Source organism: Cryptomeria japonica, chromosome 6 (genome assembly GCF_030272615.1).
Source record: "Cryptomeria japonica chromosome 6, Sugi_1.0, whole genome shotgun sequence".
Classification (NCBI taxonomy): domain Eukaryota; kingdom Viridiplantae; phylum Streptophyta; class Pinopsida; order Cupressales; family Cupressaceae; genus Cryptomeria; species Cryptomeria japonica.
In genome coordinates, this window is record NC_081410.1 from 426755597 (window position 1) to 426899775 (window position 144179).

The 144179-nt window shown below is 36.2% G+C and overlaps 2 protein-coding genes across 4 annotated transcripts in view; one reads left to right on the forward strand and one right to left on the reverse strand.

Moving 5' to 3' along the window:
- Window positions 1-36867: 36867 nt before the first annotated feature.
- On the forward strand, window positions 36868-91999 carry LOC131043029 (exocyst complex component EXO84B). The gene is made up of 7 exons (XM_057976392.2): window positions 36868-37818; window positions 52769-52866; window positions 65480-66530; window positions 86031-86555; window positions 89821-90009; window positions 90110-90246; window positions 91386-91999. Exons 1-7 carry the CDS (start codon window positions 37642-37644, stop codon window positions 91546-91548), a joined length of 2340 nt encoding a protein of 779 aa, XP_057832375.2. The 5' UTR covers window positions 36868-37641; the 3' UTR covers window positions 91549-91999.
- Window positions 92000-142013: 50014 nt separating this feature from the next.
- The window catches only part of LOC131043001 (hypersensitive-induced reaction 1 protein), a 2911-nt gene continuing 745 nt past the window's right edge, over window positions 142014-144179 (reverse strand). For all 3 annotated transcript variants that reach the window (XM_059207385.1, XM_057976353.2, XM_057976354.2), the window contains exons 4-6: window positions 143679-143770; window positions 143376-143472; window positions 142014-142710 (exon numbers count right to left, since the gene is read on the reverse strand). In XM_059207385.1, coding sequence (XP_059063368.1) covers window positions 142349-142710; window positions 143376-143472; window positions 143679-143770 — 551 coding nt within the window. In that variant the 3' untranslated portion in view covers window positions 142014-142348. The remainder of the gene's footprint in view (window positions 142711-143375; window positions 143473-143678; window positions 143771-144179) is intronic.

The following is a 144179-nucleotide window of genomic DNA, read 5'->3' on the forward strand; positions in this document are numbered from 1 at the left end:
CAAACATTTCTTGGAATCAAGCCAAACAATATTGTACAAAAAGTTTTGTGAATTACATCCAACTTTGCAAATATCACAAAGGGCCTTTGAATCTTTGAAACCATTTTATTGTGTTTCTCTTAAGATTCGCAATACCTATTGTTGCAAGTACCATGTGGAGTTTTCAATGTACCATGAACTTTTATGTCATATTCATTCTACGATGCATACTAATGAGATGTTGCAGGAGTGTGGTGCAATGCTATTTCCGAGATCATCAAGAGACTTGCAAGATCTATTTTTATGCCCTAGAGATGATGACTGCTATTTCTATAGAAATGATTGTTTGAATGAGAAGTGCTCAGAATGCGGTGGGTTGTCAAAGTTTGTTTCATGTTTTCATGAGGGCAACGAACACGAGTTTGGAAATAATTATGTTGAGAAAAAAAGATATGAGACAGTGAAATATACTTTGAAGAGTGGAGGTGAAGGTTCTAGATGCAAATTAGTCTCAAGAGAAGTGAGTATTGCTGATTTTATTTTGGATTTTAAGGAAAATATTTTCTACAAGTATGCAAGGCACACCCATAGGTCTCAGTGGTTGGATCAATAGTTCAGTATGTGTAAGAACCCTTTCCCGATTGGCACTATTGTATCGGTGGTTGATTTTGCAAAGAACTATACATTGCAACCACATAATGAGGTACAGTCTCAGTACTACAATTCAGTCCAGATTGTTATTTTTGTTCACATTACATATAGACATGCTCCTGATAGTATAGAAGAGGACAGGAAGATAATCAGGGAGTATCATTTTTATATGAGTGATGATAGATCACACTCCTCCAAGTATGTGCAACATTCTTTCGAGAATTTTTTTGAGTTCTTGCATGAGAAAGATATTGCAATCGACCAACATATAATATGGTCAAATAACTGTACGGGTCAATTCAAGAATGCCCGTATGTTTTATTGGTTGAGTAGAATGCATGTGGAGAGGCGTAAACCTCATATTTGGTGTTTTTTTTAGGCAGGGCATGGGAAGGGAGAGCATGATGGAGCAAGTGCATGTTTGAAGAGAGCTCTAGTTAAGGAGCAATTGAGCATTTCAGGTGCAAATTTCTCTGATGCATGTTCTATTGTTGATTGGTGTAGTTCAACATTGTCACATGGAGGTACTCTTGATTCAGCAGTGAGCAGATTCATTTCTCAGCTCAGATGCAAGTACATGGACCATTTGGACACGAGCGTTGGCTTGTTTTTGTCAGAGTTGTGTTCGGTGTGATTGCGATCAGTGCAAGTCAAGTGAGTGGGTTGATATGTGGGTTCCCCACTATCTAACTCCTTTATCTCAAACAATATCATTGTCAAATGATGACATGGAAAGTTCACTTGAGTATGATCATCTATCAGATCTTGTACAGCCAGGACATGTTTTTGTAGTTGTTGCACCGCAAGGGAATGAAGAGAGATAAGAATATTGGTTGGCACGATGTGTACAGGGAAAACAAAAGCTAACACAACCAGTGACAGATGATGACGGGTTCACATATCCTACAAGTTCAGTTGTTGTTGTGGGAACTTGGTTGCGAACATACATGATTAGAAAGAATGGCATACCTACATTTGAAGACTATGAGAGACACAAAACCATTATAATGTATTCACACCTTATTATAGCTACAAATGTCAATTTGTTGAAGCATCAAGCAAAACCGAAGACCAAAGAGCTATGGACAGTGATTACTGTTGATCATGAAGCAATATTGGATACTCTTAAACAAAGAGATGACCCTTCAGGCACACTTGAGTAGTAGGTCTTTAATGGTACCTTATTTTTTTATCATGAATTTCATTTCGAACAATGATCATTAAACCTTAATGATCAAGTTTGTTAAGTGTATATTAAGGATGTGTTGAAAATGCAGGTCTATTGATGCACGTTTTTTTTGGCAACACGATTTTTGCATGCGCATAGAGGGTACACGATATAATCGGAAGGGACATATTTTTGCAACATGACTTATTATCATGCATTTGATGAGCTTTACAATTTTTGTTATTAGAGAAAACTATCTAACAATTTTTGATGATATAATTATCGCAAAACCTTTATGCTCATGCAAGTCTTTATTGATGATATACAATAGTACATCACATTATGATTTTTGATGATATATAGGTTCATGCTAGATCATTCTCCGTTGACAAGACCCTCTCTTGGTGATGGTACATATTCTTTTGTGCATTAATGAGATAAAATTTTGTGCATAAACCCTTCCAGCCCAATTCTCCACTGCGGGCTTCTGCTGCTAATCTATGAGCATTGCAAAACCCTCGCCCTGCTGGAAAATAAGAGGTTGTCTGCCTCGCCGGGCAAGAGAAAGATGGAAGAGGGAGAAACCAGTAAGGAGAAGGCGTCCTCCAACAAAAAAAGGAAAAGTGTCCCTGGGTTGGAAACAAAGGATATTGTTAAGGAAAGAAGCAGAATGGATACGGATGACTCCAACGGTGAAGACAGATGGAAAGAAGAGTAGCTGGGTAACGAGGAAGAAAGTGGCAATAATGAGCCTGGTCAAGAAATCCCTACCCTCAATGAAGGCCCTGATAAGGACAACAACCATCTGATGGAAGAAGCGGAACCCAAGGATAACGAGGAAACTGGAGTGAATTCTGAGAAGGAAATGAGCAAAGACTCTAAGAAGGACCTGATTGAGGATAGGGATAGCAAGGACAAGGAAAGTGCTGGTAAAGGGCTTATCCTCGATAACCTCAAGAAGCTCTCTGAGGCTAGAATGGAATTCGATAGATGGACCTACGAGACCCTGAAAAACTTGGATAAGAAAGGGATTAAAATGGATGAAAAGAGGGAGGATGAAAACAGAGCAGATTAATTGGAAGCAGGAAATGGAGAATAAGGTAAAATCGCTGGAAGAGGGAAAAGAAGCAATGAAAATCTGATGGGAGTTATCCCAAGTATCCTCTCTGTTGTCACTAAAAACCTGGAGGACATCGCCAAGGTCTTTGACCATAAATCAGTCGTGGATCTTGACCTGGAAGAAGAGACCACCCATGCTGGAAGCAGGGATGCTACTCCGGTGGGAGGCACGACAAAGAGAACTAGGGCTAGTATCAAGAAAGTTGTGGCTGCTTCAACAAAGGATCCTCCCAACCTCAAAGACAACATCAAAGAGCTATATGAAATTAGCAACACCTTGGCTAAAGCCCTAGAAAAAATATGAATGCAGGAAGGCCTGCTGGCTTTTTGGGGCTTTTTTTGGGTTTTCTATGGTTTTCTGCTGGTTTTCTTGTGGTTTTGTTCTTTTCTGTTTTTCGTAGCTTTGATGTTTAAGTTCTGCTTGTAAAGGGTTTCGGGGCCCCTTCAAAACCTGCTTTTTCCTTAATAAAAATAAAATAAAATTTGTGCATAAACATTAAGTCAAGTGAATGTATTGCTATTTAGAAATGACCATATCTACCATCGTCTTCAACCATGCAGGGAAATGCAATGAGAAGGGCTTTAATCAACATGCGTCTTTCTTCAAAGTTATGCTTGTATACTTTGCAGAGAAACTGGTAAGTTTCGTAATTATACAATCTTGTGCATCTTAAAAATGTTTGAAATGATCTATTTATAATTTGCCAAACTAATTTGTATTAAGTGTTATAATTTGTTTCTTGTAGCACATTCATTCTGCATAAAAAGGTTACTTATTTTGGTCTTCATTTATATACAGGCATTGTTGTACACAAGCTTTTCTCTTAGGACATGAGGATGTCTGATGCAGATGAAGTGGGATGTTGTATTTGTATATGGATGTGAATTGATGTAACATTGTTATGATGATATACAATGTCCATGTATCTGTACATGAGTACATTGGTGTAGTTGTATTGATAATGAAAAAAAAAATCATGTTTGTATATCCCTTCATGGATGTCACATGCAAGTGTAATGGTAATTATGTGTATACAATACATGGAAATATTCATGATCATTATGTATCTATAGTGTAATGCTTGTTTATATATAATTTTAGCGCTCAAGGGATGACGTCGATAGGGTATGACCCTGAGCGTTCGATCGAGTGGGGGGGAAAAATAGGAGCATGCGTAGGGAAATAATGCCTAGCTGGACATGTCAAAGCTGATGGTTCATCATCGCGATGAGCAGAATGAGAAATCGGCCACGCGACAACATTCCATTGAGTGAGACTGACGATTTTTTTGCCAACCGAAAAATTACTGCCTTAATAAAACCGTAGAGCAACTTGAAAAACTGAGATAGGCTTTTTTAGGGACCCCTCTCATGGCCCCGTAGGTTCAAACAGATCATTCGTAGGTGCCACAGATTCCGAGTTAGGGCCTGTCAAAGTTTGACAATTTTGAGCACTTAGGATGCTCAAGGGACGACACCGATACGGTATGACCCCAAGCATTCAATCGAGTGGGGGGGAAAAATAGGAGAATGCATAGGTTAATAATGCCTAATTGGACATGTCAGAGCCGATGGTTCATCATCGCGACAAGCAGAACGAGAAATCAGCCACGCGACAACATTCCATTGAGTGAGACTGATGATTTTTTCGCCAACCGAAAAATTACTGCCCTAATAAAACCTAGGGCAACTTGAAAAACCGAGATAGGCTTTTGTAGGGACCCCTCTCATGGCCCCATAGGTTCAAACAGATCATTCACAGGTGCCATGAATTCCAAGTTAGGGCCCGTCAAAGTTTGACAATTTTGAGCACTTAGGGTGCTTAAGGGACGACGCCGGTAAGGTATGACCCCGAGTGTTCGATCGAGTGGGGGGGAAAATAGGAGCATGCATAGGGTAATAATGCCTAACTAGACATGTTGGAGCCGATGGTTTGTCATCACGACGAGCAGAACGAGAAATCGGCCACGCGACAACATTCCATTGAGTGAGACTGACGATTTTTTCACCAACCGAAAAATTGTTGCCCTAATAAAACCGTAGGGAAACCTAAAAAACCGATATAGGCTTTTGTAGGGACCCCTCTCATGGCCCTATAGGTTCAAACGGATTGTTCACAGGTGCCATAGATTCCGAGTTAGGGCCCGTCAAAGTTTGACAATTTTGAGCACTTAGGGTGCTCAAGGGACAACGTCGGTAGGGTATGACCCCGAGCGTTCGATCGAGTGGGGGGGGGGGAAATAGGAGCATGCATAGGGTAATAATTCTTAACTAGACATTTCAGAGCTGACAGTTCGTCATTGCAACGAGCAAAATGAGAAATCGGCCATGCGACAACATTCCATTGAGTGAGACTGACAATTTTTTTGCCAACCGAAAAATTGTTGCCCCAATAAAACCGTAGGGCAACTTGAAAAACTGAGATAGGCTTTTGTAGGGACCCTTCTCATGGCCCTATAGGTTCAAATAGATTGTTCACAGGTGCCACGGATTTCGAGTTAGGGCTCGTCAAAGTTTGACAATTTTGAGCACTTAGGACGCTCAAGGGACGACGCCGGTAGGGTATGACCCCGAGCATTTGATTGAGTGAGGGGGGGGAAATAGGAGCATGCATAGTGTAATAATTCCTAACTGGACATGTTGGAGTTGATGATTCATCATCGCGATGAGCAGAATGAGAAATCGGCCACGCAACAACATTCCATTGAGTGAGATTGACGATTTTTTCGCCAATCGAAAAATTACTGCCCTAATCAAACCATAAGGAAACTTGAAAAACCGAGATAGGCTTTTGTAGGGACCCCTCTCATGGCCCCATAGGTTTAAACGGATCATTTGTAGGTACCACAGATTCTGAGTTAGGGCCCATCAAAGTTTGACAATTTTGAACACTCAAGGGACGACGTCGGTAGGGTATGACCCCGAGTGTTCGATCGAGTGGGGGTGCAAAATAGGAGCATGCATAGGGTAATAATGCCCAACTGGACATGTTAGAGCTGATGGTTCATCATTGTGACGAGCAGAATGAGAAATCAGCCACGCGACAACATTCCATTGAGTGAGACTAACGATTTTTTCACCAACCGAAAAATTGCTGCCCTAATAAAACTGTTGGGCAACTTGAAAAACCGAGATAGGATTTTGTAGGGACCCCTCTCGTGGCCCCATAGGTTCAAATGGATCATTCGTAGGTGCCACGGATTCCGAGTTAGGGCCCATCAAAGTTTGACAATTTTGAGCACTTGGGCGCTCAAGGGACGACGCCGATAGGGTATGACCCTGAGCATTCAATCGAGTGGGGGGGGAAAATAGGAGCATGCATAGGGTAATAATGAATTGTATCAAGTATTGTTCATTAAATGAATTGTATTGTATTATTCATTAAATGAATTGTATTGTTCATGAATTGTGTTGTTCATTGAATGAATTGTATTGTATTGTTGATTAAATGAATTGTATTGTTCATAAATTGTATTGTTCATTAAATGAATGATATTGTTCATTATAAAAACAACACTTACGATGAAATGAAATGAATTGTATTGTTCATTAAATATCCATTATTAACCATTGTTAATTATTGGAATGAAGATTAAAGATTTCCATGATAACACCACGCACTACTCAGCTCTGAAGGATCCTGCACAAGGAAAAAAAACCACGATTAATATTAGTTATATTATATAATTCACATTTTAAAAGTTAACATAAAAATGAACTATTCATGTTTACCTCATCTCCACATTTTCTCTTCAGCTTTGCAGGACTCTTGATGTATGTCTTCGGTAGAGGAGGTATGTTTTGAATATTTTCATACACAACCTACATATGTTCAGAAACATGACATTGATACAAGTTAGCATATAATTGTCACTGATAATAACAAATTATATCTACTAATCAAAAAATAAAATAAACACACATCTACTCGAGGCATCTCTTCTTCTTCTTCTTCAGGTATACTGGGTGTAGTCATCAAGAATGTGAAGCCAAGAATTCTCTGTATATATACACAACAAGTGTATGAAACTATCAATCTATGTCTAGACATGTATAATCACTATAAGTTATTTAAACTATTCATTCAATCATATTTGCATTCAATTACCTTTCCCTTGTCTCCAACTGCACTACCAGATCCTAAATCACACTGCCCCGCACTCGTGCTGCTTGTGCCCTACAAGAGTAAAATAAGATATACATGCAAGTTACTACATAATCTAATTAATACCAATATAAATGATGAGCATGTATGTACAATAAAATACAAACAACTAGGTGCAATAATATATGTACTGTCAAGCTATCAAGGCCAAATGAAATGGCCGACAAGGTGCCCTCCTGAATCTATCTCATCTCATCCTCGGTCATCAACTGTTAAATAGACCATGTAAATAAAAATTAGTACTTAATATTATCTAATTTATAAATATTTAATTAAAATATAACATGAACTATGAAAATACAAATCTTACTACTACATCATCAATGTATGATGACGGTGCCTCCTCGCCTCTAGCATGTGAGGACTCCCCAGGGTATCCTCCAGTCTGTGTAATAACATATGGTGCATCATGCATCTCATGCACCTCATAATCTGCACTATCCACAGGAGGATCAACGGGTTGTCCAACTGGACCCAAGCATACATGTCCACACATGACATAACTATGGGGCGTGCATATGTGTGGAGCTGAGGATGACGCGACACCAACACCGGATGCACCGCTACCATCAAGAGTAGGCTGAGCTACTGAGTCGATATGGTCTGTGAAGCCACCTCACAAATGATATCAGGATGCTGAACTATAGGTGGGGGATCAACAGGAGGAGGGGGGACATATGGGCCCTGGACTACTCTGACTGCCCCAAGTCTATTTTGGGGCATACCTAAACCTACACCCTAGAAAGGTTGGATGTCAAAGTAGTTCACATGTTTGTGTAAAACAAACTCAACATACAATTTTTTTATGAAATAGAAGGGGATATCAAGATTGTTGTTGGGTGGTTTGTCGAAAACCATCCACCAACGATCCCAAAAGTTTTTCACAATCCCATCATTTGTGCACCATTTAATAGAAAGTTTTGTTTTTTTGGGATCCACGAGCTGACCAGTACGGGGATTGATAAACAATGAGGTGATTTCGGCCTTGGATATCTCAAGATCCTTGATATCCTTATACGACAAGCCATCTACATATTTTTCCTTCATAGAATCTCACCACAAAAGGGCGGCATCATGCTCCTCAATCATGGTTTCCATACTTTTTATGATCGACATGAGAGGATCAAACATTGGGTTTAGATGAGGGATCCTACGATATACTTCTGCAATCCCCCTCAATTCATTCAAATTTTGTGCAATCAAATCTTGAATTGAGGGGGGGTTTGGCAAATGAGGGTTTGGTTGTTGCAGTTGTGGTTGGTCAGTGTTTTCATTGTTATCCCCCATTTTTAACCTAATTGAATGTAAACAATTAAATTTAGATAACAAATTTAAACAATTAGGTATTTGATTTGAAAAACCTAGTTTTCAATGAAAAATCAAATAAACATTAACAAAAAATGAATGAAAATGATTCAAAACAATAAAATTCTTACCTCTGAATCTATTTTTTAGCAATTTTTTGTCAAAACACTGAATATTGGATGGAGCGGATATCGGATTTTGATGAAATCGCGTGGCCCGTGAGTTAAAAATGACTCACGGGACTATCACTATCGAAATATAAAAGTCTCAGAAAATCAGATATCCGATTTCTATACTTAAATTATTTTTAAATAACATATATAATATAATATATTATTATATTATATAATACGTATTGTATTATATTATATATATTATAATATATAATATTATATAATATATAATATAATATAATATAATATAATATTGTATTATATAATACGTATTATATAATATAATATTATATTATATTATATTATATTATATTGTCTTGTATTATATTATATTATATTATATTGTATTATATTATATATAATATAATATTGTATTATATATAATATAATATTGTATTATATATAATATAATACAATATTATATTATATATAATACAATATTATATTATATTATATATAATATAATATATATCATATCATATATATTATAATATTATATTATATTATATATAATATAATACAATATAATATAATATAATGTAATATTATATAATATTATATATAATATAATATAATATAATATAATATTGTATTATATAATATATTATTATATTATAATATAATATAATATAATAATATATTATATAATACGTATTATATAATATATATAATGTAATAATATATTATTACATTATATATATTATATAATATAATAATATATTATATATTATATAATATGTAACATATAATATATTTTTTAAATTAAAATTACAAATAAAAATCGGATATCTGATTTGCATAGGTAATTACCAAGCCAAGGTGTACTGACACCCAGGCCAAGCAAAAAGTCAACATGGATTTTTGCGTTTTTAGGTGAGTGAGGAAGGCTATTTTTTTCACATCGCCACTTTTTGGCCCCCCTTGATCTTGCACTAACCCTGTGCAACAACATAAATTTGTATGTATATATACTTGTATGTGTATAATACATAAATTTAAAACACACAAAGCGCCAGATGGTAAAATCAGGGCATGTGTCCCTAACACTTGCTGAAACATTACTGCTACAATAAACTTAAAAAGCATCTTTGGACATGTTGTGCAACCCTCCTACATGGTCACCTTTTGGGAAAAATTGGGCCCAAGGCTAGCAATTTGTATTTGCCTAACATTCAGACATAAATATTCATGTACAAACGTGTTGTAAATATATGCAGATACAAAAACAGACATATATATATATATACAAATAAAATTAATTTTCCATTGCCTAGCTTGCTCTTGAATTTTGTGCATATATATATATATATATATATATATATATATACACACACTTCCTCCTACTGGTCATAATTAAACAATATAGATATTGACAACTATTAGAATATATTGTGTATAAATTTTAACATATTGTTAGTTGCTCAAAGATACCAAAACAGTGACCTTCAAAGAAATATGACTTTTTTTTTAGAGCCAATGTTGGGTGGTTGAAAACCATTGCAACAGAATTGCAGTTCTAGTGATTGGAAAATTGTCTCTGCCTAGATATACTTTGTAAGAATATGGTTTTTCTATTATGTATTATCCTTCCCCTCAAGTAGCTTGCTATGTATGTAAGCTATTAAATGTCTATTTGAAATGCCCTTGTATTTGTTCCATTATCTGCATCTTTACATGTAACTGTTTCCATTCATAATATATAAATAAAATTATAATCATTGAGATTTATTATACGTCACTATTTTATTCTCATTTCCATGTAACATTATGTGAATATCATTTTGAATGAGTATTTCTGATTTGTATTTAAAGATTCTAATATGTGCCATCAATACATAACTATATTTGTGAATGGGATACACAATTGAATTAGCATGCTATTAGTTTATCCAAGATAGAAAAACAGGAGCAGATGACAAACGAGCCATGTAATGCTTGCAATTATAATTATTCGATCAAGCATGGCATTGTACCATCTTTTTTCAAGGTTATGGTTGAAGGCAACTTCGACAAGTTGGTACATTCTATGCTTCTCAAAGGAAAAAACTGTGTTCTACAAATTATTTATGTTATTTATTCGTACATTTTCTCATCGTCTGTATTTACTTTACTAGAGAATCCCACCAATGTTTGTCCCTCTTGTTCATAGTTTGTTAAATACATATGTAATTTTGCAAGGCCTAGCAGAGAATCAATGGGATATTTTACTTCTAGCTGAACAAAACATGGTTTTTTTTTACCATGGATGGGAATATTTTGTAATTGATCATAACCTTGACTATGGATATTTTCTTATTTTCAAATATATGGAACCATCCATTTTCAAAGTTATTATCTTTGGTAAAAGTGGCTATGAAAATAAATTTGGCCTTGATACTCAACAAGCCCACCCATCGTTGCAACATATGTCCTTTGCACAGTTCCCAATCCAACATGTTGATATTGTTGACGATAATGCAAATTGTTTTGCTACAGCTGCCAAAACCAAACTTAAAGAGTGGCCACCACATCCAAGCTCTCGTTATGGTTGATATCATTTACTGTCACTATCCCTTCATATAATTTAGATTTAAGAAATTCTTCATACGCTTTGTACTTTTTGTTTAAAATTTACAATTGGTTGTAATCTCTTCATTTTGACTTGCCTTCTGGTTCACTTAGCATGGAAACAAAGTACCCAACAAATTCCACTACCACAAGTTGTAGCACGATTTGTTTCAGATAAGCCTTAAACTGTGATGGTAATAAAACATTGGAATATTGGCGGTCCTTCCTTCATGGTAAGTTATTCAATATTATTTCCTATCGAAACTAACAAATTATCTAAGGGAAACCTTTATTTGTCATTTCTATATACTCTTATTTTATATAATTTACTTTTATTACTTTTAATTTGTTGCAAAAATTCCCAAAACAATCAGCACATGCACTACGCCTGCCTCAGTGCCAAACGCAGATAACACTCATCACACAAGATGGTCGTTCCTGTACCATCAAATGTATTATTAATAACGATACACCAATATTCTATGCAAGTTGGAAACAATTTGTTTATGATACAAATATAAAGGAAAATGATGTCTATATTTTTTAAAACCATGGTAAAAGCACTATCCAAGTCCACATCTTTCCTTTGCAAATGCCTAGTAATGAAAACAAATATCCAATGCATAGTTTCACATCTCTATATCTGCTAAAAGGCACATAGTCATTCGTATTTCCAACTAAGATATGCAGTTCTAAAACTTGGCTTTCGCTTGCAGGGTAGTGCTCTCCACTATCCTTTCCATCTTTCTTGTCATTGCTCCTTCATCAGGGATATAGACGTTTTGTTTGGAAAATATCTTCAAGAAACTACAATGGTTTCTTGTTTGATCGGCTTGTTATTATTGTTAACATTGGCTGACCTTCAGAACTCTACTCAATAAACTATACTTAATGCTATAATAACTATATTGGTGTGCATATTTTTTTATGATTTGTAATTACTTAAAAGACAAAACAAAATATATACTTTTCATGGATGGTTCTTGGTTTAAAATCTTTTTTAAATTTCTTCTGCACTCATACTATTGTAATTAACAACTGTCTAAGGTTTATATGTATTTTAACTGCTTATGTTGTCTATATAGTTTTTCATATAAATTTGCCACATGTTAACGTTTGCATATTAAAGGCAAGAACAAACTGATGAACAGGTACCCATTTTTCATTTTTTAGTTATTATTTTTTGTGTCTACCAACTACTATTCTATGTGCCTACCATGGAGTTACACAACTATATTGTTGCTATCATTGAATCCTTGTCGAACATTCTTGCTAAATAGTTGCTTTAAAATGAAAAATGTGGTACTTGTTCTCCTCTTAGAAAAGGTTCTTGTCAATGGTTTTCATTTCCCACCTCATAGATTATATTTGTTGCTTAACATTATTCGCCCCTTTGTTACATTGCAATACAACAAAATTCTATTTTCTTTTCCATCTCATTTTATCGAATAGTTACAATTTACATATATTCCTATTAAACTTTCTACTGCTCTGGATGTTATTTCAATTTCACACTTAGATAATTCCATCAATTTCCTAATTGTAATTTTAATATTCGCTTATTCATATATACCATACTTTATATCTTCAATTTAACTGGGTCTTTCTAATCCATGTAATGCGTGCAAAATTGCTTCCTACCTTAGGTATGCTTTGTTAGACAGTTCAAATAACTAGAAGACAACTGAGAGGGAGGGGGGTGAATCAGTTGTCACAGATTACCAAAACATTTAGCAATTAAAACTTTAATACCGAAACCCAAAACATTACCAGAATGCTTAAACCAAATACCGGAATAACAATTAAACCAATTAAGCATAAACAATAATCAGAGAATAAATACCATCCACATGACACCAAGATTTATACGTGGAAAACCCGGTAAAGGGAAAAACCACGATGGGAAGCCTACCCACAATTAGATAATACTTTTGCAGTAAGTATGTGAATTACAATTGAGGGGCTTGCACTTGTAGGAAGGCCAATAGCCTAGAGCACACTGCTCATCACAAAAGGAGTCTCACTGAATACATAGAAATCTAGACTATAATCTGGAAGAAGGAATGAACTGCAAAGATAACATCTCCTATGCCTAAGTACAGTTCCAGTTAAGCTCAATACCGAAGGACTAAATCCTCTTACGTAAACCCAATTCGATCTCCAATGATTGAACAAATCTTTTGCCTGAATGATATTATATTATTCACACATTACATATCCATATCCCATTCCATGATGATCTACAATGAGATCTTACATCATATATATACAAACCCTTGACCATAAACAATCAGGTCGACCACTAGACAATAAACCAATTACATAATTACAAAACATGTTGGCCTTAGACCAAACAAATAATATCCAACTCATAAGACATCTCAAAAATACATTGAGAGGTCCAACGCACACGTTACATTAAATCGGTCCATAACCTAGATCAACCGGGACCCAATGTAGGTCCACACACTAAAACAATGATCCCAATCCGCCAAGTCTCAAACATGATCACCATTAGTATCTTGAATCCATATCAGAAGCTGCACCAACACCACTTATGCATATCATCAAAGATCTTCAACAAAGTTCTACAGGTGAAACCCTCACCGGAATCACAAACCAAGCTTCCAAGCAAACAAGATAGCATCTAATCACTAGACCAAAACCAACTAACTGAATATGAAGATGAGTAGCATGAATAAGCCAATTCCATAACCAAAACATACTAGATCATACCGAATCATGTCGGATCCAAACTAACCAGAAACCACTCAACCTACAGGGACCAAAAGGGTGTCGGTAAAGCATCCAAAATAGCTAGTGTTGACATGAATGATAAAACATCAATGCAACACATAATCAATTCCTCCAAATGGCCAACATGCTTGCCTGTTTGATTTTCTATATCCTAATGCACATTTTTTATTCAATTATGACAAACTTCTTTTATTCTTTACAAGAATTCGTGATTACATTCACTTTAGATTTGTAATTGATATGTTTTGTTCATTTTTGACATCTACTGTTGCTTTATTGTTCTTCTTTCACCTCTTTGTGGGTGTCCAACCTTTATCGCGTGACAAATCACGATAAATATTTCATCAGGAATGAACTCAACACATGAAGGAGATTACACTACATAGACCAGTTTTGCTTGTTTAAATTGTATAGTTCAACTTGCATTCCCTAATGTGTTGGGTCTGTTAAAGATAACTTTGTTTAAATCCATACATATATATTTTTAAATTCAATTTAATTTTCCCATCGTCTTCCCTTCGCATTTTTATTATGGCTTGTCTAACTGTACCCTTTTCTATTGTCCCTAGGTCTAAATGGCTTACCAATCCATCCCTGGTGGATGCTATGTTTACAGATCAAAAAATAATATAAGTTAAATCAAATTCTATGCAACTTTCTGTCTAAAAAGAAGCATTAAAACCCTTGTTCTCATATAAGGATTTCCTTTCTTCAATGCTCTCAATGTCAACACTACTTCAGGTACCCATAGACTTCATATTCCAACATACCTTCCATTTTTGTCTTTGTTATGCCCATACTAACTTTCTTTTTTATGTTCTCTTATAGGTTGTTAATTGCAAGTATATGCAACAATAACTTACAATAGTTATATGCCTGGTTTGCCTATCATTCCATGTATTAAATTGCAAAAAGAAAAAAGTTTGTGATATTTGTACTTTTGTAAACTATTCCACAACAATTTCAATACAAATCATATTCCCTTTATTTTGGGCTCTCAAGGTCTCTACCTTCTATGTATTGTTTATTAATGTTTAATTTCCCATTTGAGATTACCTGTAAACTTTGCTAAAAAATCAAATTGGCCTATTATTACACATTAAGTTCTACAACATCACATATATGTGATTAATACAATAATCTAATATTTTGTTGCAGTCATTATATTTCTAAACCACAATCAATACATTGCAATCCCACTATTTATTTATACAATTGATAAAATAATCTAGTTATGTGCCCCATCGATATAATTATTACAAATTTAATCATGCACACTACTTTCATAATTCAACCTATTTGATAATAATATCATTCTTAAAATTCATGTGCCATTGCCTTCGTTGAATATTACAATATTGAAACATTGAAAAATAACTTCTCCTCACAAAAACATTATATTCATATACTTAATTTGCAACTTCACTTAACCTCTCATCATATACTTTTCTATATTTTAATACACCCTTCAAATACGTTGCATCCCTCTATAATATAGTTATTGTATACTTAACACAAACTTTCTGTTACACTTAATTTGCAACTTCACTTACCATCTCATCAAATACTTTACTATATTTTAAAATTAACCTACAACTACAGTGCATGCCTCTATAAGATTCCTCTCAATACCAACATTGCCTCTTATTGAAAAATAACAACAAAAGAGAAAAAAAAGCACTTCGTTCCGCCCACCTCAAAAAAAAAAACAATACTTATTCACTCCCTCTCAGTTGTGCTAAAAAAAACAAAATAGGCCCTCCAATGTCCAAAGTGCTTACCCACCATTTCTTCAAAATTAATGATTGCAATACTACCCTAATATGTCATTATACTTACAATAATAGTGTATTCAAACAACTTCATTGCAATATCTCACTATCAATTTAAATTAAATAATGTAAAATAATAATACTTTTATCTAAAATTATATGTCCATATATTCTAAATTACAAATCCAAGCTTCAAATAAAATTTGCCTCTTCTCCTTGGCCTATTTACAATTATTTATTCCCTTCAAAATATTCATCGTTAAAAAATGACAAGAAAAAAAAAAAAGAAAAAACCCAAACCTTATTAGAACCATAGAACCATGAAAAAAAAGGAAACCGGTGAATCGTGATGTCAAAAAAAAAAAGAAAAAAAAGTGAGGACGCTATCATTGCACTCAACATTTCCCCTGCTCTTTGACAAACACCATTAAAAAAAACAAAAAAAATAAACAAACAAGAAGACGTCACTCCTATCGGCTTATCGTTGCACGCACTTCCCATGCAACTGCTAGTTTAATTTAGGGAAAAGATAATTTAAATAAATAAAAATATTTATTTAAATAAGGAAAGACTAGAAGAGGATTAATGAATTAATTAAATAAATACAAATCTATTTAATTAATAGAAAGCTTAGGATAAAATAATTAAATAAATAAAATATTTATTTAATTAAACTAGGACATTTAGGTGTCTACACTTTTAAATTCTAATTAATTTCATTTCTCTTTAATTTGCATTTCATTTGACATTTTCGAAAATCCATATTCAAATCAAATGACATTTCATGCTAATTTCTTGTACAACACATGGCAAAATTCTAACTGTCACTGACGTCCAATCAACTCCCGATCAATCTCTTCCAACTTAATAGTTAACTATCAATCACCTTTTTCTAACCGATCAATCAATCCAATTATCTCTTCAATCAAACCAGTTGATTTATCAATCAAATTCAGTTAGCATGAGCGATTCTCTCCCACCAATTTGTCACATGAAATATCAACTATTGATCAATTTAGTTCTCAAATGAATCTTAGCCATACAATCAGACCTCTAGAATCTATAATTTCGACATCAATTCTTCATTATTGCAATTACTATCTTCGAATTATTGTGTCATTATCTTGTAGGTTTTTTCTAGCGCAACTCTAAGAACCAACATACTGCAAGAAGTAGAAGAACAATGGAAGTGACACGCTTGAATTCAATAAAGGGGGTTTTCTAATGTTTTTTATTTATTTTCTTTAATGAACTAACAAGCATACTTTCATTGTGTAGCAATTTGGAATTAGTTAATTAGAAGGGTTTTGGTAAAAAACTTGTTTAATTCTAATTAACATAAAAAATGAAGAGTTCTCATGCTTACATTCTTGGTGAACCCAACGTGAATCGACATGAATTTTTGTATGTTTTGTAGATAATAATAGCCTAAAAAGATAATTTGTTTGATCACCTTAGTTCTTCTCTTAAATGATAGCCTAAAAAAATAGCTTTTATTCTATGAGGCATTTTACAAAGACATTCATTCTTAAGCAGAGGTTAAAATTGAAAAATCATAATACAAAAATGCAAAATTCATGAAAGAGATTATTTATACATGTGTCTCTTTACTTGAAAAATGCAAAAATCCCCACGACGAGTGTGAAAATCTCGTTGAATAATTGTGGAACAAAAGACTGGCAAACACGAAGTAGATCAGGTATGAATGCGAGAACAATTGCCTAGAGTACTTGCCCATTTTGTCTAGAGCCCATTTTTCTTTTTTAGAGAGCCTTCCTATAGAAGTGATGACTCTACAGAACAACTCAAGTGGTACTTTAATCCAATTTTCTATATAAAAAGGGGTAGATACTAAAGTCATAACCCAACCGGTATTAACTTTTTTCGTACTTATTAAACTGAGAAGAGTTTCATACTCTAGGTAAGATCGACTTGACGCTCGCAGGGTGCCAATAACCTTGGATTCTGACTAGAATCGTTTGTAGTGGTCTATCCTATATTTTAACCAAACACTGCAATAGTATCAGTGCAAGGGCATAACTAATTTTCCCCCCAAGATACTCACCATTAGACTCCCTTGAGATGAGACAGAAATCCCTAGCTTTGCATAAGCTACACATAGCTTTCTGGGGAGAGGGTGATTGGGTCATCCTTCCAGTCCTGGAAGCCCCTGCCAATCCTCTCTCACAAAGAAAAGAGTGAATACACCCCTTTAAGTGTCCCTTCACTTGCATCAACAAAGATTCCAAGTTGTGGGCTGAGATTATAGTAGTGAAGCCAATTTCCTTAGGCATAAGCTTTTTCTGACGTGTTTTTGAATTTGCAAAGACTAGTGGAAATTTGGGGCTAGTTTGAGCCTTTGAACATACACAATAATGGTAGTTGAAATTAGGAAGTCTGACAACCATACTTATTTTCTAATTTTTTACTACCCGATCATCGCAACTTGTCCAAAATTTCCACAAAATAGACCAAAATTTCTCAAATTTCCTAGAAAACACAAACCGTTGCATTTGAGTATAATCCTTTTTCACATTTGTAAGAAATATTTTTCACACTCATCCTGAATCTATGTTGCAATCGTTCAATACCTATTTTGCAATTGTCCAAAACATACCTCGCATTCATCAGAATCCAATTTTGCGTTTATTCTATCTTAGATTTGTATGTGCTTGATAAACTAGTGATTGGTTAAGTCACTCAAACTTTCCTAATTAAGGTCCAAATTACTCCAAAACATTACGATCAATAGTCTTTTATTGTCATTATCTCCTTGTAGGTTGCACATCCTTAGGAATCCATATAAAGTCTTTACAACATAGGTTTACATAGGTCCATTAACATTTCCAATTTAGTTGCATCCAAAACTACCTAAGGAATTAGTCTTAAGATCAAGTTAGAGAGACCATTGAAAAATTGAGACCCCTATAATTCAATCCTTATAAACCAATTTCCTTGCTCATCAGTCTAGCATAGGGTATCTGTTAGTAGCAACTAAGAAGGAAGACTGAGAGGGGGGGGTGGACCAGTCTTCACCAAATCAACAAATTTAATCACAAAGCAAATCTAATAAATTGTAGCAATAAGCCAGATAAGAAAATTGAAAGCACAACACACAACACCAAGATTTTTTATGTGGAAAACCTGGTTAAGGGAAAAATCACAATGGGAACCTACCCACAGTAAGATGATACTCTGCAGTAATTGTATACACCTAAAAATGGTCTGAAGATAATTAATTAAATAAGCAATTGTTTAATTAATCCCCCTTCCTAATTTAATTGAATTCACTAAGTAATTTGATTAAGTTTCCTCTTTCATCTACTTATTAATAAATCTAAGGATTTATTTAATAGGTTCATTCTCATAGTCCCCTTTGATTGATTAATTCAAATTAATTAATTTTCCCTCCATCTTCAATTAATTCTTCTAATCTTCTAATTAATTAAAACAAATCAATTTATGAGTTGTTGAGAATTAATTAGTCTTATTTGAATTTTAAATTCAAATCACCCACATGCCTCATAGCTTCTAACCACCTAACCTAACCCCTTCTAAACCTAACTCATTTCATCTAACCCTGGGTTTAATTAAACCTACCCTCCCCTTGAGACACATGGCATTCTTGGGCCACATGTCCCCTTTCCTTAGACACTTGCTCTCTCATGAGCAAAGCTTCTTGACACTTGTCACCATAGAGATGGCAAATGTTCCCTTTTATCTAACCTTTCTAGAAGCTTCTTGACACTTGTCACCATAGAGATGGCACATGTTCCCTTTTATCCAACCTTTCTAGAAGCTTCTTGACACTTGTCACCATGGAGATGACATTGTCCTCTTTCATCCAACCCCTTCTCCTACCAACCTCCAATTGTTCCCTTTCATCCAACCTCTTTCCAAACTCCTCCAATTTCACCATTCATATCTTCAAACTTAATCTTGACCATTGATTCCTGCCACCTCACCCCTGGCCTTGGAAATCCTATAAATAGACCCCATTTTGGAAAAATAAGGATCGCATCATATTTGCATTTCAGGCATTGTTACTATAGGCATATGCAAGTTTAGCTTATCATTTGAGAATTCTTATCATAGCTTAATTGCATCATTTTAGCATATTTTCTAGCATAATCATGGAATCATGTAGCTTAACCATTATCATTACTAGCTTAAATGCATCATTTATCATTTAAATCCTCCATCTAGGTGTAGTCAAGTCACTGGAATTTGCCTAACCAAATTTGAGAGCAAAATTCATACTCGCATTTACTAGGAGGCAATAGATCGCTTAGCTATGGTTTTATCTTTCTTTGCTTTAAATTCATTAACCATGCTTGTAATGATCTATTGAGTGTTTTGTGTTGCAGCTGCAAGTATACACTTCACAGGCACGACAGTAGTATGTGAAAAATATTACAATGGAGAATGCACATGCATTCATGCACACTGCCTAGAGCTCACTGCTCAAAAGATAATGGCCCAGAAGGCTACAACCCTCAGGGAAGTCTCACTGACTTACAACAAGATTCAGACTACAATCTAGAAGGAATGAACTGAAAGAATAACATCTCCAAATGCTTGATTACAATTCCAATTAAGCACAAATGTCTGCTCAGAAATACCAATCTCTCCTCAATCTCAACACCAAGGGATAAATCACTTGTTCACACATACACCACTCTCTTATAATGTAGACACAACATCGACACCTAATTTACATGAATAATCAGCTATATATACAATTCATCAACCTTGACAACAAGGTTGGCTAAACCCTCAACCCTTGATTACAAAATTACATCACGCGATACAAAGATCGACCACCAAACTGATATAATGATTTACATGACATAACATGGACCTATTTCAAATTCCCAAATGCTCAACTCCACCAAAAATCATGCCAAGATCAATCGCAACACGCTACACCACCAGAAATACTGCATAACACAAAAACCATCTCCGATTCATAGAAACCATCAAAAAATTGCACAACGATCAAAGTGGATCACTAGAACAAATAGGACACGACTAGAAAACACCAACAAGTACGTTAGAATCATCAATAACAGCTGCACCAACACCACTTATCAAATCTTCATTTGTCAACATCTAAAAACTCAAGAACACAACCAATCAATAACTATCACGAAGAAAGATAACTTGCAAAACACCAAATCACAATCCATATGAAATGAAGATACACAAGACCATCCCAAGAAATATCCCAAAAAATCAGCACAAGATCTGATCACACCAGAATATACCAGAGGAAATACTGAACTCTGCAAAACAGTGATCAACAAAACAAAACTGCAAACTGGATCATAAGATCTTCCCAACCTGCATACACCAGAGCAATTCATAGGAATATGTTGACATCAATGACAACAACATATCTTATCAGCAACAATGCACAACAATATCCAACAGTATCAACACTTGTCATTTTGCACTCAACCTTAATGTTGTTTTGGGTCAAGATAATCAACATTCCCCACTCAGTCTCCACAACTTTATCCTTGGGTATATTAGAAATTAGTGTCATTCATATCTTTATATTTTTTATTTGAGGATCCACATAATCCCATTTTAAAAAAATGATCTAGCATGAACCGAAATGGTGTTGCCACATAGAGACATGTTCCTAGTCCTACAACCAAACTTAGGATGTAATGATGATCGAGAAGACATTATCTCAGTATTAAACAACCTTGCTTGGAAACTGAAAAGAAGCACATTTGAATATATGTGAGTAAGCTCTGTGCTAGAGGAAGAAGGAGAGAAAGCCCAAAAAATCCAAGCTGCAATTGAAAGATAAATTTTCTAACAAAGACTTGAAAGAGTACACCTCCAACAAAGACATCCTCCTCACCCTACACATCCTCGATAAATTACTTAGAGTGTCTTAAGAGTCCTCAAATCTTGCTCATTCCCAAATTGCATCCTTAGTGTGTCTTAAGTGTCCTTAATGCCTGCACATCTCAAATTACATCTTTAGTGTGTCTTAGGAGTCCTTAATGCCCATTACCCGATCACAAAAGGCTAAGAGTCAAATGGATCCAAACAATCACCCCAATTTTAATCCTATAAGCACTATGAACTTGTCGACATACTCACATGGACAATCTAGAAGAGGCGCAACCCTACCAACAAACACCAATGATCCATTCTTGATAGAAACCCTTCAACAAAAAATGACAACTGAATAACTAGAGGCTGCACAACAAGACCCCCACATTCTCACACTCCTTAATGGCCTTTTGAATCATGACCTAAATAGATACCTCCTATTGCTAATTCAAAACAAAGCCAAGTTACCACCCAAATTTGATATCACAACCATTCTACCACCTAGGACTATGCTTCCTACGAACACATGACAAACATCAGGGTCATCCTATCACCAACCTCAAACTAATGTTATGTCCTCAAGTGCCACCCAAAGTTATACATAAAGTACACAATCAACATCAACCCAAGCCATAGCGGCTTCTACCTAGAGTACAAACCTTAGTACATTATTTGAAAACACTCAAACAAATGTTAATGTTTCATCTCAGACAAGTGCTACTACTTCATCACAAACATCATCTAGTTCATCACAAATCCCTACTTCAACTTTTGGAGGATCAATGGCTAGGACCACACAATCTCTAGTCTCAGTCTCTATGGGATCAACATACAACCATCAAAATGTCACACAACCCAATCAAGGTTCTTATAACCCATTTGGTGCCACTCAACCCAACATTAGCACCCCATTTTGTGTATTTCACTCCACCAAGTGGGTCTAGTAGTTCACAACTCTACAATCATTCAAATTTTCAACAACCACCTATGTGTACCAATACCAACCCTCTCATCAATTCTAATCATGCTACCTAGGTGTTGCTAACTCAAATAGACATCCTTGTTCAACAAGTCCATATTATTTACAACGACAAATGTCAAACCTCCAAACTGGGAACACAAAAAAGAGCTATACCATGGAAGATCTCTATCCATATCCTTTTATTGGACAATATGTATATGCTTCCCTTTCCCCCAAATTTTGAAACTCCTAAATTTGAGAAGTGTAAGGGGAAGGGTGACCCTAGAGAGAATATTCAAGAATTTTTCACCACTTGTATAGAGGTAGTAGGTGACAATACCTACCTTATGTGTCTCTTTCCTCAAAGCTTAGGTAGTCAATCTCTAGAGTGGCTCTCCTACCTCCCACTAGGGATACAATCATGGGGAGAACTAGCTAAACAATTCATTGCACACTTTTCTCACAACATTGATAACCCCGTAACGTTAATGGATTTATGTGCTACTAATAGAAATGAAAGAGAATCTTTCACTTCCTTCTTACAACATTGGCACTCACTTGCCCGAAGGAGTCCTTGTCATATACTCGAGAAAGAGCAAGTAGACATGTCTCAGATAAAATTTATCTTCAAATGCAATGCCTCAATCCATTCCACCAAGTAGTGGAAAAGGGACTCAAGTGTGAGAAAAGGCTCATCAGACAAGGAATTTTGAAAAACTCCACGAAAAGCACTTTAACCAATAATGCAACTAATGAGACCCAAATTTTGGTCCAAAAACAAGAATGTTACTAATGATGGGGTAGTGGATGCTCAAGTTGTAAATAGGGCCCAACTTGTCATTTCTCTTCAAGGCCCCAATAATAAAACCATGCTTAATAAGAGGCAATCCAATGATAATGATGTTGTCTCCACAAACACCGCTCAATCTAATAATCAACGTCCGCCAAGGAACATCAATCCAAAGTGAAACTACACTCCCGTAGGGGAACCCATTGAATCTGCGCTCAAGAAGCTAATCCAATCAAATGTGATAACACTACCTGGAATCAAACCTTACGAGCTGATCCATTCAAACTTTCTTGGTGGAATTATAATGACTATTATGAATACCATGTCAAAAGTCATAAGATCGAACTGTCATAAGCTCAAGAATCTAATTCAAGATCTCATTGATCAGAGAGATATAAGTGTTGAAAATCCAAAAGAAACTTCAAACACTGATCACACCATTTTTAATAACCCCATCTATAATCATGACAAAGGAAATGTCTCCAGTTCAGGTTCACAAGACAATAAGGCTAGCTATACCCGTGTCTATGATTACACCATTAATCATATTAGCCAAGTAGATGAGATTGTTGCCACCATTACAGTTAAAGCTAAAACCCCCAACGATTATGTAGTAGCTACTCGTCACTCTAAGGTCACACTCAAAGGAGCACCATCTAATCCTCCTCTAGCGGGAACCTATAATGTTATAGATCAGCTAAAGAAGATCCCTACACAAATATCCATTTTCAAGCTATTGAGTATCTCCCCAACTCATACAGTGATCCTAGACAAAGCCCTACGCGAATCTGCAATACCCCGTGATATTGATGAGAACACTTTTTAAGCCATGGTGGGAAACTTAGTTGATGCCCCTCGTGTCCCCTTCACACAAAAAGACATCCATGTGAGAGAAGGACATATATATGCTAAAGATAAAGGACTATGAGAATTCATGATATGAAAGCATAGGTCTATCTAAGGATTTAGGATTCACAATAAGAAATAAAGAAAAACAACTAAAACATGACATAAAATAAATTTATATTAGAATATCAACTATATGTTAGATTTGGAATTTCTTCTTGAAGAAGAAGATGGCGTCCATGCGGGTGCGTGTAGGAAGCCGAGCTAGGGTTTTGCGGCCATAGCTCATAGGCGGCGCTAGTGTGGCTTCGTGTGGGGGAAAGTGCTGTGTGAGGGGGGTAGACGATGGTGGAAGGGGCTGGAGGGCTCGGGGGTGGCTGAAGGGTGGTCGCCGGTGGGTGCGAAGGCTGCGCGGGGGTGGGGTCTTTGCTGTTGCGGCCGAGGATATCCCAGGAGCTTGGGGCTTTAGGCGGGTTGATCTTTGGTGGTACGGGTGAGGGGAGGGGCCTTGGGTGGCGAGCCCCCGTGGGGAGACCTTTGGGGTGTGGGCCCTCGGCCAACATCCTTATTTTTTTTTTATATTCTTTGTGAGCCCCGATGGTGACTTTGGGTGGGGAAGCCTCACAGGCGGTCCCAGCTATGGATTTTCGTGCTGTGATGGGCTCAAAACCCCCATTTTAGAATGTGAAGACATTTAACAATAACCTATTCTCTTCTGACTTGGGATCTGGGAGTGCTGGTAGCTCTCGCATGGTGAAAATTAATGGGTGTTTGGAGAGATGTAGTGAGAGGCCGAAGCTGATCATCCCTCCTGAGATAATAGCCGAAGACATTGAATACTTTTCAAATCACTCGTTGTACTGCAAGTTTTTGGGAATGAAGGTTTCACTACAATTTTTGGAAAACTGGGCGCAACGAGCATGGGCACTGGATGGGGAAATGGAGATTATGCTTTTGGAAAATAACTATTTCATGCTCACGTTCAACTGCATGGAGGATCGCAATAGGGTCTTTGAAGGAGGTCCATATTTTTACAACCAGGTGGGATTATTCATCAAACCATGGCATGCGGGGTTTAATCCTTTAGAGGAGCTCCCAAATAGGGTTCCGGTGTGGGTTCGGTTACCACGTCTTCCAATGGAATGCTGTCGGGAGGATGTGCTACGGATGCTTGCTGCTCTGCTTGGGAGGCCAGTGGGATCCTCATCGCAAACTTTGGGGAGAAAGGTAATGACCTTTGCACGTATCTATGTTGAAATAGATCTTAGTAAACCCTTGCCAGATGTTATAGATATGTGTGCAGGCTCTTATTCATGGGTTCAACAATTAGATTATGAGACTTTACCATTTCGTTGTCATCTGTGTCATGAGTATGGTCATTTATAGCGAAAGTGTTCTGGATACAAACCGGTAGTGCGACAACCTCAACAGCCAGAACCGAGCCTTGATAGGACTGAGAAAGGGAAAGCTGCCATGTCGGGTGTGGTAGAGGGTGTTGATGGTTTTGTCTCAGTAAAGACAAAGAACAGGAACAAAGGATAGAAGAGACCCTTGCAGGAGAGACGTGAGGAGGATACCTTCAATAGATTTGAGGCCTTAGATGACGTGAGCCATCAGGAAGTAAATCCAGGGTTAACCCCTCTAGATTAGGGTGCATTAGGAGGGGTGTTGGAAAGTGTAATGGAGGAATCTTCCTAGGCCCTACTAGTGGTTGGAAGCTAGCAGATGGAGATGGACCAGACAGTAGGGGTTCAGTTGGGCCTAGCTCCTGGGATGGAGGTGAACCTGGCTGAGGGGGAGGGTTCTCCCATAGCTTCAAAATTGGAACCAGGTGGGGCTAAAAGTAATAAGTCAGTCGTTCACCTGGGTCTACATCAGAGAGATATTAAGAAAAGCACTTCAGAGAAGAGCTCAGAGGTCGACAGAAAGAAGGATCTGGATAAGATCAAATTGATGGGGGAGAATTTGGTCGAGTCAGGATTAGTGAAGACTTTGGATTCACACTTCTCCAACCCTCCTAAACGATTGTGCTTTCATGGAATGTAAGGGGCTTGAACAACGACCCTAGACAAAAAGTTGTTCAGGATTTGATCAGGAATCATTCACCTGATGTCCTTTTCTTGCAAGAAACTAAACTTTCAATGGAGAGTATGATGGGTCTTGTGCCAAAGTTGTGGGGGCGAGGTGAGGGTCAGTGTGTTGGCGCAGCTGGTTCCTCGGGAGGGGTGGCCTGCCTTTGGAACCCTTTAAGGTTCCACCCTGTCTGGTGGGTTGCTTCTAGATCCTCATTATCCGGGGTGCTATCTAGTCTTGAGACTGGGGAATTCATCTTGTTTTTGAATATCTATGCTCCCACTGATTTTTAGGGTAAGCAAGGCTTATGGTCTCATGTTTTAGGTATGTGAAGCTTGGCCCTCTTTTACCCTTGGATTATGGCGGGAGACTTCAATGCCATCCTGGAGTTGAGTGAAAAGAAGGGGGGTGTAATGTGGTTGGAACCTTCTTCTTTCCTTTTCCAAGATAGTATCTCCTTGCTGCAGCTAGTTGACATCAAGCCTAGCAATGGTTTGTTCACTTGGAACAACAGGAGGGTGGGAGAGAATTGGATTGCTGAAGGACTGGATCGTTTTCTGGTTTCCTATTTTTGGATCGGTGGGGGGTGGTCCACAAGTTCTGAGATTCTTGACTGGAGAGGGTCGGATCACTAGCCCATCAAGCTGGTTTCATCTTCGGCTCGGGTTGCCTGTTCGCCTTCATTCAAATTCCAACTTATGTGGCTTTGGGACCCTTCTTTGCAGGTCCTTGTTGCGGACTGGTGGAGGAAAGGGAGGTCGGCCTTTGGCACTGCCATGTACTCTTTTGCCAAGCAGCTGTAATTTGTAAAGCTTCAGCTTAAACTGTGGAACCAACAAGGCTTCGGGAATATTTTTTATGAGAAGAAAGCTACTCAAATTGCACTTAATGAGATCACCAGGGAAATTAGGGAGCATGGGTTGTCTGAGGATCTACTTAGAGAGGAAGACATGGTTGTCAAGATGGTAGAGGAATGGGAGCTTCAGGAAGAAATATATTGGAAGCAAAGAGCTCGTATTGACTGGCTAAAGGAGGGGGACAAGAACACTGATTTCTTCTTCAACTTAGTGAAAGCAAGAAGACACGGAAATTCCATTCCTGTTCTGGTTAATGACAGAGGGGAGCAGTGCTTATCCATGCAGGAGATGTTTAGGGAGTCTCTCCAGTTTTTCCAGTCCCTCTTTAGGGAGGATTCTCAGGGGGAAACAGTGGAGGAGAATTTGGTTCTGGATTGCATCCCTTCTCTTGTCTCGAGGGAGATGAATGAGAAGCTTTTGTATCCTATTTTGCTGGAGGAACTTGAGAGGATAGTCTTCCACATGAGGAAAGGAAAGGCTCCTGGACTGGATGGGTTCCCCGTTGAATTCTTTCAAGAGTTCTGGGATATAATTAAGTTGGATTTATTGGAAGTAGTCCAGGAGTCCCAGAGGAATAAACAGATGCTTAGGGCATTGAATGCGACCTTCATTTCTCTAATCCCCAAGTGTGCAGGGGTTGACCGGTTAGGCCAGTTTCACCCGATTTCCCTCTGCAATGTGATTTATAAGATCATCTCGAAGCTGATAGCGAATAGATTGAAGAAGTGTTTGGGGAGTGTTATTTCTGAGGAGTAGAGTGGGTTTGTGGAAGGGTGCCAAATTCTGGATGGGGTGGTCATTGCTATGGAGACCATTCATTCTATGGCAACCTCCAAGGAAAAAGCTATGTTTATCAAGCTGGACATGGCAAAGGCGTATGATAGAGTCTGGTGGTCCTTCCTTCAGAAGATCCTCAGGGCTTTTGGTTTTGCGGACGAGTGGATCCAGTGGGTCATGAGTTGTGTTACGTCCACCTCTTTTTCTGTGCTTATCAATGGAGACCATACCGAGCTGTTTGGTGCCTCTAGGGGTCTCTGCCAGGGAGATCCCCTCTCCCCTTATTTATTCATTCTTCTTGCTGAGGGTCTGGGGAGGCTGATTAAGCATAATGTGGGTTGGGGTTCTATTCAGGGTTGGAGATGGGGTAATGAATTGCAGCAGCAGTCTCACTTGTAGTTTGTGGATGATACAACCCTTATGGGGCTAGCGCGGATCAATGAAGCTACGAATCTGCGGAAGGTTCTGGATGTTTATCTTGCAGCTTTAGGCCAGATGATCAACGAGGATAAATCTTCTATCCTCTTTTTCAACACTCCTGAGTCTTTCCAAAGGAGGATTGCTCTTATCTTGAGATTCCAAGTTGGCTCCCTGCCCTTGAAGTATTTGGGTATCCCTATTTCTCCTGGCAATCCCCCTTGGGAGTTGTGGCAGGGGATCTTGGATAAATTCCACTCCAAGGTTGAACACTGGACTCATAGATGGTTATCCTTTGCAGGGAGGGTTCTACTGATTTAGTCGGTGGTCCAGGCTCTCCTGATCTATCGATGTATGCTTTAGGTGGCTCCTAAGTGGTTCTTGAAGGGGTTGGACTCTTTGGCTAGGAAATTTTTATGGGCAGGTAATCTCGCCTCTTCCAAATGGAGCCTGGTCAACTGGGACCTGGTATGTACCCCAAAGCAGTCCGGGGGGCTTGGGTTAAGGCAGTTTATTCTTTTTGGGGAGACTCTTGCAGCTAAATTATACTGGAGGTGGTGTGTTGAGCAGGACCGAGGCTGGGCCAGGATTTTGGCCAACAAATATATGCAGAGGATTTCGATGGAGGAAATCCCTAAATATCTGCTAGAAGGGAAGGGCTCATCTATCTGGTACACTCTCAAGAGGGGAGCTTCTCTCATTAAGGCGGGGCTTTTTGGGATTTGCAGAAGGGGGGAAGAGGTTCTTTTTTGGAATGATTCTTGGGATGGATACCCTCCCATCCTTGATCAGTTCCTTAACCTTGGAAACTTGGGCTAGAGGTTCTTGGAAGCTGGATGATCAAGGGTTAGTGACTTTAAGGCTGTCTATAGGTGCGGTCGGCTAGATCTAGAGTGGTGGAAGACTCCTAATGAATGCCTGGTTGTTGGGATGGAGGAAGAGTGTGCAGAGTTGCAGGGCATTTTGGCGAATAGACACTGTAGCTCCCTTAAGGGTAGGGATGGGCTAGCGTGGTCTCCAAATCCTAAGGGCATTTTTTCTGTGGCTAGTGGTTGTCGGGAACTGTTGAGACAAAGACTTGAGGGAGGAGAAGTGAACTGGTGGAAACAGGTGTGGAATAATGCTTCTTGGCCGAAGTGTAATTGCTTTGTCTGGACTTTGGCTTGGAATAGGTGTCTAACTTGGGACAATATCCGCAAGCGGGGATTCTTGGGGCCTTCTATTTGTGTTTTGTGTGGTAATGGAGAGGAAGACTCCTCACTTCTGTTCTTTAGATGCCCCTTCTCTATGCTTATCTGGCACTATTGGTGGGGGGTGTGGAAGCATCCTTGTGTCCATGCGGATTCTCTGGTAGAGTTTTGGAGCAGTTTGGGCAGACCTCCTATTCCGTCCTCCTTCCTCCAGATGGTCTGGTATATTGGGCCTATCTTCATTCTGTGGCAAATTTGGCTCGAAAGGAACATGAGGATTTTTCGGGAGGCCAAACTGTTTGTTCAACAAGTTTGGAATAAGATCACTGCTATGATTCGGGAGACAGTGGAAGCTAAATGTGGGGTAAACTTCCCGTTGGGTAGAGATGAGGCGGATGTTGTGAGTAGGCTTGGCTTGCAGGAGTTGTCTCCTGCCTCTGCTTGTGTCAGGAAAGGTAGACGGGCTATGAAGAAGGTGCAAAGGATTGGAAGGTGGGCACCCCCTCAGGATGGGTATATCAAGATCAACACTGATGGCTCTTCTAGAGGTAACCCAGGCCCGACTGGGGTAGGGGGTGTTGGCAGGAATAGTACGGGGGAGGTTGTTTTCTTCTTTTCGGTGCATAAAGGGTGTCAGTCTAATAATTTTATGGAGGGTTTTGTGATTCTTTATGCACTTGAGTGGGCTTTGGAGTGGGGTTTTAGGAAGGTGATTTGTGAATCAGATTCACAAATTGTTGTTAATTTGTTGTCTAATCAGAAGGTGAGTGGGATTCAGTGGCAGTTGGCAGGTATTGTTCAACAGATTCTCCAAATTAGCTCCTTGATGGAGCAAGTGTCCTTTATTTATATTCCTCGCGAATGGAATGGAGTGGCTGACTGTTTGGCCAAGTGGGCCTCAGATCATGATAGTGAGTGGAAAGTGGAAGGCTAGGAGAATCTCTCTGGGGATTACTGTTAGGAATTGCAGAAGATTATCACTAAGGACACGTATGACTTTGAAGCTGGTTGATCTGGGGCTGGGTTGGTAGTTTTTTTCTGGGGCTGGGTTGGTAGTTTTTCTCTGGGGCCTTGGGCCTCTGATTCTTTTTTGTAATGCTTTTTTCTGATTCTCAATAAAGTTTTTACCCTTTTTCAAAAAAAACAAAACTATATGTTAGATTTGAAAAATGTGTAAAATATAAATACTAAGGTTAACCCAAAGGTGGGCAAAAGAAAATATTTAACAATAAAGCACACAAATCTTAGGAGGAAGATAGATCAATGAAGCATAAGAACATATGAGTTAGATTAAATTTTAAAATGGCATGGAACCTGCAAAATAACAAAATTGAAAACCTTATGGTTAGTTTAGAAACCCTAAAGAAATGATAGGTTATGGGTAGGATTAATTGGTTCACCAAATTAAAAAAGAAAATAAAGTTTTTAATGTTTACTTGTAGCTTATTCAAATTAAATACATCCACATGAGCATATTTAAGTTAGACTAAATAAAAATGAATTAGATGTTGATATTCTAGTTTTACAATAAACAATAAATATAAAATTTTCAACTCTACTTACCTCAATAACTAATGAATGTCAAATGAATAAGGTCCTAAAATTTGTGTTGTTGTAAAACCCTAGAAAGAAGTGCCTCTTATTATGACTATTTGAAATTTTATAATGGATATTTCCCCCATCAAAGGATGAATTCACAAGTTTGAGACAATTTCATCATTGTAGATTTTTCCTTGTGCACTAGATTCATCTTGACATTTTATAAAATCACGCTCTATAATTTCTCATAATGTGTAGTTGTTTGCTTTCTTTTTTGAGAACCAAAGATTGGTAGTATTGATGAATACCTCATTATATAGTTGTATGACCAAGCTACGAGGAGATTATGCCTTAATCAACTGCTTGAAATTGAATAATATTGAAAGCAATTGGCAAGTGCCTAAGATATGCATTATTTATCCATTTTATAGAACCAAATTGAAATGTGTTGCTATTAATTATTCTAATACTCTAAAATGATGTACTTTTGAATTCTTATAGGACATGAATAGAATGAATGTATAAAATATATATAAATATTTCCATATAGCCTCAAAGTGGAAGGGCAATGGGTAATCCTTGACCAAATTTGAATTTTAAATTTTAAATTAGAAGGAAAAAAATATAATTGTAAGGTCAACCTCGTGTTTGTGTACTTGTCTTGGAATGGAATGATGATCACATCTAGGTGATACATTGTTAGATGGAGGTAGGTGCATATATACATGCAATAAATAGACATATAAGACAAATATGTAAGAGTGTATAACTAGATAAAAGAGTACTTAGATATGCATAGATGCAAATGGATGAATAGACTAAAGAAACGAGTCCAACTCCACATAACTAGATAAAAGAGTACTTAGATATGCATAGATGTAAATGGATGGATAGACTAAAGAAATGAGTCCAACTCCATATAACATTATGCTTATTTTCATTGTATACATATATTAAGACACTATTTAACAATAAATACAAAACCAAATAAAAAATAACAAAAATATACAAATTTCACCATATCATTTATCAAAATAAAACAAGGTAGCATTGCTACTAAGTTCCTGCTAAATGTTGGTAGGATGATTTTGTTTCTTGATATGTAGAAAAATGGAGTAAGACATAGAATAATTGACTTTTTTTAGTTAACTTATATTTAGCATTCTTTTACCCTCAACACTTTAAGTTCTTGGATTCTTGATTGTGCTCCACAAAATATTTTGATTAAGTTGAACAAAAAATTACATTCTTCATATACAATGGATTGATTTTTAAATATTTTGGTGTAGCTTACCTATGTTGAACAATGTGTGATATTCTGGCCCGACTATGGCTCAAACCCCTGTCCTACTGTAATCTAACTTCACAAAATTATGAAAAATGTATTGAAGTTTTAGTCATTGTCTTTGTATAAGATATAATATGTAAATAAATTGGTAAAATCAGATGGCTTGATGGACACCAAAATATTTTGACTAGACATAGTATTAAAACAACTTTAACAAAAATATGTTGGTTGTGGGTTTAACATAATCCAATTTGAAATTTTTTGCATAGTACTTCCCTTACAATTTATCGTGTCACCTAAACTTCTTATTTATCAAATAAATTTTTCCCTTATTTTCCTTTCAATTCTTTAAGGATAGGATCAACAAATGCTTTGTTATTACTTAAAGAAATGACATAATAAAATACTGAAAGATATAATAGTACATTGAATAACTGTTAATAATAAGTTATTATATAATTAGTCACCCTTCTAATTATTGGACAATTAACATAACATCCTCACCATCATCAAATCATTCAAATAACTTTATTACAAAATGTAACTTTTATTTTCCCACACAAAAGCTTGCTATTAAGCAAGCAATAGAAGAAATCATGTTAGAGCCCATTTTATACTCCCAAAACAAAAATATTGTAATATTTTTTTGCATATGAAAATTTCATGTAACGTCATTGGTTAAAAACATACGAATTAATATGTTAAAAAAATGCGAACTAAAAATTCTTCTCTAATTATACAATTATAATCAAACACATGCCAATATTTTGGTGAAGTTGTATTCTCTATATTATTTAGCCATAATCAAAGCAGGTAAAAAAATATTTATTGCAATTTTCACCCTTCTACATGATTTTTTTAAAAACTAACCTATTCTAATTTTTGTATAACATGGGTTCAATCCAGGACAAAGTAGAGAAAATTCAATCATACTGGACAACAAATTATTTTTTTGGTTTTTATCATTTTTTTTCATTACTAAACTATAAATTATAATTTTGGCATATACCTTTTGTCTGCAACAAAATAGACGACAATAAAGATTGTTGCAATGTTTTTATGCCTTTAATAAAATATACAACACTTAAAAAATGGTCTTCTAAGGAGGCTATATTGTGATGTGAAACCTAGAGTCTTAACATTGAAGTTACAAAAATATAATTTTGTATGACTTCTAATTGCATGTGGTTTACATTGATACGAAACACAAATCAAACATTGTTTTATATTTATATAATTTAGCTTGCCATCATAATTAAAAAATGACCCATTCTAAGAACAACCTTCCAGATATTTAACAAAATACGTAGTGACATTTATAATCAAGAAATACCTCATCTTCACTCTTATACTCATGACACTAGTTGTAGTGATAATCACAAATATTGTCTATGAATCAAACATATAATACTGGAGCTTATTTTTATAGTTCAACAAATTATCAAAACCTTAACACATAGAGAACGACTCGGAGATGAGTATAAGACTGCACATTTAAAGTGGAGTTTGCAAAAGAATTTACAAAGGAACTGTGCTGTGTGTCTGTGGGAATGGATAAATAGTCTTGAAGGAAGCTACTCCCAGTGCCATAATAGTTGAAACACCTAATTTCAAATGAGTTACAACATTCATCACTCAAATCAAATGGCCTAAAAAAGATTCTTATTATGAAGATCTTGAAAATGCGGACCACTAATTCAAAGTTTTAAGTTTGAAAATCTAAGTCATAAAATTGCAAGCAAGTCAAATGAAAGGAAGAAGCCTTCGATACTTTGGGTCCCGAAGTGCTTCCTAGACCGGAAGGCAAAATCCTAAAATTTGTTGCCATGGACTAGAGCAATTTGTTACATTACTAAAAACCCTAACCAACTTAAGCACGAAAGTTAAGAAAGAATTAATCAAAAAGTTATATTTGTCGTGTACAGCTATTATAAGTTATTTTAATTTTGTAAATAAATATTCTATATATTATAATGCTCTAGACGATTATAAATAAACTTAATAAATCCTATTTTTCTATGTTGTGTGGAATTTGAAAAAGGATCATCCAAAAAGAGTGCACAAAGAACAAAAAGGTGAAAAAAAGAGCTACACAGTGTAAAACAAAAATAAATTTGTCAAATTATAAGGTGTTATAAATTAAATCTGTAATTTTCAAAAATTACATATTTGTATCAAATCATTGTTCCACAAACAAAATGTAAGTCTTAAAATAACAAGATCTAAACCAAGAGAGCTAAATATTTGCAATTCTTCATTCCCCAATTTGAGAATAAAATTATTTTAAATGAGTCTTTGTGGCAAACATTCCTGACAAATTCGTACGCCCTTATTCTACTTGTGATTTCTGTACTTTATGGTGGTGGTCTTCTTAAGCCATCTCCTTTGTTTCTTCTCCTTTTCAGATCAACAAAACTTAATATGCAATGAAGTACAATATGGGAGAAATAAAAGAGAATCCTTTTGTTTTCTGCATAGAATTATCTGTAGTGTCATAAAATTGTGACCCTAGCAATTTTTAATCGCATTAGGGTCCTCACGCATGTGAGATCAAATCCCCTAGCCCGATCGGAGACCGAAGACTTCTCAACCCTCAGAATCTACTTCTCCCTTGGCCTCCACACCACCTTGTCTACACTCTGCCTTGGAGAAAGGGGTAGGTCCCTGCCCTATTTTGGGGCAGGACCCTTTCTTGAGCATGCATTGTAAGTTGTGTAGTGAGCAGGAAAACTTCCCTGATGTCGGCCTGTGACGAAAAATCACTTTCATTAACCCTAATTGACATTTATTTAAGTTGCATTTGCCCTCTCATTTGGAAAAGTTGGTCAAGTTGAAGAAGTTCAATAAGGTGAAAATTTGTGATCAAGCATTCAAGTGCATTCAAGCATTAAGCATCTCAAGTCTCCCTTCAAGGCTAGGTGTTGTATTCAAGTCAAGGATTCAACCATTGAAGAGGAGATTGATTCCAACATTCAATTCCACACAAGCATTTCTATCAACATTGCTATCACAACCTCCCCTGAGGTGATTTACATTACAGTCTTTCAGTTACATTTACTTGCAAGTACTTTCTTTCATTACTTGGTTAATTCCAAAATTAGGGTTTGACCTAAAGGCAAACCCCCAGTCCCAACCCATTTTCCTCTCTTTTTGGTGTGTAGGTTGCAGGTGTGCAACTGTACTTCGGATTCAGGCTCCATTTGCAGAGGCGGAAAAACCTTTTTCGTTTCGTGAATTTTTCGAAGGACCGTGTACATTCTCGCCACGGTCTGGGCAACTTTTCCTCAAATTCGTAGGGCAACTTCGTCTCGACATATTACTGCCAGTTCCATGTGCACAACTTCATCCCACGCTTCGATCTCAAGTTGTAATTAGTTCTTTGTCACTTTTGCACTACATAATTCAATCAATTCCTTTCCATTTCAAATAGGAAGAGGGGATCAACTTATCATTCCCATTTCATTCAGAATTATATCTTCTTCTTTGGAGGTTGAATCTAGTGAATTTTCCTCTCCTCTTCCAATGTAATAGGTGAAAAGTGTTTGAAGGGAAATCCATAGTGAAACACTCATCTCTCCTTGGAGGGAAATGGTAGTTTTCCTCTTGATCTCTCATTCACACATTTTTCACCCACCAATACATTTTGGTGACATTACATTATCATGATTAAAAATGACCTACAAACTCATCTAACATTTACCCTAATTTGAACTTAAAAAAGTAGTGCTCTTTAAAAAAAAAATTAAAGCACAAAATCCTATTTTTCTATACTGCATGGCATTTAGAAAATGGATATAAACACAAATTCTATGGAAAGAAATATGCAATTGATTTGCACTTTGCTTATAACTGGTTTGCTCTGTAACTGTACTAATGCTTTGTTTTCCGTTATGATTAATTTTGGGTTTTCTTTTACTTAAAATGATATTCAATTCTCATTTTAAGGAAACAATTATCTGTAACACATTAATCGTCCATATCGACTCAAATGCTTTCAACAAATCAAATTAATAATAATTAATTTTTCAAGTATGTTTGTTTAAAAAATTTGCATGTAAACTTTTAAAAAAATTAATATTTTTTTTTGCATATGAAAATTTCCTCTAACATCATTGATTAAAAACATACGAATTAATAACATGTTAAAAACAACACAATAGCTATAAAACTAATATTCTTACCTACAAGAAAACTCCATAACCACTATTGTTGACCAAAAAAATTTAATGACCATTCTCATTCAAGAAACCAATATACAACTTACTTGGACACCCTCAATTCCCTCTCCAAATTATCAGTAAGAGAGTATAAATAAAGTTTGGAGACCCAAAGATATGACAACCACTATAAATAAAATTTGGAGACCCAAATACATGACTACATTATCGTAACATCATTCTTAGCTTTCACTTGAAGAAACGAATCCAACAAATGATAAATAACAAGATAATGTGATAGTTGCCAACTAACATTGGTTGGAAGAAAGATTTTGGGGGAATTACAATGTAAATCTTGAAAATTAAAAAATAAATGTAGTGTTTTTTCAAAGGCAAGAGTCAAAGTTTACTTACCATACAATTCATTCTTATATAACTTATTCAAACTCCAAGACGTGTTGAAATTATCAAAATCGATGGCCAAAGCACTAATTCTTGACAAATCAATCGGAGTATTTGACAAGCAAACCTGCGCCGTCGATGTCGGATAAGCTGCACGCCACATAATATCTGAACCGAGGCACTTGACCCACCGATAACAAATACCAAAAAGGGCCCCCTCCAGCATCATCATTCATGCGGTCTGAAAAAGACTCAGGGCAGTTGAAAGCCACGGACACCAAAAACAAATTAAGAATCCTGCAATAATATTCCAATTCCCCACACTCTGCAAGAAAAATGGATGCAAGAAACAATCACGTCTTGTTATCATGGCAAATGAGGGTTAAAGGTTCGAGTCTCGCGGGGTCGCTCATTCCGTACGGACATTTAGCATGATCCGATCCAATATCCAGGTACGAATTCAGAATTTTCGTCTCCTAAAACCTTGAATTTAACCATCGAGACAAAATCAGTTGATGTAAGGCAAACAGGACAGAAAGAAACAGTGAAATCAGCAAATCTATCTAAATACGATTTACATTCGGGGGAATTGAACGATCAAAGAAAGATTAAGGGTTCTGTAGCTTTTTTTGGGGCATGCGCCTGGTTATTTAGGGATACTGGTGATTGGAGTCAGCGTAGGGTTTTTTTAACCCATAAATTCGATCAGCAGCCGGTGGATTGAACAGAAAAGGAAAAATTGCGTTTTGAAAGCATTTTTTGGGGTTCATCTTTTGTTATTTGGGATTGCAGTTATTTTTTTGATTGAGCGTAGGCTTGCTTATTACATCGAGGGATCGTTCAAATTGGATAAAAATGGGGTCGTTGAAGCCGTCTATGCGGTCCAGGACCTCGGCTCCGGCGGGAGCTGTGACTGCTAATGGCACCGTGAATGAAGACGGTGCTCTCTCTGACAAATTGAAATTGTTTAAAACGGATAATTTTGATGCGGATGGCTATGTTCAGCTGAAGTGCCAGTCCATGAATGAGAAGGTAATGGTTTTCATATTTTTTTGCTATGGTGTTTTCGTTTCATTGGATAAATTCCGGGACGGATGAATTTAGTAGTAGTGCTGGATGATTATTGAGCTTGGTTGGAGAGAGTAAGTAAGCGAACCTCCTCAAGAAGTCTTTTCTTTGGTCAAATTTTCACTCCTTAATATAAAAAGGTAGCTACACGCTTCAAATTGGACACTCAAAAGTATTTCCCTCGGCGAAAATTTTTCCAGCACCAATTTTAATTTTTTTTCTTATCAGAATAATTTAAAAACCTATTCAAGGGAACAATTTTCATATGAATTATCCTTGAATAATTCACATTTTGGTTACCTTCCTGCGTTTTTTATTTATATGGATTCGGAAGGCTCTCCACTTTTACATAATATGTGAGTCCCTTTTGTTTTCCACGTTGCAATTGTAATTTAGAATTTTGAATAATACACAGATCCTGAGTACCCTTGGAGAGGGGATAAAATTGTCGAGGAAAAACACAAAGAAATGAAGAAGCTAAAGCCTAATCTATATAAAATTATAATCCGTTCCTTTCTGCTGGCTGTTAAGACAGATTATCATAGACTTTTAAATTTAGTGAAATAGGGACAAGCAATATGTTGATACCTGATTCAATTCCTCAACTGACATCATGATAGCACCTGCTCTATAAGTAATCTGTTAATTAATATTCTGCTGAAGAAGGCGTCAATGATATCTGGCAGTCCTGCTTGAGAAAACTCTGTAAAAATCAGTGGAGGATCTCGACCTCCATCCAAATCACTGCTGTTAGAAATTGTATAGACATCATTGGCAGTAACAACGGCAACCTACCAAATATGTGAGCAAATCTTGTCTTCCTATCAGCAACGTTGTTTTTAAGATTTTTTTCCTCGTTAGCACAGTAGTTTCATCTTGTATATTTTGTGCAAATTATGACTTTTTTTTTGAATTATTATTAATATTTTATTACCAGAACCCAAACCCGAACCATCGATAATAGGGCTATATTGGGTTTCAAAGGACACGAATACATTTGATTTCAAAAAATAATGTTTCTTAAATGTTTTTCTGTTTCACCTCTTCTATTTACAATTCAAAAGCTGACATTTTATCAACTGAGTTATCATACTCTGATTTGTTTATAATTAATGTTTCACTAATGTTGAGGTTGGACGAGTGCTTTAGCATGTATGTGTAGAGCCGCACAATGACATTATTGCAGGTTAGAAACGATTAAACAAATATTTCAATGTATGAAAATTCTCATTAAGCTTTGAAGTAGTAATGTTATTTACAGGTCACATATGCATATTTCAAATATACAGCCAATGTAATATTAAAATATTTCTATTGTGAGAGGGTCATCATTGTGGTGCGTATGGAATCATTATGAGTTATCTAACAATTTGAGCTTTGGAATCTTTCAATTCACAGGAGGAATCTGGTTCTGCAAGCTCTCTGGCTCCGAAGGATGTATATTTTTGTAAACTTGGCTGAATGACCTAGTTGGGAGGTTTTATGCATAGTTGAAAAACTCGGACCCGGCAATGACTCGGCAAGCCCAAATTTTTTTAAAAACTCGGGGAAAAACTTGGCAATAACTCGGCAACTTTATTGAACATTTGAAAATACATTTGTTTTTAAAATATTATTCAAAAACACACATTTACACCAAATTTGTAGAACATATACTGATTTCCATGATATATAAATCAAAGTTTAAGTTAAAGACATAGCATAATCCAAAAAACAAGATGTTTTGTATGATTTGTGCCCTAGTCGCGTGCGGTTTTTTTCTGCCCTGGTCACGTTGTCTTTTTTACCTTTCGTCGTGGCTTGGCAATGAAAAAAAAAGACGTGTTTAGGTTTTTTTTTTAACTTAACACTTAATATTGTTTTTTGTGCCGAATTTTTTCCCGGTTTTTGGTATTTTCCTTTATTTATTCATGTTAAATTCACCATGATTTTTGCAGTAACTTGGCGCCAAGTATACGCGCGAGTGACTCACGCCCATCTAGGGCTTGCGAGTACTCACGAGTTTATCTCTGACACGCAAAGTTTTGCGACTTTGGTTTTATGTACCTCAGATACCTCACCTCTTCACCCAGTTGAGTTAGTTAAAAGACAAGTAAGCTGTAAAGACAAAGTGGGGTCGTTGTTGGCTTTGAACTTCTAGGGAGTTGTGGGCTTTGAACTTCTTTGCTGGATGATTCATTGGTTACCTTAAGTAATAATCTAAGACAAAGTGGGGTCGTTGTAACCTTTGGAGAGTTACTGGATACAGCTGAGTCGATAGGCAAGGTGTTTTCAACTGTTGCTGCATATTGTCTGAGATGTGAGGCCTAGCACAAGGGTTATGGGGCAGTTTGAGCTCCAATACTGGATGTAAGGGTATTTTCAGAGCAAAAACGTGGGCTTTATATTTATTACTGCTGCTGCAATGGAAGGCTAGGTGCTGCAATAGATTTTAGAACTGAGTGTGACATATGTTCTTTCTAGCTGGAGGTGCAGTCATAACATAAGGTGTTGTCCATTTCAAGAGGCATAATATTAATACCATTCAATGTTTCTGCCTGCACAAAGATACAGATTTGCTATGTTGAGCTTAGAGATCGACTGAACTTACATTGTGTGTAATCTGATTATATATCTGCAGTTAATTGAATGAAAATTTCTGTTGCTATTAATTGTTTCTTTCATGATGTAAATATTTGTATCTACTGTGAGTGTCAAAGTATTATGATAAATGTTGTATGAAATTATTGAAAAACTTTGGAACACTTATCTTTACAAAACAAGAAAGTTTACATTTACAAGCAAGCCAACTATTTGAAAAAATTGCTCAGAGGGTGGAGTTGAAAATATTGGGCAAGAATCAGGGGAATACATTACACTCTTTTTAAGGAAGGAGCTGAGCAGTAGTTTTTGAGGACTACATCAAAGGAGGTAGTTCTTTAATAGTGATGCCAATAGAAAGGAGGGTACTCAAGCTAGACTTTTGAGTACCAACATTGATGATGCTGCATTGGACCCAATGAAGCAACCCTCCATGTGAATGAAGAACCAAATATAGATATCTATCATGACTAGAAGTGGAGTCACCCATGGATCTGAGTCTATGTATGTAGAAAGTAAGTCGAAAGACAGTCTCGAGATGTAGTGGCTGGACAACGAACTCAGCGTGGAAAATGCATTGAGGAATAGTACACTTGCACATGATAATGTGCCATAGCATTAGAGTCTGAAACCTCTCAATATGGGTCCAATCAATGGATCCCAAGCAAGGCCCCCAAACCTTTGAGCTGTACAAAGATGTAGGCTTGATGATGTTACAAAAAAAAGATCTTTAAATGGATATCTTGAAAGTGAATTTGGAAACACTATTATTCTAAGAGAGATTTATCCCTAACAAAGACATGAATGTGAAGCAAGCATCATGCTTAAAGAAAAGACTAGAAAATTGGACCCCCAAGAATGTGTAAGTGGATGTGATCTCCAAGGATGGTCCCTTATAAAAGAATTGGAATTTGGATAGGAGACATTTGGAGATATTGAAAATCATGACCTTAGTTTTACAAGGTTGAAGCATCAAGTAGTCATTGTAAACCTTCAAAAGAGTGAGAGAGGAGACCAACATCATTAGCACAAAATAGAATGGCAATAACAACCACATGTAAAGTGCAACCATCATTCAGCTGTGTTGCCAAAGAAATGCCTCATGTAAAAGCAAGTACAATAACAATTCATTGATTCCATTATAATCATAGGCACTATATGAAATATGATTTATACTTGTTAGATGTCAAAAGAAGAAATGTTGCATGATGCATGGTACATAGGTGGATTGAGCAACAAGAGTAGAAATCAGAGTCATCATTTGATTGATATCTTAGAAACTACTCCTCTTTCTTCCCCTTTATTCTTCCTCTTTTTTGCTCTTTTCCTCCCCTTTTGGTGAATGCAAATAACAATGGGTGCCTCTTTTAGGTTGTACTTTCTTTTATAATGTATTGCTAATATTTTTGCTATTTGTTATTGTAGACACCTAAAATTGTCCTGTCTAATTAAATAAATACTTCTTCTATTAATTAAATAAATCTTTATTTATTTAATTAATTCATTTATCCTCTTCTAGCCTTATTTCTCATTTAAATAAATACTTTTATTTATTTAAATAACCCCTTTCCTAAATTAAATAAATACATAATTAATTTATTTGATCCCACTTCTTTTATTAATTAAATAAATCTTTATTTATTTATTTAATTCATTAGCCTTTTCTACCTATGACACATTTCATTCATCTCTTAATTCCTACACTACTTACCCTTTCATTGTTTTCTTATTTCCTCTACCTACCCTCTAATCCTAGCCGACCATCTATCTTTTACACCTCTCAATCTTATCCCTCCATTTCCTACAGTGTCTTCTATATAAGAGGATACTCTCCTTCATTATCAATCTTCCTGGATTAGCATTCGAACTTTCACACGCGATCAAGCCTTACTTGCAACCACATTTCCATTCTTTGTTGAGCTCTTGTGCACACATAAAATCTGAGAACAAATATATTAAGCAAGATCAATGGAGATAGGAAGAATGGAGATTCAAACCCTATTGGACATGTGATGGTATAATCTTTGTGATTTTGTTGATTTGCATTGTCTTAGGTAATCTTCATATGTTATGGTGGATCTTTGTTGTTGTTAGGCTAAGGTTTTGTGGTTGAATCTATTTTAGTCTTTCAACATTGTTGTTCCATTTTCACCATACACAGTTATGCATTTGATGTGGGAGACATTTTGAAGTCTTGGGAATTGCCAAGGGATGTCAAGAAGGCTAGAGGATGTCAAGATGGCCCATGGACATCAGGATATCTAGGAGATACTTGGAAGTCCCTCGAAAGACCAAAAAAATGTGAGATCCCCAAAATTTCAAAAAAAGGTGGGATAGGGAGGTGATGCCCCCTCCAAGTCCTTAGGTTATTTGCACTGTCACCCAAGCACATGGGTAGGTATCCCTATGGTTTGTCTCTTTGAAGAAATCATATTTTTGTTCAACATCTGTTAGTGAACAACTTGGATAGAAAGCATTAAAGTCTAAGAAGCTTGGAGCAATCATAGTAAGTCCTCCTTTTTTGTTTAAATGCTAGATGTGGGGGATGGTCGCAAATTTCTATGACATTCAAGCGATGTGGCTGGGTTTCATGAAGGTCTTGGGAACATCCTAGTGTTCTCTCAACCTCTCATCATGGAAGGACACCCCAAAAATGTATCCTCAATGAGGGAGATATCTTGGTGATGTCTCCTACCTGGTAGTTGCAGTAGTGGCACAAAAAAGGGGATGTTCCTTGTTATCTTAGCATCTCAAAAATGTTGTTGTCTTTGGAGGCAACTTTGTTTCGGGGGAATGTGTTCTTGTGGAAGATTGTTTTGGACATTTTGTAGCAAATTTGAGCACCTCTATAACTAATGCTACTCTGTATGGTCTTGCTGTCACTTTGCACCACAAATTGCTTCCTGAGAGGTTCCATTCCCAAAAAAATAGGGCCATGAATTGCTTCTTGAGGCTTTTTGTCTCCAAGAAATCAGGTTGACACTTTTGTTTCCAAATGGCACTAGTTGTTTTGACAACAAGCCTGAGAATAAAGTTGATTTTTGTTTTTAATTCTTAGAAATATGTTCTCCTTTTCCTCCATTGATGGTAGTTTGACCAACAAGTTCCTTGCTCAAGGAATGGCAATCAATTGACAAGTCTATCCTTATTTAATTGACCTTAATTGATTCATGTACCTTATTTCTTTATTTAATTTACCCTAACCGTTTCATCCTCTTTATTTCATGATTTAGCTGACCCTAACTATTCCTAGTTGCCAAGTTCATTCACTCAATGCCACTCCTATTCTGTTAGTTAAAAAGGGACATTTCATATCCTCCCTCCTCAAATTTGCTTGCCCCCAAGCAAGACAAAATTGGGTGAGCTAAAATGTTTGCCAACTCCCTCTGGTGATGGAAGGCCTAGTGGTAATACCTCCTTCGTACCTTGTGCTCCTATGCATTGCTTAGGCTCTTCCTTGTCATTGGAATACACTTCAATCAGATCCACTTGCCAATTTCCCAAGCACCTATATGTCAAATGCCAAGGTTCCTTGTTCTTTACCCTTTTGTTGCATTTTTTGCTTCCTAAGTTGATATCCAATTTTTTTTTCTATTATTTGCTAGCATGTAGTACCAGTATCCTTTTTTCTTTCTTTCTAAAACCTCTCATAGGTAGGCCAATTCTTAGCTTTGATACCCACTAGAAAGACCTAAACTAAATGCATACAAGATAAGATAGAACTAGAAATGATCCAACAAGTTATATCTTTTTTTTTTGAATTTAATTCAAATAAAGACAAAGCATTGAACTATGCTAAACTGATACATTGTTTTGGGCACCATGCAAATCTGAATGCCTAAATGATCTTGGACACTCTATAGCAAATCCAAGTACCTTTTGACTAACAAATTCCTCAATGGATGGCAATAAACCAACAAATCCATTCCTATTTAATTGATCCTAATGACTCATCAACCTTATTTGAGTCCCATAGTTCCACGGAGATTCCTGATGAGGGGATTCGAACCAGGGGACGAAGGGCCTAAATTTGGGGATAGCGAGGGGACGGTGGCAGAGCGATTGCGGGGGGGGGGGGGGGGCAGTGGCGCTGATATGAAAATAGAGGTGAATTGAAATCTTCAAGGCAAAATCTGCAATATAACATCTCTGTGAATGCCCCATGAAAGGCCAAGTAGTTTTCATGAAGTTAACGATTGCAATGAGTATGTAATGGCATGTGACATATAGCAAGTGACCTGGTGGGTGTCCTTGGCAGGGGTGGTGGAAGTGGTGGTGCTGTGGGGGGGTGTTTCCCCCAAGTCCCCAAGTCTTGGAAATGTCCCCCTACAAGAGACACGGTTTTTTTTGGGGGGGGGGATGTGTCCTTGTGGAACACTTTATTTCTTTAGTTAACTAACCTTAACTAACTCATCCTCCTTATTTCACGCTTTAATTGACCCTAACTATTCCTACGTACTGGTCTACTCATTTGCTACTCCTATGATGCTAGTTCAAAAAAGGGACATTATATTACAAATCCTCCCTCCCCGAATTCGCTTTCCTTCAAGCAAGACAAAGCTGGGTGAACAAAAATGTCAGCCAACTCCCTCTAGTGATGGAAGACCTATCGGTAATACTTCTTCCATATCTTGTGCCTTTGCACATGATTGGTACCATGGAAAAAAAATGTAGAGATAATTATCTTCCACCTCTTTCCCCCCAACCTACCAATCCAAGCTAATACAAAGTGGGGTTCTAGTCTATTTCTTCCTATAGTAGCGTAGCCTATAGTAGAGGGGTGTTCCTAGTGAAAGGTTCCAAGTGATGGATTCTGGTATTGCCCTAGGTTCCCCCCTACCCTATGGTAGAGGGGTAGGGGGTGTAGGGTTACTATTCTCTAGAACATAAATTGATAGCTCTCCTTAATCACCAAGTACGCCTCACTCATATATACTTGCCTCTTAACCTAGCACCTATGTGTTGGATCCCAAGGCTTCCACTCTTTTTCCTTGTGTGACATATTTGGCTGACTTCGTTACCTAATTTGATATCTGATTTCTTTGTCATTTACTGACATGTAGTATTGATATCTATTTTTTCTAATCTCCCACAAGCTAGCCAGATCTTCGTTTTGATATTACTGTAAAGAACCAAATTCTATACATACATGAAGAATTATTCCAAGAACAAATATTTTTTTTTGGAATTTAACTCAAATACACCCAAAGAATCAAACAACACTAAATGGATACAACTTACTTGGCAGAACTAGCATGCAAATTTTAATGCCTAAATGAGGTTGGACAGTCTCTCTGTAGCAAATCTGAACACCTAAATGATCTTGGGCACTCTGCAGCAAATTTGAATGCTATGATGATTGATGCCACTTTGTAGGATCCTACTTTGACTCTGTGCATCACAAACCGCTTCCTGAGCATTTCTGCCCCCAAGAAATCAGGTTGATACACACGGAAGGTTTTCATTTCCAAAGATCACTAGTTGTTGTGACAGCGTGAGAATAAAATTGATTTTTGTTTTTAACTTTCAGAAGTATGTTTTTCTTTTCTTCCCACTGCTGCTTATATAATCTATGCTTCCTCAATCATAGGCAATCCAGTTCTCAATCGATGGCAGTTAATTATTGACAAATCCATCCTTATTTTAACTGACCCTAACAAAATTGATTTTTGTTTTTAACTTTCAGAAGCATGTTTTTCTGATCTTCCCACTGCTGCTTATATAATCTATGCTTCCTCAATCATAGGCAATCCAGTCCTCAATCGATGGCAGTTAATTGACAAATCCATCCTTATTTTAACTGACCCTAACTGTCTCTTTTGCATTATATTACTGACACTAACTGACTCATCTCCTTATTTCTTGATTTTACTAATCCTTACTATTCCTCCACTGCCAGTCCACTCACTCAATGCAACTCATACAGCGACAGTTCAAAAGGGGGGATTACTTTGCTGAAATGCTTCTTTACATATGTCATGTTTGCAAAAATTCTATTCTCACTTAATTTTATATTTTTCTGCCTTGAATTGTCAATTGCTTCTCATTTCTTCTTTCAGGAGTGTAAGAAATCTGATTTGGGTTTGCTGAAACTCCAACCAGCTTCACAGGATTTGAAATGTGTCCAATGCTTATGTAGTTTAATTGGTCTTAACTGTTAAATATATTAGTTATTAGTTGATTAGAATGAGAACTTAGGAAATAAGTATTAGTATAGGTATTGTGTTACTGCTTAAAATTATAAACATAGCTCCAAAAATATGAAAGTTGTTTCCTTTGTTGCAATTTCATTTTGTTTGCTTGTGTAAGCAGTTGCACAGATAGTTGTTTCCTTTGTTGCAATTTTATTTTGTTTGCTGCTGTAAGCAGTTTCACAGATAGCCAACGTGGCTTCTGTTTGTAAGCCCATTCAATAGACATAATTTCAATGAATTGATATTGCTTTCTTATGGCTTTATTCTGCTGCAAATTATTTTCTCTAATATCCATTTGCCAACCGTTCAAAATTTTCCTCCTCACCATTGCAACACCTTCTAGCTTTATTCTTATTGCTTTTTTGAATTTTTTCTCTGCTGCTACCACAATTGTTTTTGATATTCTTGATGCTTCTTTCTCAAATGCCTTTGCTTCATCATTCTTTTATTCCCTGCTTTTCGTCATTAGATCTTTTGACCTCTTTTGCAGCACTCCATAACCTTTGCTTGCTTCCTTCTGCTTTTCTCAGGGTCAATTTTTTTTTTAAATTACAATAGCTACTTGGGAAAATAATTTATTTTTCTTAATCTGAGAAAGCGAATTGTGTGTTGTATTTTTTGTTATGAAGGAAATATCCAAATATATGGTGTAAAAGATTGTTGTTCATATCTGTCAAAGGAATTCTATCAACTGCAGGTTTTTAGGAAATTATAGCTATTATTTGATGTTTGATTCATAGATATATCAAGTTTCATTAGAGAGGAGATGGTACAATTGAAAAATAAATTGAATGAATGATTCAATAATCGGATGATTACATTGAACGATATACACACGTATATATAGAGGTTACAAGACGATGTTCTATAATTAGAACATAACGTTAAAGTAAAAGATTAAAGAGCTAAAAGCTAAATTAAGCTTAAAAGCTAATTAATTAAAAAGAAAAAGCTAAATGCTAAATAAAGCTTAAAAGCTAATTAACTAAAAATCTAAATGACCATTAAACAAGGAACTAAATATAGGTGACTAAAATATAATTAAATATTCTAATACCCTCCCTTAATGGTCATGCTATCTATCACACCAAGCTGCCCTCTAAATTTGAGAAACTTTGCTGGGCTTAAGGACTTGGTGAGGATATCTGTAGTCTGATCTTCTGTAGGAATGTACTGCAGTATCACTGATCCATATTCAACATGCTGGCGGATGAAACGACAATGAAGCTCCACATGCTTTGTCCGCTCATGGAAGACTGGATTTTTGGCTAATTTTAGAACCCCTTGATTATCACAAAACAAGGGAGTAGGTCCTGGTTGAGACATTTGCATGTCTGCAAGCATCCTACGTAGCCAAATTGCCTCACATGCTGCCTTAACAGTTCCCCGATACTCTGCTTCGGTGGAGGAAAGAGCTATTGCCTGTTGCTTCTTGCTGGTCCATGTGACTGCACCTGTACCCAAGCTAAAAACATACCCAGAAGTTGACTTTCTGTCATCAACACAACCTGCCCAATCTGAGTCTGTAAAACCAACCAGCCTAGGATCTTTGCTTCTGCTGTACAAAATGCCAAAATCAGGAGTGCCCTTCACATATCTAGGCACACGCTTCGCTGCAACCCAATGTTCAACTTTTGGGGCTGACATGAAGCGAGAAATATAGCTTACAACATAACTGATGTCAGGTCTAGTGGCGGTGAGATAGATGAGGCTGCTCACTAGTTGCTTGAATGAAGACTCATCCACTACAGGTGAATCTGATTTGGCTGATAATTTGAGCCCTATCTCCATAGGTGTAGATGCAAGTTTACAATCTTGCATTTGAAACTTATCTAGTAGGCTCTTGGCATACTTTGACTGAGAAATGAATATGTGGTTATCAGTCTGCCAAACCTCTACATCGAGACAATAATGGAGAAGTCCCAAATTTGTCATATCAAAATGCTGACACAAATTCTGTTTGTCATATCAAAATGCTGACACAAATTCTGTTTGAAAGTCAGGGGGTGCAATGTCATGCCTGGGAGACCCCACAACTTTAGAGTCAACTAAATCCCTCCCATCAAGTGGAGCTAAGGGAAGATGAACATCCATACTTACAGCCTTTGGAGGGTGATCCTTAGTGCTCAAATTAGGAGAGGAAGGGTGAAAAGATCCTCTTTCTTCATCAAATACTACATCTCGACTGAATATGAGGTGATTAGTGTCTATATCAACCAGCCGACATGCCTTGTGGTTGTCACTATAGCCGATGAACATCAATTTCTGACTCTTTGGATCCAGTTTGGTGTGTGTGGCATCTGGAATCCAAACATAAGTTGTAGAGCCAAAAACTTTCAAATGATTGATTTTGGGCTTCCTGCCAGACCAAGCTTCCTCTGGAATCATTTTCTTAACGGCCTTTGTGGGAGACCGGTTCAGAAGGTAGACTGCAGTGAAGACCGCTTCCGCCCAAAAGTGTTTTGGAACATTTCTATGCTCCAACATAGACGGAGCCATCTCAGTGATTGTACGGTTCCTGTGCTCAACAACACCGTAGTGCTGTGGGGTGTAAGGTGTGTTAAGTTGATGCTTAATGCCATGTGATGCACAAAAGTTGGTGAACTTTGTAGAACAAAATTCCCCTCCATTGTCGGACCGAAGAGTGACTATCTGACAGCTAGACTCTTTTTCCACTAAGGCCTTAAACATTTGAAACATGGTGAACACCTTTGATTTCTGCTTAAGAAAATAAACCCACATGTGTCTGCTGAAATCATCAACAAATAATAGAAAATACCTGCATCCAGTGACTGATGGAGTGTTCATGGGACCACAAATGTCTGCATGATCGAGTTGCAAGACCTTGGATGCTCTCCAAGCGTCTCCATCTGAAAACGGAGTCCTATGCTGCTTTCTAGCTTGACACGCTCTGCAAACTCCATGATTCTGAGTTTGAATCCATCTGAAAACGGAGTCCTATGCTGCTTTCCAGCTTGACACGCTCCACAAACTCCATGATTCTGAGTTTGAATCTCAGGCAATCCTATGACTAGATCCTCTCGAACCAACTGAGAGAGATAATGGATATTGAGATGCCCATATCGCTGATGCCAAAGAGTGTTGATGGAAGTACTTCTAGCTGCCATGTCGAGCTCCTAAGAATCAGTAGAATCAACAAGTCTATAAAGACCATGATCCTCAATACCAACTGCAACTGTAGTGCGAGTCTCCCTGTCAACAATGCTGCACTTGTGCAACCCGAAGACGACATCCAGCTGTGGTGAATGCTACATAATCTGACTGATTGATAGTAGACTGAGCTTCATACCAGGTACAAAGTATACATTGAGGAATATTAAATCCCTCCCACCAGATGAAATCTGAATGTTGCCCTTGCCGACAACAGTAGACTCTTCACCTCCACCAAAGATCACTGAATCAGTGAAAGGCATGTACTCTGTAAACCAATCCCGACGATGTGTGAAATGTCGAGAGGCTCCAGAGTCAATGTACCAGGCTGATGATTGAACATCATCAGAGGAGTTTAGGGCCATGAACACATAGAAGGCAGATTCCTTCTGATTAGTATGCATGGCAGAATTGGCTTTCTGCTTGGACCCTCCCTATTTGGATTGCTGGGATGCTATCAATTTCCGGCAATCTTTCACCAGATGGCCATGTATATGACAGTAGGAACACTGTAAGCTCTTCTTTTTGGAAGACTGTTGAGGTTGACCTTGACCTTGTCCTTGTCCTTTCTGCTGGAAGGACGGAGCTTTACCCTTGTACTTATGCGAAGCTGAGGCTGTGAAAGCCTATTCAGTGGATGAACTAGCGCTACTTCCAAACTGCTGCTTCCATCGATCTTGTTGGAGCAGCTTGTTGCAAAGATCAGGAAACTTCAAATCAACACTAGTAGAGGAGATATTGAGCATATCAATGAAATGCTCGTAGGATCTGGGAAGGCTTTTCAGCGTGATCACTACCATATCCTCTTCCACCATGGTTCGGCTTATAGCTTCTAACTGAACACGGATGTCCTTGATCTTCGTAAGATGTGCCTGGATAGATGACTTCTCATCCATCATGATAGAAAACAACATATTCTTCAGAAAGAAAACTCGGCTCTTGTCAGACGTTTCATGAAGATCCTTCAAAAGATCCCAAATCTCTTTTGCTGTTTTACCTGAAGGCACCTGTGGGAGTTGATCATCTGTGACGGAGAGTTTGATAAGCATGAGAGCCTCTCGATTCTTCACATCATGTTTGTCTTGATCATCACCTGCTGTTGTAGGACGAGATTCCTTGCCCAAAACAAGCTGATCAAGGCAACGATACTCAAAGATGGTAAGCATACGCTGTTTCCAGTTGTTGTAGTTGCGGCCGTTGAACTTCTGACTGTGTTCCAACATGAAGTTGGTTAATGATGCCATCAAGGAAATCGAGGTTGATCGAGGTCAACTAAGTGAAAGCAAGAGATAGAAGAATCTGATTTTAAAAAAAAAATCAGAATAGAAACAGCTGCTGAAAAAACTGAAATCTTATAGGAGAATTCTGACATGAATTCCAAGGCACAAATTTCGAGGTTTGGAAGAAACCCAAAAATTAAAAATTTCTGCACTTAAAACAGCATAAATGGTGCCAAAAAACAGCAAAAATCCCAACGTCCACAGAAATAGCAGAAATTGTGAACTGTTTTTAAATTCCAAGGCAAATTTGCTGGCACAAAAATCGAGGCATGGAAAACGAGGCACCCCAAAAAATCTGACGACGACCCAATTGAGCTCTCGAAAAACCCACCAAGAATTTGCAACCAAAATAAAATTTCGACTTGAATAGAAGGGTCAAAACCCTAGTCGAAAATTGCAGAAACCCTAGGAAAATTTTCAACCTGCAAAAAAAAACTGCCCAGGAAGAGAAAAAATCTGCTTTTAAAAAAAAAAACAGTTTTAAAAAAAATCTCTTCAATAAAAACTTCGAAAAATTTTAATAACAAAAATTTTCGAAATTTTTAATTTCCATGCTCTGATACCATGAAAAATAAATTGAATGAATGATTCAATAATCGGATGATTACATTGAACGATATACACGTATATATAGAGGTTACAAGACGATGTTCTATAATTAGAACATAACGTTAAAGTAAAAGATTAAAGAGCTAAAAGCTAATTAATTAAAAAGAAAAAGCTAAATGCTAAATAAAGCTTAAAAACTAATTAACTAAAAAGCTAAATGACCATTAAACAAGGAACTAAATATAGGTGACTAAAATATAATTAAATATTCTAATAACAATATGATGCTAATATTAATATTTTAAGGGTAATCTTCAGTGTCTTTCATTTTCTTGAAGTATGGGTTGGTATAAAAGCCTTGAGGAAATCGAGACAATCTATCAAGAAGCTGAACACATTCTCTTAAACTAATGGGAATTTGAGAAACTTCTGCTTAAAAGAGATAAAAAAGTCTAGAAATGGAAACAAAAATAAGAATAGAAAATTGAGAAATTACTTGAAGGCTAGTTAAAGGTTATGCATGTGGAAGGTTGGCTACTCCATAACTAGTATACACACAATGACAAGTGGATGGCGAGGAGTGAATATGTCCCCCATATTTTAAATGCCTTAGCTGAAGTTTACAGTTCTCTCATTTTTCATTTTTTATTGACTCTGCCATATTGATTTCCATGCTGTTTTGAGCTACCGATTATCTCTATATTAGCTACCTGGCCATATCTGGATTCATATTCAGGTGCAATTTCATGAGTGTTTTTCAATCATATAGTCATGGCAATCCTTATGCTTTTCTATTTCTCCAAGCTATAGTTTATTAATCTTGCATGCACTATTTAGCCTCCACCACATTGGCTTTGGTGTATAATTTGAACTTATCAATACAGTTTTTTTAATTGAATATTTGATCACATTTCTGCCCATTCAATCCAATTCTTGTATCTCTCACTTTGTACTTAATCAGCCTCAATTCCTTGTTAAAGTGTAGAGAATAATTTGTTTAGGTAGAATCTAATGCAGTTTTTGCAATTAAAAACATCTATTATCAGAAGTTTTATTTTTTGATATATCAAAATCTTTAAAACATGTTGAAATGACCTGTAGTTGCAGATTTAAGGATGAACTGTTTTGTATGTCATGCAGGAAATTAGGCAACTGTGTATGCATCTTTTAGAACTTAAGAAAGCATCCGCTGAAGAAATGCGTAAAAGTGTCTATGCCAATTATTCTGCATTTATCCGGTAAGCCATCCATTCTAATTTGTTAGTTTGTAGATTGTGAGGTCACATTTAAATTATTTGCGGAATTTATGATTACTTTGCAAATGACACAACTGACATATCTTCCATTTCTCACCTCTCACTAGTTTTATGTAATATATGTTTGCATGTGATAAAATGCTGGCTTGTTCTGTATGTTAAGTTTTTATGCTGTGATTTTTTTGCCATACTTTTGTCTGGTTGAAATGTTTAAAGTTATGTTATCTTATTACAAGCCATTTTTGTTAAAAACGCTTAAATATTGTTGTTTGTAATATGGTGTAGTGCCCACTTTGCATGCAGCTGGTGATTTTTTTAAATTTAATTCTCATTGTATTTATTTTGACCAATGTCTACATATTACAATTGTTCATGTTAACTGCAAGCAGATAAAGTGGCCTGCAGTAATTAGACAGCTGACAAAAACGCCCTGAAAGTTTCAAATAAGATTTATAGTCTTGTCAATGTGAAGGTTTTACTGGCTATTTATTTCATATATCCATAGCAAGATTTAGATGTTTATCCTGTTATTTTATTGGCTACCTAAATGCAATATTGCTGCATTTATCATTAAACTGCAGCTATTTCTAAACTCTCTGGGGATGCTTGCAGCTCAATATGTATGGCCCTTCTCTGCTTAACTGCAGCCATTTCTAAATTTTCTGGCGATGCTAGCAGCTCATTACGTATGACTGTTTCTTCCTTCATATTTGATTTCTTTATTACTTGTTGCCTTTGGCTGAAAGATGAGACAAATGCTGCTATCGCATGGATCATACTTGCAAAACCCTTAGTTTGAAAATGGCCTTCTGTTTGGAGCATTTCCTGTAGATTTATATGGGGAGTCTGTCTGTCTTGATTAGTTAGGGTGCCGCTGGTAGTGGTCACGTTTTCTCACATTCTCTTGTTTCCATCTCAAGCTGTTTTCCCATTGGCTATACATTTAGACTGACCATCACATCTGCCAGGAAGATACAAATTTGCAGATTGTGTTCTCTTTTGAAGGTGAATGTGTTGATTTTCCATTTATGTATGATCAATATGACCAATTTATTATGGAATTTGAGGAAGATTCTGTTGTTGTTTGGGATATTCTGTTCAATGTCTTTGGTTATTCTGACTATAGATCACATATCTATTCCTCATGGTAATGGTTACATTTCAAATGGGATCTTGGAATGATCCCTAACCATAACAGTGATTCATGGATAAAGTTCTCTCTTACTAGGACACATGAAAATTGGATTATGCTTTGAGATCTGGAATGGTTAATTGGAAAATAGCAGCCTAATTTTGAACTTTGCTGAAGATCTCTTATTGCAGAAGCATTACCAACCTCTTTACTTTTAAGGGTGGTAATTGTTGCAATTGATTCATATGTTGCATGCATGCCCTGTAGAATGCTTTTCTTCTCTCTTCTGCATTTCTTTATTCTGTATATATTTCTGCTTGTTGACTATTTCCTTTCTTATTGATATTTTTTGGGTTGTACACTTTTCATTTATTTGATCTTTCATTGAGGAGTTGGATAGAACCCTTTTTCTACTGTAGGATATCTATGAACATTGAGTGCCACTGACCTCTCTCTCTCACTCTCATTTGAAAAGGGTGGATGGTCATGAGTGCCATTGACCTACATTGGTCACAGATTTTTTTAATTCAAGATCCTCAAGGATTATCACAACTCATTATGGACTTGAACAGGGCTCTGATATAAGAACATGAGTTCCAGGTAAGCCAAATAATGAAAATATATCTCTGGTCAGTCTTTTGTGCAATTTTTTTTTCTGCTTTCCTCTTGTCACTTGCACGTTGATCACCACCAAAGTGGCTGAATTCAAATTCTCAACCATGGCACGAGCCCCCTTGCTGGCTATTGCAAATCTTTTCAATAAAGTGGTTAGTTTTATCTTACCTCACTCAACGTCATGGCGCATTTTCATCCTAAGTGCAAGCTAGTTGGTAGCTGAAAAGCAAAAATCCTTGACTAATTGAAAGATTGTGATTAGCTATATTTTTGCTTAGCTTTATGCCTTATAGCCATTGAGACAAATATTTATGATTTGTTAAAGAGGCAAAGTGAAAGGCCAAACAAGAAGATTTTTTGAGAGAATGCCAGATTGTGTCCTTTCATTTTTTGGGGTGGAGGCTGTACTGGTTCTGTCAAGATCTTTATTTCTTACAGGTCTTGCTTTTACAAGCTAAGGAGGAGATATTATTGCACTATTGGTTCTCTGGGAATTCATAGAGGACTACACCTTTTTAAGATATTTGAGGCACTCAACTCTGTTGCTTAGAGAGGTAGCTATATTTAGGCATAAATCTCACGTGTATGAAAGCTACTAGATTTTCTACATGTAATTGAGTGCATCGAATGCTATGTGGATGATGTGGATCATGATGATAGTAGTAGTCCTATCTGATATTGCTTTTTTACTTGAACCAGTGATTAGAAAATTGCCAAACTTGTGAGTTCTCATTAGTTGCAAAGGGGCTGAGTAGCATGTGCACTTACTTGTGGGCAAGTTTCAAAGAATTGTAGGCTGAAACTCATGAGTTTTTGGCAAGGTATATTCTGCAGTGTGGCTTGCTTGGGGGAGACTAGTAAAAATGCAGATCCTCATCGCTTGTCCCTGTTCCCCTTCACCCCTGTCCCTTTTTAAGCTCTCCATACCCTCCTTTCTCACTCACATGATCATTATCCTTTGACCTCTTCGTGTGGTGACTTTAGATGATTGTGGATGTGAGATTCTAAAGATTTTCAAAGATGTTTCAAATGTCTTTTTTCTTTCAAAATTTTATCAAATTTGTTTACATTTGAATTTTTTTTTTCAAGAATTTAGAAATTGTCTTTTTAGATGTACATTATTTGTGTTATAAATGTATCTGGATTAACCTACCCCAGCTAGGCTTCTCTATTTTCTTCAGTTCTAAGTTTTGTTGCAATTATATATGATTTTTGCTGTTTGAGTTTTTGGATGCTAGGGTTGACGTAGCCAATGGGATTAGGAAATGGAAATGGAAGTGGAAGCTGGAACACTGGCAACAAGGTTGCTGCTCGGAGTAGGGCATACTTGAATTGACCATGGGATTGATCATTTGTAACCATTTATTTTGAAAGTGAATGAATTGATGCAAATACTACCTTACCCAAAGTATTGGCTGCAACATCAAATTATGTTCAAACATTGAGTTGGAGGTCGTATTGGAGATGTATGTGGCCCTTTCTTTTACATAGTGAAAAGTTGGAAGAAGATGAGGACACTTGCAACCATAGTTGGACTACTCGCGACTCAGCTCGACTCGCCAAGCCCTTGAGAAAAAAACTCAGCAAAATCTCGGAAAAACTCGAGAAAATCTCGCCGAAAAACTCGACAACGTAAAAACACGCTTAATTTTAATAAAAAATGCATTTTTTTTGCAAAATTTAATGAGAAGATGCATCCAATGAGTCAATAAATGATAGCACAAAAGAAACAAGCTGATTCTAGATATATTTAAATGCAAAGTGTCTACAAAATTGCATCCTCACGAGGAATGCTGATGGCTGGAAGCAAAATAGTAAATAGTTTTTGTAAAACCAAAAGTAAATACATCATTACAAATTACAATTACAACTTTCTCTTACCAACTCTAGCTAAAACTAGAGGAGAGGTAAAAGTAGAGGGTCTAGTCCTAGAAGTCTGCAGTGGGCGTGACTGTGCCTCCTCGCTCAGTATGGCTGGCTCATCCTCCATCCTGGATGAAGCTATGTCTCCACCTGCTTGTGGCACTGACAATGACTCCTCATCCTCATCCTCTTCCTCCTCAATGTCATCCAGCGTGAAACCAAATCCACCCCCCTCCTCCTCCATAGCTTGCCTCTCCAAATCAATGTTGTCATCCTCAGAAAACAATGGAGGCTGCTCCTGTGATGTCCAATCACTGTAAGGATCTATATCATCCAAGTCAAGTGGATCACCTGCTACTTCCTCTACCTTCCTTACGCGTGATTGAAGATTATATTGCACAAAGACAAGGTCATTGAGGTGTTTTTGAGCTAGCTTTCTCCTCTTCTTCGTATTGATGGCTTCAAACAAGCTCTAATTGTGATCACAACTGGATGAACTACAAGGTTGACATAAGATTTTGAGGGCAAATTTTTTCAGATTTGGGGTATTTCCACCCCAACTTTGCCACCAAGCATCTGCAAATTAAAATTAGGTTGAAAGTAGCACCCCTCACCGGGGTCTGAGGGTGAGAAAAAGAGGGTTAGAGAGATAGGTCTAGATCTTGGTGGAGATATACAAACGCGCAATATTTGAAATTTCATCATTCATACTCATAGTTTCAAACTTTCAACTCTAAAATGTATAATACCAAGATTTCTTCAATGCTAATTATGTTGTTATATGGAGCCTAATCAGACTCGGAGGTTAAATTTTCCCTACTTCCATCAGCGCAGTTTCCCCCTATATTTTTCGACGGGGGTTTGGGGGCAGCGCCCCCAAGTTGGGGTCAAGGGGCATCGCCCCTTGCGAGGCCAAAAATACTTTTATTATTTTATAAAGGCATCGGGTGTTATAAAGTATAAGAAAGGAAAAAGACATATTGAAATGCCACTTATACTTAAATGTTATATTTCATGTGTATATTCTGATGAAGAGAATGAACCTGACCTGAAAAAATAAAAATTGATAATTTTTTGACATGTTTGGGCCACTTTTTTTAGTCTAGCCGAGTTTTTAAAAGAAACTCGCTGAGTTTTTGCAAAAAACTTGGCGAGTTTTTTTGCAAAAACTCTGCGAGTTTCTGCTGTGAGTTAAAGTCATAAAAACTTGCAGAGCTCAAAAACTTGGCGAGTTTTTGAAACTCGCCGAGTACTCTGCGAGTGTTCCATCTATGCTTGCAACCATTGCAATATCGGAAAACCTCAACATAGCATAGGAATTAGAGGCATACACAAATACGTAGTTTGTGGGCAACTTAGATTGTCCACAAATTTGTGACATGTCCACTTCAATAAGCTCTAGTTGAATGTAGTCACAAGGAATAGTGGAAAATCTCAACATGGCATAAACAAATACATAGTTTGTGGACTCCTTAGATTGTCCACAAATTTGTGACATGTTCACTTCATTGAGCTCTAGTTGAATGTAGTCACAAGGTTTTTTGGTTTTACAAAACATACCAGTTTTGCTACCTTCACTTGAAGGTTTATGTTGGAACAAGGAGAAGCATTTTAAACAAGCATGGCTTGTGCAAGTTTTTGGTACTACATTAATGTTTTGTTCAATGTGGTGAAAAGTCCATTTGAGAATTTGTCACAACCTTGGGACTTATAGAGAATGGGTTCAAGGTGTCTAGTCCACATTTAAGTTTGTTTGTGCTTCAAAAAATTAGCAAATACAAAGATGTTAATTGAAGAGCAAAAGAATTTTAGACATCAGAATGGATGGACAATATTATTAGATGGGTGGATAAATGGAAATAAATCACACTCTCATCAACTTTCAAGTGGCTTTAGAGGGTTAATGGTGTTCTTGGTTTCCATTGACACCTCTAACAAAGTAAAGAATGTTTAGAATTTGAATCCACTATTGGAGGTTGTCATAAGTTTTGGTATAGAAATTTTGGTCCAAGTTGTGGTAGATATTGCGATACTTGAGGAGAGGCATCAAACCCTTTTTTGAGCTGTTATGCTTCCCTTTGCCTTGATCATTTGTTGGAGGACATAGGTAAATGTGATTGGATGAAATCCATGGTGGAAGACACTAGGAACATTGCCAAGTACATCTATAATCACCCTTGGGTGCTTACCTTGATGAGAGATCACACCAAGGGAAAGGAGCTTGTGTGAGCAGGAACCACACAATTTGCAGGAACTTCATTACCTTGTATAGTATTTATGGTTCGTTAGCACCATTGAAGAAGATGTTTGTGAACCAAAAATGGTTGAATTCTTGTTATTCCAGGAAAATGTATGGAGAGGGTCGCAAAGATTATTTATTGGTGATCTCTTTATGAAGAGTGCTAAGAAGATCATTATAAATATCTTCAATTTTCTATTTAAATTTTCAGTTGCATCATTTAAGTTCAACTTTTGTAATTTCTAATTACTATATGTTCAATTTTTTAAGCTTTACTTTTAATTGCAAGTTCAATTTGCTTGTAGGTTTTAGAGCCTGTAGTAAGGTTTTTGTGTTTGGTGGATGGGGAGAAAAATTCAATGGTGTAATTGTATGAAGGCATGGGCAATGCGAAGGAGTTTCAAAAGTATCACAAGGGAGATAAAAAAATTCAAAGCCATTTGGAATATTATTGATTGAAGGTTGCAAATCAAATCAAACAATGCATTCGTGCCATATGCACTACTTCAACGACAAAATTTTCTATATAGAGGACTTCGAGGCTATTGATGTAGGGGTTATGAAGGGCCTTACACCAAGCATTGAGAGGATGATACTTGAGGAAGAGGTCAAAGACCTGATTATTGTAGAGTTGTAGAGATAATAGGCATGCAGAGGGGAGGCATTCTCTTCGCCACTAGCTATTTGAGGGAGAACTAGCCAAGCACCAAGTAAGGAAAATTCTTACTCCACTTAACTTCATTTCAAATCTTCTGCAATTTTTGCTTGCTTGAAAAACTCATAAATTTCTTTTTTTGCATCTAGCCTTCTGAGTTTTGTTCCAACTTTCTAGCACTTCTAGATGTAAGTGCAATTGGATATTGATTGATGCTATTCTCATGAAGAAATTCTTTTCACCCATAAAATTTAACATTTGTACTTATTTTTTAATCTGTTTTGTTGTCAAATTGTTCATCATTTGTTTGCCAAGCCAAGTCATTGTGGTCTTCTCGGTTAGTTTGCAGTTTGCCTTGTTATAGTCTTGTTTTTTGACTAATGGTTTTTGCAAGTTGATTGAGGTTGCAGCTGTGTCCTGAAATAAAATAATAATGAGGTTCAGAGATTGTTGATGGCTGTAATGAAGAGTATGAAAATGGCTGAGTTATTGAGGGCTCATTGTTTTGATTATTTGGCCGTTTGATATCTTTTCAACTGAAGAACTTTTCTGCCTAAGGCATTGTGATAAAGGTGGCATTAATGAGCCAAAGCTTTGCCTTGGTTTAACTAGACAAAAAACTTTGCCAGATTTAAAAATGGCTCAAGTGGAGCGGTTTTTTTTTTGGCAAGTTTTTCCTTGGCTTAATAAACTTCAAGCTCCAGACTTTTATAGATGGCAATGCTGATCAAAAGCTCCTTGTAAGTGGTATAAGTGGCTCATCTTTCCACCCAAACTCAAAATAGACCCAGATGATGATAAGTTCTGCTATGATTATAAAAAGTGGTTCAATTGAGCCAAGCCTGTGATGATATAATCACCACCTTTTCAAGTTTTGGACATGTGAAGAAGTGGCCAGCACAAGGAAAATGCCTTCTTCCAAGTTTTAAGTTACAAAAATTGGCAAAACTACAGGAATCACACACGATTGGAGACATAGCCCTTTTTAAAATGTTGTCACAAGTGGAAAACATGGCAAATGGGTGGGAGGTTGGCTGTTAGAGCCAATTTTAAAGATTTTAAGTTATCTAGAATATGGTTTAAGTGAACAAGGTCTCTTCTTGGTTTGAGTGTGAAAATTCTGTTTAGCTTGAGTGTCTTAAAGTTCTGCCTGGCTTGCAAGGGAAAAGTAGCACAAGCACTTAAAAACCTTCTGCATGATTTCTGTGAAATAAAATTCTGCCTGTTTCTAGGGTGGTTCAAGTGAATGATAACTCCACCTGCATACTTTTATTATGGTGCAACCAATTAACATCTTTGCTAAGTCTTGAAGGTAGTTAAAGTGTGACACGTGCCTTAAATAGCAACACTGTAAAAAGTTTTCCCAAATTGCTACGTTGGTGAAGATGCATGAAAGTTCCAAGGGTGGGCTTAGTAGGTTTCCAAGTCTTATGGTAACATGCATGGTATTCCAGGTATCCTATATCAGTAGCCCTTTGAGTGGTGTATGATGTCTTGGAGGCATCTAGCAGCCACGAGCAGGGTTTATATTGACAAATATGACAGCAGGTCATATTCTTGACTGCCTAGATCTGCAAAATAAGACAAAGAAACCACCTTTGATTTCATTGGCTTATGACTTTGTGGATGTGTCTTCTTGCACAGTTGGTTGATATGTAGCTTGGGATTTTAGTTTCAATGGATATATCTAATCAAAGAACTACTTTTGGTCCCAAAGACTTCTAGGGCCTTGTGAATACAAGTGTCTCCCTGTGTCCTTTACAGTTATTTTGTAATTTGGACAGTATATGTTGCAATTTCCTGTTAAGGTTATTGGGCTTACCATGTTTTTTTTGTTTTTTTGTTTTTTTGTTTTTTGAACTATTTCCTTTCAGTGTGCATGTTTTTCAGCATCCCCTTCATTGGGGCATTTTAGCTTGGTTATTTACATCCCAGAAATTGACTTTGGTCATTCACACGTGAACATTATTTTTGTACCCATTCTATTGAAATTGTTCCCTACCATTTTTTTCTTATTTTCCATCTGATTTGATGACTCTAAATTTTTGCTTAAAATCTCTTTGAATAATCTTGAAATTCTGTACGGAGTGCAACACTGAAGGTTTGATACAAGATATAATGAAGAGTCACAAGGACCCTTACAGTGCTGGGATTGAAATGTTTCTTTAGTAAAATATATGTGGCTAGCCAGCTACATACAGAAGAAACAATTTAGGATGACCAGATGAGATGGTGTGGCACATTATTGTCATTATGATTTGTTTGCTGTTTCCGTCTTGGCATGAAATTTCTCTTTGAACCTTAAAGGGTAATGTAATCAGAGAAACTTGAACAAAGGCATAATGCTTGGAAGATGGGGTAAATCGGAAAGGAAAAGACATGGCGAGGGTTTTCAAAAATATGGGGAAGGGACATTGACCTAGGGCAAACCAGTAAGTAGACATCTATATTCTAAATTGCAATCCAAATGGATGCAATGCAGAAATACAAAAGTCTGATAATCAAACATGCATGACAGATTCAGTGATCAAAACAAACAGTAATACAAGCAATATAATGATAAAGGAAATATGCTCTGATGATAAATATAAGAACCCTAAAAAATAGTCTGGCAGGATATACGAGTTCTGGCAATCTGATCATTTAGTCTGAAGATTCAGTGATCAAAACAAACAGTAATACAAGCAATATATTGATAAAGGAAATATGCTCTGATGATAAATATAGGAACCCTTAGAAATAGTCTGGCAGGATATACGAGTTCTGGCAATCTGAGCATTTAGCCTGAAGTTTGTGTGACTGTATTAAGGTTGGGAGGTGCTGATGACTCTGTGGAAGAATTACCATTAGAGCTGTGATCAAACCCTAGTTGGTGTGCTGAGCAGAGTGACCTTAGGCAACAATGAAGAATACTAAAAGAGAAGTAACAATTGCAAGATACAGCTCTTAAAACAATATTGCCGAAAATGATCTGAAGCTCTGTTGTGAGTGATGGAGTGTGCAGTGATAGCTGGTAAGATCAAGTAATAGAGAGTTGAGCATGTCACGATTTCAAAATGGTTTTGGGAAATCAATTCTATATGGGCATGCGAAGGCTGGCAAGGGGTGAATAGAGTTTGCATGTCCATTAAAGTGAGGGTCCAACTTCTGAAGAATGTAGAAAATAGCCATTAGTGCCTTAAATAAGCAAAAGAACTTCATGCAATGGTCCAGTGACTTTCTCAAGACAGTGGTGGTTTGGAGGTAATGCACACCACAGATATCAGGTGAAGGCTGTGGTGATCCACGGGATCTGCCTTTTACTTACAAAAGTGGCCAACAGGGAAGTGTGGAACTTGATATGATTAAGATGTTTCCCGATGGTGTCTCAAAAGAGTGATATGGCTAAGGCTATCTTAAAAGCACTGGTCCTATGCGGAAGCTGCTACTAGGTGTCTCCTAGATACAAGTGGTACATGAAGAGCATATAGGACATCATATCGCAGCGTTACATGTGGTACTGGAGCTTGAATGGTATATTGTCGTGATTTGTTAGACCTTAGACTTAGTGCCATTGGTTTTACTTTTTCTTGGTATTGTCTTTAGTTAATTTTATTCATTCTAATTCTTTATCATTTTCCTTATTGGCTATCTAATTGTATAACCACTAAAATCATGTTTAAAATCTCAATGAATCTTTCAATTTCTTTATGAACTAGACACCCAAGACAAGACACAAGATATGGGGTAGCAAAGAATTCAAATGATTGGTGCAATTATCTGGGCAGGGAAATGTTACCCCTGAGGAAAGATTTGCAGCTGCACAAGGAAGAAAAAGTTCAGGATGATACTAAATTAGGCAGCTCGGTGCATTATTGTCATACTGATTTATTTGCTGATTTCTTCTTTACATGACCTGATAGGATTTCTATTTTGAGACTACTTTTCTAAATCAATCACTTCTGCTACCACAATCTAAAGGGGCTTAGCAGTTAAACAGATGTAATTGAATACTAGATTTTTCTGAACCTCTTTTCTAATTTGATAGAGAATAAGAACTTTCTTACTTCTCTAATTTGATAGAGAATGGGATGTTCATGTACAATAACATTTGAATTACCTTTGAGATTCTCATTCAAGATATCATTGATTTAGTTGCCATTCTTTTCAATTTTTATGAATTTAATGGTGTTGCTTACACGTCTTCAATTGAAGTGTAGGTGCCATCCAAAGTGTGTATGATTAGGTCTCACAATGATTTTTCTATTTTGTTTTTCTTTAATTATTTTGCCTAAGATGACTATATATTATGAGTGGGATTGACAACAAGCTGTCCCTTCCTATGCAGCTTGTCGGTTAGTGCTCCCACCCTCTGTGCTGTATTCCATTATCTGCTTGCTAAGCAAAGCATTCTAATTGGTCTTCCTTCTTTATGTTATTGTCTTCGCATGGCAAGTTTTTGGGTCAAATATCCATTCTTTGCAAATTTTCTTAAATTATTAATCCCATTTGTTTATTTCCCACCCGTCCTATTCTTTTCGATGTCTGATCGAGTACAATGTGAAGAGCTTTAATTTTCCATAACTTTCAAATGGTAATTCAGGAATTGTTGTGGTTTACTAGATAATTTTATCTGAATCCCTGGGTATACTGGAGGAAAATAATTTTTGAGGAGGCTTGTAATTACAAAGGGAGTGCTCTGAGTCAAAATTCAAAATTCCCCGTGGCTAACTTGCCAACTTGTAAGGCCCTCGTGGGTCAAAATCAGCTGGCAAGTTTCTCTCTGGTTGTCATTTTGCTAACAACTCTCCATCCAGGAAAAACTTATTTTCTTTTAACAAAAAGTTTGTTGTTTTTTCAGGATGTGGATCCGACCACATTTTTCCAACAATCTTCCTAGCTATGAAAGCATTAAATTCCTTTAGTATGCTTTTTGATACTATTTTGCATTTTTTTTCGACTTTATTTTGTAAATTAATGTATTTTTTACTATCACAAGTTTTTGCCAAACCAGTTACAATAGGGAAGACCTTGGATACGAGGATCTTCCGGTCTTAGGCTTATGGAATCAGCAAATAAATAACTGTATTTTATATTCTCTGTAACATCACTGAAGGGCAGATTAGGGAGTAAGGCTTTTCAAGATGTGGACTCTAGTCAAATGAGGCATAATACAAATTTCAAGGCCTCAAATTTAGAAGGTGCACTAAAAGAGAAATTTGGGGTTGTCTTTTTGGGCTACCAGTAATACAGAAATTTGTAGGCCATGAGGCAGTGATTAGAGATTGCACGTTGTTGATTTGCACATTTGTTTGTGGCAAAGTGTCCCCCAATAGTGCAACTGTGAAAATGATTCTCCAAATGTTGCAGTAGCTGCAAAAGATGCCATTGTTCCTGATAATTTATGTCTAGAAATACCTATCCCAATGGTTTCTGATGCATGCTTGTGCAATTGGAAATAGAGGCAAGCATTTACCTAATATCTGATTAGATTTTGAAGTCCAAAATGCTCAGTTTGTACGGTCATATTACTAATGAATTATGCATAGATACATCATGGGTATTGTTTCTAATCACTTTGATGTACAATAAAAGATGATATAATGGAATGCTTGTCTTGTATTGTTATGTTATAAATTAAAAAGGGGGGACAACTTCAACACATTATGTGATATATAAATGCCAAATGCATGCTTGTTTCAAGGGATATGCTCTTACAAAAGAAATTGTATTGGGTATGCTAATAGTGGGTTGAAAAGTTCTTTTATAACTGAGATAAATGAAAAATGAAGCATTATTAGTATGCTATTGAATAATTAACCCTGTTTTTAAGTTAGGCCTTTAGGAATATAAGATATAATGAACGGGATTTTGATTTGGATCATCCCTCTGTTTTCTTATGCCTGAAGGATAGAACACTGATTCTTTAACTGCTGGGCCTTTTCTAGAAACACATTAATTTGATCTTCATATTTGAATTTTAAATAATCAAATAGTGTTGTTTTCTTCACTGAAGATCAGTTTGTGGCTTTTAAACATGTGGTTATTAATTGCAATTTTATACTATGTAGTGCTGTTGTTTACAAATTACATTAACAATTGGTTATTGCAGCACTTCGAAAGAGATATCAGACCTGGAGGGTGAATTGCTTTCAATTAGAAATTTACTTTCTACTCAGGCTGCCTTAATTCATGGACTCGCAGAGGGTGTTCATATGAATTCATTATCAAATAGTTCTGGGATTTCCTCAATTCAGGACTCTCCTGCCTCCGAAGATTATGAGATTTCAGAATTAGAGAGATGGTCCTTGGAACTTCCTGATGTTCTGGATGTTCTTTTAGCAGAACGAAGAGTAGATGAAGCTTTGGCTGCCCTAGATGAAGGTCAGCAAGTAGCTGCGGATGCACAACAGAAGGGGAGTTTGAGTCCAACTGCACTCACTTTATTGGACAATTCTATTGCTGATTGTAGACGTCGGCTTGCTGAGCAGCTTGCTGATGCTGCTCACCAACCATCCACTCGTGGTGCTGAACTTCGTGCTGCAATATCTGCACTCAAAAGACTTGGTGATGGTCCTCGTGCACACACATTATTACTTAATGCTCATTACCAACGGCTTCAGTATAATATGCAAGGTTTACGACCATCCAGTACTTCTTATGGTGGTGCATATACTGCGGCCCTTTCACAACTTGTTTTTTCTGCTATTGCACAAGCTGCAAGTGATTCTTCAGTTGTTTTTGGAGAGGAATCAGCATATGCGTCAGAGCTTGTAATGTGGGCTAGCAAACAAACTGAGGAATTTGCACTCCTTGTGAAGAGGCATGCACTTGCTTCTTCAGCAGCTGCTGGAGGACTTCGAGCTGCTGCGGAATGTGTTCAGATAGCCTTAGGTCATTGCTCTTTGCTGGAAGCTCAGGGCATTGCACTCTGTCCTGTTGTCCTAAAGCTGTTTAGACCTAGTGTGGAACAAGCATTGGATGCCAACTTAAAACGTATTGAGGAGAACACTGCTGCTCTTGCTGCAGCTGATGATTGGGTGTTGACACATTCACCTGCTACTAGCCGGCCATTCAATCGAGCTTCAAACATTTCAACTGGAGGAAGTTCATTCCAGTTGAAGCTTTCAAGCAGTGCACACAGGTTCAATTCAATGGTTCAGGTGTTGTACTCAGATCTCTGAAGCCTGAAGACTTTTATGCACACCACAAATTACAACCTTCTTATTATGCATAACACTTTCTTTACTGCATTTGTTGAAATGTACTAGATAAAGTAGACTGTATGATATTATGTTGCTTTTTCAGAAGTATTTAAACTTTAGAAATGCAATGTGCAAGCAAATCAAGTGAAACTCGTAAACTCTTACATAAGGATCTGTAGTAGGGCGCAAAGAATATTGATAATTAAGATTCCAGCCTGAAGATTATCGACCTTTGTTACAGTGATCAATAATGATAAGCTTGAGCACTAAATGGTGAATCTCTTGCACCGATTTGGAGTTTTGCTTCATTAGGTGTAATTTTGTTTTAGATAGAAAAATAGAAATAGTTTTAAGATACTTATAACATGCATAAAGTGAAAATGTTCATAAAAAATGGAACTATAAAAGTAACATTGAGTAATCCCACATGCAAAACAGAGGAACTCATTGTAAAAAGACATGTAGGCTGTAAGAACGTTGTTTTTTGGGGAAGGAAGCTCTTAATTGCAGGGCTGTTGATTTTATGTGGCCAAGACAGCATCCATATTTTCTTGGATTCAGCTTGAGTTGGCGTCTACACCTTCTCAGGGATGTTTTTTTGTCCTAGCTTTCTTTTCTGTCTTGCCATTAGAAAAAGAGTTAATTCTGGTTTTCCAGTACCTGCAGATTTGATATCTTAGACTTATATCCATCAGTTGCATAGTTTTATTTCTCTAGAGTGTCAGAATTGGTTTCTCTATCTACAATTTTCAGATTTCCTAATCTTTATCTGTGTCAGTTTTCAAATACACATGTTCATAGCATTATCGGTTATCAGCATTTCTGTCTTCAATTTCAGCAGCAATCCATTTTGGATCACAATAGATGGTACCAAATCCACTTTGTTTGCATTGTTTGACAGCACCAATGCTGGATTCCTCTAGCCATTGTATGTAATCTAGATTAAATTGTTTTTATTATCACTAGAGTAAGTCATTAAATCTCTTTTTGAAGAAATGAAAGAAATTATGTGCGTGAGCTGAGCAAAGTTGTTTGTTCATTGATTGTGCTTACGGAGAGGAGCAAAAGAGGAGATGGGAATGGCATAAAAGGGAAGGTATGAGGGCATGAGACATGAGGATAGAGGTTAATCAGCAAGATGGAAATCAAAAGCCTGTTGCTAGGGGGATTTTTCAAAAAAACAGGAATGATCAAGAAATTTAATAAATTGATTGAGAAAATGTGTACTACTTTTCTTGATAGGGTGAGTGAATAGATTAACCCCAGAGCATGGATAGGGAAGCTATTATGTTCCTTTTGACTGAAACCTCGGACAATTTCGGAAATATTTAATGTACCACCTTGTATCTTAATGGGCCTGCATTTGATTGGTTGCAAATGGATTAGGCCTTGTTGAGGGTGAACAAGAACAGGATAATGCATATTATCAACCTGAAATAGCTCATATTGACAAATTTTTCACAATGTTATATTGTAATTTTTGTGACTACACACAAAAAGATTACTTCCCGATAAAAAAAAAATTAAGTAACAAGGAACAGTCACATGCCATTCTAGGAAATTTTTCAAAGCTGCTTTTTGGTGGAGAATACATATCTCCATTAAAGGAAGTTTTGATGTAAATTAATGGATTTAAAAACTGCATTAGTTGGTTGTCAAGGTTTTGAAGCTCACTTCTCTTGAGGAAGTTGTTCAGAAAGTAGAAGCCTATTGTGAGCTGGTTAGGTGTCGACTTCCAGAAGGAAGTATACCCAAAACCAGCTTGCCAGCAAAGGAGAAATCAAAAGGTACCGTGAAAATTAATTTTCCCTCTTAATTTAGTTGCTGCACAGTAAGGAAGAATAGTAAAGCCTGTTGTCAATGCTGTTTTACTCTCAAAGGGACTCAGAAGCCTATTGTCAGGTGGTTAGGGGCTGATTTACACTAGATGATAGCATTTGTCATAAGAGTAACATATATGGTACATCTTGTATCCAATAGAAAATTTAAAATGTAGGTACTAGAAGAATGTGATTCTCAAAAACTAACAAAGAAGTGGGTACATGTATTCACAATTTGTCAATTTCACATACATATGGACACACTATATTCCTAACTGACTCTATATATATCATATATATAACAGTTAACTTAATTACATCCTGAATGCTTATTTCTCTGCTTTACTCCCTATCTCATCTATCTCTTCCCTGTACCGCTTCTATCACTCTACTTATCACAACCTCATGACATAAATACCATTGGGTTACAATCCAATATGATAGAAAATGATTGTTGGTCATGCCTGTTCTTCATCATAGGTGGTAGGGGAGATGTTGTGAAGTCTCGTGTGATGCTACACAGTTTTGGAGCTCTGATTCCTTTATTCTACCCTGTTGTTGGTGCAGAAGGTGTTGTGGCCTCTTTGGTGGCAACACAATGTTGGACAAGCGTTGAGTGCCTTCAGTGAAAAACTTGCCAACAAGCATAAGAAGCAGGTGTTTTGATAGAGGAGTTAAATGAGCTGTAAGAAGCTTTGTTGCTTCATGTGAAACCTGCCAAAGGAATAAAAAAGGAGAATATGAGAAACCCACGTTTATTGCAACCCTTGCCTATTTCCAACAAAAAATGGGAATCTACTAGCATAGCATTTTTTGTTTACCTTGCTATAGGCGTGAAGAAAAATTCATGTAGTGGTTGATCAGTGGGCAAAGTATGGCCATTTTATATTGCAAACATTCATAAAGCTTCAGAAGGTGCTGAATTGTTTATTTAGTGTATTTATTGGTTGTATTATCATCAGAAGAACATTATCATTGGTCAATAGCTGATATTTACCAGTAGCTTTATGAAGTAGTTTAAATGTGTTGGGACTGATTTAACTCCAAGTAGTAGCTATTATCCACAAACAGATGGACAAACAAACGTTTAAGAAGTGTTTAAGAGTTGAAAATGTATATTGCAGATTGACAAACTGCATGGCCAAAATGGTTGCATTTGATGGAGAATTGGTAGAATTCGATATTTCATACATTGATTAGTATGTCACCATTTAAGTCATTGTATGATAATGATCCCCCTTTATTTATTTTATTTTTTATAAAAGGAGAAACCAATACTTGGTGGGACCCACAAAGTGAAGTCCTAACGCCCACAATTATTACCTCCGTCCTATCCTCCATCCATGTGGGGTTAAATCAAGGGGAATTGAGCTGGCAGGCTTCATCCATGTTCTCCTATGGCTTGCCCGTCTAGTTTATCCCTAAGGGCTAATTATTCCCCTTTACTGATTGATTGTTGTATTAAAGATTCACATGTGTCAATTTTATATGATTTCATTTAATTAACATATTTTGTAGCAACAGTAGGAGAACTTGAAGGTAGCTTAAGGCATAATGAAATTTCAATAGGGCTAATATTGAAGGTAGAGTGAGTTTGAGGTATGTGACTGGGTCTTCTTTTAGTTACAGCGTATAAGCAAAACTTTCTTACAAGAAAGGTAACAAAAAAAGTCGGGTCTTGAAACAACGGGCTTTATAGGATTGTGGCATGTGGGGAAAAGGTTGTATACACTCTTGAGTTGCCCATGGAAGCTCGGTTTGAAAGGACATTTAAGCTGACTCTAAAAGGCCTCTTATAATCTTACTATCTAAATATTTTGATTTTCATGCAACTGGTGTTTCTGTAGTGTATCAAATTATGTTATGGTTTGTTGACATTCAACTATGCAGTTTTGAGTCTATCTCCATCAAAACATATTTCATCAGTAGTTGCTTCCAAAGAACCCATCTCCATGATGATGAATAGCCGCTCAGAACTCATTGCATCTAGGTGATGCTTAGAAGGTTGAAGCACTAGGATTTCTTGGGAGGCAGTCCATCCTAGTAGTAGTACAACTGAAGCATGCTCAACCATGTAGTTTTCCCACAATCAAGCCCATTTAGCTTGCTAACCATTTGCAGAAACCTTCAACAAGTGTGTGCCTTATGAACCATTCATTATAGAACTTCCTCGCTCATTCATTTTCATTTAAGTGGTGTTTCCATAGTGTATGATGCTATGTGATGGTTTATTGAGATTCAATCATGTAGTTTTGAGTTAGTCTTAATTGATTCATATTTCCACGTAGTGGGTCCTATGAACCCATAACTGTTGACGTGTATTTTGTACACAATCAAACACAGAATAAAATACCCAAGGGTACCTTATCCTCTCTTGAATAAAGCCTCTGATTGCTGAAGATATCGCGAAAAAGGATCAATCAGGATGACTCCAAGGTTCTTTGATGTAGGATCTCTACGTGTGGATAAGCTCTCTGTGGTATGATGTGATTTGCTGGAATCACAAGGGGACTTACATTTGATGATTGAACGTCTGATCTGCTTTGAATATTGCTGGAACATAAGCTCTCACTAGCTTTAATTTGAAAAAAGGAAAAAAGAGGAGGGTGAGGAAAGGATCTAATTCTAATACTAAGAATGTAGGAGCAATGAATGATCTTTGATGACATTCTAACTAAGTCTTGTTTTGACATCCCAGGACCATCTCCACAAGGTTAGTGCGATCTTCGAAGGAAAGCTTTATGATGTTCAAATCATCCCTGCAGGCATAGACACCATCAGGTTGATGCATATCAATGAAGAAGCGACAATTAAAGTTAAGCTTAAGCTGAATGATTCCAGTTGACTACACAAGGCAAGTCTGCAATCAACAAACTACTAGTAGTATGGATATACGAATTCCACCATCAATCAAGCACATTTCTTCCACTCATCTAATAACATGAAATCAAATATGAGAAGTATAAAGACCATGCAAATTGTCGAATCGACCCATAAATTTCACCATTTCTTCAATGAAGTTACAAGTCTTTTACAACAACATCTTGGCAACAATCTTTGCCTTCTCTCTCTACTCTACTCTAATTGCTATTCTATCAACTAGCTAATCACCTTCTAACTACTCTCTATCTGTCTTCTAACTGCTTCCAACTATATTCTCTTATCCATTCCCTTTACAAAATGAAGAGTCGGGGTTTATATAGTGCCCTCAATACAATTCGATGGCTTAGATCAATTCGAGATCAATGGCCAAGATTCAACAATGAAAACCCTAATTAGGGTTTGTTACAACCATTACATAACATTTAATGCTTGACCAATGATAAAATTGTATTGCTTGGACACATGTCCTCTCTAGAAAATTCCACCAATGGATAGCTGGGGTAGGTACATCGGAGTTTGTGCCACCTTCCATGAGTTAGGTACATTGAATCTGGAAATGCTGAGGTGGACCACACTGACTGGAGAAGTGATGACTAGGATGCCACCTCGTCTGACACTTGTAACTTTGTAAATATTCAACTTGATGTTGTTGAGAAGCTAGCTTTAATTAATTCATCTGGTACTATCTGCTTCTTCAACGAACCCTTGTTCTAACTTCTTGTGTCCTTGATGTGCAGGACGCTTGATGTAACTCGCCTTGGGATACTGGATTGGAGAAGTCGCCCTTGATGACGTTAGTCCAAAGAAGGCCGTCCTTGTCGATGCTAGGCTGGAGGAGGTCGCCCTTGTCCTTGCTTGATCGTCCTCGATGAGACCCTGCCGACATGTAGATCCTCCGGGCTTTGGAGTCGCCATCTTGATACCTACACAACATTTCAAAATTAGTAATATATCTTGAAATCTAAAAATTAAACTTTAAAAGGAAGATTCAAGATTTTAATTAGGAAACTTCATGATAAATCTTGAGTTATCATTTCCTAATTAACTACGCAATTTTCAAAACTTGAAGTTCAAAATTCAAAATTTCAACATTGGGACTAGGATGATCTTGCCATACCTCCACTTGAGAATTAATTCTAAAAAAAGATGCAAAAATAAGGTGAATTTGCTAGGCAAAATGTAGATCAAGACTCCCTTTAGCAAAATGTGCTTCCTTTAGTCTTCACAAGCATCAACTCCACCACCTTAAGTCTTCAACACTTGAGGAAAATTTGCTCCAAATAGGCCAGCTTTCGCACTTCTTCTTTGCCCTCCAAATCTCACTTGAAATAATGAGTGAATGATTTGAATAATGAACAAACACACCCAAATATATAGAGCGCTCACCATTTCACCTCCCCATAGGCCGACTTGATGAAAATAGGCCAAAAAAATAAATAAAATTAAAAAAGAAAAGGCCGACTTAATAAAATAATAAAAATGATACCTCAAGCGCTCCCTTTTTTAATTTTAATTCAATAAAAATTAATTTTAAATGCCTTAATAATAATTAAAAAAAATCGATCTTCCAAGGCTTAAAATTAATTATTAAATACCCATGCGCCTTTATTAAATGCCAATTTAATTAATTTTTTCAAATATTTCGAAGTTGATGATTTTGGCATTTCATGCGATTTGGAGGATATTAACGCCCAAGTAGAAAATAGTGAATGCCAATAACTTCGCTCTGGTCCCTTGGAGAGGGACAGGAGCGCCTTTTCACTTTTGTCCTCAATCCTTCATTTTTTTAATTGCCAATTCACGTTGTGGGGCTAGCAATGATCCCTTTTGTCCCTTCAGTGCATGTTCAGCTCGTTTTTTTGCAAGGCAAAATTGATGTTCTAGAGATTTTCGCTCTGGTCCTTCAGTGAGGGACAGGAGCGCCTTTTGCATTTGGCCTAGGATCATCAAGTTTTTGGAGTCAAACCTTTGTTCATCATGATTTAGAAGACCTTTCCAATCTTGCTCAATTTTGCCTTAGCATAATCTCGGAGGGAAATTGTTGATTTTATAAAAATCGCCCTAGTCCTTTAGTGAAGGACAGGAGCGCCTTTTAGTTTATTGTACAAATTCTTGACCACATCAACCTCCAATTACCCTCAAGGCATAAAACATGATTCTCCATTCTATCTTGAGTCCTGGAAACAAGATATAGTATTTCAAACGTTAAGTGTTTAGGCATACTTGAAGATTTCGCTCTGGTCCCTTGGAGAGGGACAGGAGCGCCCTAGCCCATTTTCATCGAATTTTGTGGTCCTTGCAACTCCATTCTTCCTTGAAGCATTTTTAAATATCACTCCAATCTTGTGCCTTGACCTGGATTCGTCCCAATTTGGGGAGGAAGGCTTGTTAATGTGTTTTTCGCCCTGGTCCCTTGGTGAGGGACAGGAGCGCCCTGGCAATTATGAGCTCACTTATGTCTTGCTAACTTTCAAAATTATCTTCGATGGACCGATTATGTCCTCTTTCATTCATCTCCAACACAAAACTTGCCTTAACTTTGCAAGATATTTGCCTTGTTAGAAAATCGCTCTGGTTCCTTGCTGAGGGACAGGAGCGCTTTTACCTTTGTAGACAAAAACTCCATCATTTCATTGTCTTTGATCAAGTCTGGATGCTCTATCATGCTCATTTCGTCCTTCACCATGCCTTTGATGTTTCAATTTGACCAAACAAGGTCAGGAATGACTCAAATAAGCCTTTTCGCCCTGGACCCTTGGTGAGGGACAGGAGCGCCTTGCCTTGGTCCCTTGGAGAGGGATAGGAGCGAAATTTGCTCTGGATCCTCAGTGAAGGACAGGAGCGAAATTTGACTTTTTGAACTCTCTATCAGGATAATTTTTATGGAATATAACATTTAAGTATAAGACTTATACTTTAAGTTATATTCCATATATACTTTCAGGATGTTTGAGAGTGGTTTCAGACCTCCAGGAGTTATATTGCAAAATCTAGTTTTTTGAGGTTTTTCAGTTTCCAGACTTAGTCAAATTTCAGGATCAGGACATTCCAGACTTAGCCAAATTTCAGGATCAGGTCATTCAGACTTAGCCAAATTTCAGGATCAGGACATCACTCAAGCTGGACTTGCTATCCTATTGATCTCCCCGACAGCACTCAAAATGCAAAGGCTAACTAACAAAACCCTAAAAGACCAAAAAACAAACCCTAAAAAGCAAAAAAAACATGGGTCCCCATTTGCAATGGGGCGATATGTGAAAACGTCACAACAATAACTCATGATCATGAATGGTCCACTTGTCATTCATTGCATCTAGGTGATGGTTAGAGGGGTGAAGCGCTGGGTCTTCTCAAGAGATCACTCATCCTAATACTACTTTGGTTTAAGGGCACTTAACCATGGAATTTCCCTCACAATCAAGACTACCTAGCTTGCTATCCCATTTGCAAAATCTTCAGAAAGTGCTGTGCATATGAACCATTTATTATAGAGCTTCTCAGCTCATTTGTTTTCTGTGTTCCACAAAGTCTTTGAGACATGGGGAAACATTTGAAAATTATTGCAATACATTGTAATAGAAAATGCAATTTAACATTTATGTTGACAATGAGTAAAAGAAACTGAATTTTGTACGAAGCTATATTGTTGTATGACAATTGTGCATTAGAGATAACAAATCTTAATGTCTTCACCAAGACTCCACTGTTAGACATTTTAGGTTCATTGTTTGCACTATTTAATGTCTCAATGTAAGTGACGTTGGAAAAAATCTAAGCAAATGCATTGTTTCCACAGTACTGCTGCTGCTGTTCATCAATTGAAAAAAGAGTAATATCTCCAGAGTTACTCGTCAAATGAATAAAAATAGATTCCAGAATAGTAGGCACCAGAGTCTCTCTTAGTAATGGATGTACTAGAGGATAGAACTTGACTAAGAGGTCCCCAACAAGTTGCAGCGCTGATCTACTTTCATGCAATCCAAGCTCTTTTCACTAAGATAATTATGTTTACTTTCTAAATCATTTTACTAACACAAAGTAGCATTACTTGGAATTAAGATTAATTTGTCAAACCCAAAGTTTAAAATTAGAGTATGACTCCAGGGGTGGCAATCTCCACTAGGGCCAAGGGGCAGCCACCAAGCCCAAGTTAAAGCCTTAGAGGTCACAAAGACCATTATAGTGCGTTAACCTTTTTTTAATGTTAAAATGACATTTTTTACAGTCTATGGGGGCTTCTTCTTCCTCTTTCTCTTTTCATGATTGCAATAGTGTGGATTAACATATTTATAAGTTTTTTAGGCTTGGGGTTCTTAGTGAGCTCCTTTCATGTTTGGTTCGTATTTTTGAATTTTTTTTGCTTCATTGACTTTTTTTAGGAAGATGTGGGGACGTTTTGCTGGCCCTTGGGTCAAGGTATGCTTGTAGGTCCCTCAGGTGTGTTGAGGACAACAGAGCATCCTCAAATGCTCTCCCTAATGGGGAACATCCTAGATATGTCTCTACATATACATGGCCAACCTGGGGATGGGTGCCCCTGTGAGTGCTGCACAAGGAGACAGTTGGAGGATGTTTTGCCCTTGTCGTGCTACCCCTTTGCACATCCTTGTCTTTGCAAAATAGGGGTTTATTCCCGGGGGACACTATTCATTTTTGTGTAAGTAGCATCTCTCTAGTGTATCAAATTAGAATCACAAGCACTTGGGGATAAAGCAATTCAAGGGTAGTGAACTGTTTAATGCTCAATAATAATAATGAACTTCAACACTAGGCATTCTACCTTGTTAGGTGTATATTTGTTTGGAAACTAAAAGTAGCTTCAAGTTACTTATCCTAGATGCACAAAGTGAAAGAGGGTGACAAAGGGAAAGTAAAAAGAAAAGTAATTTTTAAGTTATTATACATTCAGAAGGTGAAAAGGTTACAAGTGAGGGGTCACTATAAAAGGACTTGAATGCTACACAATCATTGTTATATTGTTGGAAAGTGATGTTTTTGCGCATAGGTTTGATGACTCTGTTTGGCCAAGACATCATTCATATTGTCATGGATTTGGCCTATGGTCAGAGTTAGCATTCTCACATGAAATCGCACCCTTGCTAAAGTTATTTTAGCATTCTAGCGAAACATGGAAATTTGGAATGATGTCAAGGTGTGGGACCTTGCAAATGAGATCAAACTGTTAATCGGATTATAAGTGCAAATTAAATAAACATAAATATGAGCAAATTACCTCCATTGGGCTGGGCCCAAAATTGTATTAATGTAACTTGTAAAAGCATCTAAATCTGGACCCAAATTGGGCGCTAAAGTGAAATATGAATGTAATTTAAAAGAGAGTCTTAGCCGACTTGGAGAAAAATGTAAAGATGAATCTTGTATATAACAAGATTCATCTTAGTTTCAAATCATTCAATCACAAGCAAAAATCCATTCTCAAGCGAATTCTTCATCAAGCATTTCAGCGACTTCCTACAGCGAATTTGTCATCTGGTCTTCTAGCTGAGCGAAGTGGTCTTCTAGCAGAGCGAAAGCTTGGAAAACTTATAACCATTGTGCTGAGGGACTTCCAGTCATCTGAGACAGCGATCTCTATTCCTTGCAAGGCTAAAACTCAGATAACAGAATCATTGAATTTGGACCTGTACTACAGCAATTTGTTTGGGATGAATCTTGCCCTAGTTGGATGACTAAATCAGACAAGTAATCTGATCTAAATGATGCTTGTAATTTGCTCATGAATAGAAAGGTTGATCTGGATCTTTAATGCTGGGTTTTTCCTCCAAGAGGTAGGTTTTCCCATGGTATCTTTGGTGTTCTTTGTGTTATGTGTATGTTCATTTCATTTACTTTCTATGAATTAATTAAATCTGATCACTAAATTAACATGGTAGCAGAGCTTGGTTCGTAAATAGTTGTGATCAGATTTGTCAATCTTTTATTGTCTTTCAGTCTAACCTACTGTTCAAAGCTTAGACTACATGGCTTCTTCTCTTAGTGCTGAAGGCAGGTTGGAAGGTTCTGCAAATTACACCTCTTGGAAGGTTCGTATGATGATGGCCTTGAATGATCTTGCCGAATACGTTAGCAAGGATGCTGAAGAACCTACTGATGAAAAAGAAAAGGAAGAATGGAAGGACTTTCAAGCTCAAAGGTTGATCATTGATTCTATCAAAGACCATATTGTGTCATCTATCTCCAAGATGAAGTCCACTAGAGAGATGTTCAGCACATTGGAGAAGATGTATGAAGTCAACAACACTAGCCGCATTCTTGCCTTGAGGTATGCTCTCCCACATCCGATTGGAGAAAGGGGAATTTATCACTTCCTACTTCATGAGAATGACTGATTTAAAGGATCAACTTTCAGCAGTAGGGAAGGAAGTTGAAGACAACGATCTTACCTTGACTGCCCTCAATGGTCTTCCTCCAACTTGGGAACCATTCATTCAAGGAATCAGTGCGAGGATTGAGCTTCCCAAGTTTGAACGATTGAGGGGAGATTGCATCCAAGAAGAATCTTGGCTGGCTGCTAAAGGGGCAATTAGGAACTCTCATGGAGGAGATCATCACATGCTTGCAGCCCAATCAGTCAAGAAGAAAGGTGGAAATTGGAAGAAGGGCAACTTCAAGAGGAATAGAGATTTCAGACCTTCAGCAAGTCATGATTCAAGGAAGAAGCCAAGAGATCTTTCACGCATTCGTTGCTTCAGATGTGACAAGTTTGGTCACTATGCAAAGGAATGTCAAAATCAGCTCAAGCAAGGAGAAGCGAATCTCAATGAGGTTGCAGAACAAAAGAACAATGAAGACTTCCTTCTCATCTCTGCCTTGTCAAGCAATGTATCGACTGACTGCAACACATGGCTCTGACTGCAACACATGGCTGATCGACAATGGCGCATCTAGACACATCATAGGCTACCAAGAGCATCTTTCAAACTTGATAGAAAAATAATCCAATCTTCATGTGGTAATTGGTGATGATGCTCGATATTCGATAAGAGGTTTTTGTACTACTTCATTAAATTTAGATTCTGGTATCTCTCTACATCTCAGTGATATTTTATTTGTGCCTTGAATTAAAAGGAATCTTATCTCCATTTATGCACTAGAAGATAAGGGTTATCAATTAGCATTTTCTGAGGGTAGAATACTTGTGTGGCCTAAGAATTCTAGTATTAAATTTGTTCGTGTCATTGGTAATTGATATGATAGCTTATACAAGCTTTCAGCCAAACCTGTTCAAGCTCTCATTCATGAGGCTCCTGAGATCGGCGAACTATGGCACAGGAGGCTTGGTCATTTACACTTCCAAGCACTTTCCTCACTTGAGAAGATGGTCAAAGGTATGCCTAAACTTAGTCAATTTCATGATGATACTTGCAAAGGATGTGCCTTATGTAAGAACACTAAATGTCCATTTTATAAAAGTGAAAGTAGAGCCAAAGAAAAATTAGCACTTATCCATTTTGATTTATGTGGACCTTTGTCTGTTGCTTCACCTAGTGGATTCCTATACTATGTTATATTCATAGATGATTTCTCTAGAAAGACTTGGATTTACTTTCTGAAAACTAAAGAATCTGATGAAGTATTAAGTAGCTTCAAAGAATTTAAGGCTTTAGTTGAAAATCTATCTGGAAAAAGAATTAAAGTGTTAAGATCTGATAATGGAGGTGAATACACCTCAAGTAGCTTTCATGACTTTTGTGTAGAGACATGAATTAAGAGGGAGTTGTGTGTTCCCTACAATCCTCAGCAAAATGGGGTGGCTGAAAGGAAGAATAGATCCATTGTTGAAGCAACTAAAGCTATGATTCATGATCAAGATCTACAAACCTTCTTGTGGGTTGAGGCATCTAAGACTGCAGTATATATTTAGAATAGATGCCCTCATCGAGTGTTGAAGAACATGACTCCTGAAGAAGCCTTCATTGGAGTCAAACCTGATATCAACCACCTAAGGATCTTCGGAAGCCCTATCTATGTTCATGTACCAAAGGAAAAGAGAACTAAGCTAGAGCCATCCGGAAAGAAGGGCATCCTTGTTGGATATAGTGAATCTTCCACAACATTTCGAGTCTACATCTCAGGACAAAGGTACATTGAGGTAAGTAGAGATGTAACTTTTGAAGAAAATATTGCTCTTAAGAAATCTAAAGGTTCCTTGGTTGATGATACAGAACTTAATAGAAATCAAGATATGGATGTTGATACTAACCTTGAGATTCAGAGGGAGTCTTTTGAGCCTTGTGATCCTTCTGAGCCTTTGGATCCAACTGATGGACCCAAAGACATTGCAGTTAGTAAGAAGAGACCACCTTGGGTTAGGAGCACCATCCAAGAAGCCAAAACACGTTGGGTTAGGAACACCATCCAAGAAGCCAAAAAGTTTGCAGCTTCCCAAGGAACATTCAGAGAAAGCAAGAGACCTCAGAAGCTCTCCAACTATGTTGAAATGATGTGCAACATTATTGAGACCGAACCATCAAATGTAGAAGAAGCCATGAACCAACAAGTGTGGAAGTTAGCCATGGACGAAGAATATCAATCCATCATCAAGAATGATGTCTGAGATATTGTACCTAGACCTAAAGGTAAGTCCGTTGTATCGTCTAAATGGTTGTTTAAAATTAAACATACTGCTGATGGAAGTATTGAGAAATATAAAGCTAGATTTGTAGCTCGTAGTTTTTCTCAAAAGGAAAGCATAGATTATGAGGAAACATTTGCACTTATTGCTAGATATACTTCTATTAGAACTATTATAGCTATTGCTGTAGCTAAGGGCTGGAAGTTACATCAGATGGACGTAAAGACTGCTTGCCTTAATGGTGTCATCGAGGAAGAAGTCTATATTGAGCAACCAAAAGGATATGAGATTCATAATAGAGAATCTCATGTGTGCAGATTGAAGAAAGCTCTTTACGGCCTCAAGCAGGCTCCTCAAGCTTGGTATGAAAGAATTGATAAGTATTTGGTCAGTTTAGGATTTTGTAAGAATGATGCTGATTCTAAGCTTTTAAAGTATTTGATGGTAAAATGCTAATCCTGGTTTTGTATGTGGATGATTTATTTCTAACTGGTGAAGATAGTCTCATCATTAGATGTAAGAAAGAATTAACTACATAATTTGAAATGAAGGATCTAGGCCTAATGCACTACTTTCTAGGTTTAGAAGTATGGCAAAGATCTAATGAAATCATCCTTAGTCAAAGAAAATATACTATTGATATATTGAAAAGGTTTGGAATGATGGACTGCAAACCTATGTCTACTCCTATGGAAATTAACTTGAAGAAATTGAGTTTATTTGCAGCTAACTCTGATTTTGCAGATCCATCAAAGTACAAACAGTTGATTGGATCTTTGATGTATCTAGTTAACACTAGACAAAATATTTGTTATGTAGTGAGTGCCCTCAGCCAGTTCATGAACAACCCAAAGCATGTTCATCTTGTTGCAGCCAAGCATATTCTGAGATATTTGCGAGGCACAGTTGGCTACGGGTTGAAGTATCCAATCAACACTGTCATCACCTTGGAAGGCTACTTTGATTTTGATTGGGTAGGAAGTGTAACCGATTGGAAGAGCACTTCAGGAATTTGTTTCAGTTTGGGTTATGTTGTTATCTCCTGGGCTAGCAGGAAACAGTCCTCAGTTGCATTAAGTACTGCAGAAGCTGAGTACATTGCGTTAAGTGTGGCGTCAAGAGAAGCAATATGGCTTCGCAAGCTTCTTGCTGGGTTGTTCAGACAACCTTGGGAATCCACTGTCATTCATTGTGACAATCAGAGTTGTATTAAGATATCTGCTAATCTCGTGTTTCATGACAGGTCAAAACATGTGGAAACTCATTAATCGCTATATTCGTGATATGGTACAGAGAGGTGCCATTCAGTTGAAATATGTCAGCACTGATGAGCAGATTGCAGATGTTCTCACCAAGCCTCTAGCTCGTGTGAAGTTTGAATACTTCAGAGAGAGACTTGGAGTTGTTGAGAACACAACTTTGGCTGAGAGGGAGTCGCAGTCCCAGTGATGCACTAAGTTGCATCTTCCACCCTCTGCGGGCAATGCAAGGTGACATTGGATCCTTCTTAGGGAGAAGGTTGAGGTGAAAGACCTCCTCCACCCTTTGCAGGCCATGTTAGGTGGATCCATCCTCTGCGGGCAATGCAAGATGGATGTAATACAATGATCCATGATGTGCTATAATCCTCCCTAGCTAAGGAGGAGTGTTGAAATCCGATATCTAGAATTGGATTATAAGTGCAAATTAAATAAACGTATATATGACCAAATTACCTCCATTGGGCTGGGCCCAAAATTGTATTAATGTAACTTGTAAAAGCATCTAAATCGGGCCTCATTAAGCGCTAAAGGCTAAATATAACATGCTTGTAATCTGAACCCAAATTGGGTGCTAAAGTGAAATATGAATGTAATTTAAAATAGAGTCTTAGCCGACTTGGAGAAAAATGTAAAGATGAATCTTGTATATAACAAGATTCATCTTAGTTTCAAATCATTCAATCACAAGCAAAAATCCACTCTCAAGCGAATTCTTCTTCAAGCATTTCAGTGACTTCCTACAGTGAATTTGTCATCTGGTCTTCTAGCTGAGCGAAGTGGTCTTCTAGCACAGCGAAAGCTTGGAAAACTTATAACCATTGTGCTGAGCGGCTTCCAGTCATCTGAGACAGCGATCTCCATTCCTTGCAAGACTGAAACTCGGATAACACAATCATCGAATTTGGACCTGTACTACAGCAATTTGTCTTGGATGAATCTTGCCCTAGTTAGATGACTAAATCAGATAAGTAATCTGATCTAAATGATGCTTGTAATTTGCTCATGAATAGAAAGGTTGATCTGGATCTTTAATGCTGGGTTTTTCCTCCAAGAGGTAGGTTTTCCCATGGTATCTTTGGTGTTCTTTGTGTTATGTGTATGTTCATTTCATTTACTTTCTGTTAATTGATTAAATCTGATCACTAAATTAACACAAACCTCTGGCGAAGGCTGGCTTCCTATCTAACCTAGATGCTAAGTGTTGATCCAATTCAACTCAGATTAAACCTACAAACTAACTCTAATCTAACAACTTGCAAAGGAAAAGGGGAAGAGAAATGCAAAAAATTGAAGAGTGGTAATGCACTTAGATCAGAATGTGTTTCTTCCTACCTAGAACACCATAGAATCAATAAGGGTTACTAGGAATACTCACATAGCTCTTTGTTACACCAGTTCCTTGTGATGTATATGGAGGTTAGGGTCTGATAGATAGTAAAAGGGAAGAATTAATCCACCATTAACACCTGCAAAAAAATTAACCCAACAAATAAACTTAGAAATGATGGTGAATATTCATTCAAGCATAGAGGTAATAAGATTCTCATAAGATGAAAGAAGAGAGAAGAGGTGAAAATAACAATTTTATTGGTACAAAGGCATAGGCCTATTTACAGTTGCAGGGATGCAAAAAATGCATGTTTTATGCTAGAGGAACAAAGGAAGAACCCTTACAAAAATGATTCGTAGAGCCTTTATTTTGGATAAATTCTATTACTAATTTAAATCAAGTTATATTTACTAATTCTAGAACTTTCTAGATAAATTCTATTTCTAATTCAAATCGAGTCACTATATTCAAGTGAGTTTATGGTTATAAGACATAGTTCTTTTCTTTTATAACTTTCAAGCTCTTCACAGTCACGGGGAACTGTTTTACTAGGTTTTACAATCTACGCATTGAAGTTGTTGATTGGGTTCTAATTTTTACAAAGGTTCTGAGTTTACTAATACTAATTTGTGAATAAATTTTAACTAAGACTTTCCCAAGATTGCTGATTGAGATTAATAAGAAAGTTACACCAATCTTGAGTGAGCAGAGACCATGAAGCACTTAATAGAAAGTCTTATTAAATGGTTTAAGTGTAATGTTTCAGCAGCTAACTTGGTAACTGACATTCTTTAGTTTGTTTGGATCTGCAATTGTCAAATGCCAAATTTTAGCCAACCTTGTTTGTTTTATTTGAAAACTTAGGCAACACATTGTAGATGGTTCAGCCTTGGTATTGAGTCTATCGACAATAACATTAGTAGTATAAATGTATTTATTTAAACAATGAAGCAATAGTGTGCAAAAAATCGCGATTATACCCGATTAATCTTGAATCCTGGAGCTAGCCGATTTATTCCCCCAAAAAATCCCGATTCATGAAAAAATTGTTGACCAAGCGTTGACCCAAATTTCAAAGTTTTTTGGCGCTTAAATCATGTTAAAAACCCCAAAAATGGCAAAAAAGTGAAAACAATCATTGTAAAAACTTGCAAAACCCTAGAAAAACGTGTGAAATTACAGAATTGCTTAGAAATGGGGTTGTTCTGAGACCAAATCAGAATCAATGTGGAATCAACATTGAAAAAGTTTGTTATTTTGTCCATTTTCGGGGTGTTCATCATTCCCCACACTTCACTTGTTCAAACCCACGAGCTCAACGACCCAACAAAGGTAGAAAGCCCACGAGCTCAATGGTTCAGTAGGGGTTTGAACCTTGGTGGTTACCTCGCCAATGGAGTTTTTCTACCACAACACTAAACGTTCAAAGACATTTAATATATGTAGATATAGATATATGATTTATAATATATAATTGATATAGTAAATTTTTGCTCAAACAAAGACATACAATTCATTATGTGAGCAATATATTTTAAGTGCTCTACAAAATAAATCTGAATGACAACAAACAAGCTTACATAGTTGTAATAAAAGAGCCAAACATTAAAATTTGTCTCTACCTAAAATAGTAGTTGCAATATAGGTATTGCCAAAACCAATGGCTTGCTAATCTTTTACTTCAGCTAAACAAATGCCTTTTGTTGAATTCTACCCCATATAAAAGACTTACCAATTGCCATCAGGGAATATAAAGCATTGCAACTATGGAATATGATTTGATAAGCTTTCTCAAATAGTGAACTACCCCTAGAAAACTCTTTGCCTCAATCACAATGAAAGTCTTGGATCACTTCAAAATGGCTTCCACTTTTACTAAATTCCTAACGATTGTTGGATCTCTGTCTGATAAATTTTGATCTCAGCTACTTCATAGACTTAGCTAATCTTTGATCTCAGACTTAGACAACTATTTGGTGTATTTGGTGACTGCCCTTTTAAAAAGTAAAATGAATATTTGCCTATGTAATCAGCAATATGAATATAAACAACAAAAATCTATTTTCTACAATTCATGGGTTAAATTCCTTGTCTCAATCACAATGAAAGTCTTGGATCACTTCAAAATGGCTTCCACTTTTACTAAATTCCTAACAATAGCTGATTCTCTTTCTGATAAATTTTGATCTCAGCTACTTCATAGACTTAGCTAATACCCCTAGAAAACTCCTTGCCTCAATCACAATGAGTGATCTTGGATCACTTCAAAATGGCTTCCACTTTTACTAAATTCCTAACAATAGTTGGATCTCAGTTTGATAAATTTTGATCTTAGCTACTTCATAGACTTAGCTAATCTTTGATCTCAGACTTAGACAACTATTTGGTGTATTTGGTGACAGTGCCCTTTTAAAAAGTTAAATGAATATTTGCCTATGTAATCAGCAATATGAATGTAAACAACAAATTCTATTTTCTACAATTCATGGGTTAAACTCTATTTTATTTACTCTCTATATCTCTATGCTATGGAAATGCTTTTAAGTTTTTTAAAAAAAGTAGTTTGTGTCTATTTTTCTACAAATTTTTACAATTTTTTAAAATCCAATTTCCTACCCATTTTTTCAAAAAATCTTATACTTTTGGTTTGCCGATTTTTTCCCCAAATGATTTTTGTTACTATGATGTAAAACATTGCAATTGTGGAATATGATTTGATAAGCTTTCTAAACTATTGAATTAACCCTACAAAACTCCTTGCCTCAATCACAATGAACTTCCTGGATCACTTCAAAATGGCTTTCACTTTTACTATTTGTCTGTTAACTTTTGATCTCATTCACTTCATAGACTTGGTTAATATTTGATCTGACTTAGACAACTATTTGGTGTATTAGGTGACTGCCCTCTTAAAAAGTTAACTGATTATTTGCCTATGTAAACAACAAAAAAATATTTTCTACAATTCGTGGGTTAAACTCTATTTATTTGCTCTTTATATCTCTATGCTATGGAGATGCCTTGAATTTATTTAAAAAAATAGTTTTTGTCTCTTTTTCTACAATTTTTTATGTTTTTTTTTTAAATCCGATTTTTTGCTGATTTTTTCAAAAAATCTTATACTTTTGGTTTGCTGATTTTTCCCTGAACGATTTTTGCTACTATGAGTATAGGTATAATAACTAATGATTGGGTTGCTCTTGGAAGTGATCATACCGACCCATATTTATTTTAGTACTTCATGTGGTGACTGATCTTATCACGACTTTTGTTTGATATTTATGTTGACATCTCCAGACCATGCAAATGCAGAACTTAATAAATAGGGTATATTACTTGTCCTTGTAGTCCTTGGCTCGTGGATGATGAAGCATTTAGTATAAAATGCGAGCTGTTTCCCTTGAAAAATCTGTTCTTGCTTTTTGGTTATATCAGAAATTGTTTATTACCCAAGACTTTCATTTCAAGTAGTAAATCACTAAATCTAATGTGGAATAGCCTGTGTTTCTATTGCGCTTCACCCAGTTCACTTGTCTATTGTTACTGAGGAAATGATTTTTACTGCAGGAGTTTTTTGATGATGTAGCACCACTTTTGAGCATGCAACTGGGAGGACCAACCTTGGATGGTCTGGCAAAGGTGTTTGACTCATATGTCAGCTTGTTAATAAAGGCTTTGCCTACTACAATTGAAGAGGATGGAAGCTTGGAGGTGTCAGAAAATAAATTAGTACGATCAGCTGAGACTGAGACCCAACAAATTGCCCTCCTGGGAAATGCAGCTACCCTAGCAGATGAGTTGCTACCACGTGCTGCACTAAAACTTGTCCCTAATCAAACTGGTGGCAAGGAAGATCCTCGAAAGAGATTAGCTGAAAAACAGAACCGTTTTCCTGAGCTCAGAGATTGGAGAAAGCGGTTGCAGCGAAGTGTTGATAAATTGCGTGACAATTTCTGCCGACAACATGCCCTAGATTTGATTTTTACTGAAGAAAGTGATGCACAATTAAGTGCAGATATGTATATATATTTAGATGACAAGGCTGACAGTAGCTCATGGCATCAAGATGCATTTCCTTCTCCAATATTTCAGGTTTGTTTTCAATATTTCAAATGACACGATTGTTTGGGCTTGCATATTGTTTGTAGTTGTGGTGGTTTGTAATGTTATTGGGTTCATTTAGTAAGTCATATCGATATTATGATTGTGTGTCACAATATTTCAAGAATTGTTTGCAAAATTTTTTCATTTAATAAAATAAGAAATTTATAATTAAATATTCTAGTAGATGATAAACTCAGTGTTTACTTATAATACTTTATAATTTCACTAATATAGTTAATTTAGATAAATCTTGTATACAAATTTGGTTAATGTTTGTGTGTAATTTTACACATGGGAAAATACAAAGTTTGAAAATTGCTGAGGGTGGAGACAGTTGATATAGATTAATTTATATCAAAATCTGTAAAACAAACTTAGATTATAAATGATTATGAAATGCTCCAAACTAAAGTCTAAAATCAATAAACTGATCGCACATAAATGAGACTAGTCAGCTGATGGGAGGAGAGACAACAAGTTCAACATCTTACTATCAGCTATTTGTTTAAATTGGGCATTTCTCAAAATTGAGACACATGAAAGTATATAAATAATATATTAATGTAATCAATATGAAATTGATTTAATTAGAAGTATCTAAATAGTAGTTGGCTATGTCTAATTTGACTTTTACTTAACAAATAACATTATTTATTAATAGCCTCACTTGTTTTAAATAATACTTATTTTAAATCAACTATAGATCAACATGCCCAATGTACATTGATGCTCTAAATTCCTTCTTAATGTCCATTTAAATAGATTCACAGAAAAAACATTTCAAACCAAAGACAAAAGAAAAAATCTGCCATGTCTTGGATAGCCATGAACATTTTCTTTGTCTTCTTCCTCTACCTTTTGTCCGCTTGAGAAGTTGGAGAAACTTATTTTTCCTGCCTCTTTGAGTTTTTAAAATATGGAGCTCTACAGATCCTTGAACAATTACGACTTTGATAATATGTAGAATGTGGTGTATGAGTATTGTTTCCATTCACATTCGTTCCATTTTGTAGTTCTTCTAGCTTTTGCATGTGCTACAGGAAACCTTTCTTCATCAGAGTTACTCTTTTGTTTGTTTTGCATCTACTATTCTTTCTGCAATAAACAACCTGAAATCATCTTGAGTTCTCAGGTTGCACAAACAGATGTTTCACTGTCTTTTCATCTGCTTCAAGCAAACTCTCATACTGTCTACAATTTGAGTTAAGATGTCCTCCAATGTCTGTAGATGATCGATTTGAAAACTTCTAGTAATTCTAAAGCATGAAGTTTTATATTCTAATATAAAGGATCTTGATATCAGTTTGAGACAGCATAGAATGCAGGTAACTATTGCCACCCGGAAACACAACTTTCTAAGTCAGAAACAGAGAGTACTACAATCTTATCATCAAAGAAATGATAATGTACCAGATGCTTTCAATTTTATATGTAACAAACTTATGATATGAATTATCTTAATCTGGTGTTTCTTGTTTTGTTTCATCAATAGCACCCCACATCCTTTTCACCCTAAAATACATCTTCATTTTTTGATTCAAACTTTATAGCTAAACTTTGTAAACTTAAGAGACTTTGTCAGGATGCAATATTTGGTTTTAGTTGCACCAATTCAAAGCCTCCACCAAATGAGCACTGCTCTATCAAATTAATCGTCTGATGAAGATATTACTTTCAGCATAAATTCTTTGCTGTCATCAAAATAACATCTTGACTCCCCTTGGCATCCCTTGTAAAAGCGATGTCTTCATCAACAATGATTTACCTAAAGTCAATTCACGCGTATTGGATTTTATATTTCTTACTTACAAAAAAAGATAACAGTCATATAAAGTACTTAGTCAAAACTTCTGCAGAAAAATAATGCCTCTGTAATTACAATTAATAAGATCACTCTGCATGATCTACCTGTCAACATAGAATTTCTGTTTTCTTTTTTCATTTTGAAAAAAAATGAGACAGAAAAGGTAGAAGTCTATTTTGGTACCTGTTATATACTTCTCAAGTTCTCCGTCTATTGTAAGGCTGTTTTGCTATCTCCATGTTAACAAGCCTCACGGGATATCTCTATCCACAACTACAGCTATTGATCCTGTTTTGCTATCTCCATGTTAACAAGCCTCACGGGATATCTCTATCCACAACTACAGCTATTGATCTTTCCCAATACACGTGTTCGAGATGTCTCTGTGTATCATGGTGTTGCATTTAAACATACTTCTCTAAACTTTCTGTTTCTGTTTAGTCACATCCAGACAGCTTCTGCTTGTTTCTTGTAGATGCCAATAAAAAATATCTACAGGAATATTACTGCTTGGATATGGCATATTTCTCAGCTTTGCAGTCAGTCAAAGAAACATGAAAAATTACTTAGCACAATATCCTGAAACCATTCTTCTGTGCACTGCTGTTTAAATGTATTTGGATTTTTCTCTCAACGAACTGCATTTAAATCCTACTAGGGGATGAGCTTGTCCTTTATGAAGCCAATGACAATTGAAATATCATGTGATCTTTTTTTCACTGAACCAAGTAATATAGATATAATGCTATTTTCCAAAAAAGCTATTGAGGAATAAAATTGTCCACACTCCTGGATATCTTGATCTTTATTTTAAATTTCCTTATATTTTGTAGCTATATGGATCAAGAATAATGAATGTTCTGTTAAGTTGTGGAATAGCAAATATCAAAGAGTTATTGTTTGTTCTTATTCCTTGTTTAGGGCTGTGGAAACTTGAAGGCTAGGGGGTAATTCTTTATATGCAGTGGAAACATCCACCAGTACAGTAGTTAATTTACTTGACTGTTTGCTTAGATGTTTATATAATTTTAGGGTAATTTAGTTTGGCTGAGCAATTTTTAAATGACAGGTTACCTTCTTACACTACACACTTGTAGTTTGAGCTCTTTTGTGTATCGATTTGATTTTAGAAATAAGTTAATAGCTCATGAGTAAGATTTTAAAGAGATTGTTCAAGGTCCCAGCTCAAGGCCATCTTTTGCTGCTTTTTGTGCCTTCATTGTTCTTTTACAGTCTTTTCTTCTTAACCTTAAATTCCGGTATAGTTAATCTCAATCTGCATCTATTTTTCTCATTATGACTGGACAGAAAAAACAGCAAGTGGTCTTTACTAATCTTTTGGATTTGAACTGGAATTTCGAAGTCAGTAAATATTTTTGATGACTACTGAATCATTCAGAAGATTTTTTGAATCAACTTTTCTAAAACAAGCATGTTTGTTTTATGCAGGATCTCTTTACCAAATTGAACAGGTTGTCATACATCGCCACAGAAATGTTACCTGGCAGAGAAAGAGTCATTACTGTGCTATTGATGAGACTCACTGAAACTGTTATAATCTGGCTTTCTGATGATCAGACTTTCTGGGAGGATATTGAAGATGGGCCTAAGCCTCTGGGACCTTTGGGGTTGCAGCAGGTTAGTTATTGAATGAAGTACTGGAAAGGTCTTTGCTCTCCTTTCAGAGATATATTTCAATTATATTTTTATTGATATTGCAAACATTCGTTGGGTGCAGTTTGTGCTGGATATGCAGTTTGTTATGCAGTTTGCATCTCAAGGGCGCTACTTATCCAGACACATGCACCAAGTAGTTAGGGACATTATCTCAAGAGCTATAAATGTCTTTGCTAACACTGGGATGGATCCAAACAGGTATATTATAACTGTATAGAATTGTAAGAGTGTCTTTTGTTTTCTTTGTTTCTGATGGTTTCTTTTATATCTCTTAGCTTGTCTGTAAAAATTCGAAATACAAAATTTTACAGTTTCTGAAAGAGAGATGTTTAATTACTGGAGGTTGCATAAAATAATAGGCTGCCTAATTATGTAAATGTTCCGTTTTCACAATTTGAGGAGTATATTTAAGCAAATAAAAGCCAATATGAAGTTTCATGAAAGCTTTTGGACGGAACAAAAAACCTAAACAATTTTAAGGGTTCAAACATAGACCTGATTTATGAGAGAGAAACTTGTTGATGCAACATAATCTATTGTAAGATTTTTTTCACGTTCACTTTAGTACAGCAACTTGCTTCCATTCAAATATTGATTGATAATTATTCATTGCATTCTCATGAAAAATTCAAATGATATATGCACTCTTATTCTGAAATCATGAAAGACATCATTTTAATTATAAATTTATATCTCAAATCAGCACGTAGCGCCACATTAATATAAAGAGGCTGAAATATCTTTCAGAAGTATAATATATTGTGATTAACCCATCCAAAATCAGATCAAGCAGCACTGTAACTTTATCCCAAGAAAGAGTAGCAATCTTAGTTTGACCAGCAAAGGACAGGATTATATAATAGTATTACGTAGTGAATCTTAAAATTTTCCAGGCATCAAAAGAGTCTTCAACCTAGGGATTCGACATCTTCAAAAAGCATCCATTCCCATTTTGAACATAAAGTCTTAAAATGCCAATTGACTAGGATTAAAAGTGCAAAATTTGATACACAAACTTAGTTGCCGAATTGGAATCTGGGTACATTACGCCAGTACAGCAATTTTTTGAAAGGGTCCTGTGTACAGCCATAGGAAAAAAAAGAACATTTATATATTTAAGAATTAGGTTCAAAATACCACAGATCAGACATATTTTAAACAAAATGACCATAAATGTTACAAATTTAAAATCACAATATATTTGATATCAATTTTTCAAACTTAAATGTCATAAATTATAACAAATATTCATTGTGTTCATAAAGAATTTATTTGTTTTTGTGCTTAATTACTTTGCTTCATCTTGTTTGACATAGTTTGTTTTGATGCCTTGACAGTGTTTTGCCTGAGGATGATTGGTTTGTTGATGTTGCTCAAGATGCCATGCTTAAATTAAGTGGAAGATCAAGAAGCGTTAATGGGGATAGAGAACCAAACAGTCCCACAGCGTCTGTGTCTGCACAGTCTATGTCTTCAGTGAGGTCACATGGAAGTTCATAATTATTTACTTTATTTTGCATAAGGGTTTCACAGGACATGGTGCTATTGTCACCTATTTCCCGAATCAGCCTTGCAGTTTGTAAAAGATGTTGATCATGAAAAATTGTGTTTTAGAAGCTATCAAGAGTTTCTTTCGTACATGGAGCATTTTGATGTTGTTATAAGGTACATCATTTTTGGAATGTTTGTATTATTGATTCCATCAACTTCAAGAGGTTTTCAAGGGTTCAATATAAAGTGGATGTTGGAACATGACTACATGTATACTAGCACGCTGGAGAGGAGTCAGTTTGTACTTAAATCTGTTTTTCTCCAAGTATCAATTGTAAAGATGATGGCAAGTTCATATTGAGGAAGTTTGCCATGTAATTTTTTGGGTTTATAGTGAATGGATAGTTTGGAAGATACACCAATTGTAATAATAACATTTTGCCCAAGTTTCACAGGTACACATTCTTTGCTTTACATTCATGGTAATTACTTGTTTGATGTAATGCAATGCAATTCATTTTGCCTTGAATCGTTGAGTTGGCTTGAAGAATAGTTTAATGGCTCTATTTGACATCTTGGGCAAGGTTATATTTTCAAACATGGGCAAGGTTATATTTTTAAACATGGAAAGATGTATCAAATCACATAGGATTCAACTTTACCACCAAAGATAATTGAACCTGTGGAATCTGAGTCTCCTTGTCTGATTGAATCAATTTTTTTGATTCATGTCTGCCTGACTGTAGCGAGCTAATTTTATATGTGCCGTGAATAAGAATTACATTTGCCCCTAAGCAGTTAGCTGATGAGTGGAAGTGCAATTAACACTGAACTACTATTTTGGTTCATTTCGTTAGTCTAACCTATAAGTTTATCAAATTACTGGAAGAAAGCTTGAAGATTGAGCTATGCAAATTAGTGTAGTTTAGTTATTAGGAGTGTGAAACAGTAGAGGTCATTGTCTTTTTATGTTTGTCGAGACCAGGCATATGCATGTTATGTTGATTGTGCTTATTCAAATAATCAAAGATAACCAGAATTATTAGCTAAATATTTCTTTTCATGGATTGCAGGCTACCTTTGTTGTATGCTATCATCATGCAAGGAGCATTTATAAGTCATACTCCGAAGATACTTTTACCGCCAGCATGCTTTCTTGACAAACATCCTCACTTAATGGGAAAATCTGAAACTCAGTTGCTTTTGTTGCTTGAAAATTCCAATGCCTTTGGATGTAATTTTTTTGAAAATTGCCTTTTACTGTCGTGCTGTTGCTCATGATGCTGACCATTTTGTATTGTTAATAATAATAAAATCTCCTTAAGTGAGAAAATGTAATTTTTTTCCGAAGTTAATTTTTCTGGCATCAGTTTTATTAGCATTTCATTATTTCACTGTTACGTTTTTTCACATTTTGACATGGATATCTGAATGATTCAACTAATTCCTGGTGGAAAGACGTTCACACAATCATTTTTTATGCCCGACTATAATGAAATGCAGAAGGCAGTTTATTCTTTTTAACGATTTGATTATTGATGCAAATTTTAATATTTATCAGTCGATTAATTTGTCCTGCAAATTGCTTATTATGGGTGTAATTGCTGATATGCTAATATTAAAGTTTTCATAGTTTAATAACTACCATGTTTGTGGATGCTTTCTTCTATATAGATGGCAGGGGCAAATTATTTATCATATGGCCATCTAAGTATGTGGGAGTGAAAAAAATTTTCTTACCTAATTTCATCTCAATTTTTCTGTCGGTTCAAATCAACATTGTTTTAATTGTAATTGATTGTTACAATTTATCGTAATACCAAGTTTGTGTGGTCGAAATGTAAATGGTTCGATATGTTATGCAAGTGAAATTACTAATAAAAAGTGTATAAGAAATCATAATTGAAATTGTAAACAAGATAATACCAAAAACATTGCACTGAACAATAAAAATTGTCAAATATCAATATATTATTACATTAGAGATGTCAATATGAGATTACATTTAAAATAGAATTGAAATACAATTGTCCAATATCTCTAATAGATCATATTTAAAATTGAATTGAAATACAATTGTCTAATATCTGTAATCATCTCGAAGGTTGCGAAAAACTCCACATCACTATAATTATATTCAGAATGTCATTATGATTACCTTTAAAATTGAATTGAAATACAATTGTCCAGTATCTCTAATCATCTCAAAGGTTGTGAAAAACTCCTCATAGCTATAATTATTGGATTATTTCTAGCTGAAGCTATTACAACTAATAACAAACCATCCTGTGTGCGCCACATCATGAACTTGTGTTTGATCTTTTGGCTCATATCCCATTGGGTTGGTAGACTTCTTATTCTTTTAGAGGCAAACACGAGTTGACGAAGCTGCACATGTAGACTAGTTTCTCTCGGTGATAGAAAAACTAAAAGTTTGGGGCAATAGGGGAATGCGTAGTGTGGCTCTCAATTAATGAGGTCTATACACGGTCTCCTTATTTAGTATGGCTTTTTTTTTGGATATATTCTTTAAGGGTGTCAAATTTTGCCCATTTGGTATTAATGATGGTGGCATCTTCAACACTGCACATCTTTTGAATAGCTTTCATAACCTTGTTTTCACCTCAGCATATACCAGTACTTCTGGCATTGCATAAATTAATTAAAGAAAGGCATTACTAAATTATAGGTGGTATTAATGAATAGAGAATTGCAATGTGGATGTAGAGTCCCATTAATTTATTTGATGATTGTGTAGAGTAGAGGTCTAACGCTGAATGCATTTGGCCTTGGCTTAAAAATTACCTATTCTGTACAACTTCATCCTTTTCCCTATGCTAACATAGACTCAATCAACAATTCTAATCTTGTGGTATGACCATTAGTTGTAATACCTCTTGCAAACTCAAAACATCCTCGTCAAGAGAGAAATACGATGCATATTTGATCTCTATAGGTTTTATTTATTTATTTTTCTTGGAGAAGATTCTGAATAGTGCATGAGATGTTGGGTGGTTGTAGATAAACATTTGCACATATGTAGCATTAAGAATGACTTATTTGATCTAGACAATTTTGCCTATATTGTATACGTAATTCATGACATTCACACAATAAGGAGTGCATCAAATGTGTTTTTAGATTGTTTCATATGACTTTTTCATTGCTTTACACAGGCTACATTTTCGCAATTTGCACCACATTCTCTAGGTCAAACTCCTCAATAGCATCTCCAAGGATTTGAATGTGATAATTGACATCTTTGCGATGCCTTGAATAATTGATATCCAAAAAAATTAAGGACCTTTTGTATATGTGATCATGATGTTGATAAGTGGATGATGCCTAATGCTTGTCCATCCCTCCATGCCCATCCCTCCATGCCTATGTTAATCCATTAGTGCTCTGGTAGCCTTCATTTTCTTTGTTGAAATGTTAATCTTGGAACAGTTCTTATTCAAGATTGTGGTTCTTGATGTCTCTCTTGGTAGCACATATGAAGGCTTTGCTCTTATTATTTAAGCCACATCTTCATTGTAATAAGGAGAGTTAAACATGGAGTAGAATCCTATTGGCAAATAAGTGCTTGTTAATGACATCATTTGCCTCATCTTTTACTTGAACATTGAACAATGCTACCACTAGGATTTAACAAATGACTTGACCCTTGCATGTATAAGGCCAACGTGCCGTTAATGTAGTTTTGTTCTCTTAAGCCATAAGCAACTCATGTCAAAGCACTTACACATTTAACTTCCCAAAGATAAGTAGGTGATTGGTGTGAAATGGATATATAAAGTCAAATATCATTCAGATGGTTCAATTGAAATACATAAAGCAAGATTACTTGGCAAAGGGTTTGCACAAAATTCTAGAGTGGATTATGCAAAGACTTTTGCCCCTGTGGCTAGACTTGATACAACCAATATTATATTGGTTATTGCAACACAATACACGTGGCCAATGTTTTAGAAGAATGTGAAATCTGCATTCCTAAATGGTTATATAGATGAGGAAGTTTATGTGGAATAGCCTATGGGTTATGAAGTTCCAAGTAAAGAACCCTTAGTTTACAAGTTGAACAAAGCCCTTTATGGGTTTAAGCAAGCTCCTTATGTCTGGTATGCTAGGATTGATAATTATTTCATGAAGAAAGGATTTAATATAAGCCACTCAAAACCCACCTTGTATGTTCAATGTATTGGTAGTGATATTCTCATTGTTTGCCTTTATGTTGATGATCTTATTTATATAGGCAATAACAAAGCTCTCATGGAGAAGTTTCAAGTAGAAATGAAACAAGAATTTGAAATGTTAAAGCTAGGACTCCTACACCATTTTCTTGGTGTGAAGGTACAACAAACATCATAAGGTATATTTATTTCCCAAACCAAGTATGTAATTGTTTTGTTAAAGAAGTTTAAAATGGTAACATGCAAAACACTTGCAACCCCCATAGCACTTGGTCAAAAATCAACCAAGGAAGATGTAAGTCCCAAGATTGCTACTGCTTTGTATAGAAGTTTGGATGGCAGGCTCATGTTCCTCACAAACAATAGACCTAATATTATGTATGTTGTGAGCCTCCTTTCTCAATTCATGTAGGATCTAATTTGTAGGAACACATTTTATTTTTAATTATGTTTCAACTAGTATTGTTTTAAATTATAATCTTTCAACCTCGAATCCAAAAGAGCTCGGGTCATATGATGGACTAAGGGCTAACAAAGCCCTTGAGAACTTCTTTTGGGATGTGGAGGAGCTCTTCTTTGATATCCTAAGTGTATTTGATGAGGCGTAAGTACAAAATGTAACTTCATACCTCATTGATAGTACTAAAATGTGGTGGTGTTCAAGAGTCATTGATCTGAAAGCTGGTCACCCAGTTGCACCCATAAACACCTGGGGGAAACTTAAAGATGCCTTGCCTGATTAATTTTTGTCTTGGGAACTTGGAGTGCGTCTTGCGTGCTCAACTCTTGGAGCTACAAAACATTAGAGAGATTTGAGGTTACATCAAGGCATTGTAGGCGCTCATGCTCGATTGAAGAAAATAAATAGCTCTGACACCAATTGAAGAAAATAAAAAAATAGAAACCAATTGCTACATAGAAAAAATTGCTGCTCAACAGCTAATAAAACTGTATATTCATTACTACAAATCCTCTTGATCACAAGATCAAGGATCAACTTGTTTCAAAAGATCAGAGACAAAGATTTCATTACAATCTACCTCTTTATTAGAGGTCTTTGGCACATGAATGTCAACTAAAAATAGAAAAACAAACATGCATATTCATGTACAACTACAGTTAGTTTTTTTATGCAATTTATATTTTTAGAAAAGCTATAATGATGAAAATTAGGATTTCACCATAATATGTAATAAAACCACTAATTTTGCTTAATTACCATTACATTAGGGAGAGATAGGAATTTGATAGATATGATCTTTGGAGATCAAGATTCTAATAAGATTCCAGGCCTCCTAAATGGGACTCTTCTTTCTCTAAGATTGAATTGAATTTGAATTACTTAAAGATTAGAGAAAAATAGTGAATTGTTGAAGCAATATGATAGAGGCAGTAAGCTATAGTCATTGTATAGAGCCACCAACCTAGATTCCAGAAAAAGATGATGGTTCAGATCTATTCCAAAAGGTTTGACTTGATTTGTTGAGACCATGGTGGTGATCACCCTAGTCCTCCAAATTTATTGGCTTTAAAAGGTGAACCTGTTCGTCTTTGTGAATCCCGTCAATCCTCTGAAACCCAACTTTGTACCTATTTCTGCATAGTGAAAAATGGGGAATTGTTGGGAATAAGGGGTTTGCCTTGGGTCAAACCCCAATTTTGGAATTAACCATGAAATTGAATTGAAAATATAAATAAAGTATTGTAGCAAAATACTTTCCTTTTGAGGGAAAGACTGAAAATGAGTGAAGACCTAATGATATACCTTTAATGAAGTTTTGTTTGTCTTCGCAAGGAATTAGGGTTTCATGTAGATAGTCTTCATAAAACATAAAACATGAATGTCATCTCCAATGCTTGAATATTGACTTCATTTCTGCTCCAATTCTTGATAGAAGACTGATTGCTTGCTCACTTGAATGTAGGATCTCAAATTTTCTCTCTTGAGTTGATTAGGAATTCAAAATTAGGTTTGAAATGAGAGGGTAGACCTCCTTTTATTATCACTAATCGAAAAACAAATTGAATTTCCAACACAAGTTGACACATGATCTAGGTTCCCACCCAAACTAGGTGACTGTTATGAGGCCCCAAGAAGGGCCCTTTTTGAGAGGACCATGGCGTTGGGTGCCATGGTTCAGGAAATTAGGGCTCTAGGTTAAGGGGAATAGGAAAAGATGATGAAAAGTCATGGTTGATAGTTGGTGTGAGCAGAATCAGTGCTTTAGTCAGGCCTTAGAGGATGAACGACAAAGTGAGGCCTAAGTGAAGACAAAATTGTAGGTGAGTATAATTTAGGATGCTACATTTAGCCCCCACTTTAGTAGGAGTATGAGACTAAGCATACTCATGGTAAAGTACAAAGGTCTGCATTGAAAACTTTCATCAAGATATCAAAGAGACAAGACACACTAAGCCCCCAAGGACTTTAGGATCTTACTACTTCAATATCAAGATAAAATGGACATTATAAGAAAGAGGAAAGAGAGAGAAAATAATGATTGCTAGCCCACTAAGGTTTTCTTACTATGAGTCGTGAAAAAGAAAAATACCAAATTACAAAGCAAAAGACTCAATTCGCAATGTACCTTTATCGAAACATGTTATAGTGTATGCATAAAGTGAAACATTGGGTGGAGTGTGTGCCCCCACGTTAAAACGATTGCATACACCTTATTGGGAGCAATTTCTTTAAGGTAGCATGCATCCAAAAGACAAGCATGTTACCACAATGATATGCCCTCAAGAAAGGACAAATCAAAGGATAATGGTCACAAAACATAAAACACATAAGGGATCCATTAACTTTGGGGCCAATATGCTCTTATGATAAATAATGTATACAATGAATATTTGTATTGAATTGACCTCATCCCCCAAAGGTAGTAGAACCACATACACAATGGAAGAAGAACACATGTGTTTTTTGAGTCAACATGGAAGAGACCAAAAGAGATCTCAACGCTTCGCATCATCCCCAAGTAGACAACACAAGGGACAACAAATAGAAGAATCGAGATACAAATAGAGGAATGCCACAACAGATTCAACCTCTTATTACCTTGTACCAACGAAGTAACAAGGGTCATCCAAATAGAACCTAACAAAATAGAAAAACACATCATGAGGGAAGCACATTACAAACAAATAAGAGAGGAGAGGGAGTCTACGACACAAATAAAGCTAATCAAGAAAATCATCCACCTCCCAACCTCACTGAACATTATTTTGGGAAGGTGGACAAGATGCAAGAGGAACAACTTCGAGCACGGTAGATGGAGCTACCACAAGTTCGAAACAAGGACCATGCTCTAATGATGGGTCACTTTGTTTGTCACTAGGAGTAGGATTAATGCTTTTGAAAATTGTTCAGATAAATCAGCATTTACATCAACAAGCTCACACATATCATCAAAATCATTAGAATCAACATTGTCAGTATGAACAACATCATCATCCATTTCTTCATCACAATTAATAAAAATAGGATCTTTAATGCGAAAAGAGCATGAACCATCATTTTTCTTAAGCATTTTTAATCTTGTTGATTTAGGTTGAACTTCCTCCCTAGGATTAGGTTAATGTTGGACAAATGGGACCAAGCCAACATTTGGTGTCTTCGGGGAGGAAATGGTTTGAGAAGCAAGTTCATGAGCCTTAGCATGACGTCTTCACCGATGTTCTCTTGCACAATGGTTTATTTTAGTTTTAGTTGAGGGTTGTGAAGGATAAGGATCAATAAACATAGGCTTCTTTTCTTCCTTAAAAGGAGGGGGAATGGGATACAGTCTACTAGGTTGAGAAATAGGAGATGCAAGATGCTTTCCTTTGTAAGACATAGGAGGTGGGACTCCAACATATATCGGAGGAATAGAAGGTGTAGGAAGGTTACCAGGTCCATCATGAGGAGGAGTAGGTCTAGGGTCTTTAGGCTTACTCAAAGATAAAATCATCTCATTTTTGATAAGAGAGAAAACAAGCATCACTTCGAGGTTTGAGAGGCTCAAATTGTTTAGGCCAAAAGTAATCAAGGGTGACATCTCCACACCTCGCCATGAGTTTGTACATGCTATGATTAATTGTTATAATAGTTCCATTATGAGGGAATTTTAGACATTTATGAATAGTAGAAGGGATTGATTTCATGGAAGAGAGCCAAGGATGTCCCAACATCACACAAAATTGATTTGATGTAAGAATGATAGAAAAAGTCACATCTAAGCTCTTAGTACCAACCTCAATGGGAAGAGCAATAGAACCAATAGTAGGGCAAGAGAACACTATTAGTCTAAATTGTCATTGATGTCACAACACCATATAGTGAAATTCTGTGCATTTTTAGACATGGTCATAAAATGTACATACTTACATTGGCAATTGTTTTCATCATGTTCATTTTTTCATCTTAGCATCTGTTCTTAGAAGAAGTCTACTCTTTACGTTCTTATACCACAATAGATAAGGCTACATACAAGTCATGTGGTTTGCAGAGAAAGACAAGAGTTATTTCTGTTTATATACAAAATGTGTTTGCTTCTGTCATATACAAATTATAGATGTCAAACTTGAATTGCAGTAAAAACGTTGGTATCATCAGTTTGTAGAATGTAATGTTTTTCTTCCCAAAGGTATTCTGACATTTTTCACAACCTTTTAAAGTTTGTATTTTAGTTATGAGAAGTTGGATTCGGTTGAAAGAAGTCAACAAAATTGTTGCTATGATAAAGTTATAAAACAAGTTGTTTAAAAGACTTAAGTTCCAATATAACTAAAAGAACATGGTTGTGATAACTTCTTACCAAACTTTAACTGCCCCCTCTTCCTATTGTTAGAAGAAATCTTTATATACATTATTTTTGAAGTTTGAAGTGAGAGAGAGGAGAATACGTTTTTTATGGAAATATTTTGATAAAGGAGAATTCAACTTCATAATTGCTAGCGTAAAAGGAAAGAAGAGAAATTTTTGAAGATACAAAGTGCTGCAAGGAACATACATGCCATGAGATAGAGGATCATTTTCTGATATAAGGTGGAAGATGTCTTGCTTATAAGAAAAGTGGTGTTGTCAGTATTTCAAGTCAATCAAGGTATCATAATGTTTTGTTTTAGATATAGGTGATTATATTATAGTGTTGGACTTTCTGTGATATTTACTAATATTATTACAATCAGATCTTTAAGAATATTACATAAATTGTCTGAAACTTTCTAAAGAGTTTTACGTGGTTGATTAGACTTCTTTTTTTCCCAGAATTCAGTATGTGGTAACTTACAGAATATACAAAAGAGATATTGGATTCAGATTAGCATTCAAATTTATCAAACTACTTTCAGTGCATTCATGTATTACAAAGCACAATTTATTAATCAGTCCGTGATAGTATATTCATATTAAACTTTGTAAAATTTGTGACACTTGAAGTTGGTTAACACTATCTTGTAATTCTTTCAGAATTGGTATTCTATTTTGTAAGAGTTGGTGCTCAGATTGTAAGAGTGGTGCTCTTAAGTAGAAGGGATTTGGTGATATTTTGGGTTGGTGTCCTAAAAAGTTTGTAAATCATTTTAACTGTGAGACTAGATTAGGATGGTATATCCTAGCAGCATTTCTCATCGTGGTTTTCTCATCTTGGGTTTCCATGTATCTTCTTGTGTATTGGTTCTATCATGCGATGCATATTTTTTAATTTTAGTTTGATGATTTTATTTAAAGATTCAATTTAACAGCTTTCAATAAGTTTGATAAGAAAATCAAGGTTGTTTTACTAGCAATTCACCCACCCTTCATAGTAGTAAACCTATGTTCTACAATTGGTATTAGAGCCAGTGCTTGTAAAAAGACGTAAACAATCTAAGTAGATTTTGGGATTAGAACACGTCTTGTCAAGAAGGTTCATCTTCTAACAAAGCACCTCTATTTGATGACACTAATTATGCTTTTTGGAGTATAAGAATGGAAAGTTATCTGTCTTCACTAGGATTTGATGTTTGGATGTTAGTAGTAAATGGATATACTATGTCAACTCATACTATAACAGATCCTACTGAAATAACAAACTATGAAAACAATGCTAGAGCAAAGAATGTTATTCCATGTGGATTGTCTAATACTAAGGTTGTGAAGGTTATGCATTGTCAAACAGCCAAGGAGTTATGGAACAAGTTGAAAAGCATCTATGAAGGATATGATAAGGTGAAGTAGGCAAAATTATAGACGTACAAAGTCAAGTTTGAAGAGTTGAAGATGAAGGAAGAGGAATGTATTGCTGGCTATCTCCTCAGATTTGATGAGATAGTAAATACAATTAAGGGTCTAGGTGCAACAATGAAAGATTCAGTCATTGTGCAAAAGGTTTTATGATCCCCACCCTCTAAATATAATGCAAAAAATTATGCTATAGAAGAGGCAAGAGATCTTAGTAAGCTTTCATTAAATGATTTACATGGTATTCTAACAACTTATGAAATGAGAATGATAGGTGATGATGAGTCAAAAAGGGAGGTTTCTTTTAAAGAAACTAAAAAGGTAAAAGATGAAAGCACAAATTTAGAAAAGGACCCAGAAGAATAATTGGCCAACTTGATAAAGAAATTTAAGAAGGTTGGAAAATTTAAAGGAAAACTTCCTCTTAAATATTTTAACTATGGAAAAATTGGACATTTCGCTACAAAATGTCCTTATGCTAACAGTGATGAGGAGGAAGGGTTCAAAGAGAAACATAACGAACAATTCACTTACAAGCAAAGAAAGTTTCCAAAGAAAAATAAAAGTTTATATATTAAGGGAGATAACACTAATTCTGATGAGAGCAAAAATTCTAATATCGATAGTTGTGAAACTTTGTTTATGGCAATTGGACCATTTTCTCCAGATCAGAGTGATGTTGATCCAAGCAATGATGTAGAAGGCGAAGTGGATCTTGAAGATGAACTAGTATGTGCTTTGGATGAAATCAACCTATTGTACAAGGAAAGATCACAATTGTTAATATCAACCTTGAAAGACAATGAAGATCTTTTGAAAGATATTGAAGCCAAAAACTAGATTATCACAAATCTGAAAAATTGAACTTGAAGAAGGTAAAAAATAAGTAGAGATGGTAAATTTTGAACTTCTTCTAAAATATGAGAATTGTTCAAAACTACAAAGTGAACTAGTTGCTTTAAGGAGTGAAATTAAAAAGTTAAATTTGATTTAAAAAAAAAAAGTTAAGTTTGGAAAAAGTTTAGAATTGCTAGGTGAAATGTTGGCTAAACAAAGACATGATAACAATAAATCAAGATTGGGATTTGAAAAAGGTGAAAGTTCTAGTAGTGCAAAAATTAATGAAAATATTTTTGAATCACAAAGAAAGAAAAAGTGGTATCCTAGAAGATTTTACTCTTTCTATGGCTATTGTAATTTTTGCAACTATTTTGGTCACAAAGCAATTAATTGTAGAGTTATGCTGAGAAGGATAATCAATTTTGTTAGCCAAAATTCATTTGATTCTTTAAGGAACTTAAATATGGTTTGTTTTAGGTGTCAAAATGTTGGACATACTGTGGAAAATTATTACATGAGTTTTTGTAGATATTGGAGATAGGCTTTTTAACAAGGAGACAAAAGTTTGGAGAAAGAAAGAGAAAATATTTTGTTGTTGAAACAACCTTACATGCAACAAGAGAAAATATTTGGATAATGGATAGTGGTTGTTTGAACCAGATAACATGTGACAAAGTAAGTTTTCTACATGTACAGATTGGAATGGTGGTCCAGTAAAATTTGGGGACAGATATTCAATGCTGATTCATGTTAAAGGTTTCTTGAGTATTAGTGGTATTTTAGAAGCAAATAATGTTTGGTATGTTGATGGACTAAAATACGATTTACTAAGTGTTACTCAAATGTGTGACAATGGTTATTTTGTAAATTTTAATGCTCAAGGATGTCAAATAAGGTAATCTAAATCAGGGAAACAAATTATTGAAGGAAAATGAACTAAGAGTAATGTTTATGACTTAAGGGAAGTAAAAGGTAGAAGTTGTTTGATAAGTCGCGTTGATGAAAGTTGACTTTGGCATAGAAGACTAAGACATGTTAATTTTGACAATCTTGTGAAAATTAGTTTTATGTAATCAATAAGACATATGCCAAAAATTGTAAAACTGAAAAATATTATTTGCAAAGAATGTCAACAAGGAAGTTGACCAAAATTGGTTTTGAACCAAAAGAATATTCAAGTTTGCAACCTCTAGAATTAATCCATACTAATCTTTGTGGACCAACAAGAACTAAATGATTGAAAAATGAGACATTTTTTATGTTATTTATAGATGATTTTTGCATATGACATGGGTGACATTCACAAAAGAAAAATCAGAAGCTTTTGACAGGTTTAAGCTTTTTAGGGTGGTTGAAAATGAGTGATTTTCAAATTAAATGTCTAAGATCTGACAAGGGTGGAGAATTTCTTTCTAACGAATTGTTGCTTATTTTGAAGAGCATTGCATAAAGAGGCAATTTCTTCATTCTCCATTCATTTATAAGTCAAAGAAATGTGTTTCTCCCTTAATTTTTTCAGCTTGATGAAGTATCCATTTTTTGGTGTTTTCTATAACTGGCTGATCAATTATATCAAGTTGAGTAATCTAAGGAGTGTACCAATCTAATGAAGGAATATGTCTTCTTTTCTCCTTATCAAATGTGGCAACACAACTCTTTTATCCTCTTCAAGTTGATCCATAATACACAATAGTTTTGTATGTCTGATTAATTTAAGTGATAGCCTTGAATGCAATCTATTTCTTATCTCATAGTCATCAGCTGCATTAGCCCAATGATCCTCAATATGCATGAAATGATGAAACTTTTCCTTGTTCATTGTCCTGATGTTGTGGTAGGGATTTAAATTACTCCTTGATGTGTGTGTTTTTAGATTGTAATATTGCAACTCTTCCTCTGATCCTTGTGTTGTTGATAAGGTGGAACATGTCTCAAGTGACTTCCCTATGATGATGGGGAAAGTTGTTAGATTGGTTTCTTCCTTTTCTTCTGAATTGAGTCATACTCCAATAGTTGTCTTGATACTTCTAACAACATCACCCTATCCATAAGATATCTAGGAAGATAGTAGGCATATGAGGAGCATCCTTGTATTCTCATGTAATTGAATTTAGGGAATTGGATATACCATGAGCCATACTTCTTGATCAAATTTATAGATTCTTTGGATAATCTGATACAAATGCCTCCTTGTAATAGTCTTACGATGTGCATTGTGAAAGCATCGTTCGCTATTTTGTAGTGAGTAATACTACTCAAGCATAGTTGAGGGTATGCATCATATGCTAGCATTTTCCCTTTAGCTGGTCTGGTTGGTGCTCTACAATTCAATTCTTTTTATTTGCCAAATATTGCTAAGATGTACACTACATATGAATTTATATAGAAGGTTTTCGTTTGTTCCACATTCTTCAATTGTTCATGCAAATTATCACATACTAACCTTGCCCAATTGACGATTTTAGCTCCCTTAGTAACCTCTTCGATGTAGTACCACATTCAATGCTTGTATAATGAGGCTTGAGGTGACAACATGACTCAGTTCAACATTATTACCAAGTCTCCAAACCCCTCTTTGAAGTCTGATTTGAGAAGCTTTTTTGGTAACCTCTTGATGTCTAGGCTTGTTAATCCATTCACTATTGAGGATCTCAACACACTTCTCAGGCTTGTTTTCATATAAAGCTAAGACATCCTCCTTTCTTTTGTAGACCATATAATTATACATGTAGGTACATTGAATACCTAAACCACTAATATCTCAAATAGATGAGCTAACACTTTGCCTTCCGGTGCTATGAATTGCCTCTGTTTGGGGTTGTAGTGCCTAGCACACTCAATGATCAACTCACTGCATTGGACTACTGATGAAAAACTAACAATGTGATAAATACCATTCCTTGTGAGTTTCCTTTCCATCTTGGAAGTGTTGTATTTTCCTTTCCTGAACACTTGATCCTTGAAGTCATTGACATCAATGTGACCAAGGTTGGTATCACTGATCTTTCTATTTGGAGGAGAGCTTGGATTCGAAAAGCACATCCTTGAATTCATCCTTCATCTAGACCTGCTTTCTATTTCCCTCAGTCTTTTCCCCAGACATCTACCTACAAAACAAACAAACCTTTGTCACAAAGTTGATACAGCTATGGGTTTTAGTGGTTAATTGATGTCGAAATCAGATTTTTAACTTTGATGCTTGAACTTAATAAAGGTGTGAATGAAGTTGTTAGAAGATATGTGAAACAAAATACATTAACAACCTTCATTCAAAGATCAATCTAACAAAGGCATCCCTATTGACCACTCCACATACCTTAATGAAGATGAAAAAATATAAACCTATCCTTGAAAAATCAGAAGTTATAGCACTTGGGCAAGAAAATCAGACCTGAAATTAAACAAATAACTCAGACCCTTAGTTCTTATAGCAAAACTTTAGCTCCGAGGTTTCTTAAAATTGTCATTAAAGGATGACCTTGCCTTGGGATACAGTCTATAAATGAAATTTTGACAAGTGGTTAAGGTCTTATTTCAAATAATGTTTTTGATTAAAAAAGCAGCGTTAACTAAGACGTTGACCCTTTACATAGTCAAAGACTATCAAATTTAAACAGACCAAGTAGGGGTGCAACATTAACTAGGGTGATTTCAAATAATATTGCCTTTGATGCTGCCACATATTTGATCACGCATGAAAACATTCGCTCAAATTTGCCCAGGTTGCCTTCAAAAGTGGGTTAAAAATGCTCCCAAATTAAGCTCAAACCTTTCTTAATTAAAATCGCATCACCTTGAGGTGAATTTTGATCAATGAAAACATCAAAACCGCTACCTTGAACTTCACTTTGCTATGCTTTTTATTCTAAATTAGAATCGCTTGTTGTTTGAATGGAGCTTGAAATGAGGTAAAACACTTTTCTTATATAGGCGTTGATGTGAGAGGGGGTGTGTCTTTTTAAGTCCTAGGCCAACTTGCTCCAGGAAATAAAACGTTTAATCTTCTCCTTAAGCGCTTCATCCTTATTTACAATGTAGCCGACTTAGTATTATACGCTAGAGGCATTTTGAGAGGTTGGCTTTTTGTGCTTCATTTGTACCATGATTTCAACTTTAGGTCCTTCATTTGCACAATGATTTAGACATTTTCTCATCTAATTGCACAAGGGAAGCGATAAATTCTTCTTTATTTGCACAATTTAAACTTATCTTAGGTGCTATTTTGTGCTTCATTTTCACAACTTGATCAACTTTTAGGTGTTTGTTTACACAAGGATGACGACTTTTAGGGGGTCATTTGCACAACTCCTCACTTAGGCGGGATTTTTCCTCTTGCTTGCACAATGGTGGTGGCAATTAAGGGGGCCTTTGCACAAATGTGTCTACATTTTGTGCCTTATTTGCACAAGCACAACTTGCTTGGTCAGTTTTTGATCACTCCTTTGCACTAGGTCAAGTGGGATTTTATGGTTGGTTTGCACAGCTTGGGTGGAATTTAGACCTTCAATTGTACAAGTTTGCTTGGTAGGGCGCATTTTCTACCTTTGAACCAAAATCTCTCCTTTCTAGGGCAAAATTTATGCTTCCATTTGCATAATTTGGGTGGCCTTTGCCCTTTCATTTGCACAAAGTTTGTTAATCTTGCCCAAACCAATGCTAAGGGAAGGCACAAATTAGACTATCATTCATACAAGTTTGGCGGAAATTTGGGGTTTTCTTACACAATATTGAACTTCCATTTCTCCTTGGTATGGTGGCATTTGATGGTTCATTTATACAAATACCTCCTTGTGCGCAAGATCATGTTAAGGCCACACCTTGAGAAAAATCTTGTCTTAGCTAAATCTTCACCTTAAGACCTTAATGAGCCCAATATTTTCATACTTCATCATCTTGGGATATTTGTTCACCATTGAAAACAAATTTGATGACCAATCCTTCAATCTGACCTATGCCACTCTAAAATCCTAATTTTCACCTTCTCAAAACCCTAAGACCTTTCTTGCTTTCAAATGATATCTAGGAGACTTGATCATTTCCTAAGGCAAAAAACTTCCTATCTAGAGCTTAACTTAGATTGCTAGCCATCTTAATCTATGAGACCAACGCAACTAGAAAGCAAAAGAGGGGGGGTCCCTGTTTGCAATGGAGTGATGTGAGAAAAGGTCACAACACTATCTTAATGCAAATTTGAACTTGTTAGATAATTGGTTAATCCCAAAGACATTGAGAGAGGGGGGGGGGGGGTTGAATCAGTGTCAGATCGGTTAATGAAAGATTTAAACTTATTTGTAATTTTGTAACTGAGATTAATATGCCGGTAAGCAAACAATAATGTGGCAAAGAGAAATAAAGGAATCAACATCAATGCACACCTTAACATAGATATTTTGGCGAGGAAACCCGATAAGGGAAAAACCTCGGTGGGATTTGTGACCCACAATATTTACTCACTGGCCATATGAATAAATATTACTTAGTACAAATAGGGGGCTTGCACATACAGGAAGGCCAACTGCCAAGAGCTCACTGCTCAACAACAAAAGTGGAGTCTCACTGACTATAACATCACACTGATGTAAACCTAAAATGAACTCTTACAACTTGCATCAAAATGCTAGATGAGTTCGCTGTTATGCTCTGTCTGATACCGGTTTTGCCTCTACCAAAAACCCTAGCCGGTATGCTGTCAAATGATTCTGCTTATACAAAATAGTCTTCTCTCTGCTCTGCTTCTTATTCGCTCCAAAATAAACACATCAAAATGCATATACAACTATCCGCTATCATATCCTATCTTATCTCATATTTCCGCTTCCATACATTTCAAATGACCTACAAGAGCTCATAAATATATGAGTCTTCACAATACAACATGTCGACCATACAATTATAATTTACATTACAATTTATTTCGCATAAACAATATTTATTGACAAGTCAGCCTGGAATGCCGATATAATCTTCTGCCGATGTAAACTGGATGCCAGTGTGAATAAGCCTTGTTGTATCTGTCGGTGCCGGTATGTGAAGTCTATTGCCGGTTGAACCTGTGGAATGTTGTTGCCATCAATGACAACATCCACCATTCTCATCTGAGTGTATAATGCCAACAATCTCCCCCTTTGGCATTGATGGCAACACTCATGAGAAAAATCAAAACTGTGAATCCAAAATGATGAGTGCTCCCCCTGAGCAAATGATCTGTTTACTGTACATTTTTCTCACTATACCACTCCCCCTTTGACATCAATGATAAAGGATGTCAAATTGTTTTTAAAAAAATTAAAAATTTACTTAGAACCCTGAAGCCGGTTGTGTACAACTTGAAAAATATCTGCCAGAACTAAGTTCAAACCCTGCATGAATTTCTTACTGTCGGTGATTAATGCTTTTGTTTGCCTGATCATCCCGGTAAGATAGTGCATTTGTTGTTCCGGTGATCTATCTCCTTGAATTGTAGCCGTTGATAGTGCATTCCGGTGAGTGATTAGATTGTCCAGTCTTGGACCGAGCTTATTCTTCAACTCCCTGGTTTTCATTTTCAGTCTTGCCTTTTCTTTTTTAAGATTTTCAATCTTTTCCTCATATATAGCCAGAGTTCTACGACTGATGTTAGTTCCGAAGAACCAATTATGTTATCTGCAATATAGTTCCGAAGAACCAATTATGTTATCCGCAATATCATCAATTTCCTTTTGAGTTTTTCTTATCTGATCATCAATATCTTCTATTAGGTGATGTGGTTTACAAGCTTCCTGATATAATTCCTTATATTCCAAAATGGTAGAATTCAGTGCCGGTAGTAGTGTATCAATCTGCTGAGTACAATCCTTTATTGTTTTTCAAAAGAATACTTCCTTTTCTTTAACAACTTTTTCTTGAATAGTCTTCTCATTTATTTTGTCTAAGGACTGAATGTTAGCAGAAATGAATTTAGACAATGTGTCCAATTTACCTATCGAGCCAACAATATGATCTACCTTGCACTTCGGTGCAATAATCTGAAAAATCGGTAGAGACTCATCAATAGTCTTAAATGCTAAGGCATTAAACTCTATTATTTTCTTTATAGATCCCAAAAGTACTTCTGTAATAGTTGTTGGTTTGAAATCCAAAATTGAAGTACTGGGAGAGGTGCTAGGTTCTGCATTATGTTTCTTCTCTTCTCCTGATATCTTTGACCCTTCCTCTATTTTCTATTCAGCTACCTTAATCACTTCCTCTTCCTTATTCTCATTCTTATCCTTTGTCAGTTCAGATGTTGTCTGATCTTGTGCTTTATCTGTCGGTATCTCAACATCCTGCTGAGTGTCAACTGCCTTGACTGGTGAGTCAGAGATCTCAACATTTGTAGATTCTGATTTCTTCTCCTCAAAACTGTCTATATCTACAGCTTTATTTGCATCATCAACATTTAATTTATCAATATCAATATTTAATGGAGTGTCCATGAGCTAGTCCTTACCAATTTCTGGGATAGAGGTATCATCCATTGTAATGTTGATGTCCTGAGTGTCAACCTTCATTGTGAATAGAACGTTTGATTCGGGATCAACCACATCTGTTGCTTTTCCTTCCTCTGATGTCTTTTTTGCGTGCTGATTTTGCGCTTCCGCCTGTGCCTCTGCTACTGCCGGTGGGGTGTCCCAAGCCAATGGTGGTAAGTTATCTTTTATTTTTAAGTCAGGAACACTGCCAGCTTTATTCTTCCCTTTATCTCCTTTTTGGTATACCTTAGTAAAAGATTTGTCAGCTTTTTATTTTTGTTTTTCTTCTCTTTTCTCCTTCTCCACAAAGAAAACATCCCATTTGTCTATTGTCTCATCTGTGATTTCCTTTGTCATGTCGACCATGAGGCTTACTTGCCAGTGACCACTTACAAAAACAATTCTGTTAGCTTCAGCTATCAATTCATCTATTTCTTGTCTAGACTTTGCTAGATGAACAACCAACAATGCTTCAACCTTCAATTTCTTGTCCAGTTCCATGATAGATATTCTTTTTGCGTCAAGTCTTAGATATAAGTCATTAGGGAGAAAATCAATGACTTCAATAAGAACTTTCTTATATATATCTAAATACAAGATTATGCTTTCTTCAATAGTGTTCTTATCCGAATCATTAAAAGAATGATAAAACTTACTGACATTGCTGAGATTACCATCCCGAGTTATTTCGTTAACGAGCTCTGTCGAGGAAAGTGTATCAGATTTCTTTGGTGTCGGTTGCTTCTGTGTAATCTTCTTCTTTAGACCGCTAGGCTCTCTCACAGCCTGTTCTTTCTCCCTAAGTTTCCTTGTCTTCTTAGGTGACGGAGCAGGTGCCAGTGATGATTTTCTCTTCTTCCTATCCACCCTTTTAAATTCCACATCTTTGTCACAATCAGTCTTAAATGAGGTAACAATAGGGGAAACATGTGCTACCAGTTACTGGTCAGATTTTCTTTCTTTTATGCTTGCAACAACATCACTCAACTGTCCAAGTTTCAATAATCCCTTGGTAACATCTTCCACAATTTTTTAAGAATCTTTCAATGTTTTATCCCTTTTCTTTCTTTGCTTCTGAATAGCAACATCTTTCTCTATGGTTTTAGTAGTGCCAAAAATATTCTTAGTAGGTTCCGGTGGGGCATCTAGAAGTCTCTTGGCATAAGTTTCCAAAATGTTGGTGTCCACTTCATATCCTATTTCTGTTACCCAAACAGTTCTAGGTGTGACAACCTCCATCCATGTTTCATCTCTCTTTATAGAAAAGCATATCAATTTGTCATACTTATCAACAATACTCTGAGGGATTCTTTCCCTTCGCTTCATTCTTGTTTGAAAGTTTTTGAAGCATCCCCATACTTGCTTGTTTCTTTCTGAACCCATGCCAGAAATTGCCTCCTTAATCTGTTTTCCAACAGAAATATCATAGGCAAAATCTCTATGCCCTATGCCGAGAATCTCCTTCAAGAAGTATAGCATCAAACATACAATTAAATTTCCAAATTTGAATGTTCCCTTTTTATCACCTTTGATTTTGTCCAAGTTATCTATCAATTCATCTTTTAACCATTCACAAAGATCAATTTTTGTATTATTATTTATCATTTCATAAGCACTGTGAATGCATAGACTGGAAACAAAATTCAACCTACTTGTATGTGCAATCTTGTAACCAATAACCATGCTAGCATTTTTAACATTGCCATCAGTTATGTCACTTACCTTGAGTGATCTGTTATCAGATGTAGCGCCGGTTAGATCCATAACACCTTTGTTTGGAATTTTCTTCTTCTTCTCAGGCCTTGTGCTGGTAGAGGGTAAACTTGTTACAACTTTAATATCTTCCTTGGTGATTTTGAAGACGAAGTCAAGCCATAAGAATTCACTATGAACTCTACTTAGAACACATTGGACAATTTCATCTTCGAATTCAGGCATATAAAGGATGTATACTAACCCTAAATCTTCCACAATCTTATGTTCATGTTTGATTACACCTTGGTTGTTTGTGATGACTTTCATAAACATGTTCTTTTTCTCCTCAGACCCTAAATCTTCAATAATACAGTGAATGTATTCCCTAGGGTCTTCTGCGAATGCGACTCCCTTCAGAATATTTGAAAATGCTCCAATAGATTCGTCCATCTTAGCTATCTTAGGAATAATCTTAAAATTGGCCTAGGATGTTTGATATTCTCCACAACAGTAGGGCTTTCTATGAATTCAGGAACAAAAGATGAAGAAGCCATGATGCAAAATAAATACCTTTTTCTATCGAATGCAAGTGAAAACCTTGGATGCCCTAGAAAATCTTTGTTGCTTCGCTTCTTGAATGTCGGTGCTCTACTTATGCGCTCTTCGAATACTTGAATGCTTGGTGAGTCAAAATGAGAAATTTCAATGCTTTATAGCCAAAAAGTTAACTAACAACCACATTAAATCCTTTGCCAGTTAGGGAATTTCCATTGTAACTCAACATATGTGCCAGTAAAGAAGGATTATGACTTCTTACCATCATCTGAGGGTAAAATGCACGATCTTCAATCAGTTGCCTTACCCCTAAGGATTATTCCTTAGTTAGATGAAAAATTTCCTGCTGGTACAGGATTGCTTTGTTCTGTTGGTGTAGAGCCAGATTCATCATTTCTCTGATCTGTCTTCTTGACCCATTGTTTAGTGAATTCTTGCTTGATTTCATTCACATTTTCCTTGCCTTTGACATTAGATCCTCTGTTGTTTGCTGGTACAAGAACCAACTGTTTCTCCATCAGGTTTTTGACTTTTCAACATATCATCAAGCTTGGCTAAGCTCTTTTTGAATTTGTGTTTGTAATCATTTGCAGTGACCAACTCATTTTCCAGAGTGCTAACTTGTCTCATAAGTTCCTCTTTGTCATGTTGCATCTGAATCAACTCTGTTTTAAGCATATCATTTTCATGAATAAGCCTTGTAGATTCATCTGCTCTTTCATTAAATCGTCTGGCCAAATCTTCTCGATTCTTCTTTCTATCTTCAATATCCTTACATAGTCTCATGGTTAAATCTTGCATCTCATTCTTCATGTTAATGTGCTCTTGTCTCAGTTTCTCTGCAATATCTCTGGGTGTTTCTTTTTCTTCATCATCTTGTTTTTGCAGTTGCACATGTAATTCTTTTCTCTTATTATGTGCCATGACTAGGTTTTCTTGAAGTGCTTTGATGAATTCTCAAGCAAATCTGAGTTCTTCTTCCAGTTTGACATTCTTTAATTTTTCTGCATCTAAATCTTCAAGAGCCCCTTCCAACTGTTATCTCAAACTTTCCATCGGTACTAGTTTCAAAATCTTCCTCAAGCTGTTAGGCTTCTGCAAATAGAGGACCAGGCTCTGATATCAATTGTTAGATAATTGGTTAATCCCAAAGACACTGAGAGTTGGGGGGTGGGGGGTGGAGGGTGAGGGGTGAATTAGTGTCAGACCGGTAAATGAAAGATTTAAACTTATTCCTTTGTCAGCAAATTTCTCAAGCATGCTAAGAGCACAAAGTCTATTGGCAAGATTTGAGAGCTCTTTAACCATGTAGCAATATCTTAAGATCAAATACGCAAAGATAATATGTATTCAATGGACATAGGAACATTAAATAATATAAACAAATTTATTGATACAATACAAATTTTGCAATCAACAAAACCATTTTCTTTATTTGTTTGATTGAATTCTCATCACAAAAGCTCAAAGTCTTTATTGGGATAAAAATCCAGTAGAGTTTTGCTAAGCATGAAAAGATAAAAATATTTACAAAAAGGTCTTCCTTATATAGGAAAAGAAGTTGAGAAAAAGGTGGGCACAGTTGACTTATTCAACCGCACAATCCCACTTTACTACAACTACTACATAAAGAAAACGTCCAGCTGTACAAAAATTTACAACATCTATTGGTGTAGTTGCATGAAGGAAGAGTGTCAAAAGGGGGAACTTCATTCTTGATTTTCTTCTTCGTTAGATTTCTGAAAACCTTTGAACTTGGCAAGGATAGCTTTGACCTCTTCTTCATTTGGCATCAAGGTAGAACTTGTGATGATTTGAACGCGGGATATCACATCTTGGATCTTCACTTGCTTCTTCTTAACATCCTTTAGCATGGATGCAAGTACTTCAAAGCTGACTTGAATTTCCAACAATTTGTCAAATGTATCAAGGGAGAACTCTTGTCCCGTGCACCGGTCCATCAAGGAAAGAAATTCTTGGGTGACGACCTCAGCAGTGACGAGATTTTGATCACCATCATACAAATAGCAAGGGAGATCACCTACTTTAGCAAAAATAAGGTCAACCTCATCATCACCTTCTTTCTTTTCACGATCTAGTTCTGCAATCATTAATTTCATCGTCTCTTTTTTATGAGACAATAAGGATAAGATCTGAATATACTTCTCTCTTGTGGGAATTACCTTGTTTTCAACCAGGACATCTATCTTGAAATCTTCCATTTTGCTCCAAAGGGTAGTGCTTTTCACAACTTCCTCAATTTCCTGGGATAAAGAGGTTTTGAGTCCTTGCATCCGACTCTGAATCACTTCATAATCAGACAATAACTCCACCGTTGAACTCAGGAGATGAGAGCGTTCTGACCTTAGCCGCGAGATCCATTCATCCATTACTCAACCCTTAACTCCTACCTGCTCAATCTTTTTGATAGCTTCAGTGTCTATTGATGATCCTATAGGTTCAACCTCTTGAGAAGATTGTGTTACCTTTAGGAGGATGTTGGTCAACTGTTCACACTTCTGCTTCAGGATATTTTTCTCGTCCCTTTCCTGATCTAGTCTTCTTAACAAAGAATTAAGGGTTGTTTGAGAATCTAATTTCACACTTTCATGTGTCTCTACTCCGAGATCCACAACCTGCATGGTATAATCTTCTGATCATATGCTGCCTTTGTCCTTATCTGACAATGGCACCATAACTTCAACATATTTTCTTTTGGAAGCCGGGTCTACTACCACCCGAGATACTGTCTTTGGCTTCTCTGTTCCCTTAGGCTTTGGAGGAACCAAAAGTTCAAAGTCAAATTCATCAGGAGATATTACCTGTTTCTTTCTTTTAGGGGCCACTACTTCCATCCAAGGGGGTAGTTCTGGATCGGATGATAGAGTAGTGGCTCCTTGCTGACTTGGGGTCGAAGATTCTAGAATAGGTTGACTAGAACTTGGAGCAGTTGCAAGTGTAACTGATGGTGCTGATATTGAAGCAATTATTGGTGGAAGGGTTGAGGGTGCCGTCAGTGTAACTTCAGAGCTCACCAATGAAGGGATGGTTGTGACGGTGTTAGTAATGACTGGTAAATCTACTGACACCTGTTCTGCAAGTGCATCTTGCAAAGTTTCGTTAAAATCCATCATGGTAGATTCAAAAGTAGATGAAGGGATATCATCTAAGGTAGAGAAGTTGGTTATTGTAAAAAATTGACCAACAGTCTCTGATTGTGGCATGCCCATACTTAGATCTCCATCTTCATGAACATCTTCATCTTCTTGATCAAAATCAGAGTCAAAATCAATAGAGTGAACAACTACTTGTGAAGTAGTTGTCGTATCTACCTCAACTGAATGTGGTACTTCTTCTACCTGAACTTCCTCTTGTTGAGGAACTTCGCCTTCTTCGACCTCTTTACCCTTTCCAGCTTCACTGATAGGTGGTTGTTCTAGCTCTTTTGTCGCTGCCTCTTGTGACATTGATGATGATTCGCCTTGTTTTGACCCTTTAACTATAAATTTGATTTTAGGCCCTTTACCTTTTGATTGTACCACTGGAGCTGAAGATAGTGCTTGTGAGTCTGCCCTGTTCTTCGTTCTAGTTTCAGCTGTCGCTGTCTTACCCAATGGACCATCACTGTTGTCATCATCTCCCGAACTGGTGGGAAACTATTTCATCCTGAGATGATTCTTTAGCAACCAAGCATTGGTGTTTGCTATAATAGGAGAGATCCTTTGAGTAATGGACTTGCTTTCCTTCTTCGACCATTGCACAAGTGGGAGTGGGGAGTCAGGAATCTTCTTCTCATAGTAAATAGGATCCACTATGTCATCTGTGTCTTTCATAGTCATTGGGATCTTAGCTAGATCCAGATTCTCAATTTGTTCCAGAGTAAGGCGACTGAAGTCCATCCTCCTTATATCCTCCTCATCCTAACAGTCTACCCAAACATCTTCATTCCTATAGACATGAGTGTATGTCCTTTTGAGCTTGCTCTTTATGCCCCGAAAATCAAAATCGGTTCGGGCTTTGAATCTTCGCATGGTATTCCACTGCATCTCCTCCTCCATATTTTTGGCTTTGGGGTTAGTTAGCATGGAATACCTACCAATTGACTCTGGGAATTTCAGCCCAGTCTTGTGTGCTTGTGATTGTTTCTCATGCACACTAATCAGTTGTCTTCACAACTCCATAAGGATAATTTTATCTGAAGGAAACCTTGGAAGAATAAAGGGCTCACCTGAGAAGCATCCAATCCGGATATAGGTGAATGTGGGGAATTGAAGGAAGACACAACCAAAGTGGGAAACCCTGCTGTAAGCGGCCTCTGATATTCTTCTCTTATATAGGCCTTTATAAAAAATGCACTTCCAAACAACAAAGAAAGCATCATTAACCCTCCTGTAATGATTACCTTGATTTTTGATAGTGAGTTGATCATAGTATTCCCAAACAGACACTATTCTTCTGTCACCCTTAGTTGACAAGCCTGGATATTGCCTCATAGAGGCAGCTGCGTAAACCAGGTATGCGGTCATATAGAACTTTAGTGTTACCTTGACCTCTTTTAGTTGGGCGCAAAGCGCATCACTGATTTGTTCTCCCCAATCAATTCTTGCAGCTCCCTTTCTGATTATATTCATATAGTAAATCATCCAGCTTTGGAAATAATGAGAGTTTTTTAATCCTCTCACTCTGGATAACATGGTGACCATGTCATTATATTCTTGATTAAAATCACTCATGTGAAAAGACTTAGGCCACCGGGAAGTGAGGGAGGATCTAGCAGTTGAAAGATAAACAGTATTGATCACCTTTTTGCATTTATCTTCGTGTTTCTCGTAGTACTCTTGAGCACTCTCTTGAGAAATATCAGCCACTTCTTCTGCCAATGAGCCTTTGAAAATACTATTGAAGAATACACTATCTAGAGTCATTATGACCTTCTGATCATCATCCCTTACCTGTCTTGTGCTTGGATCGAAATGATCAGCCACTGCTAGTACAAATTCAGGATCATGAGCCGCAACTGGGAAAGATGCATACTTATGAAGCTCAGATTTGATCAAACTAGTCAGGTGTGTAGGAGCCTTCTGAACCCGATCAAGAAATTCTTGCATGTCAACGTGGCCAATTTCAGTGTCCCTGATCTCTTTAATGTTAGAATCCACTGAACTCTCAGGGTACATATTCAAGTACCTATCATACTTGTATTTCATCTTTTTTGATGATGCCTTACTCGAAGAAGGTTGTCCCGAAGAAGACTCAGGCTTGCTGTGGGAGAGCTTTGACATTTGTGCACAATGACTACATTCAACATTGATGATTAGCCATTCATCATTATCAAAAATCAATTTTTTCTTAAACGGATCGAAAAATGGGACTCAAAACAGGCCAAGGAGTAAAAACTGCTAAAACAGCAGGTCGGAGAAAAAAGTTTGACCTGCTTCTTTACCAACAAGAATTTGCACATCGGACTTTAAAGTCCGAAGTGAAAATTTGTGAAAGAATATCAACACATCGGACTTTAAAGTCCAAAGTGCAGCTTTGGGGAAAAACATTTACATATCGGACTTTAAAGTCCGAAATGTAAAGGAAAAGACTTTACACGAGCACATCGGACTTTAAAGTCCGATGTGCTAACTGGAAAAAATTAGGGGCACATCGGACTTTAAAGTCCGATGTGCTTCTTAGGGGAAGGACAACCATTTTGCATGTCGGGTTTTAAAACCCGACATGCCAACCTATACCTCTCCACATATCGGGCTTTAAAGTCTGATATGCGAAGGTTAATAGGTTGCATATCGGACTTTAAAGTCCGATATGCGGAGGATACAACTGTTTAGCTGTATATCGGAGTTTAAACTCCGATATGCAGCTTAGAATAGGGGAGGTTTTGGAGAACGATCGAGTTTTGAAATCCGATTGTTTCTCCAAAGCTAAGGAGGCAATCAGAGTTCAAAACCCAATTATTCTCCAAAAGCGAAAACCGAAAACAAGAAAAACAAACAAGAGGAAAAAATGAAAGTAAAAACATTAAACAATAAAAACTCGAAAACGAGCACATACCTATTCCGCTGTGGAGATTGCGAAATCCGAATATGGGCGATTTGATCGAGCAATGAAGAGGAGAAATCCAGGTTGCAACGAGGAAAAAGGAGGTGGAGGCACGTGATAAAAACTAGAAATGTGGATTAAAAAGCAAGATTATCATTTAAAAACAACTTTAAACAAAAAACCCTAATTAGCAATAAATGCTAATTAATACAACTCGTAGTTGCATCTCGGGTTTTAAAGTCCGACATGCGACCTAGGGGTGCTTGCATGTCGGACTTTAAAACCCAACATGCAACTAACATAAAAATCAAATGCAGTTCAGAGAAAAAAGTCCGAACTGCAATCTAAAACAAATTGCAGTTCGGACTTTAAAGTCCGAACTGCAGTCTTAAGCAAATAGCAGTTCGGACTTTAAAGTCCAAACTGTAGTCAAAACCAAATGCAATTCGGACTTTAAAGTCCGAACTGCTGACTACAACAAAACTCAAATACACTTCGGACTTTAAAGTCCGAAGTGTAATTATTTACAAAGACCCCTGCAGTTTGGACTTTAAAGTCCGAACTGCAGGTTAAAATGCAAAGAAAAATAACAAAAAAGAAAAGCGAAGAACGAAACGAACTAACCGACCAAGTCAATTAAGCTCTCCCGGAAACCATAAGCTACGAAACGAACCAGTTTCATAGGGTTGCCTCACGATTTTGGCCAAACTAATATTGAGGACAACAATTGGTAAGCAAACAATAATGCAACAAAGAGAAATAAAGGAATCAACATCAATGCACACCATAACATAAATATTTTGGCGAGGGAACCTAGTAAGGGAAAAACCTCGGTGGGATTTGTGACCCACAATATTTACTCACTGGCCATATAAATAAATATTACTTAGTACAAAAAGGGGGCCTGCACATGTAGGAAGGCCAACTGCCTAGAGCTCACTGCTCAACAACAAAAGTGGAGTCTCACTGACTACAATATCACACTGATGTAAACATAAAATGACCTCTTACAACTTGCATCAAAATGCTGGATGAGTTCCCTGTTATGCTCTGTCTGATACCAGTTCTGCCTCTGCCAAAAACCCTAGCCGGTATGCTGCCAAATGATTATTCTTATATAGAATAGTCTTTGCTCTTCTCTGCTTCTTATTCGCTCCAAAATAAACACATCAAAATGCATATACAACTATTCACTATCATATCCTATCTTATCTCATATTTCCGCTTCCATACATTTTAAATGACTTACAAGAGCTCATAAATATATGAGTCTTTACAATACAAAATGTCGGCCATACAATTATAATTTACATTACAATTTATTTCGCATAAACAATATTTATTGACAAGTCAGCTTGGAATGTCGGTATAATCTTCTGCCGGTGTAAATTGGATGCCGGTGTGAATAAGCCTTGTTGTATCTGCCAGTGCCACTAGGTGAAGTCTATTGCCGATTGAACCTGTGGAACCTTGTTGCCATCAATGACAACATCCACCATTCTCATCTAAGTGTATAATGCCAACAAAACTATAATCTCATGTTGCTCTGTTCTTATTGTCAACTATTTGTCTCTGCTATTTGTGATATTTGACTCTAATAGCTTAAATTCAATATAAAAAATGTGTGGTAGAAGGTAATTATGTCGAATATGTTCCTTTTGTGATCTTTAACAAGCTCAACTAGAGATCCACAGTTGATTTCATCTTAAAGGTGTGCAAGATGATTGAAACAATTACATTCATGGGATGAAAAAACAACAAAAATTCCATCAACTACAAGAAAGTTTTTATATGCATCTTTAGTTTTCAAGCTCAACTAAATTTCTTTTTATTTTTAGTTGTTTTTCTTGTTACAAGTGATTTTTAAAAATAAAGTAGAATGTTTTTTATTTAATTTATGTCTATTTATGAGATTTTGCCCAGATCAAGAGCTCAATGAAAAGTACAAAATATAGACAAAATATTGATAGGAGTAAACTGTATTCTATCAAGATGAAAATACTGATCAATTAGATCATCAATCAATACATATAATGAATATGAGCCTTCTTATATAGGCAAGGCTATATGGATATGTGACCACACAAACATGACATGTGGCTCAATGAGAAACAAGGGTAGGTAGGAAATATGTGTGGTAGGTAGGAGAAACAATTAAATAATCCACATGAGGTGGATCACCCTTCCGAAGGTGGAATTATCATCCCACAATAAGTGGATATGATAAAGTAATAACAAGATCACACCATAAAAGGTGGAAATCTCCTACAACACACTATCCCAATGTGGCACAAACATCCGAGTGTCTCATACCCAAACTACTATGATATGCATGTACCTAAGTAAACTTAAGTAAGGTGTAATAATATCCAACATGAATAAATAATTACACCACTATTTGTTATTTGATTTATTTAATTTTATTTGATTTACTAATCATTTAAAAATACTAATATAAAATGATTTACATGCAAAAAAAAAAATAAAAAAAATATAAAGTTGCTTTTAAATCTAGGTTTAAGTTTTAACTTATTCTAAAATTATAATTAGTCATTGTTGATTTATTTTTAAATTAAATTTAGTTTAATTTAATTTATTTGTATTAGATAATAAATATTTTATGAATTTTAAAACTTACAATTTATTATAATTTTAGAATTAATTGTAAGCTTTAAAAAAAATTGTGATGATTTGATTAATCCAATAGTACTTCATTCCACATAGAAATAAAATTATATTTAAAAATACTCATCCTTTTAAAAATTATGTATTATTAATGTCATATTTATAGTTAAGTTATTAGACACAATACAATGTCTCAAGATCTCATTTAAGTAATGTGAGAACATACCCTAACTAACTATGTAATACATCATTCAAGATGCGATAAATCTTAGGGCATGGATTTAGATTGTGATCCAATTAATGTTAATGTTGTTTGTAATGTATTAATTATATTTTTTAGGCCATATTTTATTAATATTTTAATTCTAATAAATTAAAAAATAGTTTTATTTTTTATTTAATTATTTTTCAATTTAAAATATTTATCATTTATTATATTTTAAATTTTTTTTTTGTTTGTATTTTTTTATGGCAAGTGTTATCTATATGGGGATAGCTCCCAATATTACTTATAAAAACATATTACATGAGATCTAACATCCTAATCTTCCTAGCTTTCTTCTGCTTACATCAAACATCGACCCAAGATAAGCATACTAAACATCACACCACACCCTTGTATGTATAATTCCCTATTCTACCCAGGTACATTAGTTAAAACATTCCTAAATATTCCACTTTCCCTATATTGATTGCAATATAATAGCCAAAAGTTCTCCAATTTCCACCACCCTCACAACAGAAGCCGCCAAGAGCCAATTGTCCTTCGAGTCCAACATTCTCTGTAAGGGGGCTTGGTTCCTGTTAATAACTCCAACCCTGAAGACCTCCCAAGCATCCTTGAAAAAAAATATCTTCCATTTCTTCTCCTCTTTAGTCTTCTCTATCTCTACATCTTCCATATCAGAGCCCTCTTCTGATACAAAAGATATATAATTATCGGCGTTGACATATATGATAAATATGCTCACCCACTTATCTGCTTCTATATCCAATATTGCACTGGAAACATCCTGGCCATACATTGCCCATATGAACCCATCAATCCTTTGAAAGCACATTTCCCTTCAGTCTAGGATGTCAACCAAAGGGAAAATCATTGCTTCATACACGAACCCGTTGCAACAGTGCCTATCTCCTCCAAGAGTAATGTTAACCAATCTCCATACGACATCAAAAACTCTTTCGTCGGTGGGGAAAAGTCTTCTGCATTACACTTGTAGGGTTTTGTTCTCACACAAACAACTGAGCCCGAAGTGATGCACCATGCTTATCGCTGAAGTCGATGCCTTCATCTGCAAAATCTAGAGCTATGCTTTCACCCTACTATCTCTCTAGTATGTCTCTACCTTGAATGTCTCCATGCCTTCCTTCTCTCTGTTATAAACTCTGCTTTCTTCTGGAGCCTTCTATATCCAACTTCATATTCGACATGGAAAGTGTATTTCTCTTTGCTCGAGGACTTGAGATGTCCCTTTGAAATATTTGTTCAATCTTCTTCGTGCTCCTGTATCCAACTCCACTTTTTGATTTTCGTTCAGAAAGCACCACAAAGGCACCATCCTACTCCACTTTTGTGTGCCGACATTTACCCGATTCCATCACGAGCTCTGTTCTGTATATCACATTGTAGGGTCTCCTCAAATTCCTCAGATATACCCTCCACACCCACATGATTACTTTCATTTTCTTCTCTTATGCCTTGGTTTGCAAGCGAATTGGTCGCTTTGTTACCTTCACGAAGCGTATGTACTAGTTGAAATTCCACCATTTTATCTAATAGATTGTTGATTTGAGGCAGCCACCCCTTGAGTTTCCAATTATTGAAACTAGAATTCAACACTCCATTGATAATCACTTGTGAGTCTCCCTTGATGATTATCTTTGCGATACCTTTCTGTGCACACATCGACAAACCTGCTTCAAGGGCTCCCAGTTTCGCTTTGTTATTCGTTGTTTCTCCTAAAGCACCAAATACTGCACATATCAGATCACCTAATTCCCCTCGCAATACTACACCATATCCTGCCTTTCCCAGATTTCCCTTACTAGCTCCATCAAAGTTTAATTTTCCCCAACCCTTTGGAGGAGCTTTCCATCTTATTGTTTTCCTATCAATCTTCTTATTTTCCACATGGCATGGAGAGGTTCCCTTGTGAGTCCATCTAGTTTCCATCACTTTATCCCAATTATTATATGCACAAACCTTCTTGACCTGCAACTTACCTATTACCACTTCCTCAATAGCCTTGTTCAATCGATCTATGACTGTGATGATAGATAGACTCTCCTCCTTAAAAACACGTCTGTTCCTTTCTTTCCACACATTCCAAACTATCATGGAAGGACCCACAGATCCAAAGATCACCCCATTTTGATCTCTTTCCTGATATCAACCACGATAAAATAGATTCTTCAACTGCTTATTCTTGAAAATATGCCACATTATCCTCTCAAGGAACCAATCCCAACATGCTTTAGCCATCGGGCACCAAAACAAAAGATGGTCTGGGGTTTGTTCATCTTCTTTACACATGATGCATCTACTCAGGCTTGCTATGCCTATAGATTGGAGCATGCTGCCAGTCAATATTCTCCCATGAAGAGCTATCCACAAAAAGGCACCCGCTTTCGGAAGCACTCTTCTATTCCAACACAATTGTGAGGGCCATTGTGAATTGCATATTTTGTTTCTTTGTATTTCATAACCCAGTCTTACCTTATACTCTCCCAATTTGGCTGCACTCCATTTCAGTGAGTCTTCTTCCTCTGACCGAATTACCACTCTCTCATGTAGGATGTCTTCAAGTAATTTGCAGTTTGTATCTGATGCTCTGCAAAAAGGATTAGAAAATCTGTTTGATGGCAACACACACAAGAGCACAAGAAACAAACGTTAGTGTTAGCAACAAAAGATTATCCTAAACAGGCATATCAAGAGAGATATTAAGCATGAAATAGAAAGCATATAAACATAAAATGAAATAGCTAATCAAGATGCTCATAGTTGCTCCTCCCTTGTTCCTCTCCTCTCCAAGTCCCAAATGAGTGTAGCTCTCAGCTTTTAGCACTAGCCATGGATGCCATATGGAGATTCAAGATGGTTGAATATGATAAGAAAATACTATGTAAGAGTAGATAGTGATGCTATGAAAAAGTTCTATGCTAATGCCAGTATAACAACAATACTCTAAAATGCTTCTCCTTTTGCTTGAGGAGAAGGGTTCTATTTATAGAAGAAATAGGGAAATGAAGGGTTAAGATTGAGCAATCTTAACAAGGGTTAGGATTGAAAGTTGGGGATCCATGTGCACAATTGGCACCAATAAAATGGTGACAAGTTTCAACATAGGATTGGGTTGAGAGAAGAGGTTGGAGGCATTAAAGGCCTAAGAAGACCTCATGGTTATCTAGAAGGTAAGGGTCAAGTCTAAATTAAGATTACCCACTGGATTAAGAGTTAATCCAAGGATAAACCTTTGTGCAAATGTTTAAGAGATAATCATGGTCAAAGCATTAATGGCCTGATGAGACCTTTGGGTTGGGTAGAGGTTGAGTCAAAACAAATGTTTTAACCATGTGGGAGGGTTGAATTAACCATTAATGGTTATTGGAGACTTTGGGGATTAAGTGGTTGAAGGTTGGAAGCTTTCAAAGGTTATCCAAGACTTTGAGCCATTTAGTGGTTGAAGGTTGAAAGCCTTTAATGGTTATCAAAGACTTTGAGCCATTTAGTGGTTGAAGGTTGAAAGCTTTCAATGGTTATCAAAGACTTTGAGGGTTAATTTGTTGAACACACAAAGCATTAATTGCTTTTCAAAGACTTTGGAGTCTTTGAGAAGTGACTCCAATTTGCTTAGGAATGTGACAATATTTAGGGGATGGATTAGGCTAATTAGGAAGGGTTTAGAAGAATTTAGAAGGGGTTTAGGCATACAAGTGGATTTTGTAGGAAAATGCAAGTGGGAGAAATTTTGGTATTTTCAATTAAAATAAAATCATTTATTTCAATTAAATGGTGTAATTTGCATTTGGATAAATATTCAAATAAATATTAATTTATTTAAATGAGAAAAATGAAGATAAAGCATTAAAATGCTTGAAGACTTTGAGGGAAACCATTAAAGGCTTGAAGACTTTAAGGAAAACAATTAAAGTCTTAAGAAGACTATAGAAGGAAGCCATCAAGTTTGAAGACTTTAAAGCCATCAAGTTTGACTACTTTAAGGGAAACCATTAAAGGTTTCAAGTGGGTGAGGATAAATAGGATTTTAAATAAATAATTTATTTAAAATAGTTGTGCAACTTGCTTTTGTAGGAAAATGCAAGTGGGTGGAGGATAAAGGTGATTTAAATAAATTATTTATTTAAAATAATTGTGCAATTTGCATTTGTAGGAAAATGCAAGTGGGTGGAGGATAAAGGTGATTTAAATAAATGATTTATTTATTTAAATGTGAGAGGTGGGATTTTGGGGGTTTTAAATAAATATTAATTTATTTAAATGTGAGAGAAGATTTAATTAAATAAATATGATTTATTTATTTAATTAATGGTCTGAATTTGGTTAAGTGAATTAAATCAAATAAATTGAATAATTTATTTAATTAATAGGAGAATAGGGGTAAGATGAATTAATTAAATATTAATTTAATTAATTATTAATTGATGGTTAAATAATCAAATAAATACTAAGTATTCATTTAATTAAGTGGACAGATTTATGTGACTACAGTATCGCTACCTATGCCCACCTTTTTCCATTTAATATGCTCTCCTCTCTGGGAATGGTCATCTATGTAATTCGCCACTCGATCCCCTATTCTTTCTTCAACCTCATTAATCCAAGCTAAATCCTCAAAGCGTTCTGTCAAAACAGGCTCCCCATTCCATGAGTCTCTCCAAAACTTGGCCTTTTTTCTTTTTCCAATATTCCATGTTAGATGATCGATTATTATCCGTATGCTTTCCCAGATGAAATTCCAAATTGCTGAACCTCTACTTGAATTTGCCACAGTAAATATTCTTGCAGGATCGTTGGAATCCAAGTATTTGCAACTCATAACTCTGCACCAAACTTTTTGGGGAGCTATATACATCTTCCATGCTAGTTTGGCTCCCATTGCTAAATTTTGAAGGTCCAGCCTCCTAAGACCCACTCCCCCATCTTCGTTAACTAAACATGTTGTATCCTAGTTGATTAAAGGTATCCTTTTAGCTTCTTTTTCTCCTTCCCATAATTTTTTTTTTAGGAGACCATCCAATTTCCAGCTTGCTTTGAGAGACATCCTGAAGCATGACATATTGTAAATGGGTATGATAGAAAGAATAGACTTAATCATCTGAATTCTACCAACCTATGATAGCCACTTTTTTTTTCCACATATTGGATTTAGACTGGCACTTATTAATAATCTCTTCCTAAACCAAGGCATGGTTGCCCCCTAAACATATCGGTACTCCCAAATATCTCAAAGGGAATTCTCTGATTTGGAATTCCAGAATTGCCACTATCCTAGTCTATATTCTTTTACTAGAATTCAAAAAGAACACCAGAGATTTCTCTCTATTCATGAGTTGTCCTGATATGACAACGCACTCATCCAATGTGTTCTTGAATACCTCCGCTTCTTGCGTCGATGATTCCCCAAATAGTATTGTATCATCCACAAACTGCAAATGAGTGATGGGTTCTACATCTTGATGTAGACAGATTCCTTTCCACAATCCCATCCAATGTCTTCTCTTGATGCTTTTTCCCAATACCTCCACCAGTAGCACAAATAAAGACAGGGACAAGGGATCTCCTTGTCTTAAACCGTTAGTAGCATGGAAGAAACCATAAATAGAGCCATTCACTAATACATATAAATTAGTTGTAGAAATACAAAATTTACTACATTCCAACCATTCCCTACTAAATCCAAAATTTCTCTAATACTACCAGAAGAAAGTCCTAAAGTACTCTATCATATGCCTCACTAATGTCTATCTTTACCGCCATACCTTTGAGTTTATCTTTTTGCATAGAGTGGATGGTTTTTGCGACCAGAAAGATACTGTCTGATATCTCCCTCCCACGAGCGAACCCATGTTGATTCTCTGAGACAAGTTTGTGTAGAATATTTTTCAGTCTACTGGCCATGGCTTTCAAGATGATTTTGTAGAGCGAGTTGCATAGAGAGATGGACCGGTAATCTGCCATTGTCTCATAGTTTTGCTTCTTTGGGATAAGAACAATGATCGCATTGTTAATTTCCTTTACAAATCTTCTTCTCTTTCTAAATTATTCTACAACTCTCTAGATGTGTTCTCCCATGAAATCCCAATATTTTTGAAAAACCTCTGCTGTGAACTCATCTGGCCCTGGTACTTTTTTAGGATGAAGCGAGAAAATTGCTACCTTTATCTCCTGACAAGAAAACAACTTCATTAAATAGTCATTGTCTTCTATAGACACCAATTGTTCAATCACATCCACTACCAATAAATTCCTTGTCAGGTCTGTTAGAGTATTCGGGTATTTACTTGATTAATTAAACATTATTTGTTTAATTATTTAAGTTCATTTTATCTCTTTTACACTTAAGCTAACTTTAGGTGCATATAATTAATTATTTTAATTAATTATTATGTGCAAACCTAGGTTTTCTCTTTTAGGGTTTCTTGACCTATTAAAGGTTGAGTTCTTTCTTTTCATTGTATGAAGAAGGATTATTATTGACAATACATTTTGGAGCATATTTTTCCTGTGTATCCTTTCCTTCTGTGATTTGCTTCATTGCTTCTCCTTGTAACAGGTTTTTCAGCTTGCAGAGATTATTTGGGCTCATGTGGTGTTGTATTTTCTCAACTCCTATATGGTATCAGAGCTTTAGATCTGCAGTTCCCTGTTCTTGTTTTGAGAATTTTTGCTTTGGAAGCAGATGGGGTTTCAGGAATTTTTTTTATGTACCTAGGGTTTGACCTTTTTTTTGAGCACTTTGGGACTAAATGGACCTCACCATCGTGCTTAGAAGGCCTGGAAACCCCTATGGTCATATAAAATTCGACCTATTTTGGTTCCTGAGCCTCTGGGTGAATTTTTTTCTCAGATCCAGGCCGTACGGCCCTGACACGCAGATCAAGAAAAAAATTTTGAATTTTTTTTTTGCCTTTTTACGGCATGTAGGCTGAAATTTTCTTTTAAAAAAATTTATTGAAAAATAAAAACAAGTGAAAAAATAGGGTTTTAAAAAAAAAAAAAAAAATTTTGGGAAAAGTTTTTTTTCGGGGGGGATTGGGTACCGTGGGCCCCCTGGCTCCGTAGACCCTGCAGGATCTCGGGCCCCGCACCCCTTGCCGGCCTCCTTGCACTTTTCGGCACTGGCCCTTGCCGGCCCCCTTCCGGCCTCTCTCCAACGACTCTGCTCCCACCGCCGCTGCCTGCGGCCCCCCGCTCCCCGGCTGCCGCCTCCCAGCCCCCGCCAGCCCCACAGCCACCGCCGCCCGGCCCTCCCCGGCCTCCTTCGTCGCTCGACCGGCCAGCCAGCTCCACCGCCCGCCAAAAACCGCCGCTAGGCTCGGGCACCGCCCAGCCACCGGACCACCAAAGAGCCACCAGACTCCTTATTTTTGGCTTTTTCAAGGGGGGTTTGGTTTTTTGGCTCTATCTTGGGCATACAGAGTCATTTTTTCGAAAAAAAATAGGCGTTGGAAAGCTGGTTCTGAGGCCGACCTCATGGTGTTGGTAATATTTTCCAATTTTGCTGTTTGACTATGTTTTTTTTCCAGTCAAAGTGAGGTCTAGTTTTTGCACTCCGGGAGCCATAAAATGAGCATCCGACCTCCATTTTTTGAAAACTTTATATTTTCGGAAAGCGTGTGCTGTGTAATTTCCAGCCATCTGAGTTTTATTTCCAGATTCTGGTCCATGCATATTTTATTCATTTTTTTGCTTTTCAGCACTTTGGTGGATATCGTGGTTGTTTCAGGTCCTGGGATTTCTTCTCTGAGTAGGATGTCTCTTTTTTGGTTCACGTTTCTTTTTCCAGTCTTCTTATCATTGTAGCTTGTATTTATGCAAACACACTGAGATAAAGTGCCATCATGCATTGTTTACTTGGAATCTTGCATATTTTGTGTCTTGTTGTACATGCACTATTGATCAAGTGCCATGAGGGGGTTGATGTTTGCCTGTTGTTTGCCATCTTCCTTTGTCAAGTGAGTGTTCCTTCCACGACATTCGCCTCATGATGATGTGTCTCAGCACCTTTGATGTTCTTGGTTCTTCGTCATGCAATTTTTTTTGGCTGTCCTTTTCAGTGTTTCTGTCCCTCTCCCACTTCCGCATTATGGGGAGGTTTATCCTGTTGGTTCTAATGCTTCCGTGGTTCGATTGATCAGCTCTTCAGGCTTTGGTTTCTCATGCCATCTGTATCTTTGATTTCAGTTGTTTTTGCCTTGTTTGCCTCCTGATTCGAGTAGTGTCATTTGAGGGCACTCATGCAGATTACAGTCTTCTCTACCTGGTCATGTTCTAGTTTAGTGGATGTTCTTCAGATCAGCAGTTATTCTTCGATAGAGTTTGCAAGTTCTTCATGCTTCAGTGATATTCTTTTTCATCTCTTTTTGGAGTAGAGTTTTGTTCCCACGTGGTTTTCTCTATTTCTCCAGTTCATAGAGATTTCATTGTATTTGGGTACCTGATCAGGCCTTGTTGCCGGGACCCATCTTTATTGCTTTCAGTAGTTGTTCTAGGTTTTAGCTTCTTCCTAGGTCTAGCTTAAGGGGGGGTGTTAGAGTATTCGGGTATTTACTTGATTAATTAAACATTATTTGTTTAATTATTTAAGTTCTCTTTATCTCTTTTACACTTAAGCTAACTTTGAGTGCATATAATTAATTATTTTAATTAATTATTATGTGCAAACCTAGGTTTTCCCTTTTAGGGTTTCTTGACCTATTAAAGGTTGAGTTCTTTCTTTTCATTGTACGAAGAAGGATTATTATTAACAATACATTTTGGAGCATATTTTTCCTGTGTATTCTTTCCTTCTGTGATTTGCTTCATTGCTTCTCCTTGTAACAGGTTTTTCAGCTTGCAGAGATTATTTGGGCTCCTGTGGTGTTGTATTTTCTCAACTCCTATAAGGTCGATATTTTATTTGATCCCAATTCCTTCTACAAAGTGATTGATTGCCACTTGTTCAATCTTCTCTTTAGACATACTCCATTCGCCCTCCTCATTCTTAATAACCAAAATTTTGTTTAACGACCTCTTTGCTTTGACTAGCGAATGGAAGTACTTCATATTTAAATCCCTGCCAAAATCCACATCTCCCTAGACTTATCTCTCCAAAATAGCTCCTCTTATGAGAATCTCATTCAGATTGTCTCGAAGGGATTTTTCCTTTTCAAATTCTTGATTGGTCATCCCTTGAAGCATTACTATGTCGTTAAGGGCTTCCAATTCTTCCTCTATTCTTATCTTCTTAGCAAAAATGTTTTTGAATGATTCCTTATTCTACTTTTTGATTTTCTCCTTCAAGAAATGTAGTCTCTTCACAAAATAGTACCTTGGGGATCCTAAGAAGTTATTACTCTCCTCCCACCACCTTTTAAGAAGATTAAGAATTTCCCTATCCCGCCACCACATACTTAAGACTTTGAATTTATTTCTCTACTTAGCCCTTCCACTGTCAATCATCAATTGAATGGGAAGGTGGTTTGAACTAGTCTGGGGCAGAATGTTGGTTGCCAACAAAGTCCGACCCTCCATCCATGCAACACCTACAAAAAATCTATCTAGCCTTTCTGAAATCTTGGAGAAATTAAGTCTTCTATTAGTCCAAGTGTACAATCCATTACTAGGGATCACATTAGATAATCCATTGTATGTAACAAACTCTTTGAAGTCCTCCATGACTTTATTACACTTCCTAAGACCACCCGACTTGTCATCAAGATCTAGCAATGCATTGAAGTCTCCGACAACAATAGCCTTATCTTTGTCTTGTTTACTAATTCGAGCAATTAATTCTTCCCATACCCTGGCCTTGTCCTTGGTTTTGGTCGAGCCATATACATTGATTAAAGGAAAACATAACTGTCCACCCAATTTCTCTACTTTATAGATCATCCAGTAATCATTTTTCTCAATTGGAGTGACTTTTACCACTAGAGGGTTCTACATAATTCCTAAACCCCCCGTCGAGCCTCTTACATCCTAAAAGAAACCTTCCCATTTAGAGAAAGAGCAATATTTTCCAAAAATAAGGGCCTTATCTATATTTAGCTTTGTTTCTTGGACCAAAACTATTTCATTGGTAATTTTGTCCAAGGCTCGCTTAACCAAGCGTTTTTTGTAAGGGGCCGCTAGACCCCTGGCATTCCATGAAAGGATACTCATCTGCCTCGAAGGGAGGGGATTCCTCCCTTGGATTTCTTCATGAAATCAAACACACTTATGATGCCCTTCTCCTTCGCTCCCTCCTCTCTCATGAAATCAAACACACTTATGATGCCCTTCTCCTTCGCTCCCTCCTCTCTCACCTGCTTATTACTTCTCCTACCTCCGATTCCCTTTGCCTTGCCCATGAGAACATTAGCCAACTGACCAATGCACCTAGGATCTAAATTGGCCAGTTCATCCCCTTTGTTTAAATCCTCTTCAGAACCTAATTCATATTCGACCTCCATGTCTGACATTCCTTTATTGACAATGATAGCGTTAATTGGAGATTCCAATTTAGACTTCAAAATGGGATATAGGGTGTTCATACCATCTCCTGGTCCTACCATGTTCTCATTCGAACCAGAGATAGGACGATTTTCTATTGCGATCCTATTGATGCTTACATCTACCATGGGCTGCCCTGAGTTGTGCTTTGGAGGGGAGAATGTTTTTACCACCCATTTTTGTCTATTTCTACTAGGGTTCCCACGTCTAGCCGGTCTAATGAACAATCTACATTCCGATTGAAAATGGAATCTACTACCACATCAAACATTAGGCACAATATCCTTCTCTATCTCAACTTGTTGGGACCACTTCCTCTCTGAAGAAATCAGATTTATACTAGAAGGAATGGTTTTCATTGCGGTAATTTTCATACAAGCATACAAATAGGAATTATTTTCAATGATGCCTTCATCCACTTCCAGCAAAGTCCCCAAGGTTCTACCAGTATTTTTCAAACAACTCTCTCCCCAATACTCGATAGGTAAGTTATACAATCTGATCCATACAGGCTTTTCATAGACCACCAAAGGGAGAGGATCAAAATTTGGGAACCATGGTTGTATATATAACGGGTGTTCTTAAAAAAACCAATTGTATTGATGCGGGATCCTATCCTTTTCCCCTTCTTCTGCAAATATGATGATGAAGAAGCCTTTTGGGATGAACTTAACTACCATATGCGTCCCCCAGTTACTATCAATCCAAGATTTAATATTTCTTCGCTCCATCCTTGGTCCAACAAAGTGACATATATTGCAAATTTCTCCCATAGATCACAATCTTCCTTTGTGTCACTTGAAAGATCGATCTCTATCTGCTGGATCTTCTGGTCAATTGGACCAGTCCTATCCTCCATAGCAACCCGAAAATCTGTTTGTCCATCATTTTCAAATAATTGTTTTCTTAGAGGCCCTCTCCTCTCTCCAATTTCACTACTTTTAAAATATTATTTTTATTAATAACTGGAATTTTCATATATTTTTACTTTGCATTTAGTTTATTCTATTGTAATTTTTAATTAGGATTTAAATTTAAAATTTATTTTTAATTGTCTTTTTATGAAATTAAAAAATAATTAAAAGTTATTAGAATTGTCTAATTTAAAATTATTTATCTTTTTAATATTTTAATTTAGTTTATAACAGTTTTATTTTGAATTTTTCTTTTAATTTATATAATACATTTAATTTATCTCATCATCTCTCTCTATCTCTTTATCTCTCCCTCTCCCTCTTCTTCTCTGTCTCCCCCTCCATCTCCATATTCTTCTCTATCTCTATTTCCTTACCTCTCCATATGCATCTCTCTCTCTCTCTCTCTCTCTCTCTCTCTCTCTCTCTCTCTCTCTCTCTATATGTATATATATATATATATCTTAATTTCTTTATCACCTATTTATCTAACTCTCTTTTTCACTTACACACTCCTTGTTACTCCTACCCATATCTATCTCAATATGTCTCACACTTTCACACATGCTCCTTGTTTCTCCCTTCCTATCTCTATCTCTATCTTTATCCCTCTCTCCCCTCTTTCTCTTCTTCTCTATATTACCTCCTTTATCTCTCTCTCGCCCCCTCTAGCTGTATCTTTCTCCCTCTCCCTCTCCATATCTCTTTTATTCACTCTATCGCTCCTACTCTCTCTCTCTCTCTCTCTCTCTCTCTCTCTCTCTCTCTCTCTATATATATATATATATATATATATATATATATATATATATATATATATATATCACTTCCATATCTTTTATCATTTTACATCTCCATCTCCAACCCCCCCTCTTCTCTCTCTCTCTCTCCTCTTTCATCTCCCTCCCTCTCTACCTATTTATATATCATCTTCCTCTCCAACTATTGCAAACATAACATGATCTTGTTGGTAATAGAACCTAGTTATCTTCCTCATTAGTTTTTGTTTGTCATGTTTGGAACCATATAACTAGATGCATAGCTGATTTTAAACTACCACTTCTCGATTGAGGCCTTGGTTGCACAAACATCATCATTTTTTAATTGTCCTATCAATTGAGCTTACACACTGAACAACTGTATGCAAAATACACCAAATATTTTCCTAATTGACCTTCCACACCTTTTTGGCATACCCATTGCACATGCTAATTTAGTATCTCAATGACCATGAAAGCTCTTAACAAAAATCAAATGAAACTGGGTCCATCAAATGAAACTAGTTTAATCCATTTAAATTACTTCAATACATAGCTGCAAATATCTTGAGCGAAAACCTGATCAAATTTGGTAAATGTATAATCATAGAAAACCTGAGAATCATATCATATATAGATTCAGAGCTCAATATAGAACTACAGTAAGCATCTTAAAATAAGCACTGATCATATAATCCCTAGACAGTTCATTTGAAAAGAAGAAATTAAGAATGCTAATAAAATATGGCATACTGAAATCACATATATTATTAAATATCCAAAAATAAAGTTAAAAAGGATGAAATTGAATACATAAGCCAACCGCTAGCAAGTATGCCAAATAAATATAATATATTCCAATGCTGTTTCCAGGTGATTGATGACTCATGAACAACGGTTCAGAAACAATCTTTGCCTTTTACTTAACAGCTTACAATAAAAAAAATTCATTTGACATGCTATGGTTGCACAAGATGTACATGTGTACACATACAACAATAAACATGTATATATAAATTTAAAAACACACAGGAATATAGAAAATATATTCATTATCATTCTATTTTGACAATATCTAAAATTCATAGAATAGCAAGCCAACCTCTGCCTTCCAAATGCCAGCTTTTGCCAATATCTATAATGTCCTCTTTCTAGCACAAAAGTTAACCCAACAACAAACCAGTCACCCAGAATGGAAAAAAAATAAAACCACCACCAACAGATCTCCCTCTTCATTACACATCGAAATTATACCAGCATATAGGCTTTAGTCGCCCCTAAAATGTAGCTCCACAATGAAATCAAGCCCATTGCAATCATGTGTATTTGTAAGGAATTTATATTCCCTCTAGAACCTAAGCAATCTCTTAACAAGTACCTTAAAAAAGAAGACTCTAATTACATAAACTACATCATATTATTATTTGAATATGATGAATGCCAAAGATCATACAAACCAAAAATAATTAGAAATACTTTAAAAGTCATCATCATAGCCATCAAGAATCACAAGCTATAATTTTACACATTTATTTCTTCATATATTTCACAATACAATCATAACATTCATAGCCTCCAAATATAGTGGATGTAAAGTCACAAATGATATACAAATTTTCTAAAATCGACATTTCATACAAGATGAAGTAACAATATAATCTATAAAACAGGCTATGTCTATTGACATATAATCAATAATTGTAGAAGGCACAAAAAATATATTGACATAAAAAATAAGGAAAGCTTGGAGCCATGCTTTTGAAATCCTCAAAAGAATATTTATCATGTCGAAAAACTTGATTATTATGGCTCTTTTATTGACAGAAGAAGAGGACGGTTACTCATGAGCAAGTGATCCTTGAAGCAATCCATCTCTGATCTATTGAGCAACATCACGAACTGCACCAGGTCCATGGGGTATGAAGACAGCTGAAGATTTGGAATTTGCTCCAATCTCTTTCATTGTAGCCATGACTCTCTTTCGGATCAACTTGATATCTAGCAGCCATGCACACAACATGCATAATGTCAGGTCTAGTACGAGTCAAGTATCTAGCAGTCCACCAACCATAGATTTGTATAAAGACTGATTAGCTTTCAGAGATTCATCATTTTTAGATAATTTGCAGCCAGTCACCATAGGAGTTCCAACCGGTTTAGAATCTTCTAACCCAAACTTCTTCAACGATTCCTTCACATATTTAGTTTGAGATATAAAAATACATTTTCCAGTCTGCGAAATCTGCAAACCTAAGAAAAATTACATCTCTCCTATCATAAACATCTTAAATTCTTTTTGCATATCACCGCCAAACTTCATGCTCAAGTCATCAACTCCTCCAAAAATAATATCATCAACAAAGACTTCAACAATCAAAATGTTATCATTCTCAATCTTGAAATACAGGTTACTATCAACAGTACCTTTATTAAATCCCAATTTCAGCAAATACTTATTCAATCTAGCATACCAGGCTCTAGGGGCTTGTTTCAATCGATAAAGAGCTTTCTTCAGTTTGCATACTATGTCTCCATCATCTGATAATGAAAATCCATCAGGTTGCTCAATGTAGACTTCTTGGATTCAAGACCACCATTCGGAAAAGATGTCTTGACATCCATTTGATATACCTTGAAATCCTTATAGGCAACATATGCAAGCAATAATTTAACAACTTCAAAAAAGCCTCCTCATAATTAATCCCTTGTTTCTGTGAATATCTTTTACATACCAATCTTGTTTTATTTCTAACGACTTCACCAACTTCATTCAATTTGTTCATGAATACCCATTTAGTACCAATCACATTCTTATCTCTAAGTCTAGGCACAAGTTCTCATGTGTTATTATTTTCAATATGATTCAATTCTTCTTCCATGGCCCTTATCCAATTGTCATCTTTGCAAGTTTCAACAACATCTTTAGGTTCAATTTTAGAAATCAAGCATACCTCTTTAGCAGCTAGCCTTCTTCTATTCATCACACCTTTATTTTATCACCAATAATCGAATTTTCAGAATGATTCAATCTTACATACCTCAGAGTCTTCTAATTACTTCGATTTTCAGGTTCCTGTACCTCTCCACCGACAACAACAATATCCAGATTAATTGTCTCTATTAGATCATTCTGCTTCAATTCTTCAGTCTGAATAAGCGTTAGAACATGTTGACCATCATCACACCCGCATGCTCTGATATGTTTTTCATAGTTCTCATCAACCTTCACATTTGCACTTCCCACTATCTTTCTCAGTCTCTTATTGTAGCACCGGTAGGCTTTGCTCTTTGTTGAATATCCCAAGAAAATTCCTTCATCACTTTTTGCATCAAACTTTCCTATATCCTCATCTCTTTTGATATAACACTTGCTACCAAAAATTCTAAAATATCTTGCAATAGAAACATGACCAAACCATAGCTCATAAGGAGTCTTATCGGTATCACCTTTTATATGTACTCGGTTTAATGTGTAAACAACAGTGCTAACAACTTCTCTCCAATAGATCTTCAGAACATTCCCTTCAATCAACATAGTTCTTGTAGCATTTAAGACAGTTTTGTTCTTCCTTTCAACAACTCCATTTTGTTGTGGGGTTCTAGGAGCAAATAATTGTTTTCTAATCCTATGCTTCTCACATAATGAATCAAACTCACCGAAATAAAATTATCCTCTTTTGTTAGATCTCAAACATTTCACCTTCAGTCTTGTCTCAGTCTCAACATTTGCTTTGAATATCTTGAATTTGTCTAATGCTTCCGATTTTTCTTTCAAAAAGACAACCCACGTCATCCTAGAATAATCATCAATCAATAACATAAAATATTTGTCACCTTGCACACTTCTAACGTTCGTAGGTCCACATAGGTCAATATGCACAAGATCTAGCAATCCATTAGATGTATATTGCTTGCTCTTGAAAGAAATTATTGTTTGCTTACCCATTTGACATTCTTTACATACTGGATTAGTAGGCTTAACAATTTTAGGTAGATCTCTAACGGCTTGTGTAGAATTGATCTTAATCATTGAGTCAAAATTAACATGACACATTCTCCTATGCCACAACCGTCATCAATCTGAGCAATCAAACAATTTTTCTCACTAGCATTCAAATGAAAGATATTACCTTCAGTCTTAGTTCCAGATGAAATCTCTATACCAGAGGCATTTAGGATTTTGCATTTACCATTCTTGAATTGTAAATCATAACTTTTGTCAACCATCTGTCCAACACTTCAAAGATTATGCTTCAAACCTTCAAAATACAAGATATCATCAGTATTATGCTTACCATCAAAGGAAATAGAACCTCTACCACGGATCATACAGACTTTGTCATCTTCAAATCTTACTATTCCACCATCATACCTTTCCATACTCACAAATTTATTTTTATCACCGTCATATGATGTGAACAACCGTTGTCACTCACCCATTCATATTTCCCTTCTACTTTAGCAGCTAAAGCTTTCTCCTCAATAGTGTAGCTTGTGGAATCAACAGGTACTGGTCCATCTTCTATGATAACAATAAACACAACTTCATCTCCTTCTGATTCTTCATTTGTAACACCTTCATCACTAGCATAGTAACAGTTCTTCTGATGCTTATACTTCCTGTTAGACTTGTAAGGCTTATCATACTTCTCATGCTTCTCATATCTATCATTCCTATTATGCTTATCAAATTTGTCATGCCTATCATATTTAGCAAATCTCTTTGGGCACCTAGAAGCAAAATGTCTTATCTTATTGCAAGAAAAACACTTCAGAGATAATTTTCCATCATACTTACCAGCTCCCTTAGGCAATCGCCAGGCAATCAATGCTTCAAGCTCATCCAATTCTCTTTCTTGCTCTTCCATCTCTCTTCTCTCTCTTTCATATATGGAAATCCTGCATTCATTAGGATCATACTTCTTTCCGGATATAGATGCTCTAAATGTTGTCTTAGACTTTCCATGTGATTCACCAAATTCACTCGGTTCAAATGCAACAATCTTTCCAACCAACATATCTCTTGTCACTGTAGTCACACTCTGAATCTCATCAATAGCAACTACCTTATGTTTGTAAGCAAGAGATAATGATCTTAGCACTTTAGCAACAATTTCATCTTCTTCAAGAATTCTACCAGTACATTTGATACCTAGGACAAGGTCATTCACCTTAGCCATAAAGGAGTTTATGTTCTCATCTTCTCCCATTTTTAGCATCTCATATTTCCTTTTCAAACTCTGCAACTTAGCAACTTTTACTTGTTTATCTCCTTCATACAAGGTCTCAAGCTTCTCCTAGATTTCATGTGTAGACTGAAGTCCCATCACATTAGTCATCTCTGAATCAGTCAGGGCACTCAGCAATGCTTCCTTAGCTCTAATGTTATGTTCAGCTTCCTTGATCTCACCAGTAATAACCAGTCCATTCTGAGGAACATAATAGGCATTCTTTGTAATCTTCCAATAATATTCTCCAAGACATCTCAAGTGCACCTCCATCCGGTTCTTCAATATAGCATAATTACTTCCATCAAATTTCAGACTCTCCTTAAAGATAACTCCTCCAGTTGCCATCCCGGATCTCCTCAAGCGGTTAAGCTTCAACCGGAGGATCTAGCTCTAATACCAATTGTTGGCAACAACAATGAAGGAAAACTGAGGGGGGGGGGTGAATCAGTTTTCACCATATCTACAAATTTAACCACAAATATAGATCTGATAAACTACAGCAACGATAAAGATAAGCAAACTGATAGCACAACACACAACACCAAGATTTTGACATGGAAAACCCAGTTAAGGGAAAAACCACGGTGGGAACCTACCCACAATAAGATGATACTCTGCAATAGCATGTGAAAATATTACAATGAGGAATGCACATGCATTCAGGGATACTGCCTAAAGTTCACAACTCAAAATACAATAACCCGGAAGGCTACAACCCTCATAGAAATCTCACTGACTTACAATAAGATTTAGACTACAATCCGGGAACAAATGAACTGCAATAATAACATCTGCTAATACCTGATGACAATTCCAGTTAAGCACATTTGGCTGCTCTGCAACACCAGTCTCTGCTCAATACACCATATCGAAAGATGAATCCTTGTTCGCACATACACCACTCTCTGATAATGCAGACACAACCTCGATACCCAAATTACATGACAATATCACCTATTTATACAATTCATCAACTTTGACAACAAGGTCGGCTAAACTCTCAACTCACAATTACAAAATTACATCATACGATACAAGATTGACCACTGGGCCAATATAATGATATACATGATATAACATGGACCTAATCAAATTTCCAAACGCTCATCTCCATCGGTAATCACACCAAGATCAACCGCAACACGCTACACCACCAAGAAAACCACATAACACGAAGAACATCACCAAATCAACAAAACAACCAAAAACTCGCACAACAATCAATGCAGATCGCCAAAACAAACAGGACACAAGAAGAAAACACCAGCAAGCACGTTAGAATCATTAGCAATAGTTGCACCAATACCACTTATCAAATCTTCATCGATCAACATCTGAAACTCAAGAACACTCAATCAACAACAGTTGTAACGAAGAAAAATAATTTGTGGAGCATCAAATCACGAACCATCTGAAATAAAGATACACAAGACCATCCCAAACAATCTACCAAAATCTTAGTTCAATATCTGATCACACTGGAATATATCAAAGGAATACCGAAATCTACAAAACACTGATCATAAAAACAACTGCAAACAGGATCATATGATATGATCAATTAGACTTTCCGGATTACTGAAACCAATACAGAAAGATGTAATGATACTAGAAATACTCCATACACCAAACCATGATCCCAATAAACCAGTCTGAAACGGCGGTTGCAATAAATCATAGGAATATGTTGACATCAATGATAACAACATATCCTAGCAGCAACAGTGTCCAACCTTCCCCACCGCCCCCCTCTCTCTCTCTCTCTCTCTCTCTCCCTCCCTTCTTTTATCTCTCTACTTCTCTCCTCTCTCCTTTCATCTCCCTCCCTCTCTACCTATTTATATATCATCTCCCTCTCCAACTATTGCGAACATAACATGATCTTGTTGATAATAGAACCTAGTTATCTTCCTCATTAGTTTTTGTTTTGGTCATGTTTGGAAACATATAACTGGATGCATAGCTGATTTTAAACTATCACTTCTCAATTGAGACTTTGTTTGCACAAACATCATCATTTTTTAAATGTCCTAACAATTGAACTTAACACACTGAACAATTGTATGCAAAATACACCAAATATTTTCATAATTGACCTTCCACACCTTTTTGGCATTACCCATTGCACACCAAAGTGCAATTGCTAATTTAGTATCTCAATGACCATGAAAGCTCTTAACAAAAATCAAATGAAACCGGGTCCATCAAATGAAACTAATTTAATCCATTTAAATTACTTCAATACATAACTGCAAATATCTTGCCAAAACCCAATCAAAATTGGTAAACGTATAATCATAGAAAACCTGAGAATCGTATCATATATAGATTCAGAGCTCAATATAGAACTACAGTAAGCATCTTAAAATAAGCACTGATCATATAATCCCTAGACAGTTCATTTGAAAAGAAGAAATTAAGAATGCTAATAAAATATGGCATACTGAAATCACATATATTATTAAATATCCAAAAATAAAGTTAAAAAGGATGAAATTGAATACATAAGCCAACCGCTAGCAAGTATGCCAAATAAATATAATATATTCCAATGCTGTTTCCAGGTGATTGATGACTCATGAACAACGGTTTAGAAACAATCTTTGCCTTTTACTTAACAGCTTACAATAAAAAAAATTCATTTGACATGCTATGGTTGCACAAGATGTACATGTGTACACACATACAACAATAAACATGTATATATAAATTTAAAAACACACAGGAATATAGAAAATACATTCATTATCATTCTATTTTGACAATATCTAAAATTCATAGAATAGCAAGCCAACCTCTGCCTTCCAAATGCCAGCTTTTGCCAATATCTATAATGTCCTCTTTCTAGCACAAAAGTTAACCCAACAACAAACCAGTCACCCAGAATGGAAAAAAAATAAAACCACCACCAACAGATCTCCCTCTTCATTACACATTAAAATTATACCAGCATATAGGCTTTTGTCGCCCCTAAAATGTAGCTCCATAATGAAATCAAGCCCATTGCAATCATGTGTATTTGTAAGGAATTCATATTCCCTCTAGAACCTAAGCAATCTCTTAACAAGTACCTTAAAAAAGAAGACTCTAATTACATAAATTACATCATATTATTATTTGAATATGATGAATGCCAAAGATCATACAAACCAAAATAATCAGAAATACTTTAAAAGTCATCATCATAGCCATCAAGAATCACAAGCTATAATTTTACACATTTATTTCTTCATATATTTCACAATACAATCATAACATTCATAGCCTCCAAATATAGTGGATGTAAAGTCACAAATGATATACAAATTTTCTAAAATCGGCATTTCATGATACAAGATGAAGTAACAATATAATCTATAAAACAGGCTATGTCTATTGACATATTGATATAATCAATAATTGTAGAAGGCACCAAAAAAATATTGACATTAAAAATAAGGAAAGCTTGGAGCCATGCTTTTGAAATCCTCAAAAGAATATTTATCATGTCCACAAACTTGATTATTATGGCTCTTTTATTGACAGAAGAAGAGGACAATTACTCATGAGCAAATGATCCCTGAAGCAATCCATCTCTGATCTGCTGAGCAACATCACGAACTGCACCAGGTCCATGGGGTATGAAGACAGCTGAAGATTTGGAATTTGCTCCAATCTCTTTCATTGTGTCAAAATACTGTGTCACCAACACCATATCCATCACATCCTTTGCAGTTGTGCCAGGCACATTCCCTGAAAAAGCAAGTACACTCTCTCTCAGCCCATCCACAATTGCTTGCCTTTGCCTAGCAATTCCAAGTCCTGAAAGATATTTTGATTCTGCTTCTCCTTCTGCTCTTTTGATTTGTAAAATTTTCTCTGCCTCTGCTTTTTCTTGTGTTGCCACCCTCATTCTTGCAGCTGATATAAAACAATGGAATGAATGATCATGGAATGAAAACAATATTTGGATAAATAAACTAAACAGAAACAAAATATGAAGGAAATTCAGGATAATGAATTGGTTTTTCTAAAATTATATTTTTGAGTGTGAAGAAACATTTGGTCATGGATTTTAGAGATGGATAGAGCTAAATTCTTTTAAAATTGGTTTCAAGCTGAATTTAATATGTTATTAGCATTCCTCTTTTGTAAGGATCTCCTACTAGGATAAAATCTAATGATTTAGGTCAGCTAAAAACAGATTGTGGCATGTTACAATTGATGATCCTTATAGGATTTGTGTGAAAAACAGAATTTAAGTTCGAGCCTATAAAAACAATGAAGACCCAGATTGGTTTAGATTAGTTGAGAGTTTGAGGCAAAAATAGGCATTGCTTATCAATATAAACAACAGAGATGTTGAGTCCATGCCTCTGGTGGCAAAAAGACACATTGGCTGGTTTTAAAAGAAACCTCCCTGTTCTAAGATTGATATGACTTCTCTGTTTAGTAACATCGAATGCATTTCTTAAATGAATATCATCCATCCATTCATAAAATGGAAAAGCTAATGTCAACAATCTCCAAAAACTTTAAAATGAGAGGGCATGCACTACTGAATATGAAACTCCAATTTGACATACCTGCATTTATTTCATTCATTGCTCTCTTAACAAGCACATCAGGTTCTATATCTACAATAAGTGTTTGCACTATCTCATATCCATAGTTTGACATGGCCTGTAAATGTTAAAAACCAGGATTAAGTCATACTGCATTCGAAATCCTTCTAATAATTGCTTCTTTTAAAAAATAAAAACAAATATCAAGAGCAAATCATAGAAATAAATAAATATGAATATTGTGTAATATTTATGAAATATTTTTCGGTAACCAGTTGACAAAATGAATCAATAAAGAAATTAAATGGGCTTGAAGTTCCCAACCTTCTCAAGTTCATCTTCAACAGCTTTAGCAATCTCACTCTTTTGCTCAAAGGCATCATCCAAATTCATCTTTGGAACAGTTGAACGGACAACTGTAAATCAAACATGGGAACAAGGTAATTAGTCTAATCCTCTTTCATAATTTAAAAGTTCATGGTTAGGGTTTCTCTCCTTCAATTGTCTCACATTGCAGTAAGAAAAACAGACTTTAGGGTTTTTTCAATTGTCTCACAGAGAAGAAAGAAAAACAACTATCAGATAATTCCATGATTAAAGCGGTCCAGGCATTAAAGTAAGATCATAGATATGATTTCATGTATATTTCACAAAGCTAACCATGTATACGAGAAACAGCAATTCTATTACAGATATGGTCACAGATTTCATGTATATTTCACAAAGCTAACCATGTATACGAGAAACAGCAATTCTATTACAGATATGGTCACAGATTTCATGTATTTACAATTATACTCTGAATTTTATGTTCTCAAACTTTAC

Bases quoted from the DNA above. Each gene is read 5' to 3' on its own strand.
- LOC131043029 (XM_057976392.2), top strand. From the start codon at position 37,642: ATGGGGTCGTTGAAGCCGTCTATGCGGTCCAGGACCTCGGCTCCGGCG. The intron at 66,531-86,030 runs GTGTTGTACTCA...TTTTTACTGCAG, and splicing joins GGTTCAATTCAATGGTTCAG to GAGTTTTTTGATGATGTAGC. The intron at 86,556-89,820 runs GTTTGTTTTCAA...TGTTTTATGCAG, and splicing joins TTCCTTCTCCAATATTTCAG to GATCTCTTTACCAAATTGAA.